This window comes from Sphaeramia orbicularis, chromosome 7 (genome assembly GCF_902148855.1).
Source record: "Sphaeramia orbicularis chromosome 7, fSphaOr1.1, whole genome shotgun sequence".
In the NCBI taxonomy this organism is placed as follows: domain Eukaryota; kingdom Metazoa; phylum Chordata; class Actinopteri; order Kurtiformes; family Apogonidae; genus Sphaeramia; species Sphaeramia orbicularis.
The window spans coordinates 53,513,388-53,653,552 of record NC_043963.1 but is presented as its reverse complement, the minus strand read 5'-3'; the positions used below and the strand labels follow the sequence as shown (position 1 = coordinate 53,653,552).

The window sequence follows — 140,165 nt, the reverse complement described above, 5'->3', positions numbered from 1 at the left end:
GGTGAGCAGGCTAAGCCCACAAGCCCAGACCCCCCCTCCACTAAATAAACCCTCCATGCATCCTGGATCTGTCCCAGGGTCTCCTCCTGGTTGGACCTGCCTGAAACAGCGGACCAGGTTCTGACAAGATGAACTTTGTATAAGTCCAGAAACATACTCAACCATAAGACCCTACATATAATTTACTGTTCACTTCTACTTCCTTCTATGTCATATTGTGTGGGAGTGTGGGGCTGGACATATAAAACAACTGTAAATACTATAGTCCTCCTACAAAAACCAGTCATACGTATTATTAATAAGGCTGGTTACTATGAACATACTAATGAATTGTTTATGAAATCCCATATTATGAAATTTAATGATTTGGTTTACTATAAAATAATGCAAATAATGTATAAAGCAAAATTAAAGTTACTCCCTGTGTGTGTACAAAGGTTCTTCTCAACACATGAGTCTAAATATGATTTGTGAGATGTTTGTAAATTTGTTGAACAAAAAGCTAGAAAAGAGACTAACAGCAGATGTATATCTGTTGGAGTTCAACTATGGAATGAGGCCAGCATGGATTTAAGAATGTGGAGCTCATTTTTGATATTTTAAAAAAAATAGCACGTGAGGCAATTTTTGAAGGATACAACTGTTAAGATCTAATAAGTAATAAGTAAATAATTTATTTTCGACTCTACATTAAATTACCATTAATTTGGTCGGTTATGTTTTCTATTTTTCTGGTTCAGTTTCATTTTATGCTTTTTGCTTGTTTGTTTGGTTGTATGCATTGCTGTTTTTTCTTATATTGAATGCTGGGTAACTGAATGTGTTCTGTAGGACAGGCATTAATAGAAGCATTCTGCTTCTGCCTGGGCCTTTTCACTCACGAACCTGTTGGTAATGTTTGGAGTGTGGACACTGGTTGTATAATGTGATGACTGAATAAAGAATTTCATCATCAACCTTCTGAAGGGCTTCCTGTGGATGTGGAGGAGCAGCCACTCTGTTCGGACCTCCTCTCAGATGGATGAACCCCATCTCTGAGATAGAGTCCATCCACCTGCACAGGAAACTCATTCCAACACTTGCATTCGCCATCTTATTTTTTCGGTCACTATGTGGTGGCAACGTTTTTCTCAAAAAGAATTACAACTTTCTGATTTTGAGGCACTACAATAGGAAAAAAAAAAACAAAGCCCTCACATATTTTGAAATAAATGTTGCTCGTCTGGTCCACTTGATCTGTGTTGTTTGTGTGACCAACTTTGGTGGGTCGGGAACGTTTCTCCAACTGGATGGGCATTGAAGTGGTCCAAGTGGGAGGAGTTCAGCTGGGTTCCTCTGGTCCATATCCTGATGGTTAGTAATGTGTCTGAGTGGTGCATGAATACACCTCCATCTGAGGCCCACTCTATACATTGGTCAAACTCAACGTACTACTGAAAACAATCAACGATCCAAACGTGGGCTGAAGATGCGCTCCTTCAGCTGCAGGACTGCTTTACCTGCACAGAATGAAAAACACCCACACCTTCAAACACACTCATAGTCAGAGTTGTTTTAGTCAGCTTGTTTGTCAGGAAGTGTTTAGACCTCCCTAGGTGCCTTAGCAACATCGGGCTCTATGGGAAAGGAATCCTGGGCCTTCCTATCTCCAGCCTCACAGAGGAGTATAAGACCACCAAAGTTAGACTGGAGATGATGCTGACAGACTCCTGTGACTCATACGTAGCTACACTGGCTCTCACCGTGGTGACTAGGAGGAAGTGGACTCCAGCTGCAGCGACACACGTGGCCAAATCAGCCCTCAAACACCGGGAGGTTGTCGGCCTTGTGCAAAAAGGGAGAGGAGGACTTGGCCTTGGGGAGAGCAATCCACCCTGAAACAAGGCAACTCCAGTCCAGCGACGGGGCCTCGTGGTCGAGGAGGTGCGTCGGCAAGAGCAGGCTGACACAGCAAAGGCTGTGTCACAAGGCAGGCAAGGACAGTGGATGCGTTGGGAAGAGGTTGAGAAGCGTAGGATCTCTTGGAAGGAGCTACGGGACATGGAAGCATTTCGATCTAGCTTCATTATATGTGCCATCCATGATGTCCTACCATCTCCTCAGAATCTTAGCCTGTGGTATGGAGAAGACCCTATACGCGCCCTCTGTCCATCTCCAGCTAACCTGAAGCACATCATGGTTGGCTGCAAGATGAGCCCGACGCAAGGTTGATACACCTGGCGCCACAACCACATGTTGAAGTGTCTGGCAGCTACGCTGGAGAGTAGATGGAGGTTTGTCAATGCCCTTCCTCCAGCATCCTCCAATTCTTCTTCGGGGCATTTCATCAGTGAGGGGGAGAAACCAACCACGGCCCACACACCAACATCAGAGGCTGGCCAGTTGGGTGCAGCACGAGGCTAGAAACTCCTAGCTGACCTTGAGCAGAGGCTCTGCTTCCCGATAGAGATTGCCACCACCAACCTCAAACCTGACCTTGTTTCTCTGGTCCCCTTCACTACAAAGCATCTACATCATTGACCTCACAGTGCCCTGGGAGGATGCTGTGGGTGAGGCCTATGAGCGCAAGAGGAGTAGGTATGCTGAGCTAGCACCTGAGGCTAAACAACAGGGCTGGAAAGCCACAGTTTGCCCAGTAGAAGTTGGCTGCAGAGGATTTGTAGGTCAGTCAACTACATGGCTCCTCAAAGCCATGGGAATCAGAGGCGAAGCCCATTGCTAAGCCATCAAAGCTCTGTCTGAAGCTGCAGAGAGGGCCAGCCAGTGGCTGTGGAACAGGAGGAGAGACAACACCTGGGCTCCAAAGTAATGGCATGCTGGTATTGGGGAAATGGGAGCCAGAAGGGGCTGAGGTGGAGGGGGGCACACCTGGGACACCAGATGTTGCTGCTGAGTCCTCTGGAGGTGTCGTGGGTCCCATCAACGAAACACCTATGACGGAGGATGCCCACCTGACGACCCCAGTGAAATCCTTGGCTCCTTCAGCCACCCAAAGCCAAAACATCAATAGCTGCCTCACACTTTCTCAATAAAAGGATTGAGTCATCCAGTCCTGAAATGGTATGCGGACAGGTGCAGGCTTGGCTCAGGGAGGAGGACAGCCCTGCCATGCAGAGTCCACTGCCCTCTGGATCTATAACATCTCATCCTGTGTTTTCTAAGGGTACGTTTACACGGCAACACTCCGCAAAGATTTCTCCTTTGCGTTATAAAATCATTCCGCGTTAAGACGAAGCCGCTATGATAACGATCTGCGTTAACATGAGTCCGCGAGGATGGCTGAATACGCTGTAGTGGCCATGCCAGACCAGTAGCTGGCGATGTAGAGCTGTAGTGAAACAGTGGTGGTAAAACACACGCCTGCGCACAAACGATTTCCGGTTTAGACAGCCTTTAAATGAGGAGAAGAAGAAGAAGAAAACGAGGCAGACAACACTATTTACAAACAACAATGGCAAGTGGTCGTACAAAGACGCAGGACTTCTTTGTCTGGACAGACGAGCTGAGCACAGTTAGCAGCATGTATGTTGTTCTGAAACCGGCAATTGTTGTTGTGGTTGTTTCTTCTTTTTCTGCAGCTTTATTGTGTCATAGAGGCTGGCAAACCAGCTTGGAGGCGCATTACCGCCACCAACTGGCCTGGAGTGGGTTAACTGGCGGTTCTTGGCTGCGCGCGCATGCGGTGACGTCATATTTTACCCTGGAACGCTCCGATTCGCGTTAACACGGAGCTGAAATGCGGAGCGTATCGATAACATTCCACCCTGGACCCTGGTATCAAAAGTTTCCAGATTCAGGCACTCTAGGCACCATTACCATGTTAACAGAAGGCTAATCCGCGATGAAATCTTCCCGGAGTCGACTGAATCCGACGCCGTGTAAACGGCCCCTCAATCTACATTAGAGCTATATCGTATGATGTGGGATTTTTACACTTTTCTTTTGTCATCTTAAAATGCTCCCAATTAGCGTGTGTCAAACTAAAATGTAAAAGAAATCCACCAAGTGTTGAAACTCAAAAATGTATAATTCTCATATATTTCTTATAAATGTCTGACCAATCATTTTATTCGGTCTGAATGAAATAATTGGCCGAACCTGACTGAGCCTCCTGTCAATCATCCATTACTGCCATCCAGCATCCGATCCATTATCGCCGTCTCACATCCGATATGTGTCCCTCTGAATCTGACACTTCACTGGCGTTGCTCCTCCTGTCACTGACCACAGTCTACTGTCTAAGGATGAGTATGGATAGAACTGACATGCACATGTGGAAGGGAATAAACGGATTTATCAACAGAAACAACAACTAAGAGGAACAAACAGGAGTCTGATGAATGAAGGATGGAGATAAAAGTCGAGGTCTGGTGTACTGGACTAAACAGGTCTGCACAAAGCTCAGCTTTTATGACCGTGGGAGTCATACAGGTACATGTACATGGTGTCACACAATGTAGGATGATAAATGTATGGACTATGAAACCTCAAATGTCCACGGAAAATTCGCGGAGGCCACGCGTTCACAGTGTGCATGCCCGTCACCTGGGCACCTCATCTCCATGGTGCAGTGAAGAAACTGACCTAGCACTGCACAGACCAAACCCTTAAATACAGGGTCTACTGATGGAACAGGAGAATGATGTATCTGATTACTGAGGGAGGGGTCTATTATGTTATTATTATAATAACGAGGCAGGGAGTGAGCTTATCATGAACTTTACTTATGACTCTGGCTCAAAGAACTTCCGGGTCATCCCCATCCAACAACAACAACTCTCATTGGTCACTACATTACACGTCAGTTAACCCCTTACACAACAGGGTCCGTGGACACACCGAGGCGGACCGGACCGCCCCCTCTGCTTCCTCCGTGCGCATCAGGTGAGAGGAGAGAGGAGGAGGAGCCTCAGAGCTCAGGCAGAGGGAAGTAGGTGGGGCTTTGGAGGGAGGCAGGTTGTTCATGTTAAAACTTTTACGAAGTGCTGTGAGAAATGCCACATCGGTGGGTATTAGGCCTGTAACAGTACACAAAATTTTCGGATCGGTACGTTTTTGGTTTTGAAAGCCACGGTTCGTTTTTTTTTCAGTTTGGTACGGGAAGAAAGAAAACCCCTCAAAATGTCTTTAATACATTTAGGAATTTTTGAACATTCTTCCACAAATTTTTGGAGACAATAGAATATAGAAAAACAGGAATAATATCATTCTGCTGCTATAAATCAAATAGAAAATAAAATATTACTAAATGTATTTTAAACATTTCTTGAACACACCAGTAACAGTAAATCTCAAAAACCACAATTAAATTTCGGTTAATGAATTTACCGCGTCAGACATCTTTATATTTTATACACTGCGTGCCCATGCGGAACACATGACCGCCAGTGTTTCTCTACCTTACTCCAATACTTCCGTAAAAATGGCTGTCCGGTTAAATCTGGGCTGCCCCAGAGGGGGGTCGTATAATTTAAATTAACTCACCGGTTATGTTTCGGATGGAAGGACCAAACCAGGAGAAATGGAAGAACTCATCAAAGTGAAGGTTTGAGGTTTTTAAAAGTTAAAACAATAGTTTGGTTTATTGCATCAGACAAAAATAGGAAAGGTTACAAAAAGGAAAGAAGTCAGTTATCAGTTATTTGGTACATAATCTCAATGATTGGTTGAACACTTGTTGCTGGGGAAAACATGTCACAGCTTATGTCAATAACTCCATGTTAGCTAATTCTAACAGAAAAAACATCAGAAGTTCACCTGAGTTAATCACACCCGATTTGATATTGCACCAACAATTTAGCTTACACTGCATAGTTAAACCACAAAGAGTTTCTTTAAGTATGTGTAGTTCTAACACTTGAGCAATTCTTGACCACAGAAAGTCCCCAAGTTCATAATCAAGATGAACTCAGCTCGCTTTTACCACAAAGCTGCAAGATAAGATCTTTTTCTGACCTTTTCTCTGAGTTCAGCACACACAAACTTGACCTGACACTGACTGTTCAGTACAAAGGAGGACACATCTGCAAAAATAAAAGATTCTTCAAGCAAAACAACCTGCAACATTACTTTTTGTCTTCTCCATATTGGTTCATGATGTATGATATTCACCTGACATTGTAGAGCAAAATTTAAAGTCACATTTAACTACCATTTAATATGATCTGTATCACACATTAGTATTGCACTTTTCCCTGAAAGGGAGTTTTGAACAAACAACAAAAATCAAATCATAGTTCTTTCAGGTCACATTCTGCATAAAATAAAACAAAAAATTACATATGAAGTGCAACGTTAAGAGGGCAAACTGGTATTCTGTTTGAACAAACTGAAGAGCAACACTGACAAATAAATTAACCTAATTATTTCTTTTAGTACAGCGAAAAAACTGTTTAGGACACTTTGTGTACTTGTGTGTGTGCGTGCGCGCAGGGTGTGACTTGTCAAAAACACAGAGGGTTTTTTTGTAGGAGGCGCACGCGGGAGGGAGATACGTGGGGGTTCGGTCCATAACTAACGTAACTAATGCTAGTGTGAAACGAAAGTGAAACTTTACATCCTTCCAACTCCTTTCCAACTTCCAACTCCTGGGTTATATTCCTCTATTATACAGTGTGTGTGTGAGAGAGAGAGAGCTAGTGTTAGTGTTTTAGAACTACCGTAGTTCACAGGCAGCAAACAATGTTTGTCTTCTCTTTCCCCGTTGTTGTCTTTCACCTGAACCCGTAGTGATCCAAACGGTACTGTACTGATGCTGGAGGGTCTTCAGTCTCTTCCCTTCAGGTTCACATTGTATTTGTTGTTTTTCTTAACCTTATGGCAGCAGCTATTTCATATTTCGGGTCATTGTGCACTAGTTCCATATGTCCGTGTGGAACTTGCGTGGATTTAAAGTTCCGAATCGAACGTCTTCCGTTCCTATTCTTTTTCTCATCATACGGTGCCGTTCGGTACAGCTGTGTACTGAACCGAAACTGGTGCGTACCGAAACGGTTCGGTCAGTACGTGTACCGTTACAGGCCTAGTAGGTAGTGCTTTAAGTCCTGTGTAAGAATGTCCCAGAAGACGAACACATCAGGTCTGATCGAAGGGAAACCTCAGATGACAACTGAAGTTTTGAATCTTTCTTGTGCCAGTGAATGAACTCTAACTTCCTGTTTATTTGTATTGTTCTGGTCCTCTAATTGTCATGTCAGTGTGGAAGACCAGATTTGCTTTTCTTTTTTTCAGTATCTGTTTTACTTATGGTGTGCTGTACAATTGTTACTTTCTATTTTATTTCATAATATTCTGATCCTTTATTGCTTCAACTCTTTGTTTTTAATTAATTATAGATATTCCTTTATTCATTTAAATCTCTATAAGTAAATGTGACTTTTGGGACTTTAATGACTGTAACAACACAAACCCTGATAAAAGACATTTTTTTGTGAATTTCCAAAGAAATTGTTCACAGTATTGTATAAAAAATTAAGTAATACAGTGTTAATTTTTCATGCCCAGGTCTTTAGTGCAATATAATATTATAATTTCTTCTAAATGTGAAGATAAACTTCGTAAACACCGCTGCTTCCCATCACCTTCTGTCCTTAGTAAGATGGCGGGCCCCCCATTTCCTGTGAAGGTGAGCACGCCTGCCGTCAAAGGGAACGCACCGAGGCGGAGTTGCAGCACTCGGATTGAGAAGTACAGACAAGTACATAAATACACACAACTACACACATACAAGTATACAAATACAAAAACACACCCAAGTACACGAATACACACACCTAAGTACACACAAATACACACACCCAAGTACACACGCACACACATACAAGTATACAAATACAAATACACACATCCAAGTACACACAAATACACACACACACATACAAGTAAACAAATACACACACACACACAAGTACACACATACACACAAATGTAATATTACAGCCAACAATGGCTGAGTTGGAGATGGCAGCTGTTGGAGTTGTGTGTGAAGTCTGATGTGTACAGGGTGAAAAGGAGCAGACAGAACACCGTTCCCTGCTGGCATGTGCACATATAGGACCCAAAGGGTGCATGAGCCCCTGCCCTTTTTTCCTCATACAAAAAAGTGCCCTTTTTGTTGTTTTAAATAAATAAATTCCTTTCCTACGGAGCCTGGGAAGGGACATGAAAAAAAAAAAGTATTGCGTTATAACGCAATAGTTCAAAAGTATAACGTTATGATGCAATAGTTTTTGCATTATAACGCAAGAGTATTGCATTTAAACGCAAAAGTATTGCGTTATAACACAATAGTTTTTGCATTGGGACCCAGTCTGGATCTGACCGTGTCACGTCTGACACACCACCCTGCCCTGTGCCCCATACATGTGTAGTTCAGATGACCGTAACTCTTTAATTATTTGTCCAATCGAAAAAAATCCAACAGTTCTGAAAACCTGAGACACTGTGCTTTATGGACATTCCCAGGTCAATGCGAAATTTCACGGGCACCCATCATAGAAGCTGCAAAATCAGCCAGCGGTGACTGGGGACGCACACAGCAGACTGGATACACGGAGTGGAGAACCGGACCTCATAACGGAGTGGATAACAGATTAGACTAGTGTTGGAATACGTAGGCGAAGACGGACATCCCAAGATCCAAGACCCCCTTGGAGGTTACGGATGGATCTGTGACTGAAGGAGCAACTGATGGAGCAACACCTGTATGGAAACAAATCTGTCTCATCAGATTTTGAATTATAAAAGAAGATTTGTAGCTGAGGAAAAGTTTTGAACACATGTAAAAAAAAAAAAAAAAAAAAAAAGAGGTAAAAATAATTTGTGCAAGTGTAGACCATATTTGTATCATTGGGAATGTTTTGTTCTCATGTATAACTAAATCTGATGGAGGCACAACTCTGCCACCCTCAGGTACAATTCTGAAGTTACGGGATACAAACTGAAGTTACGAGTTTCGAAAACTGAAGTTATGGATCACCAAATGCAAGTTACGACTTATGAATTTTGGCCTTGTTCTGATGTCCGAGTGAATAACCAATCAGAGCGTTATTCACTGACCTGGCAATCAACATTACCCCACCTATATGCAAATTCCTCCCAATCAAATAGTAGCAGCAATTTCCCGCACACATTTGAATATCAAATATAAACTTGGTAGCACTAAGGTACCGAGAAAAAGGGGGCGTTCCCGTGTATCGCATATTTTTTTTAAAAATGCTCAAGCTTGTCCATTCGATCCCCCTCAGTTCAACAAGCACGACACCAACACTATAACCATTAGCCTAGGACAACATTTATAGCCTAATAATAAGATCATCTAGGCTTATATTGATCGGTAACAATCTTTGTTCAAATCCTTTGTTTAGGCAGAAAAAAACTTGATCAAATGATAGGTCTTTATTTAATTTCACTTCTATACTTGAAGCTCCAGGTCGAAGGTTAGCTCAGTTAATAAACATTGGGTTAGCATGCGGGAGAAGACGGGATAGAAGCTTGCCTGTGTATGAAATGTTTTAAATTCGAATTTCTTTCTCTTCTCGTGTTCCCTTCAGATGCACTTTATAATTGTAAGTTATAGACTATGTGTGCATGTGTTACCATGAGACAGACCATCATTGTGATGAATGCTTTATTTGACTTATTTGGTGGGTTCCGCGGACACAGCGTCTGAGTACAAAATCGATGAAATATTTTCTGCCGTGAAGCTATTTGGACACAAGATGTTACTATAGAGCAATATGAATGAACCTTCTAGTACTAAACCTTTACTTGAATCAGTTGGCTGGAGGCCTCATTTGCCCATCACTACCCATAGGCCAAGTCCTCTTACATCATAAAAAAGTGCATGATCAAAAGATATAAAATGACAGAATGCAAGTCTAATAGGTGTTACAGAAGACATTCACTCGTACCAAAGTGGAAAAAATTACAAACTGGGCGTAATAACAGCGTTTGAGTGTTTATGGTGATAAGGGGTTACAACACTGTTAATTGTGGAAAATTTACTCAAAATATTTCTGTAGAGAGAAGACATCAATAAACTTATTTCAGTTCAATATAACATTTTTAAAGCTTTGTTACAGATAAAGTGGATGAGAAAAAAGTGAAAAATCTGTAAGAATGAGTCTGAAATGTCATTTTGTGGGTTGGCAAACCCCCGATATAATGTATACAAGCCTTAAACTGCTATAATCTTTTCTCCACATTATTCCCATCAAGAAAACAGCTGTATATGGGATTTAAATCTGATTTTTAATCACTGGGAAAACATAAGTTGAGTATTCGTGGATGTTCAGTTTTTTGGTGTATTTCGGTCCTGAAGGACTTAAATGGCCATTTGTGCACCCATTTTACAAAGTACAACATCATTTCTGGAAACTAGAGAACTTAAGCTTCATTTTTATACCATTTTCAACTTGTCATACCTCAGGTAGGGGTATGCCCAGTAGCCAAATCATCAGTGAGGCCTCTACATTCATGCTTCTCTATTACTGGGGGAGCATATATTTAATGTTAGGATCAGACAGGGAAAATCAAACACTGTAGGCTACTAATGAATATACAATACAATACAATATAGGACACAGCATTTAGTTTGATTTTGGAACATAGCACATGATTAATTACTATAGATGATACATTTAAATACCATGTATTAAAGAAATTATTTGGGACCTCGTTTTTTAGCTTTCACAGTATTTCTGTGAGCCAGGCCTGTATTTGGGCTGTAACGGGTTGAGGAGGATGAGACCTAGCTGGGACAAGACTGGACAGGGCTAAGCCGGACTGCTGATAGAGGAGCAGGTGGACTGGGAAAGTATGTACAACTATGTGCATTTACACATTTATCATTTGTGTCAGCAGGATTATGGAAAATAAAACAAACTAAGCAAATACATAACAGAGTGAAGTAAAGTAAAATGTGTAGTACAAACTAACCAAAGCCTGCAGTGTCTCAGACTTGGTTTAATTATGGAGGCTATAAGTGAAAGACACTCTCAACATAGCTGACTAGAGCAGTATGTCTGCCCCAAAACATGAGGAAGGTGCAAGTGGAGTTCTGATAGTCCTTCCAGCTCCGGTGCATTCAGGGGGCATGCCAGTTCAGGAACCTGCACTCCAACACTTTTATCTGTCTCTGTCACATCAGGAAAATGTGACACCTAAAACAATACAAAAATTAATGTGACTATCATTCACAACATTGCAGAATCATAACAAATGTCTTAAAGATGTTCACTCCTCTACCTCAACATTGTCTGGAGGACTGATGGGGCTCTGAATCATCCCAATTTCCCAAAGCTTGTTGGGACTGAGATTTCTCTCTGTTCTTAGTGAGTGGTTATTCCATCGCTCTGTAAACATGTCCGTATCCTTCTGGATGCGGGGCATAAAGACGTACTGGATGCAAAAAAAGGTGGGTGCAGTTTGATGGGTTGAGCAGGCCATCCTCTTCCAGGGTGTGAAGCAGATCAGAATAAATGCTTGTCACACAGTTCCAAACATCACGCCACAAGCGCTCGATCCTAGGACAAAATTAAAGACAAATAATGTGCCACCTATACCATATGGGCAAGGCAAAGCAAATTTATTTGTATTGCACATTTCATACACAAGGCAATTCAATGAGCCTGGTTACATGCATAACCATTTCATTGCAATAATCTGCTATTGGTCTGTCTTTCCCCCCACTTAAATCGTTCAATGTGTTGTCGTGGACGGGGACAATCTGTTAAAACCTTTCCTAATCTTTACATATATATTCCATTTTCCCATACCATACAACATTAAATACATTGTAGGCTATATATAGGAGCTTGAATGCTTGTTTCCAACCAGCTAATGGTACAAACTCATTGGAAAATTAACGTCGCAAGTGGCACCTTAAGAATTCACCAGGACAACCAAACAGCAGTATTTTGATGCCAAACGCAATTCTGAAAAAAGATATTTCCATTCAGAGTTACATCCTAGAATAGTTTTAGCCAACTAAAAGTTGGGCTTAACCACTTTAGTGTAATAGTATGGCAAGGCAATGTTATTTGAGATTTCACAAACAGTTTACCTGAAACGGCCACACAAAGTGACAGAACAATATACTTGGATGATCTCACCAACTTAGGAAAAACTGAATTGACACCACTTGGATGGAAAAAGTGAGAGAACTTTGGGATGGAAAACTGAAGAGGTATTCCTTATTCAGCACAGACGGATGGGTTGTAAATGCTTATAACTGGCAGTATTTAGCTTCCAAATAAATACTCTCTCTCTTAAAAGGCCACAGTGCACATAAATTATCTGCTAGCATAAAACCAAGATCTGATGGTTGCAAACTTGTCTCAGTTGTTATTTGGAAGTACAACTGTAAGCTGTTGTTTATCTATGAAGAATGACAAGATTAAAAAAAAAAATTCAGTCACCACCTAAATGTCAGACAGAATGTGCAACACATGACCTTTGGTTATGCACACTTTTACCAGAGATAAAGCTTCCCCTGTCACTGCCTCGAACTTCAAACGTAAGTCTGACAGTGTCCACATTTTCAACTCCCTGGTCTCCCCTGACCCTGCGTATAGACGAAGACAATATTAACGTTACATAGCAATTTTGTCAATAAATGTAAAAATAGAAAATAATTCCAGCTATTCAAATATACAGGTTTGAGTTGTGTAGGAAATTGTATGTTTCAACTTCTATACTTGTGTACTAAATCTACAGTACATTTCATCATTGCTAACCCTGGGACACTCATTTGAGAGATTACAAATGCATATATTAACTGAAATATCACAGCAAAGAAGGTATAAGTTTGTGACCTACTGACATAATTACAACATTATATGTAAAGTGGGAAAAGCCAACAGATGAACAGTACATAAAGAAAACGTAGCTTTTTACCTGGAAGTAAATCCATGACTCTACAACTTGAAGAAAAAAATCTCAGGCTGTTGATGCCTTGTTATTATTTGCAAGTTGCAGGTACATGATCTTTGTGAGCACTGAGAAACATACATATGAGAAACACAGATTATTAAACAACAGTTATAATGATAATAAATCAATACAATTCAATTGTACTTGTGAAGTTACACCTTCACATTACTTTGTACGTTATGGACATGATAAAGTCCACAGGCACCCCAACCTTTCTGAAAAAACCATCTATCCCTCCAAACAGCACAAAACCATATCTGTAAAATCAAAATGTATATATTTTTTAATATTTCTTTTTACGCTGTGTCTTTGTACACTATACAGCACAGTATACAAACATGTAAACATACGGTATGAAATATATACAATATGTCCCTCTGCTGTGGTCAACTTACCTGATCAATTTGTGGTTGGTGTCGATGTGCATGAGGGATAGAGGAGCTGCAACACTGTAGGCTCTTCTCACTACACAACCTAAACGTGCCATCCGCTGCACTGTTCCCAGACTATCCACCCGGTGCATTGACTCAAACACTCTTGACCACTGAACTTTGTGGCCTAATGCCCTGAGGTGGCCCTTTACCATTCTGTGGCCTTCAAAGAACAAACATAAAGGTAAAAATAATTGTTGAGACAATTATTATATGTTGAGAATTTAAACAACCTCAAAATGTAGGGTTATGTTTGGTATATTGTATGTATTACTTTATGTCAACACCAATTAAAAACTTAATGAGCTTTGGGACTTTTTTTTTTTTTGTTTACAGACAAGTGCATTTAAATTTACATACACTGCAAAGAAAACCTTTTGGTGAAAAATACTTACCCAAATTTGGAAAGTCTTGCTTGATAGCAGAAACAATGTGGTCAAGTTCAGCATCTGTCATATTGCTGTAGCTTTCCCTTACTGAGAGACCCCACTCTCGCATCCTGCGTGTCAGTGTTCTAAGTGATAAGAGGGCCGTTCAATAAGTTCATGGCCTCACCCAGAACAGAACAACACAGACTGATAATTTATATTTTATTTTTCAACATAATCTCCATTTACAGCAATGCACTTGGTCCATCGATGTTCAAGCATCACTATCCCATCACGAAAGAATGTAACATCCTGTATTATAACAACCAGTATTTCTGGGTGAGGCCATGAACTTATTGAACAGCCCTCGTACTGCTAGGAGCTTGGATATGCAGGATACAGAAAGGTCCATTTCAAGCAAGTGCTGGAGGTGGTCTTCTGAAATAACCAGCTTCGGACGCCCCCTTTCTCCAACAGTCCGGTCCACAGTAACTGCTGTTCTTCTCTCATCCAATTGGGCTCTGATAAGAGCGAGCAGTTGGAAAAGTCCATCAACTATCTAAAAGAAAGTTTTTGTTAGTCACCACAATGAATGGGCCTGATGTATCCATGTGGTAAATGCAAGAAAAATAATTTATCTTTAACAAAGTTCTAACTGTTTAAAACATGCAAACATTAAAATGCATAATGGGCCTCAAGTAGTAGACCAATCTGAAGTCAACACTAATTTACCGGTTCTAATAAATCAATTCTTTATTGGAATTTTAAAACCTTTTCAATATTTTTGATGTTGTCTTAGATTCAAATTTTGCATGTGTGGATTGTTACAGCACAGCTTCTTGAGTGTAGTTGCAAATAAACTGATACTAAATAAGACACAGAGCTAAAAACTGCAAACCATTTCACTTTACTAAGAGTCAAGGTCTTTTAGATGTGATGTAGGCATGACTGAGCAGCAGTATCCTGTATGTCAGGTGTGATGGAGAGAAATAGATTATAAGACATAAAGGAAGGAGAAAATACACTAGGTTGGAAGAGAAAAACATCACTGTCAGGAAAAAAAAAAACAAAAAAAACAACACATTGTCACAAGGTGCAAACCAGGAGGGAAAGAACGGCAGAACTTCCAAAGATGCACCCGAATGTCTAAAGATTCCAACCAAAACCCCACCCTGGTCATTAATTTGCCAAAAGAAATGTTTTGTAAGTCTAGACCTGGAGAACTTGTATTTTGAATTTCCATTATGTGACAGGATGCCTACTGAATAACCAGTAGGTTGTGGTAAGGCAACATGGTACACATATTTCAACTCACCTCTTGTGTGAAGTCTATGTGAGCAGAGAGTGGCATCATCAGATTCAGGTCAGTCATACATAGAAATTTCAAATAGTCCAGGTCTAGAGGTAGTCGCTGCAATGTCTGCTCCAACCTAGAACACAGACGATCAAGAATACACTCTCCCATGGTCACCTGCCAGAGAGAGATCGCATGTTATATGGCTAAAACCAAAAATTGAGAATTATCGCATTTATTATACAATCTAAGCATTGGCAAACCCAAACAGACTTGTTGTAGGAGCTAGATTTACTGATTTAATGACACTACAATGGCAACAAAATCGCCAACAATTCAATATGAAATTTATACATGATATTCAATACGATATTGAAGGATGTATTCACTCAACATAAAATGATGATACTATGGCCATGATCCTGTTTTCAATTTATTGCTGTGGCTCTATCAACACTGGGGGAAAAGGTGAATGTTTAAAAACAAGTACCCACAAAAACGACGTGTTACAAATGTGAACAGCTGAACACTGGTGTAGCCTGGTTGAAGCTCTCTAAGGTTTGCACGTGGTGCATGTTATTGCACACAGCAAAGTCGTCAATGCTCTGTGTTCCAGATCAAATGATTAAGCTAAGGTATCTGAAAGCAATGGCATTTGAAATGCTGGAGTTGAAATAATGATTAAATACAGATCAGAAATAGTCCGGTTCAACTGCAACCGTCATTGTTGCGTAGTCTGCCAGACTGACGGAGACAATTAGTCATGACCGTCTAGCGTTCAAAAAGCAATCCTGCGCTATGTGGCTGGGTTGAAGTGGCTTATCCCGACCATAGAAAATATAAGTGAACCATATAATGACAAAACTAAAGCATCAAATATTATACAGGAATGAGATCAGAATTTAAGATTCACTTTCATTGTGATTAGGTACAAAGATTTACTAAAACCGCTGAGATTTTACGTAAGGAAAATAAATGGACTGCATGTATGCGTGCGTTCTGCAGTCGGCTAGCCCACAGAATTACTTGTAGGCTACATTACAGTCTAGGCTACATAAAGTTTGTAAAAGGCAAAGGCCTATGAAATATTTGTTTATTTGATTAACGTCCAGCATTAACAAGCTCATTGGTTATCTTTCCCAAACCTGTGACAGCTCTAGTCCGTATGCATATGTGTGTGAGGCTGAACCTAATCCCGGCCAAACGGCCCAACACCGGCAGCTACGTTGCTCTTCTCAGGAGAGGCTTGCAATGGTAAGCTATAGTAGTAGGCTACAGCCAAATGGCAACCCTCTCTTCCTGAGTTAACTTTGCGACTGAAGTGTCACTGTCCACAATCGTTTTCCTACTGGGATATTACTTGCAACTTAAAATACTATTTTAAAAAATCAACTAAATCAGGCTACTAAACTTACCGGAGTAGACTCTCTTGCATCTATCCTTCTCTCCATCCAACGTACTTCATATTATGGGGATTCATTAACTGTGGTTCCACCAAAGTCTCTCAATGGTCCCGCCCAATGATCCATTGATGCTCAAATCTGTGCGGGAATTTTGCATATAGGTGGGGTAATGTTGATTGGCAGGTCAGTGAATAACGCTCTGATTGGTTATTCGCTCGGACATCAGAACAAGGCCAAAATTTGTAATTCGTAACTTGTATTTGGTGATCCATAACTTCAGTTTCGTAACTCGTAACTTCAGTTTTGCAACTCGGAACTTCAGCGTTGCACCTGAGGGTGGCAGAGTTGTGCCTCTATCAGATTTAGTTATACATGTGAACAAAAGATTCCCAATGATACAAATATGGTCTACACTTGCGCAAATTATTTTTACAACCTCTTTTTTTTTTTTTTTTTTTTTTTTTTAACGTGTGTTCAAAACTTTTCTTCAGCTACAAATCTTCTTTTATAATTCAAAATCTGATGAGACAGATTTGCTTCCATATCCAGGTGGACCATTTTAGGCTCAGAAGTATAAAGGATTTTAATACAATGCGCACATCCTCCTGTCTCATGCATAGATCATTCACACTTGGCGCACATCCACCTGTATCCATGAAGCTGCCCACAACCGTGAAGCTGGGCAAATATGAATTTCATTCAGAAACCGTTGGAATTTTTCCGATCAGACAAATAATGAAAGAGTTACGGTCATACTACACAGGACAGGGGGGCATGTCAGACCTGACACGGTCAGACCCGAACTAGACCACAACATATTATGTACAGATCTCAAGCAAGAGAGAGCAGATATGATTGTGTCCAACGCAATTTTTTTGCGTTATAACACAATACCTTTGCTTTATAACGCAATAATTTTTTATTTTTTGCATGTCCTTTCCCAGGCTCCATACTTTCCTGCATAGGATTGTAAAAAGAAAATGGCGTCATAAAAACACCACAGTTATCTACATATGTATCGAAGCAAATCCGTGTCATCAGATTTGTAGCTGAAGAAAAGTTTTGAAACACGTAAATAAAAAAAAAGAGGTTGTAAAAATTATTTGTGCAAGTGTAGACCATATTTGTATCATTGGGAATATTTTGTTCACATGTATAACTAAATCTGATAGAGGCACAACTCTGCCATCCTCAGGTGCAACGCTGAAGTTACGAGTTTCAAAACTGAAGTTACGAGTTATGAAACTGAAGTTACGAGTTATGAAACTGAAGTTACGGATCACCAAATACAAGTTACGAATTACGAGTTTTGGCCTTGTTCTGATGTCCGAGCGAATAACCAATCAGAGCGTTATTCACTGACCTGCCAATCAACATTACCCCACCTATATGCAAATTTCCACCCAATCAAATAGCAGCGGCAAATTTCCCGCACACACTTGAATATCAGATAGAAACTCGGCGGCACTAAGGTACCGAGAAAAAGAAGGCGTTCCCGAGTATTGCATATTTTTAAAAAAAGGGCTCGAACTCGTCCATTCGATCCCCTCAGTTCAACAAGCACGACACCAACACTATAACCATTAGCTTAGGACAACATTTATAGCCTAATACTAAGATCATCTAGGCCTATTATTGATCAATCACAGCCTCGTTGGTTAGATTATTTCCTTTATATTTCTCATCACAATCTTTCGGAGCCCGGGAAGGGACATGAAGAAAAAAAAAAGTATTATGTTATAACGCAATACTTTTGCGTTATAACGCAGTCATATCTGCTCTCTCTTGCTTGAGGTCCGTACATAATACATTGTGGTCCAATTCGGGTCCGACAGTGCCAGGTCTGACATGCCCCCCTGTCCTGTGTAGTATGACCGTAACTCTTTCATTATTTGTCCAATCGGAAAAATTCCAATGGTTTCTGAATGAAATTCCTATTTGCCCAGCTTCACATTTGTGTGCAGCTTCATGGATACAGGTGGATGTGCAGAGTGTGAATGATCTGCACATGAGACAGGAGGATGTGCGCATTGTATTAAAATCCTTTATACTCCTGAGCCTAAGATGGTCCACCTGGACTTGTTTTCTTATTTTGACCATAAATAGGTCAGAAAATATGCTTTGAGACCTTTTGTCAATTTATGCAGACCACTTCGAACGTTCAATATAGCTGTCACCGTTCGTTTTAATACTGTAATAACAGTTTAAAATGACGAAAAACACAAAAACGGAATTAGTTTTTTTTTTTTAGTTTTAGCAGAAAAACACTGAAATTACTCATGGATACAAAATTTGAAAGTTAAATATGAACTTTGAAAGTATAAAAAGTATTTAAAACAAACTGTGTGAGTATTTACCTTTCATTGTGCAAAAACAGGGTAAAAATGCAAACTTTACAGGTGTTTTACCCATACACACACACAGGGCTTTTGTCTGTTCTGTGTCTGCAGAGTGCCTTCATGTTCGTGGTTCTGTCAGAAACAGTTCTGTCAGTTCACAGCTCTGATCCAGGCAGTGCTCCTATGGCACAGTCTGCACATGGAAAATAGTCTGTTCACACCAAAAGCCTGTCCTCCTGTGGATGTGTTGAATGTCTGTGGTGTTTGGACTGATCATCATCATGCTCTGCCTCCATCCTGCATCTGTGTGGACTGTCTTCAGTCTCTGCTCTCATCACCAGAGCCTTTGCGCATCACCGTGGCTTCTCCCTCTTCATCCTTGAATGTAACTTCCGATGGACACACGGAAAAATAACACACATAGAACAATGTATTACACAAACAAGACAAGGTCAAATTGCACTATTGAGGAAAAAAGTCACCGAACATCAGCGTATGCACTTATTTTGTAGAGCATCATGCGCACTTTTACGCACAGAAAGTACAACATACTACAAACTAACACATATTCTACATGGTTTGTACTTTATTCTATAAAACCACCATGCAGTATAAGTGTCAATTTACACATACAATAAAGTAAAACAAGTAAACACTACACAGAAAAAAGCAGACAGTGCTTCAGTCATGTAGAAAGTCCACTAAATGGAACTGGATGAACTTTACCTTTCTTCTTCAGATGTTGCTCCATCAGTTGCTCCTTCGGTCACAAATCCATCCGTAAACCTCCAGGGTGGTCTTGGAACTGTGGATGTCCATCTTGTCTACATACTCCAACACTAGATCTAATCTGTTATCCACTCCGTTATGCGCTCCGGTTCTCCGCTCCGTGAATCCGGTTTGCTGTGTGCGTCTACAGTCAGAGTGGCTTATTTTGTGGCGTCTAGGATGGGTGCCCGTGAAATTTTCGCATTGACCCGAGAATATCCATAAAGCACAGAGTCTCAGGTTTCAGAAACTGTTGGAATTTTTCCGATCAGACAAATAATGAAAGAGTTACAGTCATCTGAACTACACATGCATAGGGCACAGGCCAGGGTGGTGTGTCTGACCTGACCGACCTGTCCGATCCAGAATGCAGATCCCAATGCAAAAACTATTGCATTATAGCGCGATACATTTTTTTTTTCTTCATGTCCCTTCCCGGGCTCCGTAAGATTGTGATGAGAAATATAAAGGAAATAATCTAACCAACAAGGCTGTGATTGATCAATAATAGGCCTAGATGATCTTATTATTAGACTCTAAATGTTGTCCTAGGCTAATGGTTATAGTATTGGTGTCGTGCTTGTTGAACTGAGGGGATTGAATGGACAAGCTCGAGCCATTTTTTTTTTTTTTTTTTTTTTTAAATATGCGACACTCGGGAACGCCCCCTTTTTCTCGGTACCTTAGTGCCGCCGAGTTTCTATTTGATATTCAAGTGTGTGCGGGAAATTTGCCGCTACTATTTGATTGGGTGGAAATTTGCATATAGGTGGGGTAATGTTGATTGGCAGGTCAGTGAATAACGCTCTGATTGGTTATTCGCTCGGACATCAGAACAAGGCCAGAACTCGTAATTCGTAACTTGCATTTGGTGATCCATAACTTCAGTTTTGAAACTTGTAACTTCAGCGTTGCACCTGAGGATGGCAGAGTTGTGCCTCTATCAGATTTAGTTCTACATGTGAACAAAATATTCCCAGTGATACAAATATGGTCTACACTTGCACAAATTATTGTTACAACCTCTTTTTTTTATTTACGTGTTTCAAAACTTTTCTTCAGCTACAAATCTGATGACACGGATTTGCTTCCATACATATGTATTTCCTTGTTAACTGCATGTCATATAAAAAAAAAAAAGATATATAAGAAAAGATATCCTCATGATATACTATTATTTATTTATTATTATCTAAACTTCAGTAACTCCTCATTCATGGGAGAGTGAGAAGAGTTTTGGACTAAAGCAAAAATCAAATCTATATATTCAATCATTTCAGCTGAAGTAGAGCTGGGACTTTTATGAAATGGTACTAGATAATAAATTGCTGCCATCTAGTGGACACTAATGGTAACTACCTGCACTCTCTCTCTCTTTCTCTCACTCACTCACTCACTCACTCTCTCACTCACTCACTCACTCACTCACTCACTCATGTATTATTTTACTCACTCTCTCTCTCTCTCTCTCACTCACTCACTCATGTATTATTTTACTGTCATAAATTAAATGTTATGATGTCCTTCTGTTGTCTTTATGTGATTCTGTTGTTGGTTTTCTTTCTTTTCTTTTCTGTGCTCATACTGTTTGAGTCGAGCTGTTAAATTCGTGACCTAATAACATGTTTCATACAGTGTGTTCCTCATGAAAACTGATTAAAGACAGTTTAGTCAGAGTTGAAGTGAGCTCAATAAACTCTTTTTCCAAGGTCATTTTCATGCCTTTCATCTGAAAAGAAACAGTTTTTGTCGTTAGGTCATGTGTTTGTCATGAAGAACTCCATGAATTGAAGACATTTTGGTTGTAAATGTGTAAAACCTACTTTCATATCTGCTGTCTTATTCCTTTTACCCTGTATTTGAAGCCTGTTGTTTAAGTAGAGCTGATGAACATTGACATTAGTCTGTACTGCCTTTATTTCCACCACTGAACTGTTTCTACTCTTTTTTTATATTTATTTTATTTTATTTATTTATTTATTTATTTATTTGAACTGTTCCCACTCAGGTTTCTGCTGTCCATACACTATTGCACCACTACCTTCAGCTGTTGCTAGTCATTGTACAATACTGTACATATTCATGAATTCATTTTTTTTATTTTATTTTAAAGGATTATGGGAAACGCTGTCCTCGGCTGTATGAGGACAGACCAGTTGGACCTCAGTCCCATTTCCTGTTTTCCACTGATGTTCAGGACTGAAACCTGGGGTCAGTGCAGTAGATATGTCTTTAAACAGCTGAACTCACATCTGTTTGCTCTTGTATCTGTATTCAAACAGACTTTGTACCGTTTTCGCTGCTGATCAGTAACTAATCCAAACAAAACACTCCTCACAAATAGATCTGCTGTTTTACCCACATTAGGCCCTTTTCCAACAAAAGCCCAGGAACTTTTTTTACCTGGAACTTATTTGGGTCAAAGAATTCCTGGTAATTGCATTTCCACCGCGCCCCAAATTTCAGGGTAATTTATTCAAATCAGGTTGATGACGTATGTGGGAGCAGTAAAAGAAACTGTAGTCCAGTTCATGTACATTCACAAACTCAGCTCTAGTTCAATAAAATGACACAGTACTGGAAGTGGACAGTTTGGGTTTAACAATTTACTGGTTGTTGAATCACTTAATCCATCTGGAATACATTTTAAATGAAGTTAACCATCATTACATATCCTTAATTTGTGTTTAAAAATGGTAGAACATGTATTTTCAACTTCTCATTCCTTAAACTAAATCACATCTAACTTTAAGTGTGATGGATGGTTCTGTTTCATTTCTACTGTTTTACAGATATAGTCCAGGTTCAACCCTAAAGTCTGACACATTTACTCAAATGCCTGCATTTAATTTGACTGTATACCACTTATAAAAGAACTTATCCCCATATTTTAATGCCTTGTAAATGAACAGACAGTATTAGGTTTGAATTTTTTTTTTTATTAAAATTTGAACCAAAATAAAAGGTGCAAAAAAATAAGGTGCCTTGAGATTAAAAAGGAAATAAACATCTGTGAAAGGTTCGGGCCTCTGGAGCAGTGTGTGGACCAGCTGGTCCAGGACAGCCGGTCTGGACCTCCATGGTCCCGCTCCCTCTTTGTCTTTCCTACATGGAAATAATAAAAATGCAAAAATAAATAACAGAACACATGATGACAGATTCCTTCTACTATGATGTCACATGTCAAATGTCTGACCTGGGCCGTTGTAAACAGCAGTAGATGATGGACAAGCCACAGATTCTGAAAAAGAGGCGAGTCCGTCCGGTCCATTTCAGGTGGAAATCACAAACATACAGAATAAATCAGTGTTCCGCTCACGGCGACAACACAAATGCATCCACTTCTCTGATTTAGGTTTAGCGTCAGACTGTTGACCAGTTAGCATTAGCATTAGCATTAGGTTAACCGGACTTTTGACTAAACAGCTGATGTGCCGCTGACTACTGTTACAGCATGGAATGAACTAAACAGTGACTATTTTTGTCATATTCAGACCACTGGTTTGTTCAGATCCACTGCGACCACTGTGGTCCTTTAGATTCTTTTAATCCTGCATAAGTTTCTTCGTCTTTTCTCCTATTTCTTTAGGCTTGTGTCTTACATTTGGCTCCGACAGCTTTTACTTGAACCTCAGTCGTTTCATCTCGGTGATTCAAAGTCCACCTGAATTTCCTCCTCCGCAAAAACGCTCAAAAGAGCCTGGACCTCGTCGCCCTTCCACTTGTCGTAGCTTCTCTTTTGGTCTGTTTTCCGAATGATCAAAATACAAAGCTTGTGGAAATTAAATGAATGAATTAAATTGCGCGGGTGGATGGAATGCGGAAACGCTGTCAGTCTAGTCCACCACTCAGTGTTCTCCAGCACACAGCCCCGCCCCTAAGAATTCATGGTAATCTGAAAAGTACTAACTCCCTACCAGGAACTTCTTTGGGGAAAGTTCGGGGCCAGGGGAAAGTTATTTACCAGGATAATTTTCAGTGCAAACGCAACAGGGTTTTGAAAGTTCAGGGTAATGCTCAAAGTTCCTGCAGTGGAGAAGGGCCTAATCTCACTCATCACTTTTCTGATCCGTATCACAGGATGGACAGACTTGAACCCATCCCACAGTGGCTTCCTGTGGTTCCTGGTTGCTATGGTGACCACAGTAATAGATATAAACTTGTAGATAACTGATTGACTGATGCTATCATTGTGTCACATGATGCCTGTATGTTCAGAGAGACAGGAAGTGTGTGATGATAAAAATCAGATCAACTCAGTGAATTCATGTTTCTGTGTTCAGATTAGGGATGCAAATTATCGATTAATTCATTAATCGATAGTTGGTTGTGTGGACAGAAGGACAAGGGCAATTAACTGACAATTAATAATTTAATCAAGCAAATTCTTATCAACAATTAATTATTAGTCAATTAATTGTTTACATCCCTAGTTCAGATTCAGTTCAGATACTGAGTTTAACATGATCTTAAAATGAATAAAATGGTATTAAACTGTGATTCTCCAGTAAAACTGAGTCAAACTTAGGAAAAGTCTGTTCCACACAAATAACAGACTGTACAACACAAGCATGGACCAATCAGAATCCACCATTTAACACAGCTGTTCATGCATTATGGGGATGGCTGGTCACTACGTCATCATGGTCAAAAACGTTACTTCCGTGTCCAATATTGGAATATTGAAAAGGTTGTAAAATGGTGCAGTGCTGTGTCCCATGTTGCAACAACAGGAATGAAGTAAATAAAACAATCTCTTACTGCCGCTTTCCTCCAGACAAAAATTAGAAGAGAAGATGGCTGAAGTGGATACGGTTTGTTCAGGGTTTGAATTAGATTTTCTTCTCTAAGGGGGTCTCTATCAAAAAAAAAAAAAAAATAGTTGCATGATCTGTTTGTTTTTTTTTGAAACAAAGGGTGGTATATTTGAGGAGGGCACCAGAGTTCAGAGTCTGGTCTAGAGCAGCTCTACATGGAAAGTATCATGAGATGACTTTTGTTACGATTGGAAACTATATAAATACAGCTGGATTGATTGAGCACCTTTTTATTTACTGCATTATTCTACATGTGTTCCCTCAAAGATTAGATGTCGTTAGTGTTAAATGTCTAAAAAAAGTATAAAGCAATATACAAATAAAAGTCAGTGTGGCCGGTAGGCCTATGGCTTAGCAGTCCAGAGGACCAGAGCAGAGCTGAGGACAAATGTCCAGGTGCAGACCACCGTGGATTGGATTCATACTCACCCAAAAAAGAAGAAAAATATTTACAAAAGAGACGGCGAAAAAGCTTTAAAATATACAAACTGTGCCAAAGGTATGACCTTGGTTCAGTACAGGAAGTAAAAAGTGGAGAAAAGCAGCCTTTTATAGGCTGGACTGTCCACTGCCCTGGACTGGACTGGAGCACAGGGAAGTTTACTGCCCCCACCATTAATTATTTAAAATCACCAATTTATAAACAGCACTGGGATTAACTACAATTAACAAACTCAGATAAAATACATACATTTTATTAATTTAACAGTGATAAAAATTAAAATATCAATTCGATTTGGCAGCACCTCTGCTAATCTTCCCACAGTGGCCCAGCCCGGAATCTTCTTAAGGTGCTCCAGAACACCTGGGACCAAACCCCAGAGATAAAGGTAAGTTCAGTTTCCACCCACCCACACCATTTACCTTCAGTTCTACTTGGACTTTGTTTTTGTTTTTTTTTCCAGGTCTACACCACCAAGAGCAAGACACAACAATTAAACATTTGGAAAACACATAATGTGCATTTCTTTGTCTTACTGTTTTTTAATGGACCTGCTGCATTTCAGTGTCTAAACTCAAAAAGAGACAAACAATAAAAATGTGATTCAGTCCGACCATCCTGGTGGAGTGGTGCATTGTATAGAATAGAATAGAATAGCCTTTATTGTCATTGTGCAAAAAAGCAAACAACGAAATTGGTGTGGTATTTCCCACCCACAGTGCAAAAATAAAGTGTAAACATATAAGAATTTAAAAGGCATAAAGACAATAAATACAGTTAAAAGAAGAATAGATATATAAAAACTACTATTATTTCTATTGCACATTAAAAACTGCTATTGTCCCTATTGCACATGCCCAGGAGGAGGGGAGGTTATGCATTTAGGAGCCGGACAGCCCATGGATAAAAGGTGTTCTTCAGTCTGTTTGTCCGGCTCCCTAGGGATCTGTATCTCCTTCCAGAGGGCAGGAGATTGAAATGTCTGTTCCCTGGGTGTGACAGATCCCTCACAATCCTCCTTGCTCTGTTTAGCCCTCTAATCGTTCCAATGTCTTCCAAGGAAGGCAGGGGGCCGCCAATGATTTTCTCAGCTGTCTTTATGACCCCCTGCAGGGCTTTTCTGTCCCTGGCTGTGCAGCTGGCGTACCACATCGTAATGCAGTACGCCACAACACTCTCTATCGTGGTGCGATAAAAAGTCCGCAGCAGCTTTGGCTCCACCTGGCACTTCCTCAGCAGCCTGAGAAAATGCAATCTCTGCTGAGCTTTCCCGACCACTACAGCCGTGTTAGTGTGCCATGTCAGGTCCTCACTCACATGCACCCCCAAGTATTTAAAGGAGGAGACCCTCTCCACCCAGACCCCGTCGATCTGCAGTGGAGCAGGGTCACCTCCTTTCTTCCTCCAGTCCAACACCATCTCCTTGGTTTTCCTGGTGTTCAGCTTCAAGTTGTTCACTGAACACCAGTTTGCGAGCCTCTGGACCTCCTTCCTGTACGCTGTCTCGTTGCCGTTGGAGATGAGACCCACCACTGCAATGTCATCGGCAAATTTGACAATGACATTTGAGGGGTGGGCGGCGACACAATCGTGTGTGTACAAAGCATACAGGAAGGGGCTCAGCACGCAGCCCTGGGGGGAGCCCATGCTGAGTGTCAGGGTAGAGGATGTGTGACAACCCACCCGCACCCGCTGTGGACGGTTTGTCAGGAAACTGTAAATCCAGTCACAGGTGGAGGCTGGGATGTTTAAGTCAGTCAGCTTTCTGATGAGAACGCTCGGCAAGATGGTGTTAAACGCCGAGCTAAAATCAACAAAAAGCATCCTGACATAATTCCCCTGTTTGTCCAGATGACTTGTGGCGGTGTGGTGGACAGTGGTGATCGCATCAGCAGTGGATCGGTTTGTTTTATAAGCATACTGATGCGGATCAAAGTCCGGAGGGATGTAAGTCTTGAGATGGTGGAGGATGAGCCTCTCGAAGCACTTCATCACCACAGGAGTTAATGCCACTGGTCTGTAGTCATTTAGGTTACCTGTGGTGGATGTTTTGGGGACAAGGACGATGGTGGCGGTTTTGAGGCAAGATGGGACAGTGGCCAGTTTCAGGGAGATGTTGAATATCCTTGCTAGGACCCCTGAAAGCTGGTCTGCACAGGACTTCAGTACTTTACCGAGTACTCCATCAGGTCCTGCTGCTTTGTGTGGGTTCACAGCCTTTAGAACTCTCCTCACCTGATGCTCCTGTAGCACAAGCTGATGGGTATCAAGGAGCTGTGGGGTTGAGGGAGGGGCAACATCGGGGGGGCTCCTCACCTCAAAGCGGGTGAAAAAGTGATTCAACTCTTCCACCAGCGAAGCGTCAGCTGTTACTGCCCCCGATCAGTTGCCCCTGTAGTTCGTCAAATGCTGTAAACCCTGCCACACTTGCCTCGGGTTGTTATCAGCCAGATGGTTCTCCACCTTCCTCTTATATTCCCTTTTGGCTGCTTTGATGCCTCTCCTCAGGTCCACTCTCGCTGTCCTGTAAAGGTCCTGGTCGCCTGCCTTAAAGGCTGAGTCTCGTGCCCTCAGCAATGTTCGCACTCTGGCTGTCATCCATGGTTTCTGGTTGTTACACACTTTAATCTGTTTGTCCACTGTGACAGTGTCAGTACAGGTCTTAATGTAGAACAAAACAGTCTCCGTGTGTTCATTCAGCTCCAGATGACCAAAAACAGTCCAGTCAGTGTTCTCAAAACAGTCCTGAAGCTGGCCGAGTGCTCCCTCAGGCCAGGTCTTGACAGTTCTTGTGACTGGTTTTGTTCTTCTCCTGAGGGGTATGTAGGCTGGGACACTGAGCAGCAAGATGTGATCTGATTTGCCCAGGTGAGGGAGGGGTATTATCCTGTATGCCTCCCTGAGGTTGGAATACAGCCGGTCTAAAGTGTTCCTGCCTCTGGTGGGACCCTGGACATACTGCACGAACCTTGGCAGAACACTTTTAAGACAGGCCTGATTAAAGTCCCCAGCCACAATAAAAGCCCCCTCAGGATAAGTCTTCTGCTGTTTATTTATCACATCATGGAGCTGGGATAAAGCAGTGCTAACATCAGCATCTGGGGGTATGTACACAGCAGTAAGCAGCACCACAGTTAGCTCCCTCGGCAGATAAAATGGTCTGCACAAAACAGTCATTGTTTCTAATTCGGGAGAACAGTGGGTGTTAATAATTCTGCTATCCATACACCAACCTCGATGAATGTATATGCACAAGCCTCCTCCCCTCGTCTTCCGAGAGGCGCTGGTTCTATCGAAGCGGTGCATGGTGCGGTCAGCTAGCTGTACTGCTGCGTCCGGAATATGCGAGTGAAGCCAGGTTTCCGTTACTATCGTTACACAGCAGTCCCGAGTATGGCGTCTCCCCGTCATCAATAAATCTAACTCGTCCATTTTGTGAACAATAGACCTGGCGTTGGTTAAAAAAATACTTGGCAGAGCTAGTTTGTGTGGCTGCTTCTTTAGCCTGGCTAGCAGGCCCGCTCTGCATCCTCGCTTCCGCTTCCGTTCCCTGCGCCGTCTGCGCCGCTTCCCAGGTACGACAACAAACCAGGGAGAGCTTGGTGGTCTTGCGATGACTGGCGGTATGTTGTGGGTCTGCTGGAAGTTCAATGTAATGTCCATTTGACTCGCGTATCCGATGGTCGTCAATTCCACGGTCGTATACACGAGTCTTAGGCCATCCGCACATACTGTCTCATTCATACAAAACCACACACACAATAATAAAAGGCACTGGGGTGAGGAGCTCCTAGCCGCTGCGTCCGTGCGCGCCGCCATGTTGAATCAAGGAAAAAAAAAAACAAAAAAACTACTCCTTCAACCACTACGTTTCCATCCACACTCATACGTGACTAGAACTCCACAGTAGACAGTTAGATTTTTAAATTTAAACTTTTTTGTAAATGATTGAATCATTCCGTCCAGAAAACAGCAGTTGGATCGACAGTGGAATATTACTGTCCAAATATGTGAAGGCATGTGACGTAGAAGCCCAACCACAGCAGAGGAGATAAGAATGAGGAAGAGCTGACTGATGTCCTTATTAAAGACAGAGAGGAGGATGACTCAGAAGAGATGAGCATGAGACTGGACATGGACATCACACTGCTGATCATCTCTGTGTCCTTCTGGGTCCAAGGTATGAGAAAAATGGTTTGATCCACTCCACACTGAGAGAAGCTGCTGTTGTGTCTGTGCATGTGTTCACAGTAAAGACAAGGTGCTACTGTCTCTATCTGACTGGAGAACTGACTGATGGCCAGTAACTCTTATTGTGTGTGTGTGTGTGTGTGTGTGTGTGTGTGTGTGTGTTTTTGTGTGTGCAGACAGGAACATACAATTGTTTGTTTTTCTAAAAAAAAAAAAAAAAGGCCAGGTTCAGGTAAGAGTGTTAGATCAATATGTGTAACCTCATTTTCTACAACAACCAAATATTCTATTACAATGATGTTGTAAGTTGAATAAATGTACCAGTTTATATCTCTTATTAGATATAAAACACGTTGTTTGGTTATTTGCCTTTTGGTTAAAGCACAAAGAGAGAGAGGGAGAGCAGAGAGACACTGAGCATATACACTGGTCTACAGTTTTTTTAGAAAGGATCTGCCTCAGAGATTAAATTGTGCTAAATGTTACATATTTTAATCAGATTAATTGGAAAACAAATGACAAAAGTGCTGGTTTGCTGATGTTTTGATGGTATATGATGAAGTGTTATTCCACATACTGTATATATTGGTTTATCAGATTTGATGGTTTAATCAGAGTTTCTCATACCAAAAAAATGTTATGCTTTTCTTTCACAAATGTGGGAACAATGGTCTGAAATTGCAGTAAAATGTGCAAAACAGTGAAATTTCTCTTGTCTGGGTAGCCAGCACTCTGGGTGCTCAGCACCCCTAAACCGCTGATCCTAGAATCGCCCCTGGTGGACACACACAGGTTACAGACGTGTCATGTGTGTTTGATGTCAGTCATAGCGTGTGCTGATGGTCATGTGACTGTCATGATGATAAATGAGGGTCAAACTCAGTTTATTTAGTTTATTATGTTTTATTCCAGGGACCATGGACAGAAAACATTAAACCCAGAGTAGAGTTGGACCAGAGCAGATTAGAATGTCCATGTTCATGTCCATGTGTCGTCCCTGTAGGAGGAAAGAAGGACATTAAAAAGGGACACAGTAGCAGAGAATTCAAAAGAACAGCAGTCACATCCAGTCAAGGTTTGGAATAAGGGAAGAGTCAGTGCAGGCTTAAATCTGTCATGTGTGTGGTGTCCTTCAGTTCAGTGGGAGTTTGTTCTGTTTGGACTTTGGATGAGTAAAGCTGTTTGTCCAAAGGTAGTTTAGTATAAGGGCTGCACCACTGCCATCTAGAGGACATCCTGGTTCTGCAGTTGGTTCAGATTCAGGTGATCAAACGCCTTCAGAGGTGGAGGAGCACAACCATGAACCATGAAAGAATCAAACACACATTTGCACATGATCATGTTCCAAAGCTTCAGATCTTCTGCTTAGTGAGAATATGACAGTGGTGAGACTGGTGTGTCTTCATATCCAGGATTTGAACCCATTCATGCATGAATTATATATATATATAAAAAAAAAAGGATTTACTTTTTTTTTTTTTTAGATTGATTTTATTACTCAAAATTAGGCTAAAGTTGAAATACTTTTTGAATTTAAAAAAATTTTTTTTTTTTTAACATTTAACCTCCTGAGACCCAGGGAAGTAAAAGATTGGGCTTTTTTTTAAAAAAATTAAATAATTGTCTATATTGGAAACATCATGATGCAACAGTTTTTCAGATGCTTTTTTAAATTATTATTTTTATGGAATGTCCTTTGTGGTGGACAGTTTTTTTTTATATAGCTGTGAAACTCTTGTCCACAAACATGGACCGTAAACCCACCTCTTAGGAGGTCAACTTTATGAGATCCCAGATCAGTCCAAATTCTAAAACTAAGATGATCCTTTTGTTCATTGTATGTCTGAGGGTCTGTACAGACCGCCCCCATGTGGTTTGGAGAATATTACCTTTAGAACCCTTTGGAAAGTGAGTTAAAGTATGTGGATGTCATGCATGAAAGGGTTAACAGCTGCTTTTTACTACAGATGAGTCAGTTGTGAACAATCCGGCTCCAAGAGTCGACTCTTTTAAGTGAATGAAGGGAGCCAATTTTTCCCCCCACGTCTTTATTTTAGTTCAAAGAGTTTGTGATTGGTCAAGATGTGTGGTGATGTTCGTGTGTCCACGCTGTGCAAAAGGGGGAGGGGCTACAGACACAGTATAGTGAACACACAAACAGGAGTGAAGGAGACGACATCCAGTGTCCTGCATGTTTTAGATGTTTCCCTCTTCCAGCCAAACCTGCTTCAGTGAATGATCAGCTCATCATCAAACTCTGCAGAAGCCTGAGAACCAGAGAATGGCTTACAGGTGTGATGGAAGAAGACAATACACTGTAAAAAAAAAAATCTGTAATTTAACAGAATTTTCACTGTTTATTTTACAGATTTTTCCTGTATTTTTAAGATACAGGAAAATATCAATGAAATGACAAAAATAGACTGTGATTTTACATGTCAAATGTAAAATAACACAAAAAAACTGTAACTGTGAATAACCAAAAAATTAAAATTTCTTAAAAGAAAAATTTTTTTTTCACAGAAAAATACAGTTAAAATACATTTGCAAATGTATCGTAATTTCACAAATATTTCTTTTCTATTTATGAGATTAAACTGTTAATTTAAAGTTTAATACTGTAAAAAAAAAAAAAATAAAGCAAGATAAAATTACTGACAATTAACCATAAAAGAAGTATTTGTTCTGTCAGTTTAACCAGACTTGTTTGTTAATTGACAAATATCTTGTGTAATTACAGGAGGTTTCACAACAAAAATGTTGAATAAATTTATTTTTGTGAATGTATAACATGTATAAGCACTGATAAACTGTCCAAATACAGTTTTTAGCAGTGGATTGGACAACTGACTCTCATTGAAAAGTATTTATATATATATATATATATATATATATATTTATAGGTAATTTGATTGTTTTAATACATGAAAATATTTTTTATTAAACATTAAAAAGTCAAAAAAAATGTGCAAAATCTCATGTAAAGTTAGGGCAAAAAACTGTATTTTAATTATGGAAAATTACCGTATTTTTATGAGATGGTTATTTTCTGTTATTTTACAGTATATTTTCGGCACCCCTACTGCTGGAATAATACTTTTTTTTTTTTTTAACGGTGTGTCTAAAGCATGCAGGATACCAGCCTTCGAGGACCGGATTTGGACACCCCTATGTTAGAGCGACACATTCAGTGGATTCATTTTCATGTAGTATTACCCTGCAGTCATGTTTGGAGATGTTGCTGTTGGAATGGTCTGTCTGTCTGTCTGTCTGTCTGTCTGTGGTGCACTGAGTGTGTGTGGCCATGAGGGGCAGGCGATTGGATGACAGAGGTATGGGGGCGGAGCCAGTGAACTGATGTGTGTGTGTGTGTGTGTGTGTGTGTGTGTGTGTGTGTGTGTGTGTGTGTGTGTGTGGTGACATATGAGCGTGGGGTGAGTGAACAGAGCGGCAGATAAGTTTTCCATGTTTTGGGCCGACACTAACTGTTTTGTGTTCTATCAATAAACGATCAGTGCGGAATAACTGTCGTCCATCCTGTAGACATCCAGGCAGACGCTGCAATATCACAGACAGTTCAAGAGCAGAGTGTAGACTGTGCAAAGATTTTATACCGAGCAGGTTCCACAAACACCCTGCACAGACACATGGGAACTGTTGATCCATCAGTGCAGTTGGAAAATACCAAGTAAGGCTTCATGAAGGTCCCAGTGGGTCTACTGAGACTGGCTCTGCTCCTGTTAGTGCAGTGTTTTTCAACCTTGGGGTCAGGACCCCACGTCGGGTCGCCTGGATCTCAAATGGGGTCACCTGAAATTTATAGTAATTAATAAAAAAAAATCTAAAAAACTTACTAATAAAAAAATATATGGTGAGTTGACAGAGACAATCCCAATACATAAAAGACATGACAAACTCTGAAACTGCAGCACTGTGGTTCTGTTTATCTGTCAAATGTTCATTGTGGTCAGTTTCAGATGCTGCAGCTCTTTCATAATTCATAATTTGAGTTCTTGTTTGTTCAGTATTAATTGTCAGCCTTGCAAATACAAGCTGGACTGACTGGACAGATCCTGACCAAGTCCATAGTATTATACATTATATAGACTAAATGTAATCTAAAATTAACGTTTATTTGCAACATAGTATAGAAAACTATTACATGAACGAAAACAAATTCATTTTGGCAAAAAAATGTCTCTGTATTGAATGTCTGGGGTCGCCAGAAATTTGTGATGTTAAAATGAGGTCACGAGCCAAAAAAGGTTGGGAACCACTGAGTTAGTGGATTTTAGGATTTATTTGTGTACTGTGTTTAGAGGGGGATAAATAAAGTCACAGAAATAATAAACATTTGATATAATGCATGGTTCTACACTCCATACATTATTTTACACATAATTTGGGAATAAATTAATCAAAGGAACAAAAACCTCTGGGGAGCCAAAAGAGCCGACTGTTTTTAATGAACTCTAAAATTGATTTACTGATTTATTTTGCACATCGCTGATTAATGACACGTCAGGCTAGAGATTCGAGCGGTTTCAGAGTCATCACAAGCAGGAGCATAATTTCCACAGGGATTACAGGGGTCAGGACCCTTCCCAAAAATCAGCTCCGGCCAAACCCCCCCCCCCCCCCCCCCATAATCCCATCATTGCGATGAATACACAAAATGATCTTGCATGATTAAAGTGTTGATTTTCTTTCTTTATTTCATTTGCCAGCAAAATAGTACATGTTTAACCATCTGGTAATGCCAACACACTCTGCCGCTCAGTGCCAAGTACTGGCATTTACAACTCTAATGGACAGATGTCTTATCCCACTGAAGTGGAAGCATCCCCTCCCTTCCACAATAGTTGGTTGAAAGATGTCCTAATCCACACTAGATTAGAAAAGATTAGATTCATTTTGAGAAATAATAACAATTGTTTTAGACAACCTTTCTAAAAGTCAAACCACAAACAGTTAAGTCAGTGTTTTTCAACCTTTGGGTCGGGACCCCATGTGGGGTCGCCTGGAATTCAAATGGGGTTGCCTGAAATTTCTAGTAATTGTTAAAAAAAAACAAAAAAAAAAAAACCTTACTGATAAAAAATATATGGTGAGTTGAGAGAGACAATTCCAACACATAAAAGACATGACAACTGAAGCTGAAAACTGCAGCTCTGTGGTTTTGTTTATCTGTCAAATGTTCATTGTGGTCAGTTTCAGATGCTGCAGCTCTTTCATAATTCACAGTTTCAGTTCTTGTTTGTTCAGTATTAATTGTCCTCCTTGTAAATCCAAGCTGGACTGACTGGACAGATCCTGACCAAGGAAAATCAATTTCTCCCTTTGTGCAGTAATCTACACCTGGATTTACTGCCTCTGTCCACAATAATATACATTATATAGATTAAATGTTGTCTATAATTAACATTTATTTGCAACATAGTATAGCAAACTATTACATGATCAAAAAGAAATTCATTTAAGCAAAAAAAATGTCTCCGTTTTGAATGTCTGGGGTCACCAGAAATTTGGGGTCAGGAGTAAAAAAAAAAAAAAAAAAAAGGTTGGGAACCACTGAGTTAAGTCGTATTTAGATCAAACCTGATCATTGTCAGTTTCCTGTTTATTTGTGAATGACAACATGTTTTATTTCTAATCAGAATTTTGTCATATTTTCATGGATGTACTTTGTGTTTTTCCTGCAGGACTCTTGGCTGAAAAGAACAACACTTCAACAGGTAAGAAGTGCATAAAGGAGGGATCTGAAATGGATTTAGATTCAGATTCAGAAAACTGTATTGATCCCAGAGGGCAATTTATTTGCAGCATTTCTCAAGCAGTTCTCACACATACACACAAACACATACAGTGTGTCAGTCCCTGTGGTGGATCCCTTGACACCACTATCTTTTGTTAGTAGTTTTTGTTTTGAGTTTTTGTTCAGTTACAGTTATTGATTACGTCGCACAGTTTAGTTGAAGTAGTTTATTTAAACATTCTAATGTGGGTGCACACATATTAGTTATGTTTGAATTATTCACTCACATTGTTCTTCAGTTGCAGACAAAAGACCGGAAAAAGGGGCTCGGCTAGTATTTAAGACGGGGGAAGGAACTAATGTCAACAGACTGAGGGGGGGAAACACGGTTTGGTTTTTTTTTGTGTTAATTCAGTTGTTTAAATTCTTGGTTTAACTCACAATGGTTTCACACAGTTAGTATTTTGTGTCTAGTTATGATTATTTGTTTTATATGTTATTTTGACAAAGTTAATGGTTTGGTTTAAGTTCATAGTGTAATGCCTCCCCCTTGTGTTTGATTTGGGTTAGTCCCTTTGTTCTTTGTCTGGTTAGGTCAGTTTTAGTTCTGTTGAAGTTTGGTTTAGTTGACCTCAGTTGGGCCCATCTTTGTTCATTTTGTTAACTGACATTTTTTGGAGCTTGTGTTAATGTTTTCCTACCTTTATTAAATTATCATTTTTCCTAATTTTACCAGCTTTGTCCTGGTCCTTATGTTTGGTCCTCTACAGTCCATTACAGCATGAGTAGAACTCATCTAGTCGACCCAGCCGACAATACAAAACAACATATTTGATATAAATACTTCAGAATACACCACCAACTGAATTGAACAATTTTATAGCAGAGGGCACAAAAGAATTGGAAAAGCAGTTTGTTTCCCATAAAAATGATGCCCTGAAGGCGTCATGACAAACTCTGGGGTGGTGGGGTTGACCCAGAATGCTTTGGGCTTTCTTCAGCACCTGCTCCTCCCACAAAGAGTGTAGGTCTGAGTTTGACGCCTGTGAATTTAAAGCAGGTTTTAACAATGCTCTGCAGTTTGTTTTTATCCTTCAAAGAAAGGCTATGAAACCAGCAAATAAAAGAAAAAGTAAGAAGACTTTCAATAAAAGAGCAATAAAAGTTGTTAAGGATAATTTTGTTTAGTTCAATTTCCTCAACGGGTCGATTCTCTGCAGCCCCTGTTTAACAGTGGTGTCAGTACTCAGGTCAAACCTCCATTTATTGTCAATCACAGCGCTGAGATATTTACAACTCTCAACAGTTTCCACTTCCTCACCATGAATGTCACTAACACCATGTGAAACAGCACGTCTAAAATCAGTTACCGTGTCTTTGGTTTTTCAAACATTTAAATCAAGATAATTGTCCTCACATCATTGAACAAACTGTGCCAGCGCAGGGCCATGGTTAGCCTCAGATCCTGACAGCAGCGACACCAGGACCGTGTCATGAGAAAATTTAATCAGGAACCTGTTCTCCTCTGAGGATCTGCAGCTGTCCATGTACAGTATAAAATGGAGAGGCAGCAGAACACAACCCTGAGGACATCTGGTGTTCCACATGGAGGGAGGAGACATTCGTCCATTAACAAAAACACGCTGGACCTGGTCCAGGGGAGACTTTCGTGACCAATTTTTCATCAAATCTGTCAAACCTCAGTCAAATCCTCAGTGTCATGAATCTGTAAGTCTGTCTGTCATTACTCACCTGAATCTCTTGCATCACGGTGAACAGTTTCTTAGTTCCATCCAACAGAAACAAAAACGTGTGTTTACAAACAGAGCCGGGAGGGAACTCGGGCTTCTTCGGAATTTTGTTGCGACATGCATTGTGGGAAAGGGAGGTTCTTACAGATTCATGATACTGTGGATATGACTGAGGTTTGACAGATTTGATGAAAAATTGGTCACGAAAGTCTCCTGCAGCTTTAAATCAATAAAAGAAGCTGGTGTGGGAGGTTCAAATCAGAAGCCAGTCTTTGGCTCAGGATATGGGGCTGCATTTTATTAAAAGCTCAGGAAAAGTCTGCAAATAAGTCTCACATGGGCCCCAGTGCGTTCAAGGTGCTTGTAGACCGTGTTCTGCATCGTGTTTTGCATCCTCCACTCCCAAAAATGAGAGTGGAGGATGCAAGTTTTCCTTCAGTTAAAAACAAAATACGCGTCTTTAAAATTTGTTCAAAGCTCTTCATGACTAGTGAAGTGAGTGCTACCACTCTGAAGTGACTCAATTCCTTTGAGTTATTTGATTTGGGAAGAGGTATCACCATCACTGTCTTCCACAGAGAAGGAATCTGACGATCAACACGTTTTTGAAACAATCTACAAAAACAACAGTGAGCTGGGTGGCACAGTGGTGCGAGGTGCGCTCACAGATAACATCAGGACCCTTAGCCTTCTCTACCTTTACCTTCTGAAATAAGGCAGTGACCTGATTTTGTGAAATCACAATTTCATTAGAAGGCTTAAGAGAATTCCTACAGTCAGACACATTTTCCAAAATGTCAGGCCTTTCAAAACAAGAGAAAAAAGAATTCAAAGCACTTGCCAACTCAAAGTCAGACCCCCCATTTACAGTCACAGGTTTTCTGTCCTCTTTTGGTGGCTACTGGAGCTCATGTTCTGAATATCCCACCAAACTGCTCTAAGGTCTCCACTGCTGTGCTGGGCTTCAACTCTGCCCTTAAATTTCTATTGGTGCCAATTATAAAGCAGCAGATGAGGACTTCTTACCAATGCTTTATTCTACTGAACAGAACTTTTTACACCAGGGTTACTGCTTTGGCCCAAACCCACGCCAACATTAACTTTTGCTTTTTGGACAACAACACTCTGAGCACTGTCACAGCTCTCCCTCACATGCCAAACTTCCCTTTTTACTTCCTGACGCACACACAAAACACGTCATCACTTAAAGGAACAGTACAAAACTAAACACTCTAACAACACCTGAACAATAGTTAGAATATTTAAAGCTGAACATCCTGGTTCAGGTGGTTTTCATCTGAACAAACTGGAGCCAATGATTCAGGAATGATGGGTTTACAGAAGCTCCACTGAGCACGTTCAGCTCCTGTTCTTGACATTTGGACAAGTGTAGCTTTAAAGATCCACAAGTGAAGGAAACACTGACAAACAGGAGCAGACTGAGCCATTCAATTCACGGACTGAATGAATGAGGGATGAACTGAGTCTGTTTGGACACAAAATCTGTTAGTGGGACTGAAAACACTGTTCACACATGGAATCCATATGTGCTCAATAATCCAGTCCATGTGGTCCAAATGGTGTGTTGTGGTTCTGGACTGGACTCTGACTGGTCTGTCTTATTTCTACAGAGTCTGTCCACTTCAGGTTGGTGGGAGGGGCCAGTCGTTGTCATGGTGACCTGGAGATGAAACAACAGGACGGAAACTGGAAACCAGTGGAAGGGGAATACTGGTACAGGAAGTTAGGAAACAGAGTTTGTGCAGAACTGGACTGTGGATCTGCAGTTTCAGTGAGACGCAGAGATGATGATTCAGATATAGATTGTTGGTGGATCAAACCAGTCTGTGATGAACCTGAACTGAGGAACTGTTTTATGTCTCATACATATCTCTCTTCATTCCTGGAGCTGAATTGTTCAGGTAACAGCATGAACACTGAACTCTTCCACTGTCACTGTGGGCTCCAGACTCTGTGGACTCTCAGATCCTGGTCGGTCCAAGACTTCAAATCAGATTTAATGTGAACTCACACAAACTGATCAATACAATCAATAATATCCACATCCACAAACAAACAGCTGATGAACATCATGTCACAGAGAAGAAACAAACACGAACACATATGAATGTGAGTCCACTACAGTCCACTACAGTCCAGTAAAATCCACTATATAGTCCAAGCCCCAGACCCTGAACTACTCCAGTCCACTCCAGTCCCTTAGAGTCCACTTCAGACTCTCATTTTATTCCAGTCTTCTTCCATCTGTGTCCACAGACTCTGTCAGACTGATCCATGGGTCCAGTCTGTGTTCAGGCAGACTGGAGGTCCGGTCTAACCAGTCCAGGTCCTGGTCCTCAGTGTGTGAAGGACACTTGGACCTTCATGGTGCCCAGGTGGTCTGTAGGGAGCTGGGCTGTGGGGCTCCTGGGCTCCTCCAGGGGGCGCTCTCTGGAGCAGCGGAGGCTCCTGTGGTGCAGACGTTCACCTGTGAAGGCCATGAGTCTGCTCTGCTGGACTGTGGAAGCTCAGGGGCACAGACCTGCTCATCTGGAACAGCTGTGGACCTTACCTGTACAGGTGGGTGGAGCTTTGACTGACACCAGCTGACATCAGTTCACTCACTTTGAGCTCATTTATCTGTCACTTGTATTTAATCAGATCCTGATGATGTCAGACTGGTGGGAGGAGCCAGTCGCTGTAACGGTACAGTGCAGATCAAACATCACGGAGAATGGAGAGACGTGGGATATGATTATTATTCTGACCCCTGGAGCCTGAAGGCAGCAGATGTCATATGTCGTCAACGGGACTGTGGATCTGCTGTTTCTGTGAGAACATCTGGTACATCTAATCATAGGTGGACCATCAGCCCCATCTGTCTTCTGTCTACATCTACACTGAGGGACTGTGTGAAAACAGATCCTAGGACCAGTGGCTCCGCCCTGTCCCTCACCTGTTCAGGTAAGTCTACTGATGATGGTCCTGATTCTGTCAGAGTTCTTCCATGAGTACATTCAGGTGTGTTTTATCTGAGCTGGGTCAAACCAAACCCAGTCAGACTAGGTCCACACATTGGACAGTGGGACTGAAACATCAAACACATGCAGCTGAATTCAATTCCAGTCCATGAACGTGGTCACATGACTCTGTGGACTCTCAGATCAACAGGCTGTTGAACAGCTCAGAAGGACTGAGTCCATTAGTTTGAACTGGACTTTGTGTTGGTCCATGTGCTCTTTTTCCAGGTCTGTGTGGGTCTGCTGGACTCTGAGGACACCATGGAAACATCACTGACACTAAACCATCTCCTTAAATGTAGATGTTTGACATGAGCCACATGTTTCCAGTGGTCTGAGATGAACCAGTGCACAGGTCACTGATCAAACCCACTGCATTATGGTGCATTCACTGACCACTGGGATTCTGTGTGTGCATCAAACCCACTGCCTTTGAACAGACCCCACTCACACATATTGAATGTTCAGTCTGACTTCAGAATGACTGTGTGTCCACCAGCGCTGACGTTCAACTAACTCTAACCTGTGACTGAGGATCCACACAGTGGACCTGAGGCAGAGCCCTTTGGTGCTTTAGGCCAACTAGGCCAATGCTCAGAGCCCCCAAGCCACCAGGAGGCCCCAAAGCTGCATGTTCAGCCTCATCTGAGGAGAATTCAAATGTCCTGTCTTTATCTGTAGCTGTCTCATGTGTTTATTACATCCCTTAGATGCTTAAGAAATAAACGTAGGATATGAATAAAATAAACTGATGATAGGCTGTAGCTGGTGTTTTTGTGGCATTATTAGGTCATATTCGTTGGACCGCACTGTCACACAGTTAGTGACGTGGCGGGCCGCTGACAGGTATGATGGGAATGATTGACAGCTACCCACCTACCATTCCTGTTAGCTAGAGTATTAAACAAAACAAACACTGTAATGACATCAAAAGCCCCTTTTCCACAGCACTTCCATTGTGGGAATATTTCACCTTTGCTCCAGAATGACGTCTGTGTAAACACAATGTTGGGATCATTTGGTCCCACCTCTGTCACGGCTCTGTAACGCCTCTGGAGGAAGGAACAGAGCCCTGATAAAGGTGGGATCAGGATTCTGGAGCGCTATGGAAAAGGAACACCTCGGGTTCCACAACCAAGGTGTGAAGTTTGGATGACGGCGACCCCCAGCGTGGGAGAGACAGCGGGCGCACTGGCATGATTCAGCTACAGCGCCAGTGTCACATAGCCGCTGCAGGCAGGACGCCAGACATGAAACCGTCTGCAGCGGGCAGGACGCCAGACATGAAGCCATCTGCAGCGGGCTGACCGCGGTGGAATGGGGTGGCTGCTGCACAATTCATGCCGGTGCCTCCATATGTGTCCGCTGTCTCTCCTGTGCCGGGGGTATTTATAAATGAGCGCTGCGTCACCATCCCTTTGGTTCTGGAACACAGGTCCACTGTGTAAAAGTCCAGTCTGTCTCACCTGTTCCACCTTTGTCTTGGCTGTGGAAATCAGACAATAGTGGAAACAAGGTGGGATCACCATCTGAGCTTTTTTCTGGGATCTGTGTGTAAAAGTGGCAAAAAAGAAGTTATCTCAGCAGTTGTTCTATTTTCTTATTTAAAGTAAATATTTTTTATAAACACTCCAAATCTGACTGTGTTTTCTTTGAGGATGTTGTGGTTGTGGTTGAACTGGTCCATGAGTCCTATTTAGTTCCTGTGTCACTAATGATTGACAGGAGGCTTTGATAGAGTCCACCCTCACACTGCCGTCTGTCCAGGGGCTTTTGTGTCTTTAAACATGTCTCTGTGTTGTTGTGGGTCCACAGACTCTGTCAGACTGGTCCATGGTTCCAGTCTGTGTTCAGGCAGACTGGAGGTCCGGTCCAACCAGTCCTGGTTCTCAGTGTGTGAAGAGGATTTGGACCTTAATGATGCCCAGGTGGTCTGTAGGGAGCTGAGCTGTGGGGCTCCTTCGCTCCTCCAGGGGGGGCTCTATGGAGAGGGGGAGGCTCCATTCTGGACCACTGAGCTCCAGTGTGAAGGACATGAGTCTGCTGTTCTGGACTGTAGAAGGTCCAGCTCTGCTGGGAAGACCTGCTCACCTGGAACAGCTGCTGGACTCACCTGTTCAGGTACTAAGGGGGCGTGGCTTTCATCTGACAGTGTGTTTCTTTGACTCATGTCTTTGTGTCTCTGCTCAGATCCAGGTGGTGTCAGGTTGGTGGGACAGCCGAGCCGCTGTGCTGGTACTTTGGAGATCCAATACCAGGGACAGTGGAGACCAGTAGGAGATGAGTATGAAGACTGGGACCTGAAGTCTGGATCTGCTGTGTGTCAACATCTGGACTGTGGATCAGCTGTTTCAGTCAACACAACATATGATTCTACACACAGACCTGTGTGGTTGGTCTCAGTTCCTTGTGTAAAGCTGAAATTTGAACTGATGGACTGTGTTGAACTATATGATCCCACTGATCTCTCATCTGCTGTGGATGTGGTGTGTTCAGGTACAAACGGACACAAACTGTGTCTGAACTGAATTCTCAGTGACCAGATGGTTCTGACTCTGACGTTTAAAGTTACATCTAATGAATCTGTTCATTTCATCAGTTGATTAGTTTGTCTCAGATCATTGTTTTTTTTTTCTGTCAAATGTGTCAAATATTGACCTTTGACCTTTTTAACGTCCAGATCCCAAATGAACGTCTTCATTTGGACCAGATGAGGCTGAAAACACAAACATATTTCACATTAGTCTCATTTAGGACAAAAGGACCAAATGTTGACATGTGAGACTCTAAAACTACCACGTTTGTCATTTTTTACCCATAATGCCTTTGAAGGTCAGCTGTGCTCTAAATGACCCATTCCTCATGTTTTCATTGGTCAGTGTTCATCCCATCCCAAACTCGTGGATCAGATCCATCTGTGTCTCTGAGGAGGATGGATTCTCTGACTGCTTGTTTGTGCTCATGTGTGCTGCTTGGTCCAATCATGTCTCTGTGTGTGGACAGATCTGCTGCCTCAGCCCAACATCTCCCTGTCTGACGGGGTCTTTGGGGTCTACCAGCAGGGGTTCCGGGTGCTCATCGGCTCTGACTTCACCATCTCATGCTCCATCCGACCACAGTACCCAGGAGGATCCTTCCAGCTGATCTCTGACACCAAGGAGCCCCTGAACCTCACCCTGCCAGCTGTCAATCACTCCGCCCACTTCCTGTTGTCTGCCATGGGCTACACCCACCGAGGGAACTACACATGTGTTTATCATGTGGACGTTTATAACCACAGCTTCTCATCGTCTCAGAGCCCCGCCCTCTATCTCACTATTGGAGGTAACGTCAGGGCAAACACACACAAAACACCCACAATGCATCAGTAACAGTCACATGACCATCTTCCACAACATTCCCAGTGAGCAGAGTGAACAGGTGTGAGCAGAACCACGTTGGTAGAACTGAGATCAGGTAAAGCCGGTCCAGTTGAACCTGTCAGAGACTGGGCTGAACCAACAAACACTCCTTTAATCTGAGCTCAGTTCGAACCACAGTTGAGTTTAAACCCAGGTTTAAACCCAGTCCATCCAGTTGAATGTAGAGCTCATTCACATAAACACTAATGTCTCTGTAACTATTACTCAGGTCTGACGTACGACGCTCACATCCAGGTCCTGTTATTTCCATACAGAAGCTCTAAAGTGTTTATGTGGAAGCACTTTCATGGATCTGACATCCAAACGAGCACAAATCATTCTGTTCAGGTCTTGGGTTCCACTAACAGACTGGTAACAGCAACTCAACCTAAGAGCCAACAAGACCTCCAACACACACATTAAACACACACTTACACAGGATTCCAAACAGTCCAGATGGACTTGAACAATATTTAAGAATGAATCAGACTACTGTCCTGATGCTCTCCCTAACAATAGTCCAACACTGGTTGAACACAAAACATATGGAAGGAAATAAGCATTTCCAGTAAAGTTGAGCTCACAGCTGTTTCCTGTTGGGAATGTGTCCTCAGTGCATGTCCACATGTCTCAGTTGGACAACTCACTGCTGTTGTAGTTAACACTGTCCTCTTCAGTTTAAGGTTCACCTTTAATGTTCATGAGTTCAGTGTGTCCCTGGGTCTGACATTCAGCTTTAAAGTTACAAAACTTACATTTATACCCTTCAGTTTTATATGTTGGGCCCAAATTAAACCTCTGAAAAAAAGTACAAAATAAAAATAGATCCTCAAAAACTTCAGTTCCACTGATCAACATCCTACCATCCTCCATGGAACAGATGGACATCCTGGTATGTCCTCATGACGGTGTCCCAGGGGAAGGCAACAGTTCTGTTGTCGTGTAAAACTTACTGCTGCAGGTGGGAGAAATCTTTGGTCCCTTTGACGCTCTTCCACACTGTACTCTGGCATGTTGAATTTATGTGTCTGTCCTCCCTAATCTATATAGTGGAGCTTCATCAAGTAAATGCACACAGAGTCAAGTCAAAATTGCAGATCGAGCAGAATTGGAGCCGCATAAAGTGTTCATTCATGCATAAAATAAACACTGAGTTGACATCTGCAGAAACAAATGACTTTTCGCTTTGGGAGACTGCTTTTATATTGTCAAAAGTAGGTTGGGTGTTGGAACGCCCCCCCCCCCCCCCCCCCTTTAGCTTGTCTCCGATAGGGTAAGGTTTTTTTGCTGTCTGTCAGGATTAGTTAAAACATATACATATGCAAGTAATTCCCAGTATTAGTTTATCACATATTAATATGTAACTTTTTCCCAGAATATGTAAATTATTTTCCAGAATGTCCACACATTCCACTCGCGTATACTTCTTTTGTACACCATGTTTTCCGAAACTTTCGGACTGAATCAAACAGTAAAATAATAGATTTATAGAAACACTTCAGAGAACTTCAGCTGAATCTTTGAGGAGTTTGATTGTTTGAATGGATCCATTGAACTAAATCCGCCTTTTTTCAAGTTGAATATGTCCAATAAAAGCAGCTGTTGGATGATTTGTGTATTTTATTCATCAGTTTCTTCTTGGATGTGAATGTGTTCCAGTTGGTTCCAGGGGCCTCATGTATAAAGACTTGCGTGGATTTCATACTAAAACCTGGCGTACGCCCAAATCCAGAAAAGTCCAAACGCACACAAAAATTCAGATGTATAAAAGTGAGCGTACGCCCGAATCCAAGTACATTTCCTTTATTCATCCCAATCAGTGTGGAATTGAGCGCATATGTTGGAGTACCTGACTCCTCCCTCTCCACGCCCACATTTGAATATGCAAACTGGTAGAAATAGGGCCTGCAGGTGGGATTTTCTCCTCTGCATGATCAGATAAGGAGAAACAGCCATGGGAAGAAGACGAACTTCCAAGAATGTGAGTTGGAGACGCTGCTAAATGAAGTCGAGGCCCGTCAGAATATCATTTTTGGCACGCTGCCCTCTGGTATCACTACTAAATGCAAGAGGAGTGAGTGGGAGTGTGTCTGTGAGGTGGTGAATGCTGTGGGGTCCGAGCAGCGCACCGTCCCAGAGGTGAAGAAAAAGTGGTCGGACCTCAAGGTGGACGTTAAGCGGAGGACTGTCACCCACCGTCAAAGTGTGACCAAAACAGGTGGGGGGGAGAGGAGAGGATGAGCTCACCCCGTTTGAGCAGAGGGTTGCCACTATTGTGGGTGACACTGCTCTCACAGGCGTGGTGGGAGCACATGTGGGTGATTCGGATCACCCCCAAGGCAAATATACATGTTGTATTGGTGTAACTCACATATTTCTTCATTTTATGGGTCATACAATAGTCTGCTCACAGCCAAACAAGATAACTGTTCATGCATAATCATGCCGGGATATGAAATCAAAGACTTTGACTCATGTTTAACTCAATTTATTTCCAAACAGAAAATGAGGCAGGAGAAGACAGGGAGACGCAGTTCCAGCCCCCTGTCACAGGCCCCTGTGATTCTTCCAGCCTCCCCAGCGGGAGCCGGTCCTCCGGTCCGCCTCAACAGCCAGCTGCTGATGCCCGTCCCATCTGCCGTGTCCTCACCCGTGCTGTGCTGGAGTCACAAGAGGACATTGTGAGGGCAATCGGCGGAATCAGTGAGCGCATGGACCGACTGGTCAATGTGCTCACAGATATCAATACAACACTTAATAAATTTCTCAACAAGTGAATTGCGTGTCCTTACCTCATTACATGGTAGTAATCACATGTTGCCGAGCCCGAATGGCTTCCCGGGCAGGATGGGCATCTATGGGTCCGGTGTCTGGTTCGTCTGGTTCATCTGGTGGGGGGATGTGCTGCTCTGGCAGTGGGATAGCGTGCTGGTGTGCCACATTGTGGAGGACGCCACATGCCATCACAATACGGCACACCTTTTCGGGTCTGTACAGCAGCACACCCCCAGTCCGGTCCAGGCAGCGCCACCGGCCCTTCAGCACACCGACTGTCCTCTCAACGACTGATCGAGTGCTTGAGTGGGCATCATTGTACCTGTGCTCTTGGTCAGTCTGAGGGTTGGTGAGAGGGGTTATCAGCCAGGTTTTCAGAGGGTCACCTGGGGTCAATCAAACAGAGTTGACATCTAAGTATATTCTGTACATTACTTTCCAGTTTCCATTAGGTAATTTGGCACACCAGTAACATGGCTCACATTATTAGAAGTGAATGCAGTTGTGTGCAGGAGACAATGTGAGGCTCTGGCACATGCAAAGCAGGGGGCCGGGGGGGCTTGAGCCCCTGCCGCTTTGATCCTCTGCCTACAAGTGCCCTTTTTTACTCTTTTTTTTTTTTTTTTTTTTTGTGCGAAAACTGCATGACTAAAATTTTCGTGACTAAAATTTTGATCGATGGTAATAAATGTTAAGAGTGGTTTCATTTCACTGTCACTTGACCTGGTCATGGTGCCCTTTCATCTCTGTCACGCCCCGCCCCTTCCTCCTGTGCATCCTTGCTTGCAACACACACACACACACACACACACACACACGTGCACATGTCATGCAGTCTGGAAAATGAACGAGGAGGAGGGAAGCGTTGCGATTCAAGGTACGTGAGAGTCCACCCCGCTATCTGCCCAAAACATTCACTTGTCACTCTGGTCCTGTTCTTCAACAACTATAGTTTTGGGGCCAAAAACCGATCGTAAGTGAGTAAATAATTCGTCATGGGATGAGCTCCCAGACTAGCACACTCTAACAGCTGGGTGCCCACCTGAGTCTGAGTCCTGCTGAAGTAGTCACACATACTTGCTTATGTTTTATTTCCATAAACTGTTGAGTTTTAGCTGCAAAATTGTAACACATGGTAATAGTCCTCACTTTTGAGACAGATATATATTTTACATTGTAGAAAATGCACATCTTTTACAGTAGCCTTCTATACACAGAATAGGTGCAGTCTGAGTCTAGTCTAATTAGTCAGATACATTTATTGAATGAAAATAAGCAACAGCCAGCCCACAGTTTTCAAATAATTTTAACAAGGTATTTCCAAGGACTTGCTTGGAATGTGGAGTCTGGAAAATGATAATTGTTACGACCCATAGGTGGGTCGTAGTGTCACTCTGTGGGTGTGTCCTTTGTTTTGTATGTGAGTGGATAATATGTTGCAGGTGCCGAGCCAAATGCATCCCCGTGATTGGAGCAGCAACGGGAGGCGGACCTTTAAAGACCGCGGAGCTGGGCCGGACCTGTGTCGCTCTTCCTCCACTCCCAACCCTGCCTCCATTCTGCCAGAAGTCCTGTTCAGAAGTAGGGGTGGGCTGCCCTGTTTGTTTTATCTCGTTTTCTCCAGTTTTTGGTAGGAAGGTTAGACCTTGTATTTTGGTTTCTTTTGTTTTGCAGGTCAGCCTAATTTCTTATTAGCGCAGTTTTGTTTGTTGTTTTGGCCAGAGCCCACCCTGAAGTTTCAGTTACCTTTCTGTCTAGTTTTCAATATCCTTATGTTGCACCTTGTAAAATAAATCACCTTTTTGTTAAACTTGCAAAACCCGTGTCCAGGGTTTCCTTCTCTATGGCTTGGGAGTGAGGAAAAGTGATCACAAACTTCGTGTTGCACCCTGGGTCCCCTAGCCGGGGCGTAACATAATACTGAATGATAATAATACTGATAATGATACTAATGATGATAATACTGTATGATAATAATAAATATTGTAATTATAATGATGATGATGAAGATGTAGCATTAGTATTATATATCTTTTTTGGAAACTCAGTGACATTTTTCATTGGATTTTGTGTTCATTCCATACACATTGGTGGCAAACTACTGTTGTAGCCACATCTGCCCACCACCAACCACACACTCACCCCTTACATTCATTCATGATTAATAAAAAAAACTTCACGTGCATGGTGTGTATGTGGGTGTATTTCAGTGGCGGCTGCTCGTCTTTCAGACAGGGGAAGCTCATTGTCGGCTTACATTAAAAAAAAAAATTTAAAAAAAATTGTCAAGTTATTTAAACATAAATTCGGCCCTCCATTCCTTTTTAAGAAAATGCTCAGTGACCTTATCGTACCAAGTCTGTGACTTTTCCAGGGACTGGACCAGTGTCCTCTCAATGTCCAGCAGAGCCAGGCTGCTTAGATTGCCTTGGCTCATTGTGTTGCAGGTGTTAGACTTCAACCTTTTTAAACTACAGATGCTCCTTTCACTCCGACCTAGCCGACAGTTTGATTGATTTAACTATCTACAAAACGATATTAAACTCGAACAAGAAATGATTAAATTATGGAACTGAAACAAGAAAACGCTGAAATTATGTTAAATTGAAACAAGGAAGTCCAATGAGTGTGTTTTATTTACAGTGCAAGAAATGAACGAGTAATTTCGCAGTGGTTTCTCTCTCCATTTCACAGCAGAATGTGTGACGGTATTAAACTGAACTGTGTCAGTGAAGGAGCAGATCTGAAAACAGCTGTCAATCAAACGGGATTCAGCCTTTCAACTGATCCTCCAATCAGCACGTGGGATTCTGGCGTCCAGCCCGGCCGAGCTCCGCCCACAGCTCCATTCACCCCCAGAGACGCCCGGCGTCCGGGGGCGGGACAACATCGTGGCATTTATCCAATTACCGTCCAGTTTTGAGGCAATGAAAAAAAACTGTTCCACTCAGTCCCATTGAAGCCCAGAGACGGACACAGTCTACGGACAAATGCACTGAGCAGAGATGGAGGAGAAAACACAGACATGAGAATGGAGGAGAAGTGAACAACATCGATTCTGTTGATTTGTGATAAAGCTGATTCTGAACGAACTCATCTTTGAGATGAACGTGTTCTAACACATATGTAGTCAATAAAATGTCAACACAATCGAACAGATTTAACCATTTAATTTTTGTAATTTTAGGGGAAGCCGGGCTTCCCTTGCAGTCTATGAGAAATCGCCACTGGTGTATTTGTTGTATTTCTTATATATTTTATTGTTTTTTAATTTAGTTTGAAGATGCCTCTCAAACAAAGATACATTAAACAAAAAAGAAAGGAGCTACTTGAAGCTGCTAAAAGTAGCAGATCCCTTACCAACTGGGTGAAAAAAAGTACTACAGGTAAGCACAATATAAGGAATAACATTCCATACTATTCATGGGCATTAGGCACACCATTCACACACATTAATTATCTTCCTGTAAATGTCTGCAGTTCCAGAACTTGCCACATTTGGGATGGGGACTATTCAAGACCAGTGAGACCATCCTTTTCAGAGTGGTCTTCACCTGGCCTGCAAGGAGGCCACAACAAGAAAGAATTTCAAACCTAATTTTATCACTTTATTCAACTTCGTAAGTTATTTCATATTGTTATTGTCGCTGTCTGCCAAACTAATGTAAAAATGTATACTTTGTGTAATGATGTATTAAACATTTCAAATCATATGTAATTGGTGGTTATTTGTTTTCATGTGCCCTTTTGGAAGTTTGAGCCCCTGCCCCTTTATAGCTCTCTGCACGGCCCTGTTTGAAAATGATGGAAACCGAAATGTCACTTGGGACTTTTTGGAAATTTGTCGCTAAGTGCATTGTGGGAATGGGAATTCCACACAACAGCAATTTTGCTGTCTCTTGGTGAGTGCTGAACCCAAATGTGGCCTTTACCTCCATCCACCGACTAGACTCATTCTTTAAAACAACCCAGGTGGACCGGAGGAGTTTACGTTGTAGCGATCTGGCTTGTTTTTTTCCAGAATTGACAACGCTTTTGCTTGGTCGCTGCATGGAATTTCCATTCCCACAATGCACTTCACAACAAAATTTCTGAAAAGACCTGAGTGAGGTTTTGGTTTGTTATGTAAACAAGTGGGCTGTGTTTATGATGGAGTCATCTTTGAAGATGTTCACCATGAGGGAAGTGATTCAGGTGTGTTCAGGTTTTACAAATTTGAAAAAAAAAAAAAATGTGATGAAAGTCATATGCTGCTTTAAAGTCACTAAAGCACTGTTTAGTATGACCTCTGTCCCCGTGACAAGAAACAGCACAGCTAAAACCTGATGTGTTGAATGAAACTGGGTAGAAAACATCCGAAAATCAGTCTGAACAAAAGGGTGCAAGACATGAAAAATACAAAGGGGGCTTTATAGAAGCTGTTTTTTTTCCCTGAAACTTTTGTTTTGACTGCTGTGCACATATTTCCAGATTGTATCTTAATACAGAAACAGAAATGCACGTGTTGCCATGACAACTTTACTGAACCAACAAACCTAATGTTGGCCCAGGACTTTAGTGCAGTACTGTATCTGTACTCTCTAACACATCCAAACTTCCCCCTCAGCCTGTTACCCACTTTTAGCATTTTTCCAAATGTACAGTGAGTGGAAGCTGAAACACTTCACATTTAAGGATAAGTTGATCACATGGGGGCGTGGCTGCTGGTGAACCTTATGTCAGAACATCAACTTTACAGATGTATTTCTGTACACTGCAAACCCAATGTGCCAGAGCTCAGCTGGAATAAAACTGCACCCTGGAGCACATTAACTACACAGTAAATGGATAATAATCTGTGACTGTCCTTACAAAGCAACAGCTCCATCTTGAGGAAAAACACTGGGCATTTTGTTTGATTTTGTTATTGGGCATGTTGTTGAAAATGTGTTATTTTTCTGTGCAGGGGTTCAGTGGGGTTGAGATATTAGTGTTAATTTTGACTTAATGTGTGTATGGCAGTGTTTATTGGCCTTTTTGTGTTTGTTTTTGTATTTTGTAGAGCTGCACCATGAGTCAGAGCCAGAGGAAGAACAACAGGTTTCCTGTTCATCTACAATTGTTTCTGTATATTAGAAAACTTAATGTCTTGTCAAATTGAAAGCATTTCCTGTACTGATAAATGATACTGAGCTAATTTCCATCCATGCTCTAATATGTGAAGTTTAAATATTACACAAAGTACTTATATATTGCAAAAGATATTAATTTAAATCAACTTGAGGTTGAGTACAATGAACTGATGATATTAAGTCTAATGATTATACAAAGCAATTGACATTGCGACAAATTTTACGTTAAATTAACTTGGCATTTAGTGTGTTGTACTTAAAATAACAATTCCATTCAAATCAAGTATTTAAGTTTAATACCCTCAAGTTCTCATTATTCACTACTTACATTTTTTAAGGTAACCGGTTTACTCAAATTTTTAAAGTAAATTCAACTTATCCGGTCTTACAGTGTACAGATGTATTTCTGTACACTGCAAACCCAATGTGCCAGAGCTCAGCTGGAATAGAACTGCACCCTGGAGCACATTAACTATACAGTAAATGGATAATAATCTGTGACTGTCCTTATAAAGCAACAGCTCCATCTAGAGGAAAAACACAGGTGAAGTAGAAGCATGTACAGTCAGAGTGCAGCTCACTTCAGCTCAACTCAGCTGGTCAGACAAACTCCAGTCTTACCTGTTCCCTCCTGCCTCTCATCATCCAGACTTTTTCTCCATTAATTTCCTTTTTAGAAACACATGAATAGAATATGCTTTATTGTCACTGTAAAATACCACAGTACAGTGCAACAAAATTAGTTTTTATGTTCTGTAAAGTGCTCAGAGTAAAATACATCAATTACAAAAACAGTCAAGTCTTGTCAAGTATTATCAAGTGTTCTAATAAAGTGAATAGTGGAATTCCTCTGTGTATGGGTTCCATTACTATTTACATAGCAGCAGAATGCAGTTACATTATAAAGTGTCCATGTTTATGTGGTTTGGTTCAGAGCAGTCACAGCTCTTTGATAGAAACTGTTGTGTGGCTGGAGCTGGCTCTATAGTGCCTGTCTGATGGCAGCACTTCAAAAAGGTGATGGTCCAGGTGTGTGGGGTCCCTGCAGATGCTGGTTCCTCTCCTGAGACACCTGATGGTGTAGATCTTTTCCAGTGTGGGCAGTTGGGTCCCACTGACTCTTTGTGCACTAGACAACGCCCTGGACAGCCTTTCCACTGAAGAGCAGTTATGGTACCACGTTCAGATGCAGTATATCAAAATATTCTCTACAGAACAGCGTTAAAAAGTCACCAGCATCTCTTGTGGTAGTCCATCCTTCTTCAGAGTTCTCAGAAAAAACAACCACTTCTGTGCCTTTTTCACCTGTGCAGTGGTGTGTGTTCGCCAGGTGAGGTCCTCAGATGTGTGCTCTCAGGAACCTGATACTGGACCCCCTCTCCACTCTCTCACAGCTGAAGGAAACTGGGGTGAAGTCATCAACCTGGGATCTCCTAAAGTTGATGATCAGTTCTTTGGTCTTTCCAGGGTTCAGAGATGGGTTGTTCTCTGAGCACCAGTCCACCAGGTCAGATATCTCTGCTCTGTGGGCTGATTCCTTGTTGTTAGTGATCAGCCCGATCACTGTCATGTCTACTAATTTCACCATGGTGTTGGAGTCAAATCCAAGGACACAGTCATGTGTCAACAGAGAGTATGGGATGGGTCTGAGTATACAGCCCTTGTTATAAGTTTGGTGAGAGATGGACCCATGATGCAGACAAACAGACAAGAGATGAACTTGTAAAAATGACAAATCTTCAATGATTGTTCAGAAGCGGGCTTGAGCTGGAGATGGATGAAGGTGGCTGTCGAGTCCAGGGAGGAAGTAGGCCAAGGCAGGAACTGGGAAAAAGAGCTCAATTAGATTAACCAAAAAACAGGAAAGTAACAAAGACAAAAACTACAGAGCCAAACTTCATGTACTACCACTTGAGGTTAGCTGACAATCTGGTGATGAGTTGTGCTTAATACAGAGGAGTGAAATGGTTCATTGGAGGCAGGTGGCTTGATTGCAGATGGAGTGCAGGTATGTGGGTGAAAGGTGAACCCCGGCTCTGCTCAGCTCCAGACAACACACACAGACAAGACAGGGAAAGAACAAACAAGACACACACCCACAAAAGGGAGGGGCAACACAAGAAAAACACTAGGATCCTGACAGGCCTGTGGTGCGCCTGTGTTCAGTGTGATGGTAGAGGATGTGTGGATGCCCAGTCTCACTGCCTGAGGACGCTCTATGAAAAAGTCTTAAAAAGACTTCTAAGACTAAGACTTCTTCAGAAGGCTTCTCCAGTTTTCCTTCTAACCAGTAAGTCGGCTGGAGTTGGCATCAACTGAAAATGGGATTCATCACTGAAGAGAACCTTCGCCCAATCATCAACAGTCCAATATTTGTGATCCCCAGTAAAGAGTAACTGGGCTTTCCTCTGTCTTTCGTTGATGAAGGGTTTCTTCCGTGCCCCGTGTGACTTCAGACCAGCTTCAAGAAGTCAGTTTGAACTGTCCTCGCTGAAGAAGTCACATTTCTCGACAGTGCCCACTCATTTTTAAGGTCCCTGGAGGTCTGATGACGATTCCTGACACAGGAACAGTTGAGTGCTCGGTCATCTCATGGGGTAGAAAGACATTTCCAACCGTGACCAGCTAGCAATTTGGTAGTATCATGTTCGGCTTGTTTTTTCTTGGTGTAAAGTACGGCTGTCTTGGAGATCTTCCGTTTTTTCGCTACCCGTCTCTCACTCATGCCAATTTCCAGCAGCGCCAAGATGGCTGCTTTTGTGGTTTCACATAATTTTTTTTTTTAGGCATTATGTGTGAGCTGATAACTTCTGAGTTGTGCTATGGCTTGAATGTAAGCGGGAAACCACTCTAGGCCTTTGCATGTGCAGTGCTGCTTATGACATGACATGGCCTCTTATATACCCTGGGAATACAATTAAGCTTCAGCATGTCAAACAGGACATAAAGTATTATAGAATCATCTGCATTTTTTTGTCATGTTTATTGCATTCTTCAGATAATATACCCTTAGTTGTACCAGGCATTAAAATGAACAAGAAATTGACGAAAAAAAGACTGGTCTAATAATTTTTTACTTGACTGTATTTTACTGAAAAAGTCCCTTTTTCTGCCGTTTTCTCTGTTTTAGATTCTATAACCCTCAACTTTAATCTGAGCTTTTATGAACATCTATATGATCAGTGAATTGAATACAGGAAAATACTCGATTTATGTTGATAAACTACAAAATACAGAGGATAATATTATAAATAAATGGTGATAAATCACTTAAAGGTTAGATGAGACATCTAAAAAAAATTCTTCAGTGAAAACAACTTTCTCGTTGCAAACCATAATCGAATCTTATGGTCCTGGTTGATTTCATTAAGAATCAACTGCAATACTCCGGACAGCTTCACAGGTATAGTTGGATGTACAGTTACTTGAATGCCAATCCTCTCTCCTCACCTGTAGTCCACATTCTCTGCATTTCATGTACATCCATCTAAATAACTTATTTCCATGTTTAACACATGTGTGAATAGGTCTCAGTAAATACTTTCACATGACATGTTACAATTTACACAAATAAAATTTGGGGTAAAAATACTAAAATTAGCGCTGTGTGACACAGGGACTCAAAATGAACATCATTTTTATTCACTTTACGCAAATGTACAAAACATGCTGTTCTCATGAGAAATTGATCCTAAATGAAACCTAGGGATTTAGTTCTGATGTTAAACTTGTGATCAGTTGTGATCAATATTGGATAAAAAATGTTTTAATGATAAGTTTCTATGAACATAAATATATTGTGACACAGGGACAGTAGTTTGTCACTTTGTTCAGTATCAGAATAAAAGACTTTGCTGGAACAAAAACACTACAAATAAGCTAATAAACTTTTATTTAATCAGAATATCTTTACTGTTATTGTACCAAGTACAACAACATTGTAATAGAGCTCTCCGGTTCACTGCAAATCCAACCCAATTTTATTTGTAAAACACTTTAAAACAACCGCAATGGACCAAAGTGTTGTACAGAAGAGTAATTAAAACCAAAACAAAAGAATAAAATACAAGAATAGATTAAAAACATAAAAAGCTTTACAAATTAAAAACAACAGAAAACAAGAACAACAAACCAATACCAAAGAAAACTACATAGAATAATAAAAATAATTGTTATGACCCAGCCTTGGGGTTAACCAGGACGTACATAATATGCTCTCCTTGTCCCCTCCCAACTCCCAAGCTCAAAGCCAAGGCTTAAAGGCTGGTCTATCTGGCACCACCAATCAGCACCTTCCTGCATGGGAGGACAAAATAGCAAAAGAAAACACAGCACCCCTACAGGACTGGGGGAGAACACAACACCACATCAGAAAAATGACTTAAGCTTAGTTTTTGGTACATTGGGGCAGTTGATCAGCTGACCTGAAAGAGTGGGGAGGTGTATAAAGCTGCAGCAGCTGGGAGAGGTAGGGTGGGGCATGACCATTTAGGGATTTGAAAGTAAATAAAATAATTTTAAAACTAATCCTAAAATGTATGGGCAGCCAGTGAGGTAGAGCTGGTCGACAGTAAGGCAGAGCTGGTCGACAGTGAGGTAGAGCTGGTCGACAGTGAGGTAGAGCTGGTCGACAGTGAGGCAGAGCTGGTCGACAGTGAGGCAGAGCTGGTCGACACTGAGGTAGAGCTGGTCGACAGTAAGGTAGAGCTGGTCGACAGTGAGGTAGAGCTGGAAGACCAGTGGTTCCCAACCTCTTTTGCCTCATGACCCCATTTTAACATCACAAATTTCTGGCAACCCCAGACATTCAAAACGGAGAATTTTTTTTAAATTTTTGCTGAAGTTAATTTGTTTTTGATTATGTAACAGTTTGCTATACTATGTTGCAAATAAACATTAGTTTTAGACACATTTAGTCTATATAATGTATACTATTGTGGACGGAGGCAGCAAATCCAGGTGTAGATTACTGCACAGAGGTAGAATTGGATTTTCCTTGGTCAGGATCTGTACAGTCAGTCCAGCTTGGATTTACAAGGCTGACAATTAATACTGAACAAACAAGAACTCAAACTATGAATTATGAAAGAGCTGCAGCATCTGAAACTGACCACAATGAACATTTGACACATAAATAGTACCACAGTGCTGCAGTTTCAGCTTCAGTTAGTCTTTTATGGATTGGGACTGGCTCTGTCAAGTCACCATAGATTTTTCATTAGTAAGTTTTTTTTTTTAAATCAATTACTAGAAATTTCAGGTTGAAAAACACTGTGGTAGACAATGAGGTAGAGCTGGGTGTCGTCTGCGTAACAGTGAAAGTTGACATTATATTTACGGAATATATTGCCAAGGGGAAGGAGGTAGATGATAAAAAGGAGGGGCCCCAGTACAGATCCTTGGGGCACACCTGAAGTAACGGGGAAATATCATGTATCATGGAGAATGCAGTGAAGGAGGAATGTCACTGTTTTTCTTGATGCCATTATGGATGAATAGTTACGTTTTTTGGACTTTTTTTCCTGTCTTTTTTTATTCACATTTCGATGCTGGACCTGACATGGAGGGGGGGGGGCAGAAAGAAGAAGGTGGTGAAGACCCTCACAAGATAATATCAACAATACAAACAGTAACAACCATGGTGATAATTATAATGGTAACAATAACTACAACCACAACTGAGTAAACTGGGCAGAAGAGAGAAAAAACAAAACAAACAAAATTACAATAAAATAAAATAAAATACATAAGACCTACTTAATCATGAATATAAGAAAAGAAAGCATGAACAGAATATCATGTTTTCTGGACTTTGTATAGCTGCTACCTTGGCCAGGTTTCCCTTGTAAAAGAGATTCCTAATCTCAATGGGACTTCCTGGTTAAAGAAAGGTAAAATAAATCAATAAAATGGTGGGATGTGAAAGATTTGATTGGAATAAACTGAGTACGGCCAAAGAGGTAGATGTAAACCAGTCTGATCATCTACTGAGAAGGGTGTTGTGACAGATGGTGTCAAAGGCTGCACTCAAATCAAGGAGGATGAGGATGGTGAGTAAACCAGAATCTGCTGCCATGAGGTCATTGGTGTACCAGTTAAAAGACATACAGGAGCATTTTGCACTATTTGAAGACAGGTGACGGAGGAGCCACTAGCCCCCACATAAAGTGCATTGCAATAATCAAGCCTGGTGGTCACAAAGGCATGGATGACTATTTCAAAGTGCTGCCTAGAAAGAATTAGTTTAATTTTGGCCAGCAGCCTCAACTGGAAAAAAATGGATTTAATACCTGAACTGATCTGACAGTCGAACTTGAGTTCAGCATCCACTTTAACACCAAGGTTTGTGATGGTTAGCTTAATGAACTGGGCTCAGAGAACCAGATTTACAAGGGGGGGGGGCAGTGATGCCACCAAATACCATCACCTCTGTCTATTTCTCATTAAACTTTAAAAAAAATGTATAGCCATCCAAGCCTTTATGTCGTCAAGACACCTGGGTAGAGGTTTGACAGCAAATTCATCCTTCTTTTTGAGAGGGAATTATAAGGATTTAAAAGACAAACAACAAATACCATTAAAAAGGCACAGTAGAGTTATTTACATTAAAAAATACTGCAAACTAAGAATATTTGTAAAAAAACAAACAAAAAAAAAAATTAAATTGTGCAACTGACATGAGAATTAGTACAATTGTGATGAGAAGTTAGATAGGCGATGATAGTGTAAGACAAATAGTGTGAAAATAAAACTGTGAGAGACTGTAAACGGTAAACAGACATTGCACGTTATTGAATATAGTGAGATATAGCAGCAAAAATCAGTCTTATTGCTGGTGTCCAATTGATATTAGGTTGAGTTGTTTGTTGTGGGGATAGCTCAGAGAAAGAAGCTATCCCTCAGTCTATTTGTGTGAGTTTTGTGTGACCTGTAGCACCGGCCTGAGGGCATCAGCTTAAACAGGTGGTTACCAGGGTGAGAGGAGTGCTTGGTGATGTTGGTAGCTCTGCTGAGGTAGTGAGAATGTCCTTCAGGGTGGGCAGAGAGCAGCCAGTGATCCTCTGGGCTGTGTTGGTCACTCTCAGCGCTCTTCTGTCCACTGCAGAGCACCCCGTGTACCACGCTGTGATCCCGTACGCTCAGGCATTTTCGGAAATTTGTTGTGGACGTGCTTTGTGGGAAGCAGAGTTCCACGCACCCACTTTCACTTGGTCGACATGTTTGTTGTTGCTGCTACTGCGGCTGCATGGAGCTCCATTTTCTCTCTCTCTCTCTTTTCTCTTCTTTTACCCTCTCTCTTTAACCCCAACTGGTCAAGGCAAATGACCATCCTCCAGGAGTCAGGGTCTGCTCCAGGTTTCTGTTGTTAAAAGGAAGTTTTTCCTTGCCACTGTCACCAAGTGTTTGCTCCTGGAGGATTCTGTTGGGTTTCTGTAAACTGGCTTCAGAGTTTGGTCTCAACCAACTCTATATGTAAAGTGTCGTGAGGTAACTTTTGTTAGGATTTGGTGCTATAGAAATAAAATTTGATTGATTGATTGACTGATTGGTGTTACAGTGGTGGGTGGGGGTGCAGTCGTGGGTGTAGAGGGTGTAAAGCAGGGGGCTCAACACACAGCCCTGTGGGGAGCCAGTGCTGAGGTTGAGGGCTGTGGATGTGTGAGGGCCCACTCTCACCCTCTGACTGCACCTGGACAGGAAAGTCCTGATCCACATAGAGGTAGCATGTGGAAGACCCAGGTCCACCAGTGTGTTCACCAGTCTGTGAGGAAGGATGGTATAAAACACAGAGCTTTAGTCACAAAAAGCAGCTGCACGTATCTCCTCTGCTGCTCCAGGTGGGACAGTGCAGTGGAGGGCTGTGGCTACGGCGTCTTTCACCCAGTACACAAACTGGTGTGGGTCAAAGGTTGGTGGGAGGATGTGACCCTCTGCCAGCTCCTCTGCCAGCTTCAGCAGCACCCAGGTTAGTCTGTAGTTGGTGAGTTGCTGGACTCCCTGTCACACCTGCCTGCTGTTGTTGCTGTCCAGGTGGTCCTCAATCCTCCTCCTGTAGTCCAACTTGGCCTTTCTGATGCCTCTCTTCAGATCGGCTCAGGCTGTGCTGTAGTGAACCCTGTCTCCAGACCTGAAGGTGGTGTTCCTCTCCTTTAGCAGCTGTTGGATCACCTGATTAATCCAGGTCTTCCAGTTTGGGTAGACCCAGATGTGTCTGTCCACAGTCACAGTGTCTATACAGTATTTGTGCCAATGGGCCAGAATCCAACTCACATGAGGACTGGATTCTAGAGCCCATTTACTGTGCAGTATAAAAACCTTCTGTAGATACTTGATGGTAACACTGACTTTTCTTGGTCTGATTTGTCTGTAAACAGCACAATCTGTCCTCGTATCCAGGGGTCAGTTCACGCAGGTCAGGAACTGAATGAACTGATGTGTTGGTTCTACACTGTTCCTTCAGTTTCCTCTGTACTGGGAACTTCAAGGTTGACTCTGATGTTTGGAGATTTCCCAGGATTTGATGTGATGGACTCTTCTATTGGTACCTGCACAGGGTCACAGCACAGAGTCTGTTAATATGGACTAGCAAAAGGACTAATCACTGCTGCTCATACAGTTGGTTTTATATATATATATATATATATATACATATTAGGGCTGGGCAACTTAACGCGTTATTACCGCATTAACGCACCCATTAAATAATGCCGACAATTTTTTTTATCTCCCGTTAATGCCTTTCTGCCTTTCAAGCAAGTCTTAGTTCATTTATACATACGGACTCTTATTTTGAAACTCGTGCTTTTATTTTGGTGCTCCACACACACCAAGCACCAGTGCTCTGTGTGAACTGAGGAGAAAAGTGAGCGAACTTTCCGAGGAATGCTGAATCAAACTTTAACTCCTGCAGAAGCAATGCCTGTATGTATCAATCATTCTGTTGCTTGCTAAATAATTTCACATGCAAACATGTTTATGACGTTATTTTGGATGTGTTTATTACAATGTGTTATTAACATGTTTAAGCTAATTCGTTTATGCTAGCAGTCGGAGATGGGTTGCTAATTCTTTATGCAGGCTCATGTTAAGTTTAGGTAAATTCATTGGTTGTGTTTAGGTATAATATGCCAGCCTTTGAACTAACCTTTACTTATTTATGATGTGATTGTTGTATTACCAGTCAATTTAAGTTTATAATAATTACATCTATGCATTCTCCATGAAAATGCATATCATTAATGGACATAACTAACTGATTTATTTTCTCTTTATTTCATAGTTTCACTCTGTCAATCTGCATGATGTCAAGTATGTACATTAAAGCTGCAAACTTCAGAGGACATATCTTGCATCGCCAATTCAGAGTTTAGCTCGCTGTCTAGCTCAGACTAAGAACAGACGTCTTAGCGAGGACAGTACAATTATAACTCCAATTCTTCTGCCCCTGCTTGTGTGTGTGTAGCGATTAGCTCGGCAGATAGACAACAGGTTTACCAAGAAAAGCCAGACGCCCAAAACTTCTGTCCAAATCTGTTACTGTAGACTCACTGTAAAACTGACACATACAAGCAAAATATGTCTCAGTTCTGTTCATTGCCTTAGTGCATTTACATGGTATTATACAGGGTGTCCCATAAGTCTCCATACATGGGAGACATAATACATTCCATACATATATGGTTCTAACATGTATTTCTTTATATTTCAGATAACCCAAAGAATGCATTTGAATAAAGAGCAACGAATTGAAATCATCCTGATGGCCGGTTCAGCAAGCAGTCGTATGGTTGCAAGCGCATTTAACAGAAAACATGGGACAAGTATCACACACGACACTGACAAAATGGCAGTCATATAGAGCATATTATATAAATAAAAATGGTTTATGTCAAGAAACGTTTATTTTTCCTATGTATGGAGACTTTTGGGACACCCTGTACATTTAAATGAAAGGGAAAAAGATCGGTAGCTCGATGCTAACTTGAATGGGAAAATCCATAGACACGCTAACGATTACAGATTAAGATTTACAACGTCTTTTTATCCAGCAACAAAGGTTCACATCAGAGATATTTGATACTATTCATTCTTACAACAACTGAACATAAAATACTCACAGGCAAACTTTTTTGGGGCCATACAAACAGAGTGAAAGAAACGTGTCTGTTAGTTCCTTCTTATGTCCGAACTGACTACCCTAACACCGAAAGGACAAAACATACGTTAGTGGAACTTATTCCAACCACTAGAGGGCCCCCTTTGCTTGATTTTAACAACTGAACATCACATTTTTGAGCTTATTAGTATTAGTACTTATTAGTGTACGTAAGACTCCTGTCAATTACTCACAAGTGCAAATAAACTTGTGTGGACATAAACATGGAGAAAAGTACTGGTCTGGTTCGTCGACATTTTCATTTTAAATGTCTTCAGATGGTGGGGCTGAGAAGGACACAGTTGTCTGGAAGCACTGCAGTGTGGAATTAGTTTTTATCGCCGGAGTACTTTGAGTCTGAAATATCACTGAAAGGAAATACACGCTGTTGATGCCGGCAACCCCCCCCAAATAACTATGCGATTAATCGTGATTAATCACAGAAATCCACCCGATTAATTGCAATTAAAAATTTTAATTGCTGCCCAGCACTAATGTATATATATATATATATATATATATATATATATATATATATATATATATACACACACATATATATGGGGTGACTGAAAAGTTTTGAGCCTAACATGGAAAGGATCAAGATATGAAGACCAAATTTGATCCATCAAATCTTTCACATATCTTAATCCTATCCACTAAATTTCTTGGTCATAGCAATCTTTTTCCCTTTTTTACAGGTCCCTAAAATTTCTGTATCAAGTGTTTCCTGAAAAATGGACAAACTCAAGCAGAATGTCAACAGAGAACTTGACACTCTTTGAGGGAAACCCATCCAATTTCTTGGACCGATTTGTGACTATGGATGAGACTTGGGTCCATCACTATCAGCCTGAGACCAAGAAGCAGTCAAAACAATGGAAACATCCCATGTCACCAACCCCAAAGAACGTAAAGGTTGTACCTTCTGCTGGCAAGGTCCTGGCCTCTCTTTTCTGGGATGCGCAAGGAGTGCTACTGGTGGACTACCTCCAGAAGGGTTGTACCATCAATGGACAATACTACTTCATTTCTCCATTGATGGTACAACGAATATAAATATATATTAGGTCTGCACAATTTTGGCCAAAAAAAAAAATCTTGATTTTTTTCCTCTAAAAACTCCATTTTCGATTTCGGTTTCAATTTTTGGGTAAAACTACAAAAGACAACAGAAGTCAGCATGTCATTTTTGTGAGCAGCAGAATGCAAAGCACTGCTCCCTACCTCAAATCTGTGATGGTATCACGTGATGGGCCCACAGAAGTTTTATTTTTTTAGTTTTTTTCATTAAATCTTTATTGAATGAAGAAGAGTATACAAACAATGTATACAACAAGAAAATAACATAAGTTTGCCAGGGGGAATACACTACAATACAATGTCCAAATCAGAGCAAATACTGATGGTTTTTAGAGCCTTTTTGTTTCCAGATTTATCTAACAGCTTTGAATGAAGTTCAACATCTTTCAAAAAATAAATATTTGGTTTTGTGTTACAGAACTTGCATTTGTGAATGAAAAATTTAGCAAGTAAGACAAACAAATTATTTATAATTTTTTTTTTTTTTTTCTTTTTGGGGTATCTGGGCCCACAGAAGTGATACCAATGTAAGACAGGCATCAGTCATGTGTGCGCGGACCACGTAATATGAGTGATCCCCATGCGGTTATATTTAAACTGGGGGATACGTGCGTGGAAGAGAGCAACCCAGGACACACTGGAGGGATTCTATCCTGGAGCTGGTGGATGTGTGTGGGCACAGGGCTGTCTGGGCTCCTCTGCTGAGGCTGCTGACCTCGTGACCCGGACCCGGATCGAAAGAAGACAGTATGGTACGGATCCAGGACAACGTAAGATGAGTGATCCCCATACAGTTATATTTGAATTGTGAGATCCGTGCATGAAACCACGGCTTACATTGGTATCATGACTGCAGGTTCATGAACAGATTTAAAGTCCGGTCATTACACAGATTTCTGTGAAAGACCGCTGTCACTGATAGGAGAAAGAGCCTACGGGAGCCCACAGGCAAGCAGACAGGAGGCACGAGAGAGACATGAAATCGATTTGACGATTTCCCTTTTTAAAAATCGGCCTAATTAAAAAATGCAATTTTGATTTAAAATTGATTAATCGTGCAGCCCTAATATGTGTGTGTGTGTATATACATACATATATATATACACACACACACACACACACACATATATATATATGTATATATATATTCTGTAATAGATAATGGAGTAGTTAGATAGATAATAGATAATAGAGATAATAGAGTAGTTAGTAGTAAACAAACCTTTTTTGAAAAACTTGTTTCTCCTCTTCTTTCTATATTGAATCAATAAAAACATTCACATTAAAATCATGATTAGGTCTGATGATGTGTCTTTCTTTTTATTTTTGTGTTTTACTTTATCTAATCTTACCTTTGTTGATTTTGTTCTTCCTCCAGCAAAAGACATAAAACACTGCAGCTCCAGCTAAAATTAATGAAAGAATCACAACTATGATCCCAATTAGGAGATCTTTTCCTTTTTCCTCACATTCAGCATCAGTTGAAGAAGTTCCTGGATTTACCAGCGTTTGATTCAATGATTCACATCTGGAAAGACAAATGTTACAATTACAGACCTTCCATTAACTGCATCTTTACTACACACACTAAACAACTAACAAATACTGGACAAAACAAACATGTTTTTCTCTCCTCCACATGTTACTAAAACAAAGATTTTCAAACTCTGGCTTGTGTGTGACCATATGAACATGGAAAACAAAGATTAGATGGACATCACACCCAAATTTGCACATGCATATATTTGATTTGTAAAATGCACATAAAACATTAAGTACAGGTCATATTAGTGTATGAGTCAGTGCATGACCTGCAGTAGATCATGGTCAGTATGGACACATGTAAAGGTGTTATGGTGAATACACTTCAACCACCCAAACCAACAAGTTTGTAACTTACAACCCCAATTAAGAAAAAAGCTGTGACGCTGTGTAAATTGTGAGTAAAAGCAGAATACCATGATTTTCAAATCTCATAAACTACATTATTTTATTCCCCAAAGACCATAGGGAACATATCAAATGTTTAAACTGAGAAAAAATACTTTATTTTTTTTAATTTTATGGTGACACATCTTCAAAATGTTGAAATGGGGGTAACAAAACACTGGAAAAGTAAGTAGTACTAAAAAAGAACCAGCTAAGGAATATTTAACAACTAATGAAGTTAATTATCAACAGGTCAGTAATGACTGGATATAAAAACAGGAACAGGAAAAATAGGCTCGTTACTTTTTCAAACTGAACGAATGTGACAGTACGTAAAATACGTCACTTCAGAGGGAAAATCAGTGGAGGAGAAAAGGAGCACAGGCTGTGACCAGGGTCGGTACCAGAGTCCAGTACAGGGTCAGTACCTGAGTCCAGTACAGGGTCAGTACCTGAGTCCAGTACAGGGTCAGTACCTGAGTCCAGTACAGGGTCAGTACCTCAGTCCTGCATGGGTCCACTTTTTTCAAACTATTCCACCTGTATCTGCAAAGCTGAGTCCTGGACCCGACCATGAGTAAACCCATTGTCTACACTGTAACTCACTTTTAAGGGCTTTATCGTTGGTTAAAACCAACTCCATCATTAAATCTCTAATCTGTGCTGCTCAATGACATCTTTAACCAGACATAAACAGAGGTGAAACTCACTTCACAATAAAACAAACCAGCTGTGGATCAGCTACGGTCAAATTAGATGATGATCATCATTAAATATCCGGGAAATTATTTTCATCCATGAATCTTTTTATTTTTTCACTTCCTTGCCTGCTACCCGCCCACATTTTGTTTAATTTTACCTATACCTGTGAAAATTCTTACAATTAGTTTTTAACCAAACCCCACATGTTTTTGTGGGTTACCTGTCAAGCACCCAATCTCATGCAGGACTCTGGTCAGTACCATTCACTGTGGAATTAGAAAATGGAAACTTTTATAAAAGAAATGGCACCCTTTTTAATGAGGAGAATGTCTGCTATATCTCATCCTCTCAATGTGAAAACACGACAATTGTGGAGCAAAGACCTACAGGTGACAATAAGTGAAGAGGTATGGACTGCGGTTCTGAAGCAGATTCATTCGTCCTCTATATGCGCACGTCATTCTTTAATTCAGTTTAAGATTGTTCATCGGGCACACATGTCAAAGTCCAAACTGACTAAAATGTTTCCCCAAATTGATTCTACCTGTGATACATGCAAAACAAATGAAGCAACACTGTTACACATGTTCTGGTCCTGTTCCAGTCTTGAACACTATTGGAGGAGTATTTTTGAAGCGCTTACAAATATACTAGGAGTTACGATCCCCCTTGACCCTTTAACTGCACTGTTCGGTATCGTTCCTGGAAGACCGCAGTTACCCGCAGGAGGACTCAAGGTGGTTGCCTTCACTACTCTTTTGGCACGTCGCCTTATTCTTACAAGATGGAAGGAACCTGCCCCACCCTCTGTTGGACACTGGGTCAGAGATGTGATCTCCAACCTTAAACTCGAAAAAATCCGATATACATTACATGGATCTGAACAGAAGTTTCATAAAGTGTGGAAATCTTTTTTAATCTTCTTTGACAATCCTATGACTCATGTACAAGGCCCTTAACAAGTCAAGATGTATTTGTAACACCTTGATATGTGACTTTATTTATATTTACAGTGCCATATTGTATATGCATATAGATTGGTGACAGCAAGGGGTTTGGGAGGGTTAAGTGGGTTTTGTTTGATTTATTTATTTATTTTTATTTTTTTTATGTTTGAATACCTGTGTGTATTCTATATTTGAAATTTACTTTAATAAATATATCTAAACAGAAAAAAAGCAAAAAAGGCAGTTTCACTTTTTACTTCTGTACTTTATTACAATTGAGAAGTTGTACTTTTATACTTTTACTTAAGTAAAGGAGTTAAATCAGTACTTCTACTTTCATGAGAGTATTTTTTCACACAAGTAGCTGTCCTTCTACTTAAGTACAGAATGTGAGTACTTTTTCCACCTCTGACAATGACAAAGGCTTTTGGGAAGGCCTTGACCATTTCAGCAAGACGATGCAAAACTGCATAATTCATCTATTACAACAGCATGAGTTTATAGTACAGTCTGGGTGCTGGATGGACCTGCCTGAAGTCCAGACCACATCATAAAATGAAACAAGCAGCTAAAAAATATATCAGACAAAGACAGAACAACATTCTTTACCCAAAACTTCAGCAACTAGAATAGAGGATGCTACACAGTGGTTCACATGGCCCAGTCCCAACTTATTAGAAACAACCATCAATTTCAGAATTACAATTTTTTTCTTAATATTGTACAACTTGAAGTAGTAGTTTAAGTAGTTTGTATTATATTGTTAATAAAATTTGGGATTATGTGGGTTTACCTGTTTATTAGGGCTGTCAAAATTAAGGTGTTAATGTGGATTAATCCATCATCATGATTAATCTGATTAAAAGATTTTAATGCAATTAACCCATCTGCAGTTTGTCCAAGTAGACTTAGCGTCCTGCATGTGCAAATGGGCAGTTGATCCAGTGTAATGATAAACAGCAGAACCAACCCATAAAGATGGAAGATACTAAATAGCACATTGGTCCTCTGGACGGAAATATGAGGACAAAAAAAACAAGATGGAACAGTTGTTTTAAACTGTTTAGTTGAAACCGTTGAAAGTGTTTCATGAACAAATAAAGTGCTTATGTGTGTGTGTGTGTGTGTGTGTATATATTATATATATATATATATATATATATATATATATATATATATATATATATATATACAGTACAGGCCAAAAGTTTGGACACACCTTCTCATTCTTCGCATTTTCTTTATTTTCATGACTATTTTCATTGTAGATCCTCACTGAAGGCATCAAAACTATGAATGAACACATGTGGAATTATGTACTTAACAAAAAAGTGTGAAATAACTGAAAACATCTCTTATATTCTAGTTTCTTCAAAGTAGCCACCCTTAGCTCTGATGACTGTTTTGCACACTCTTGCCATTCTCTTGATGAGCTTCCAGAGGTAGTCACCTGAAATGGTTTCCTAACAGTCTTGAAGAAGTTCCCACAGATGCTTAGCACTTGTTGGCCCTTTTGCCTTCACTCTGCGGTCCAGCTCAACCAAACCATCTCGATTGGGTTCAAGTCCGGTGACTGTGGAGGCCAGGTCATCTGGCGCAGCACTCCATCACTCTCCTTCTTGGTCAAATATCCCTCACACAGCCTGGAGGTGTGTTTGGGGTCATTGTCCTGTTGAAACATAAATGATGGTCCAACTAAACGCACACCGGATGGAATGGCATGTCACTTCAGGATGCTGTGGTAGCCATGCTGATTCAGGTTGCCTTTAATCTTGAATAAATCCCCAACAGTGTCACCAGCAAAGCACCCCCACACCATCACACCTCCCCCTCCATGCTTCACGGTGGGAACCAGGCATGTAGCATCCATCCGTTCACCTTTTCTGCGTCGCACAAAGACACGGCGGTTGGATCCAAAGATCTGAAATTTGGACTCATCAGACCAAAGCACAGATTTCCACTGGTCTAATGTCCATTCCTTGGGTTTCTTGGCCCAAATAAATCTCCTGTGTTTGTTGCCTCTCCTGAGCAGTGGTTTCCTAGCAGCTGTTTGACCATGAAGGCCTGATTCACGCAGTCTCCTCTTAACAGTTGTTGTAGAGATGTGTCTGCTGCTAGAGCTCTGTGTGGTATTCATCTGGTCTCTAATCTGAGCTGCTGTTAATTTGCGATTTCTGAGGCTGGTGACTCAGATGAACTTATCTTCAGCATCAGAGGTGACTCTTGGTCTTCCTTTCCTGGGGCGGTCCTCATGTGAGCCAGTTTCGTTGGAGCGCTTGATGGTTTTTGCGACTGCACTTGGGGACACATTCAAAGTTTTTGAAATTTTCTAGACTGACTGACCTTCATTTCTTAAAGTAATGATGGCCACTCGTTTGTCTTTACTTAGCTGATTGGTTCTCGCCATAATATGTATTCTAACAGTTGTCCAATAGGGCTGTCAACTGTGCATCAACCTGACTTCTGCACAACACAACTGATGGTCCCAACCCCATCAATAAGGCAAGAAATTCCACTAAGTAACCCTGACAAGGCACAGCTATGAAGTGAAAACCATTTCAGGTGACTACCTCTGGAAGCTCATCAAGAGAATGCCAAGGGTGTGCAAGGCAGTCATCAGAGCTAAGGGTGGCTACTTTGAAGAAACTAGAATATAAGAGATGTTTTCAGTTATTTCACACTTTTTTGTTAAGTACATAATTCCACATGTGTTCATTCATAGTTTTGATGCCTTCAGTGAGAATCTACAATGAAAATAGTCATGAAAATAAAGAAAATGCAAAGAATGAGAAGGTGTGTCCAAACTTTTGACCTGTACTGTGTATATATATGTATATATATATTTCCTTTCCTTCTTGAGTCTGTTTGCTCATGCAAAATGAAACACGATTAATATAGATTAAAAACGAATATTTTATCATGATTAATTGAAATTAATCCACAGCAACCCCGTCATTAATCTGATTAAAAACTGTAATCATTTGACAGCACTAGTGTTTATATGAGTTGAGGTTGTAACTCATTTGCTCCTTAACTTCACAACAGACAAAGTATATCAGTCCACAGTATCCACAGTTTAAAGTGGTTTGTCTGAGTGTTTGAAGTTGTCTTTACTTTGTGGTGTGTACAGCACAAAGATATTTTGTAAAATGTAGGTCAGTGAGTCAGATAAAAAAAACAACAAAACAACTGAGAATACACACATTCACAAACATATTCCTGTTAGTATTTACAGGGTGTATCCATGTTTTTAAGCTTCACTTACTGTGTGTGTGGTTGACATTGTGTAAATGTCCCATCTGAAAATGTCCCGTCAGTGCAGGGAGAACACTCAGTGTCTGCAGAGGATGTCCCTGTAGAAATACAGATATGATGCAACATCAGTATAATAAACACAGTGTAGCCCTATTTGGATAGGATTACCTTCATTATGGGGTGGATTAACCCTAACCCTACTGTTCCTGACATTATTTAAGTGTCATGAAACTACAGGAGATGGAGAAAACACAGCCCCAAATGAGAAAATGTTAACACAAATTAAAGAAGAAAATATGTATAAAATGTACTTGGACTTGTATTTCATTGTAGGTAGTGAACACAACATTTCAACATTTCCTGTTTTCTCTGGTTGTCTTCATTTCATTAGTAAATACTCATCCATTCCTCACATTCAGGCTGAAACACAAGTCAACAAAAAGTGGGAAGAGGAGAAAGTCAGGACTAAGAATGGTTGAATTTATATTTTAAGTGTTGAAATGAGACGATGTGATTTGAAAGAGGTGATTGGAATCATGATTTGATCCAAAAACAGTTTCAAGGAAAGTTTAGTCCTTTAGGAACAAGGATGGGTTGAGAACCACTAGTCTGATGACAAATGTGTGAGAAAATGATTGAAATGTTTGAAAATGATGTTCCTTAAAGACAGACAGGAAGGGATGTGGATCTCAGCCTCTATGGTTCAGAACAGAATGAAGAGATTGAGGGAATGTGGATGGACCTGAGTGTGTAAAGGTCAAAGGTTCAAGTCTAAGCTGAACATCATTCTGTCTGATCACTCAGTCAACACACATCCAGAACCATCATTCATCTAATGCTGATAGAACTGCATTGGTCCGGTTCACTGTGGAGAACCTTTGTCCAGCTCTATACTACAGAGTTAGACACAAATACCAACTCCAACACTTCTGAGCCAAAAGGAAAAATGAGGTTCACTGTTACAAAGATAAAAGGATCATCCAGAACAGAACCAGAAACAAGTCCAGAAGCCATGGTCCGTCATGGTCTGGGGTCAAAGGTCACTGTCATTTCTGTGACGCTCCTTCGATGCTACCAGCTGTATTTTTAATTACAGTGAAGCTTCAGATCTGTCTTCAGCTGTCTTCAACATGATGAATTTTCCAGAGGCGTCCATGCAGATTTCAACCAGACAATGTAAAACCATGTTGTGCACAGATTCCAAAGGACTGGTGAGGAACAGGAGGGTACGAGTGTTGGACTGTCCTGATGTAGACCTCACACGTCTTAGATACAGAATGTGTGACTAGTTTGTAGGAAGAATCTGACAAAATAACCCTGAAACATTTCATCACTTGGTGTCTTCAGAGCATAAACATCTTCTAATGATGGGAAAAGAAATGAGAACTTTACAAAACAGTAAATGCTTTACTGTCCTAACTTTTTCTTGAATATATTCCATCTTGAATATGAGGACGATAATTTACAAATAAAATGAGTCTGACCAGAGAAAATACTGGATATGTTGTGTTCATACTGTCTACAATGAAATGCAAGTACGTTTTAAAATCACTGTGTTCCTTTTTAACATGCATTTTCTGTATTGTCCCAACTTTCTCTTATTTGGGGTTGTACTACTACTAAGACCTATGCACACCAGCTCCATATTTTTCATGTTTTTGTTATCCAAAATCTGATTTTAAAAAACACATAATGTACAGAATGTTTGCAGACTGAGTTTGACACATTAGTGATTATTCTATTGTAACTGCTGAAATTTACAACATGAAACATGAGGATGGTGATTTTATGGTCCTGTCATTCACCTCATCCTCCTCCACCATCCACCTGTGGCCCATTGTATCAGTAACTCCACAATAAGTAATACATTAAAACTAGTTAGCTTAATATTTTTGTTTTTTTACCTATTAAAGCTATATCAGAGTTTTGGTCGCACCACTGGGACACAGACAGTCCACGCTGAATTATTCTTGCAGAGAATGGCCTTTTCACTTTCTCTCTTGTGTAATGGGGCTAACAGCTAAATATAGTTAATGTTAATCAACAAACAGCAAACAAGGACCAAGACTGACAGATAGAACGTTAACAGAGTTAATACTAAATACAAACACTGTGCACTGAAATAATCAGTTCAAAAATAACTTTTTTTTCAAATAACTGTTTAATCAAATGGAACTGAAGAAAATATCAATAGAATAACTGATTACAAAAATAAGTGATAGCTGCAGCTCTACTCTACATTAAAACATCAGTGAGTTTAAGGTCAAATCATTATATAATAGGGTGACCATATTGTGATTTCCATAAAAGAGGACACTCAGCTCCACCTACAGATATTTGATCACACCCTATGTAAGTATCGTAGTATTCAGTGTATTTTATACTACATAAGTACTGTCATATTCTATGCAAAGCGCCTTTAACCCTGGAGAAAATAGTTTAGTGAAACAGGCTACATGGAACTATTATTACTATTCTAGCTGTGTGTATGTACTTTTGTCCTTTTTTCAGGACTACTTTCAAAATCTGGCAAGATCAGGTTTTGTTTTACTGTGTCTTTTAGGAGGAGTAACAGATAAAAACAAAAAAAAAAATAAATAAATTTAATTTTTATATTTGACTTAATATGGCAACTTAAAATTTATACATGTGTGTTATGGATCGGCTCTACAAAGGCACAAAAAATTTAGTAACAGGTAGAATACTGTTACAATTGCACTTCATTTTCTTTAAACTTTTCAGGTTGTTCATATTTGTTCAGGTTATTCACATTTAATTGTTAAAGACTTTCGTGACCAATTTTTCATCAAATCTGTAATATCCTCAGTATCATCAATCTGTAAGTCTTTCTGTGATTACTCACCTGAATCTCTTGCATTACGGTGAACAATTTCGAAGTGCCATCCACCAGAAACAAACCATATGTTTACAAACAGAGCCAGTGTCGACAGGCAGGGTGGCTTGACAGGACACCGGGAGGTAACTCGGGCATCTTCAGAATTTTGTCGCAACGTGCATTGTGGGAAACGCCGGTTCGGTGTCTGGCAGCAGCAGCTGCTAAAGACACGATGTGGAAACGGCAGGAGCTCCCTTCCCTCTATGCATATTCCTCCAGCCATTTCCGCGTTTCAGCCATTTCTGTGCAGGTTTTTTTCATCCATATAATATATATTCATGCTGCCGCCTGGCAACGGTAGCGTGAGCCTTCGCTTCCCAGAATGCACGTCGCCAAAAAAAATTCTGAAGATGCCTGAGTTCCCTCCCAGCTCTGTTTGTAAACACATGGTTTGTTTCTGGTGGATGGCACTAAAAAATTGTTCACCATAATGCAAGAAATTCAGGTGAGTAATCCCAGACAGACTAACAGATTCATGATACAGAGGATATGACTGAGGTTTGACAGATTTGATGAAAAATTGGTCACGAAAGTCTCCCGCACCTTTAAAGGATAGTTTGTTAATGTAAATATTTTCATAATTTAATGTTATTTTTTGCATAATTTATAGGCATAGTATAATTCTTCTTCACATTAAACCAAGAAGAAAATTTGGAGTCATTATTTATAGATTATTATGCTCTTATTTTACTTGAGATCACAATTGGTCTGTATTAGGGCTGCATGATTTTGGCAAAAAAAAAAAAATCCTGATTTTTCCACTAAAAACTCAATTTTTAATTTCATTCATTCATTCATTTATTTTCTGAACCTGCTTTATCCTCACTAGGGTCACGGGGGTCGCTTGGAGCCTATCCCAGCTACATAGGGGCGAAGGCGGGGTTCACCCTGGACAAGTCGACAGTTCATCGCAGGGCTGAACATATAGAGACAATCAATCACTCTCACATTCACACCTATGGGTGATTTAGATTAACCAACTAACCTATCAGTGCATGTGTTTGGATGGTGGGAGGAAGCCGGAGTACCCGAAGAGAACCCACGCAGACACGGGGAGAACATGCAAACTCCACACAGAAAGGACCCACCCCCCGTCGACTGGTGTTGGAATCGAACCCAGGACCATCTTGCTGTGAGGCACCAGTGCTAACCACTGCACCACCGTGTCGCCCGATTTTTGATTTCAATTTGATTTTTGGGTAAAACTACAAAAGACAACAGAAGTCAGCATGTCGTTTTCATGAGCAGCCAACAATGCAAGGCACTGCTCTGACCTCAAATCTGTGATGGTATCATGTGATGAACCCACAGAAGTTTTTTTTTCTTCATGAAATCTTTATTGAATGAAGTAGAGTATACAAACAATGTATACAACAAGAAAATAACATAAGTTTGCCAGGGGGAATACACTATAATATAATGTCCAAATCAGAGCAAATACTTATGTTTTTTAGAGCCTTTTTGTTTCCTGATTTATCTAACAGCTTTAAATAAAGTTCAACATCTTTCAAAAAATTAATAATATTTGGTTTTGTGTTACAGAACTTACATTTGTGAATGAAACATTTAGCAAGTAAGAGGACTAAATTAATTGTAATTTTTTCTTTTTTTTTTTCTTTTTGGGGTATCTGGGCCCACAGCAGTGATACCAGTGTATGTCAGTGACAGGCATCAGTTGTGTGTGCGTGGACCACGTAATATAAGTGATCCCCATGCGGTTCTATTTAAACTGAGGGATCCGTGCGTGGAACAGACCGACCCAGGACACGCTGGAGGGATTCTATCTGTGGAGCTGGTGGATGTGTGTGGGCACAGGGCTGTGTGGGCTCCTCTGCTGAGGCTGATGACCCCGAGACCCGGACCCGAATTGGAAGAAGACAGTATGGTACGGATCTGGGACAACGTAAGATGAGTGATCCGCATGCAGTTCTATTTCAGTTGCGGGATCCGCTTACATTACTATAAGTACTGTGGGCTCATTAACACATTTAAAGTCCGGTCATTACACGGACGTCTGTGACAGACCGCTGTCACTGATAGGAGGAAGAGCCTACGGTACCCTGCAAGTGCGTGGCCCAGAGGCACGAGAGAGATGAAATCGATTTTACAATTTCCCTTTTTTAAAAATCGTCCTAATTAAAAAATCCGATTTCGATTTAAAATCGATTAATCCTAGTCCTAGTCTGTATGTGGAACCTGAATTAAAACAAGTTTGACTTTGTGAATTCATGCCATGGGCCAGATTGGAACCTTCGGTGGGTCAGTTTTGGTCCGTGGGCCACATGTTTGCCACCCTACTACAGTGTGTCTGTGGACAGGTCTGTCCATCCACACATCCACAGGCTGCTGTGGATCAGTGCCGTCATAATGTCCCATATATCACTGGAAAGACCAAAGTCTTTTCTTCCAGTGGATTTAGAACTTTTCAGATTGTACAAATAGTGACAGTGATGGACACTTAAATTGCACTTGTGCGTTTCCATACACATTTGAGTTTTTTCTGTGAAAAACAATGAAAACCACACATTTTCACTAATTTATAAAAAACGCCTGGACGTCCCAGACAGAACGTGAAAAGAGGACATGTCCGGGCAAAAGAGGACGTTTGTTCACCCTATTATATAACTGTGGTGTAATGGTGCTTTAGGTATTTTACACAAGTTTGAAATATTCAAAGTATCTGCCTCAAACCTTTTGTCAACAATAACAGCCATGTGAATTAAAGAAAAATACCACTCTGCAGAAAGTTTACACCATTCAGCATCTGTCAGTGTGCATTAATATAAACCAACCTTTCAGTTTGATGTATTGTCCTTTCTCACAGTCTCTGTGTTTCTGTGCTCGTACACAGCTGTCGTCTTTAACGTCCGTACAGTAGAATCCCTCCTGGGGTTCACAAACTGTATCTGATTTTTTAGTACATGATCTCTTTACCCTAAGACCAGGACCACCTGAAACACAAACACAAAACATGTCTGCGGTTACATGTGGTGAGTAACATCAACACAACTGACACTAACTCTATCATTCTTTGGACAGACACACTGCTCTGGGACTTACCTTCACAGATGTTACATTTATGACACCATGTCTGTGCACTCCTTTGATTCATGTACGTCCCCTCACCACAGGTCACACAGATCGTACTGTCAAACTTTGTGCAGTTTTCACGAACATACGAACCTGTTAAATATCAGATCCAAAGGTTTTCATCAGCATTCTCTCTGAATTACCTTGTTGTTTATCATGCTGCTTACAGAGGTACGTTACTAAATAGACTGTAAAACATCAGACTCACTGACAATCAAGACTAAATATTTGGTGGCTTAACTGAAATACTGTAGTAAATCTTACCTGCAAAACACATAGGACAGCATCGACCTCCTGCCACAAACTCTGTAGAACGACATCTGAGGTCATCTACACTCCGCACTGCTGCAACCTGTAAAAACTAACAGTGATAAAAACACTTTCAGTGCACCTTTTTGTTGTATGCAGAAGGAAATTTGTTTGTTAAACCTAAACTTCACAGAATTAAATGACACTGAAAAGCAACAGATTCTTTCAGGACAAAACACAACACACTCAGCTGTACAATATGTGACTGAATGTCACAAGCACGAGGAAATAAAACATGACTGACTGTGACATTATCTAGATAAAACATAATATGTAGAACAGAGAACAGGGGAATCGGCTAAAATCTTACCTCAAATGACAAACCACTAATACAAACAACAATTAACAACAGAGCAGATGTTAGGTTTCTTGTTTTTTTTCAATATCATTGGCACTGAACTGAACACTTCATCCCAGTTTGGGGTGAGCTGTGACATGTACAACCAAAATCAGATGGAAAACATATGGATACAAATAATATCAACTAATAACTGTTAAATATGTAATGACATATTTAGAATGGTGGTATTTTTTCCCTAATATGTTGTACACTTTATTGTCTTCAACTCTTTTAATAACTTCACACTAAATTTGTTTGTTTGAGAAAAAGAGAGAAAATTCGGAGCTAAATATTCAAATTGTCCTGCATTGTTCACATGTTCATAAAATGTGTGTATTTGCATTTTCTGCCAAGGAGGTTATGGGAACACTCCTCTGAACACGTCACTGTCATTTTTTCCAAGTATCTTTATGTAAAAACTCACTGTCATTTAAATACATGTAATATTTATATTTTCACCTCTTTATTTTGCCTTTTTTACTTTGCCATCAAACAGTACTTTCCGACAAAACTAAAACCTACTGAGTTATTTCCTGCCACTGCAAGAAAGAAAATTACTTCATATGTCTCAGCACTAGTGACCAAATAAACAGGTTCAGTGATTCATTTTGGGTCCCAACACCTAATTTGGGGAGGATCAATTTGGAGAGTTTAGAACACCACCTAAAATATTACCCAGTGATTTCTAATGTTCAAGAATGAAATAGAAAAGAATAATATTTTATGTGAGGCATCAGAAAGAAAGAAAATCAGAGAAACTTTACCAAACAAACCATCTGAAAGAAAACATTCTCACCAACTGCAGCAACAGTTTCATTTTCCTTCTGCAGCTGAAATGTGCAGAGTAGTGGTCAAAGGCTTCAGATTAACCCCCCATCTGGAAAGGAGAAGAATTAGATTTTCTTCAGGTTTCCTTTCTGTGACACAGCATGAAAAACTTTCATGTTCAACTTCTGAGCCTGACATAAGACTTTGGTGAATTTGGTGATCACTTTCTTGCTTTCAAAGGAATCTGAGGTTTTATGTAACTCTGGCCATCTCCATTTAAAAATACCAGTGTAGTGTAATGATATGTCATAAAACAAACCCAAAAACATGCCTAGTTAAAACATCTTTTTACTTCTGCACAGAAACTCAAACAGTTTTGTCTCACATACGACATGTACAAACTAAAGAAATCTTAATGGAACCTAGGTGTAAATATAGATTTTGGTTCCATTCAATCTTAGTCAAAAAACTGCATGTTGTAAAACTAAGAGCAGCTACTGCAGATCTGTATCAAGTTTCTAAAAATAAAACATGACAAGCTGTACAACATCAATGTCCTCCATCACGTTACAACAACAGAAAAATGAAGCCCAGCTAGACATTGAATACAAAATACTTGAAACACTGGGTGTATCCTGTCTGAACAAACTAAAGCATAATCTTATTTGTCCACTAGATATGACATTTATGCACTGTGGATCATCTGATTTTAAGTTTATATTTTTTTTTATTTCTGGGCTTATTTTACTGAAATGACTGCTGTGTATCGCAGTAGTGAACTGGTAACACTACTGCTGGGCCTTCACCTCAGCAATCACTGCCAAGAAAAGATGTCTTCACTGACAAAAAAAACAAAAAACAATAGTACGATGAATTGAAAGTGCTCAACAGCTGTAAACCTCTAATTATCAATGATGAGGATGTCAACAACTCTCCACAAAAAGCAACCTGCTCAACATTAACTTCACCCAAACTGGAGATCATTTAAGCTACAAATATAAACTGCATAAACATCCTCCAAGGCCAACATCTGCAAATATAAACACTACTCTTACAGGGAGACCAAGGCTCATTGAATCACCGTAGACAGCACTATGAAATCACTGCACATTACAAATGACACACACACTGACCAAGTCAAATAAATTCATGAGCATCATCAAACCTAAATTTTCCCATTTCAAATGCACAAATAGCTAAAGGTTACACAAGGCTAGTAACAGAAGTCCAAATAACTCTCCATGCACAATAATTACACATGGTGCAATGATTATTTCATTAAATACTTATGTCAAATAAAACAAAGTCATACAAATACTGGATACCCCAGCATAGTAATAATAATCCAGCTGTTCCTGGGTGTTTTTTTTTTTCCTTCAGGTTAGAACATGTAGCAGGTGGAACTAATGTTTTAGCACTGGAGCACCCTGGACTCATTTTAGGGACCTACACCAAACCAATCTACTGCCATGGTGATCTGTCGTCACCCCCCCCCCCCCACCCCACCCCCCCACCCCCACACACACACACAAATACACAAAGTGGCCTAAACAGTTTGTTCTGTCCTAAAATAAATTGGTTAATTTTGTTGTCAGTGGTCCTCTTCAGTTTGTTAAAAGAGAATACCAGTTTGCCCTCTTGTTAATGTTGCACTACATGTGGAATTTTTTTGTTGTTATTTTTATGCAGAATGTGAACTGACAGAACTGCGATTTGATTTTTGTTGTTTGTTCAAAACTACCTTTCGGGCAAAAGTGCAATACTAATGTTTAAAATACCTTTAGTAATATTGCGTTTATTTTATTTTCTGTTTGACTTATAGCAGCAGAATTATATTATTCCTGTTTTTCTATATTCTATTGTCTCCAAAAATTGGGGGGAAAATGTGCCTAAAGCTGGTCCAATGACCATGGTGTTACTGTGCTTGAGCGGCCAGCAAACTCAGAGTTGTAGTCAGAAGGGGGAGATGTCCTTGTCATGGTTTTTGAGTATGGAGGCTCCTCCCCCTTTGTGGGCGGAGCTATTGAGCAAGAAACATTTAAAAAGTTCCTCATTTTTTAGCAAAAGTATATTTCCCTAAACTGACAGTTGTAGTCAGAAGGGGGAGGTGTACTTGTCATGGTCTGTGAGTATGGAGGCTCCTCCCCCTTTGTGGGTGGAACTATTGAGCAAGAAATATTTAAAATGTCCCTCCTTCAGCAAAAGCTTATTCCCCACTATTTGCGTTTGAGCACTTTGTAGACGGTCCCTAAGCGGTCCGTGCACAACTGTCCTACCTACAGAAGCAATTACTTTTTGATGTAATTAAATGCAGGTCATTTCAGCTGAAATGATGCTGGAGTATTTTGCCAGCGTAACCAAGATCACAACAAGGTAACATATGTGCTTTGTGGTCCTTTCGTTTGTTCGCTATTGACGCCCAAAGTCCGAATCTGTCGGTCTACTGCCAACTTTAAAACTTTCCGTTAGTCTCGGAGAGCGCAGACCTCCGCCAAGGCAAATCAGTCTCTCAGCCCCTAAACCCCCCCTGATCACCACCAAAACTGAATCATGGGTTTCTTGCTCCAGTATCAACATTTCCTGAAAATTTCATCCAAATCCGTCCATAACTTTTTGAGTTCTCTTGCTAACGAACAGACAAACCCAGATGAAAACATCACCTCCTCCGTTGTTTGGCGGAGGTAACAAACATGTCACATTCAAGGACGACAGGCAGGGGCTCAAGAGTTAAAGTTTGTGTCGACATTCATGAATAAGTTAAACTCACCTTTTCTAGGGATTTTGAAGACCTGTAGACAGCTGGAGCTATCAAACTAAAGGACGCACAAGTTTTATTCCTAAAAAACAACAGAAAACTGTACTAATGTAATTTAACATTCCAGATCATTCCAGATTAATCCGCCCACTCAGGAAACAGTTTGTCATTCCCACATGCACAGTTGATGTGTGTTCGTACTTCCCAGTGATTTTCCAGCTGAAGGCCTGGCTCTTCTTCTTCTTCTTCTTCTTCGTGTTTTACGGCGGTTGGTATCCAGCTTTTGGTGCATTACCGCCACCTTTTGCTCTGGAGTGTGGGTCAGACAATAAATAACCTTCTTTGTCCCAATAAAATGGTAAAAAACAAACAAAACTTTTTTACCACTGTTTCCACAGTATACCCCCAGTGTCCCTGTGCTCTTCAAAAATCTGTAAGTGCCCTAACCTGTGTCCTCATACTCATTTTAAATACCCCCTTCAGTGTGAATTCCTTTACCCCTGACTCTTATCCTCCTCCTCATCTCCTCTCTCTGTGTGTCATATTTAGAGCATCTTAGTAAAACATGCTCCACAGACTTCTCCTCCTGACATTCCTCACACACTGTTTGGTGTTTTCCTATTACTTTCATTGATTTATTTCATGTGCAGTGGCCCAGCCTTAATCGTGTCATTATTATTTCTTCTCTCCTTATTCCACTTCCCATCCTTTCTACACTTACACTCTTCTGTATTTCATATAACTGTCTTCCTTTGCTCTCTCCATCCCTCCTCTTTTGCCACAGTTGAATACTTTTCTTCCATATTTCACATTTGACCTCTGCCTTACTCAGATTAATATGCATTTCTATATTTTGCTTCTTTAGAGCTCTTTTCGCCAATTTATCCACCTTTTCATTCCCTCTCACCCCTACATGTGCTGGCACCCACAAAAACTTAACCTGCCCCCCCTGATTTATTATTTTTGTAACTGACTTCAGTACTTCAAATCAGATGTCTTGCTTGCTGTTTGATCTGAATGATTTCAGGCTTGTGAGAACTGAAGCTGAGTCGGAACATATCAACACCTTATCTTGCTTAGTTTTTTCAACCCATTTCAAAGCGACCAACACTGCCACCATCTCCACTGTGTAGACCTCTAACTTATCACATGTTCTTCTGCTTAATTCAGTTCCTTTCTGCCACCCCAAATCCTGTCACTCCTGTTTCAGGTTTCTTGGCACCATCTGTGTAAACAACTGTAAATTCCCCATATTTGACTGAAACATGATTATAGAATGCACTTACCAGATCTATCCGTTCTCCCTTCCCTTTAACTTCTAATAGATGCCGTGGTGTGTGCAGGTGGGTGGGAGGGGCTGTTGATGGATGTGGGTACATGTGTGGGTATGTGTGTACATGTAGATGTGTACGTGTGGGCGTGCATGTGGGTAGGTGGGTGTATGGGCATGGGTGGAGGTGTTTGTGGGTGTGCGTGCGTGTGTGTGTGTGTGTGTGTGTGTGTGTGTGTGTGTGAATGGTCGAACATGTGGGATGGGTGGTGTGTATGTCTGGGAGTCAGTGGGTGTGTGTGTGTGTGCATATGCTTGTGTGGGGGACTGGGGTGTGTGTGGGGTTTGGGGGTTGGGCTTGGTGGGATGGGGAGGTGGGCCTCCGGGCCCCCGGGGCACTTGGCTGTGGCATCGGGGTGCGCACTGGCCTGCAGCTTGTGGCGGTCTGGGCCGGCCTGGCTACCCGGTGTGCTGGGTGGGACCCCTGCCCGGGGAGATGGGTGGCTCCTGGGCTCGTGGGGCTCGGGGGCCGGCGCCTCGCCTGCCCCTGGGTGGCCGGCCCCCGGCGGGGGGGTGGCGGCTGGCGTCCCTGGCCTCCTGGGGTCTGTGCTCGACTGCTGTGGGGCCTCTGGTGGGGGCCTCCCTCGACCATCTTCGGGGCGGGCACACTGTTGCCTCTGGGGGGGCGGGCTGGATCCCCCCTCTCTGTGATGTCTGCTGGATGGCCGGGCCTTGGGGCCCTCTGGGTCGGTCCCTGATCCTTGGAGGGAGTGCGGTTGCATGTGTGTGTTCTTCACCTCAGTCTGTTTGCCTGGTTCACTCTGTCACAGCAGATGAATGTGAACAACTGATGTGTGTGGATTTGTTTCTGGTATTATTTGTTATAGGTATTATTTGTACGAATGTGGTATACGACATTTTGTTCATGCTTTCTTATATTCTTCATTTCATAGGTCTTATGTATCTCACTGTTGTGTTTTTTTTTTGGTTTTTTTTTGTAGTTTTGTTTGTTTTGTTTTGTTTTTTCTGTCTCTTCTGCCCAGTTTGCTCAGCTCTGGTTGTAGTTATTGTCACCATTATAATTGTCTCCATGGTTGTTGCTGTTTGTATTGTTGATACTTTCTTGTGAGGGTCTTCGCCACCTTCTTCTCTCTTGTTTTCTCCCCTTCTTCTACCCCCCCACCCCCACCCCCCATGTCAGGTCCGGCATCGAAATGTGGTTCAACAAAACTCATAATAAACACAGTAGAATATCAAAGGGCGCTTCATATACTTTATGAAGTTACCCTTGGCAAAGCTAATTTGTTCAGCACCAAAAGGAACCAGACTACCATTGTACTGTTAGAACGCTGGACAAGACAAGTAGGGGAAAAAAAAAAAAGGTAGTGTGAGATACTCCCTGGTAAAATGTCCAAATAAAAGAGGATACACAAAGGTGTCAGAAAAATGGACAATGATGACTGGGAGTACAGTTGGTGTCGGCTGCTGCCTTATCGGTACAGACAGCTGCCTGTCAGCCAACTGAGCCCATTTAGGAAAAAAAAAAAAAAAAACTTCTAATAGATGCCAGTCCACATCTGAACATACCAGCATCCGAGGGGCCACATCTGGATACACCACAGAGAGACTAATTCTCAAAACAAAGACTCCCATCTCTCTTGCAGTGACATTCCCTATCTTACTAGAATTATCCCTCTGACTTCTTGCATCTTCCCAGCACTCCTGCAGCACAGCTTTTGTTGGCTGACAGTCATTGTGTCCCTGTAAATTAACCCAGTAGTTTGTCATCACTTGCTTCCTTCTGATTTCTAAGGGCATTTCCCCCATTTCCACTTGTAAGGCAGGTCCAGGTGGTGTTTTAAATGCCCCACTGCACACCCTTAAGGCCAGTGCTTGCACAACATCCAGTCTTTTAATTGAAGATCTAGCTGCTGAACCATAAGCAATACAACCATAATTAAGAATTGACCTGATCCAGACTACATAGACTCTTTTAAGTGCTGAGCTACTTGCACCCCAGTTGCTACCTGACAGACACCTCATCACATTTATTACTTTTTTACACTTGTCTTCTATTCTCTATATATGGTCTGACCAAGCTAACCGTGAGTCAAATAGCACCCCCTAAAAACCTGAATTTTCGTACCATCTCTAATTCCTTTGCATACATTCTTAGTTTCATCCTTTCCTCCACTCTCTTCTGCGTAAATATCATAGTCTGCGTTTTGTCCACTGAAAATCTAAGACCTGGCTCGGTTCCAACTTTCACTTTTACACTGTTCAGTCAAACTTATCCTGTTTCACTGGGTTTTTGTGGGGATCATTTCCAGGTTCTGACATTTTATATCCCTTTTTTCTTTATTATCTTTTTATGCATTCAGAAATGTAGTTATACTCTGGTAATTAGTTTTTCCAGAAGATTGGAAGATGACAGAAAGCATGTGCATGATATATATATATATATTTATACACACACACAAGTATATCCCCAGTTTTTTAAACAGTGGTATTACTTTTGCTATTTTCATTTTATCTGGAAATGTATCTGATTGAAAAGACAAATTGCAGATGTGGGTCAGTGGTTTTGCGATTTCTTCAATAACGTTCTTCACTGTTGCCATGTTGATATCATTCCAGTCTGTAGAGGTTTTGTTTTTACAGTTTCTCACTGTCTCCATGATTTCTTTTTCATCAACTACTGCTAGAAAAATTGTGTTTGGGTTTCTATCCCCTAAATCTTCTACACTTCCACATTCTGTTGTCTCTGGCTCCTTTATTTTTGTTGCTAATTCTGGTCCCACATTTACGAAGAATCTGTTAAAACCATTCACCACTTTTTCTATATTATTAATGGTCTGGTCATTTTCACTGAAGTATTCTGGGTAATTTGTGTTTGTGGATTCTTTTCTCACAATGCCGTTTAGAACATTCCATATACCCTTAATGTTATTTTTATTTTTTTCCAATAATTATAATATTCTTTCTTACATGTCCTCATAATGTTAGTTAATTTATTTTTATATTTTTTATACTTTTCCTCTGCCTCTGTGGCTCTGCGCTTTACAAATTGTCTATATAATCTATTTTTCTTGTTGCAGGCATTTTGCAGCCCCTTAGTGACCTACGGACTATTTGTATGTTTATGTATATTCTTATATTGCTTTATAGGACAATTTTTATTTTATAACAAGTTAAATATATTTGGAAATTCCTCATATTCTTTATCAGTATCTTTTTCTTTGTAGATGGTCTCCCAGCTCTGTATCATTAAGTCATTTTTTAATGCAATCACAACTTCCTCTGTTTTTATTCTTATGTTTTTATAATTATTGATATGCTGCTTCCTTCTATAAGTACAATTACATAAAGCAAAAATAGGTAGGTGGATGCTCTGGAAGTCTATCAATGGGCGTGACTCAACCTATGGGCTGAATCGGGGGAGAAATTAATCCTGGTTGAATGGGCGTCTCTGATACTGGGTGGGTTCTGCAGTGAGCACCTTCTCGGGTTGACACCGGAACAGCTCCACCCTTCTGGAACAGCTCCACCCTTTTGGTTCTGCAGTGAGCACCACTTGATCTCAAATCCTCTTTTCTCACCTGTAGTCCACATTCTCTGCATTTCACGTACATCCATCTAAATAACTTCTCTCCACGTTTAATACATGTGTGAGTAAGTTCTTTTACATCGATACGTTACAATTTACAGAAATTAAATTTTGGAGTAAAAATACTGTGACACAGAAACTCGAAATGAACATCCTTTTTTTCCCACTTTATGTAAATGTACAAAACATGCTGTTCTCATGAGAAATGGATCCTAAATGAAACATATGGCTTTAGCTCTGATGTTAAACTACAATTGTGATCAATATTGGCTAAAAATGATTTAATGATAAGTTTTTATGAACATAAATATATTGTGACACAGTTTGTCACTTTGTTCAGTATCAGAATAAAAGACTTTGCTGGAACAAAAACACTACAAATAAGCTAATAAACTTTTATTACTCAGAATCAGAATATCTTTACTGTATTTGTACCAAGTACAACGAAATTGAAGAAGAGCTCTCTGGTTCAGTGCAAATCCAATCCAATCCAACTTCATTTGTAAAGCACTTTAAAGCAACCGCAGTGGACCAAAGTGCTGTACAGAAGAATAAATAAAACCTAAATAAAATAATAAAATACAAGAAAAGATTAAAAAACATAAAAGCTGTACAATTTAAAAACAACAAAAAATAAGAACAATAAACCAATACCAAATAAAACAATAGGATAAAAATAATACATTCAAGCATCTCAGATGGTTCATGGTCTAGGAGCTGCTGCAGCAAAGGCACAGTCACCCCTGAACTTATGCTGAGTTTTTGGTACATTCAGGAGCAGTTGATCAGCTGACCTGAGAGAGTGGGGGGGGTAAGGCAAATCTCATGTACAAGACAATTCAAAGTGCTTTACATAAAACATTAAAAGCATTACAGCAGGGAAGCAATAAAAAGTACAGGCATGAGAAAAACAAACAAACAAACAAACAAACAAAAAACAGATAAATAGATAAAACAGATCAAAACTTTAAGCTTAAAAGGAACAGTGCAGATCTGAACTGAAGAATACAAACTCTATTCAAATGCAGCTGAGAACAGGTGAGTCTGGAACCTGGATTTAAATAAACTCAGTGTTTCAGCTGATCTGAGGTTTTCTGGGAGTTTGTTCCAGACACGAGGAGCATAGAAGCTGAACGCAGCTTCTCCATTTCTAGTTCTGACTCTGGGAACTGACGACAGACCGGATCCAGATGACCTGAGGGGTCTGGTGGGTTCATACTGGGTCAGGAGGTCACTGATGTATTTTGGTCCTAAACCATTCAGAGCTTTATAGACCAGCAACAGAACTGTAAAGTCTGTCCTCTGACGGACAGGCAGCCAGTGGAAGGACCTCAGAGTTGGACTAATGTGGTCCAGTGTAAGGACCTCAGAGTTGGACTAATGTGGTCTGCTTTTCTGGTCTTAGTGAGGACGCTAACAGCAGAGTTCTGAATGAGCTGCAGTTGTCTAATGGATTTTTTTAGGTAGACCTGTGAAGACACTGTTGCAATAATCAAGCCGACTGAAAATGAACGCATGGACTAGTTTTTCCAGGTCCTGCTGAGACATCAGATCTTTTATACTTGAGATGTTCTTAAGGTGATGGTAGGCTGATTTTGTCTTTTTCAAAGTTTAGGTCTGAGTCCATCACTACACCCAGATTTCTGGCCTGGTTGGTGGTTTTTAGGTCTATAGACTGAAGCTCTGTGGTGACCTGCAGTCGTTTCTCTTTGGCTCCAAAGACAGTTACCTTAGTTTTGTTTTTGTTCAGCTGAAGAAAGTTGTGGCACATCCAGTCATTAATCTCTTCACTGCATTTACCCAGAGCCTGTACAGGGCCTTGGTCTCCAGGTGACATTGTGATATAGATCTGTGTGTCATCTGCGTAGCTATGGTAGCTAATATTGTTGTTCTTTACAACCTGCGCCAGTGGGAGCATGTAGATGTTAAACAGAAGAGGCCCCAGGATGGAGCCATGGGGAACCTCACATGTAATTGTTGTCTGCTCAGATGTAAAGTTACCTAATGACACAAAGTACTTCCTGTTCTCTAAGTATGTCTTGAACCAGTTTAGTACAGGTCCAGACAGACCCACCCAGTTCTCCAGTCGTTTAATATAATGTGGTGGACTGTATCAAACGCAGCACTGAGGTCCAGTCAAACTAACACTGACATGTTTCCATTGTCTGTACTCAAACAGATGTCATTCATCACTTTGGTCAGAGCAGTCTCAGTGCTGTGGTGCTGTCTAAAACCTGACTGGAAGACATCAGAGCAGTTGTGTTGTGTTAAAAAGTCGTTTAGCTGGTGAAAAACAGCTTTTTCAATTATCTTACTTAAAAATGGGAGATTGGAGATGGTCCTGTAGTTGTTCATTTGTGTCTTGTCTAGATTGTCTCTTTCAAGCAGAGGTTTAATTACAGCTGTTTTCAGTGGCTCTGGGAAACACCTGACATTAAAGACCAGTTCACAATCTGTAACAGATCTAACTCCAAAGTTTCTGAGACCTTTTTAAGAAAACCTGTGGGTAGTCCAAACAGTTGCTGTCCAAACAGCAGGAGTTCAGTTGATGTAAGATGTCCTCCAGAACTTTCCTATTAATGGGATAAAACTGTGTCATGGTGTTTGAACTGGTTTTGGGTGGACACAGTGTATGTCCTGAACCTGCTGCTGGTGAACCAACTACTTGTCTAAAATGTTGGATTTTGTCTGTAAAGAATTTGGCAGTCATTGCAGGCCTTTGTGGAATAAAGTTCAGGTGCTACTGACACAGGAGGGTTTGTTAGCCTGTCGACTGTAGCAAATAAGGCCTGAGCACTACGACTGTTTTTGGTGATAATATCAGAAAAATCCGACTTCCTTGCATTCCTTAGTTTTAAATTATAAGAGTGAAGTTTCCCTTTATATATGTCATAATGAACTTGTAGATTTGTTTTTCTCCATCTGCGCTCGGCTTTCCAACACTCTCTTTTTTGATTTTTTTACCAGTGTGGAATTTGTCCATGGAGCCTTTTTCCTTCCACAGATAACCTTCACCTTAGTGGGAGCAATGGAATCCACAGTATTTAGCATCTTAGTGTTGAAGCTAGTGACAAGCTCATTGACTGAACCCCCTGACAGGACAGGTGTTAGAGAGAAGACCTGCTTAAAGACCTCACTGGTGTTTTCAGTTATACAATGTTTTGTTACTACCTCCTTTGAAACATTTGTGTACACTGAAATTGTACTCTCAAAGAAAACACAGCAATGATCAGACAAGCCCACATAACACACACTTATTTTAGAGATGCCCAGACCCCTCGAAATCACTAAGTCCAGGGTGTGCCCCTCAATGTGTGTCGGCTCTGTTCGATGCTGAGTCAGCCTAAAATTGTCCAGAGTGTTACTCAGGTCTTTAGTCCCTTTGTTCTGAAAGTTGTCAACATGGATGTTAAAATCACCAACAATAATTATACAGTCAAAATCAATACAGATCATAGACAGCAGTTCACTAAAATCATCGTAAAAGTCTGCACAGTATTTGGGGGGGGGGCGATAAATATTTAAAAGCATGACCCTGGATGATGCCTTAACCTGTACAGCCACATACTCAAAAGAAGGGAAACTTCCAAGAGATAGCTGCTTACACTGATATGATTCCTTGAATAAAACTGCAACTCCCCTTCCTCTTCTGTTTATTCTAGGCTCACTGATAAAACTGAAGTTGGGAGGGGTTGACTCAATAAGAATAGTTGCACTGTTATTTTGGTCCAACCAAGTTTCAGTTAAAAACATAAAATCAAGGCTGTGCTCAGTAATAAAATCATTGACTAAAAATGTTTTCCCTGCTAAAGACCTAACATTTAATAAAGGTAATTTAAGAGTTTTAAAACTATCATGTATGGGGGCAGGCTGTGGCTTACAGAGTATGTTTACCTCATTTGAAAACCTTTTTGTGTGTTTTGATAGAGCCACATTTCTCCTTCGGTTACCTGTCATCACTGGGATTGAAAAGGCTACCTTAATTCCATAGAGCCTTGACTTTTCCTGGGGGAAGACATTATTTGTATCAGTACTGTAGTCTGGACCCAGCACCCATCAGTCAGACTCACAGACAGGATGATCCATGGGCAGAGGGAGGGCTCGGTGATTTTTGGTCCGTGGTGGAATGGGAGGGGCTAGACCATGAGGGAGGTTAAGGGGAGAAAAGATGGGATTTGGATGTGGGTGAGTTGGATTCCAATATTGACAAGGTTTTTCATCTTGTCAATGAAATCCAGGAGTGGGGAGGCCAGAGGAGAGAGTGAGGGGCTGGGGGGGGGGTCTGGGGGGATGAAAATTGGGGTGAAAGTTGGGAGTGTCCTGTTGGGGCTGGGGGAGACTCCTGTTGGGGAGTGGGTAATGACGTAGGAGCGTCTTTCTGGGTCCGCTGTCTTCCATGGTCAGTGCTTATCTCCGGCACTAACAGTTCTTCTCCACAGCACCGTTTTATCAGTTGTTTTGGGTTGTCTTGTCTCTTGTCCTTGGCGGAGACTGCTTGTGTCTGATGCACATAATAAAAAATGTTGGAGCGCAACAACTGTAAAAAAAAAAGTTGTAATAATAGTGGTAACCTTCAGTTTCTTTCATAAATCAAGCTCAAACTATATTCATAGATATCCAGGACCTGCTTTCCAGGAATTTTGGAGCAAAAAGAAAGGATTGCTACGAAAAAAAAAGAAAGCATAGCAGAGAGCAAAGAGCGAAGCATCTTCCAGAGCGAAGCGTCAGGAAGAAAAGTATTGATGCTCCTGCGATAGCAGGGTCCATCATTTAACACGCTACAAACTCGGTGTGATTTCCCCCTCCAAGACTTAATGTATGCATACGTCACCTGAAACTCAACTATTTTGTATGAAATGTCAGAGCTGGTGTTGCGCTCTCCACCCGGACGTTTGAGGGAGATGGCTGCATTGTATGTGTTATTGAAAAGACCACGAACTTGCTACGTGTCCTCACACATCCGTGGTTTATTCAACGGCTGCCATTACAACAATAAACTCAACGACCAATGTCCTGGAAATCAATGCATTGCCTCAGGGACACTTCCAGAAATCATTGTCTGTGAACACAGCTCACAAAGCCATCCAAAAATGCAGGTTAATGTTCTATTATGCAAACAATTAGCCATATGTGAACATGATTCAGAAATGCTACTATCTTCTCTGGGCCAAAGCTCATTTCAAATGGACTGAGTTAAAGTGAATAACTGTACTGTGGTCACATTTGAATTATGTCATTCTTAATGAAAACCAACGCTATGAACGCTGTGTCCTCTGGATTAAGGAGGAGACAGGCCGACATGTTACTGGTGCTCAGTTCAAACCCCTGCATCTCTGATGGTCTGGGGCTGCATTAGTGCCAACAAATGGGAATCTGGAAAGGTACCATCATTTCTGAAAGGTAAACACTGGTTTTAGAGCAACATATGCTCCCAGCCAGACAAAGGCTTTTGGGAAGGCCTTGACTATTTCAGCAAGACGATGCAAAACTGCATGATTCATCTGTTACAACAGCATGAGTTTATAGTACAGTCTGGGTGTGAATGGACCTGCCTGAAGTCCAGACCACATCATGAAATGAAACAAACAGCTAAAAAATATATCAGACAAAGACAGAACAACATTCTTTACCCAAAACTCCAGCGGCTGGAATAGAGGATGCTATACAGTGGTTCACATGGCCCAGTCCCAAGTTATTGGAAACAAGCATCAATTTCAGAATTACAATTTTTTTCTTAATATTGTAAAACTTTAAGTAGTAATTTAAGTACTTTATATTCTATTGTGAATAAAATTTGGGATTATGTGGGTTTACTTGTTTATTAGGGCTGTCAAAATTAAGGCATTAATGTGGATTAATCCATCATCATGATTAATCTGATTAAAAGATTTTAATGCAATTAACCCATCTGCAGTTTGTCCAAGTGGACTTAGTGTCCTGCATGTGCAAATGGGCAGCTGATCCAGTGTAATGATAAACAGCAGAACCAACCCATAAAGATGGAAGACGCTAAACAGCACGTCGGTCCTCTGGATGGAAATATGAGGACAAAAAAACCAAGACGGAAAAGTTGTTTTAAACTGTTTAGTTGAAACTGTTGAGGGTGTTTAGCAAACATGTTAAGTGCATATATATCTATATCTATATCTATATCTATATCTATCTATCTATCTATCTATCTATCTATATATATATATATATATATATATATATATATATATATATATATATATATATATGTGTATGTATATATATATATATATATATATATATATATATATATATATATATATATATATATATATATACACAGGGTGGGGAAGCAAAATATACAATATTTTGAGGCAGGGATTGACAGACAGTGTATGACCAATTACTTTATTGAAAGTCATGAGAATTTATTTGCCACAAGAAAATTTACATAATAGAAAATGTTTTTATTCTATGTGTCCTCCTTCTTTCTCAATAACTGCCTTCACACGCTTCCTGAAACTTGCACAAGTGTTCCTCAAATATTCGGGTGACAACTTCTCCCATTCTCCTTTAATAGTATCTTTAAGAAAGTCGACATTGCTGTGTGATGTTCTATTGGTAGCATGTTCTAAAACGCCCCAAACAGCAGAATCCAGAGGGTTTAGATCTGGGCTAGAAGGCGGACATAAACATGATTCCCAAAAATTGCTAAAGTTGGATTTGTTGCTGTTGTCAACAAGTGTTTTGGTGTTCTTGTGTAAGATTTTAACTTCAAATCATATTTTACTGCATTTCTAATGCTCTTGTTGTCTACCTCAAGTTCAATTGCCATTTTTCTCATGGATTTGGTTGGATCCTTTAGGATTTTGGATTTGAGAGCTTTAATAAAAGCTTTGGTACGTTTTTTGTTGCTTCCTCCACTTCCAGACTTTCTCGTACTAGTTTTGCTCATAGTCATTCTCTTCTTTCCATTATAAACAGTCTTTATGGACACTCCAACTATTTTTGAAATCTCCTTTGGTGTGACGAGTGCCTTCAGCAAATCACACACTCTTTGACGTTTGCTTTCCTGATTACTCATATGGGCAAAAGTTTCTGAAAAGGTATGGATAATAGTGTTAGGTATGATTATGACATCAATATATGTTTGGTTTCAAAACAATTGACGTAGTGCCTGCTGAGAAAAAACAACTAAATGTTCATTGTAAATTTTGCTTCCCTTTGCTTAAATTTTTTTTTTTTTATCTCCCGTTAATGCCGTTTTATTCAAACTCCTATTCTTCTGCCCCTGCTTGTGTGCGTGTAGCGATTAGCTCGGCAGATAGACAACAGGTTTAACAAGAAAAAACAGATGCCCAAAACTTCTCTCCAAATCTTTTACTGTAGACTGACTGTAAAACTGCAACATACAAACAAAATATGTCTCAGTTCTGTTCTTTGCCTTAGTACATTTACATGGCATTATACATTTAAATGAATGGGGAAAAGATCGCTAGCTCGATGCTAATTTGAATGTGAAAATCCATTGACATGCTAACGATTATCTTTTACAGATTAATTTAAGATTTACAGTGTCTTTTTATCCAGCAACAAAGGTTCATATCAGAGATATTTTATACTATTCATTCTTACAACAACTGAACATAAAATACTCACAGGCTAATGTTTGTCGGGCCATACAGACAGAGTGAAAGAAACGTGTCTGTTAGTTCCTTCTTATGTTCAAACTGACTACGGGAACACCGAAAGGACAAAACATACGTTAGTGCAACTTATTCTGACCACTAGAGGGCCCCCTTTGCTTGCTTTGAACAACTGAACATCACATATTATTGGGTTTATTAGTATTAGTACTTATTAGTGGGTTTAAGACTCCTGTCAATCACTCACAACCAGAAATAAACTGGTGTGGACATTAACATGGAGAAAAGAAGCAGTCTTTTACATGGACATTTTCATTTTAAATGTCTTCAGATGGTGGGGGTGAGAAGGACACAGGTGTTTGGAAGCACTGACATGTGGAATTATTTTTATCACCAGAGTACTTCCAGTCTGAAATATCACTGAAAGGAAATACACGCTGTTGATGCTGCCCCCCCCCCCCATATAACTATGCGATTAATCGTGATTAATCACAGAAATCCATCTAGCACTTATATGTATATAAATATAAATAGAAAAAAAAAAAATAATATATATATATATATATATATATATATATATATATATATATATATATATATATATATATATATATATATGTATATATACATTTCTTTCTTTCTTTCTTTCTTTCTTTCTTTCTTTCTTGAATCGGTTTGCTCATGCAAAATGAAACACGATTAATATAGATTAAAAATGAATGATATTTAATCATGATTAACTGAAATTAATCCACAGAAACCCCGTCATTAATCTGATTAAAAACTGTAATCATTTGACAGCACTAGTGTTTATATGAGTTGAGGTTGTAACTCATTTGCTCCTCAACTTCATAACAGACAAAGTATATCAGTCCACAGTATCCACAGTTTAAAGTGGTTTGTCTGAGTGTTTGAAGTTGTCTTTACTTTGTGGTGTGTACAGCACAAAGATATTTTGTAAAATGTAGGTCAGTGAGTCAGATTAAAAAAACAACAAAACAACTAAGAATTCACACATTCACAAACATATTCCTGTTAGTATTTACAGGGTGTATCCATGTTTTTAAGCTTCACTTACTGTGTGTGTGGTTGACATTGTGTAAATGTCCCATCTGAAAATGTCCCGTCAGTGCAGGGAGAACACTCAGTGTCTGCAGAGGATGTCCCTGTAGAAATACAGATATGATGCAACATCAGTATAATAAACACAGTGTAGCCCTATTTGGATAGGATTACCTTCATTATGGGGTGGATTAACCCTAACCCTACTGTTCCTGACATTATTTAAGTGTCATGAAACTACAGGAGATGGAGAAAACACAACCCCAAATGAGGAAATGTTAACACAAATTAAAGAAGAAAATATGTATAAAATGTACTTGGACTTGTATTTCATTGTAGGTAGTGAACACAACATTTCAACATTTCCTGTTTTCTCTGGTCGTCTTCATTTCATTAGTAAATACTCATCCATTCCTCACATTCAGGCTGAAACACAAGTCAACAAAAAGTGGGAAGAGGAGAAAGTCAGGACTAAGAATGGTTGAATTTATATTTTAAATGTTGAAATAATGAGACAATGTGATTTGAAAGAGGTGATTGGAATCATGATTTGGTCCAAAAACAGTTTCAAGGAAAGTTTAGTCTTTTAGGAACAAGGATGGGTTGAGAACCACTAGTTTGGCGACAAATGTGTGAGAAAATGATTGAAATGTTTGAAAATGATGTTCCTTAAAGACAGACAGGAAGGGATGTGGATCTCAGCCTCTATGGTTCAGAACAGAATGAAGAGATTGAGGGAATGTGGATGGACCTGAGTGTGTAAAGGTCAAAGGTTCAAGTCTAAGCTGAACATCATTCTGTCTGATCACTCAGTCAACACACATCCAGAACCATCATTCATCTAATGCTGATAGAACTGCATTGGTCCGGTTCACTGTGGAGAACCTTTGTCCAGCTCTATACTACAGAGTTAGACACAAATACCAACTCCAACACTACTGAGCCAAAAGGAAAAATGAGGTTCACTGTTACAAAGATAAAAGGATCATCCAGAACAGAACCAGAAACAAGTCCAGAAGCCATGGTCCGTCATGGTCTGGGGTCAAAGGTCACTGTCATTTCTGTGACGCTCCTTTGATGCTACCAGCTGTATTTTTAACTAGAAGCACTCGGAGAGCGCAGACCTCCGCCAAGGCTGATCAGTGGCCCCACCCCCGTGGGCCCCCCCACCCCCAATCACCACCAAAATTTAATAATTTCTTCCTCATCCCATTTCCAACAAACCCTGAAAATTTCATCCAAATCTGTCCATAACTTTTTGAGTTATGTTGCACACTAACGGACAGACAAACAAACAAACAGACAAACAAACCCTGGCAAAAACATAACCTCCTTGGCGGAGGTAATTACAGTGAAGCATCAGATCTGTCTTCAGCTGTCTTCAACATGATGAATTTTCCAGAGGCATCCATGCAGATTTCAACCAGACAATGTAAAACCATGTTGTGCACAGATTCCAAAGGACTGGTGAGGAACAGGAGGGTACGAGTGTTGGACTGTCCTGATGTAGACCTCACATGTCTCAAATACAGAATGTGTGACTAGTTTGTAGGAAGAATCTGACAAAATAACCCTGAAACATTTCATCACTTGGTGTCTTCAGAGCATAAACATCTTCTAATGATGGGAAAAGAAATGAGAACTTTACAAAACAGTAAATGCTTTACTGTCCTAACTTTTTCTTGAATATATTCCATCTTGAATATGAGGACGATAATTTACAAATAAAATGAGTTTGACCAGAGAAAACATTGAATATGTTGTGTTCATACCGTCTACAATGAAATGCAAGTACATTTTAATTTCACTGTGTTCCTTGTTAACATGCATTTTCTATATTGTCCCAACTTTCTCTTATTTGTGGTTGTACTACTATTAAGACCTATGCACACCAAGTCCATATTTTTCATGGTTTTGTTATCCAAAATCTGATTTTAAAAAAAGGCATTTTCACTTCCTCTCATGTGACAAGTCTAACAGCTAAAAATAGCTCATGTTAATCAACAAACAGCAAACAATGACAAAGCATTATGACCAAGAGCTAGAACCTTAACACATAGGTAGTAGTAAATACCAACAGTGAGCATTGAAAAAAAAAAAAAATCATTTATTTGTAAAATAGTATTACACAACGTAACAGACATTATTATAGGTACATTATTATAAGTACATTTTCATATCACTGTGTTCCTTGTTAACATGCATTTTCCACATTGTCCCAACTTTTCACTTCCTCTCTTGTGTGATGAGGCTAACAGCTAAATATAGTTAATGTTAATCAACAAACAGCAAACAAGGATCAAGACCGACAGATAGAACATTAACGCAGAGTTAATACTAAATACAAACACTGTGCACTGAAATAATCAGTTCAAAAATAACTATTTTTTCAAATAATTGGTTAATCGAATGGAACTGAAGAAAATATCAATAGAATAATTCATTCATTTTCTGAACCCGTTTTATCCTCACTAGGGTCACGGGGGTCGCTTGGAGCCTATCCCAGCTACATAGGGGCGAAGGTGGGGTACACCCTGGACAAGTCACCAGTTCATCTCAGGGCTGAACATATAGAGACAATCACTCTCACATTCACACCTATGGGCAATTTAGATTAACCAATTAACCTATCAGTGCATGTGTTTGGATGGTGGGAGGAAGCCGGAGTACCTGGAGAGAACCCACGCAGACACGGGGAGAACATGCAAACTCCACACAGAAAGGTCCCACCCCCCGTCGACTGGTGTTGGAATCGAACCCAGGACCTTCTTGCTGTGATGCATGAGTGCTAACCACTGCACCACCGTGTTGCCCTCAATAGAATAACTGATTACAAAAATAATTGAAGCTGCAGCTCTACTCTACATTAAAACATCAGTGAGTATAAAGTCAAATCATTATATAATAGGGTGACCATATTGTGATTTCCATAAAAGAGGACACTCAGCTCCACCTACAGATACTTGATCACACCCTATGTAAGTATCGTAGTATTCAGTGTGTTTTATACTACATAAGTACTGTTGTATTCTTTGCAAAGCGCCTTTAACCCCAGAGAAAATATTTTAGTGAAACAGGCTACATGGAACTGTTATTACTATTATTATTCTAGCTGTGTGTATGTACTTTTGTCCTTTTTTCAGGACTACTTTCAAAATCTGACAAGATCAGGTTTTGTTTTACTGTGTCTTTTAGGTGGAGTAACAGATAAAAACAAAAAAAACACAACTGAATTTTTATATTTGACTGAATACGGCAACTTATCATTTATACATGTGTGTTAAGGATCGGCTCTACAAAGGTACAAAACATTTAGTAAAGGGCAGAATACTGTTAAAATTGCTCTTCATTTTCTTTAGACATTTCAGGTTGTTCATATTTGTTCAGGTTATTCACATTTAACTGTTAAAGGATAGTTTATTAATGCAAATATTTTCAGAATTTAATGTTATTTTTTGCATAATTTATAGGCATAGTATAATTTTTTTCACATTAAACCAAGAAGAAAATTTGGAGTCATTACTTATAGGTTATTATGCTCTTATTTTACTTGAGATCACCATTGGTCTGTATGTGGAACCTGAACAAGTTTGACTTTGTGAATTCATGCCATGGGCCACATTGGAACCTTCAGTGGGTCAGTTTTGGTCCGTGGGCCACATGTTTGCCACCCTACTACAGTGTGTCTGTGGACAGGTCTGTCCATCCACACATCCACAGGCTGCTGTGGATCAGTGCCGTCATAATGTCCCATATATCACTGGAAAGACCAAAGTCTTTTCTTCCAGTGGATTTAGAACTTTTCAGATTGTACAAATAGTGACAGTGATGGACACTTAAATTGCACTTGTGCGTTTCCATACACATTTGAGTTTTTTCTGTGAAAAACAATGAAAACCACACATTTCACTAATTTATAAAAACGCCTGGACGTCCCGGACAGAACGTGAAAAGAGGACATGTCCGGGCAAAAGAGGACGTTTGTTCACCCTATTATATAAACTGTGGTGTAATGGTGCTTTAGGTATTTTACACAAGTTTGAAATATTCAAAGTATCTGCCTCAAACCTTTTGTCAACAATAACAGCCATGTGAATTAAAGAAAAATACCACTCTGCAGAAAGTTTACACCATTCAGCATCTGTCAGTGTGCATTAATATAAACCAACCTTTCAGTTTGATGTATTGTCCTTTCTCACAGTCTCTGTGTTTCTGTGCTCGTACACAGCTGTGGTCTTTAACGTCCGTACAGTAGAATCCCTCCTGGGGTTCACAAACTGTATCTGATTTTTTAGTACATGATTTCTTTACCCTAAGACCAGGACCACCTGAAACACAAACACAAAACATGTCTGCGGTTACATGTGGTGAGTAACATCAACACAACTGACACTAACTCTATCATTCTTTGGACAGACACACTGCTCTGGGACTTACCTTCACAGATGTTACATTTATGACACCATGTCTGTGCACTCCTTTGATTCATGTACGTCCCCTCACCACAGGTCAGACAGATCGTACTGTCAAACTTTGTGCAGTTTTCACGAACATACGAACCTGTTAAATATCAGATCCAAAGGTTTTCATCAGCATTCTCTCTGAATTACCTTGTTATTTATCATGCTGCTTACAGAGGTACGTTACTAAATAGACTGTAAAACATCAGACTCACTGACAATCAAGACTAAATATTTGGTGGCTTAACTGAAATACTGTAGTAAATCTTACCTGCAAAACACATAGGACAGCATCGACCTCCTGCCACAAACTGTGTAGGATGACATCTGAGGTCATCTACACTCAGTACTTTTAGAATCTGTAAAAACTGACAGTGATAAAAACACTTTCAGTGCACCTTTTTATTGTATGCAGAAGGAAATTTGTTTGTTAAACCTAAACTTCACAGAATTAAATGACAGTGAAAAGCAACAGATTCTTTCAGGACAAAACACAACACACTCAGCTGTACGATATGTGACTGAATGTCACAAGCATGAGGACATAAAACATGACTGACTGTGACATTATCTAGATAAAACATAATATGTGGAACAGAGAACAGGGGAATCGGCTAAAATCTTACCTCAAATGACAAACCACTAATACAAACAACAATTAACAACAGAGCAGATGTTAGGTTTCTTGTTTTTTTTCAATATCATTGGCACTGAACTGAACACTTCATCCCAGTTTGGGGTGAGCTGTGACATGTACAACCAAAATCAGACGGAAAACATATGGATACAAATAATATCAACTAATAACTGTTAAATATGTAATGACATATTTAGAACGGTGGTGTTTTTTCCCTAATATGTTGTACAATTTATTGTCTTCAACTCTTTTAATAACTTCACACTAAATTTGTTTGTTTGAGAAAAAGAGAGAAAATTCGGAGCTAAATATTCAAATTGTCCTGCATTGTTCACATGTTCATAAAATGTGTGTATTTGTATTTTCTGCCAAGGAGGTTATGGGAACACTCCTCTGAACACGTCACTGTCATTTTTTCCAAGTATCTTTATGTAAAAACTCACTGTCATTTAAATACATGTAATATTTATATTTTCACCTCTTTATTTTGCCTTTTTTACTTTGCCATCAAACAGTACTTTCTGACAAAACTAAAACCTACTTTGCGTCAAAACTGAGTTATTTCCTACCACTGCAAGGAAGAAAATGAATTCATAAATATCTCAGCTCTGTTGATCAAATAAAAAGGTTCAGTGATTCATTTTGGGTCCCAACACCTAATTTGGGGAGGATCAATTTGGAGAGTTTAGAACACCACCTAAAATATTACCCAGTGATTTCTAATGTTCAAGAATGAAATAGAAAATAATAATATTTTATGTGAGGGATCAGAAAGAAAGAAAATCAGAGAAACTTTACCAAAGAAACCATCTGAAAGAAAACATTCTCACCAACTGCAGCAACAGTTTCATTTTCCTTCTGCAGCTGAAATGTGCAGAGTAGTGGTCAAAGGCTTCAGATTAACCCCCCATCTGGAAAGGAGAAGAATTAGATTTTCTTCAGGTTTCCTTTCTGTGACACAGAATGAAAAACTTTCATGTTCAACTTCTGAGCCTGACATAAGACTTTGGTGAATTTGGTGATCACTTTCTTACTTTCAAAGGAATCTGAGGTTTTATGTAACTCTGGCCATCTCCATTTAAAAATACCAGTGTAGTGTAATGATATGTCATAAAACAAACCCAAAAACATGCACACATATAACACATAACATATAATAACACACAAAACACACACACACACACACACACACACACACACACACACACACACACACACACACACACACACACACATGTATTTGTGTTACCCAGTCACAGTTGTCCTGCATGACACCATACTGCTGAAAAAACAGTCATGAAGCAATACCATGAGCACACCCTACTGCTGAACCTTTTATCAGCTCACACAGAACCAGTTCAGCTCTGATCTGCATTTGAACTGCAAACAGCAACAAAACCACTTCCTCTGTCTCTACATCTTTACACAACACCATCTGCATGTCCCACCCTTTCCATCTAGAAACTAGAAAAGCACAGGCGCAGACCTCTGCCAAGGCAGAGCCCCCCCCCCCCCCGATCACCACCAAAATTTAATCATTTGTTCACTGTGCCAGTATCAACATTTCCTGCAAAATTCATACAAATCAGTCCATAACTTTTTGAGTTATCTTGCTAACAGCAAAACAAACACACAAACAGACAAACCCCGTTGAAAACATAACCTCCTCTGTTCTTTCGCAGAAGTACATCCGTGAATAAGTTAAACTCACCTTTTCTAGTGATTTTGAAGACCTGCAGGAGAACTGTAGACAGATGGAGCAATCAAACAAAACGACACACAAGTTTTATTCCTCAAAAACCCTGAACCACTAGGCACAAATGAGACAGATGAAGAGGAGTCTGTTGTTAGCTTTGATTGCTTTGCTCGCCCTCAGTCACAGGATATACACACATTTTTTTCTTATCATCCTCGTCAAACCTCTAATATCACTATACCAAAAGTTTTCAATAGCAAAGATGGAACAAACCGCAAGTAAGTTGTGATGGAAATCTTTTGTTGCAGAGGATACAAAAATGAGAGTTATTAGAAAGTGCAGCAAGCTTTATTTTTTTAAATTATTTTTTTATTCAATATTTTTATATATTCTTTTATTTCATTTCAAACATTTTAAAGGTTTGAATAATGTTAACACTTATAAGAAAAAAAATATAGATTCTGTTATTGTTGTGTTGTGAGGAATAATAATGCTGGAGATGTCGATGTGCACTCACTGTTGAAATAAATCCACATTGTGAAGCAACCTTTACTTGTGCTGAATTGGAAATATTTTAGAAAATACACTGAATTACAAGGCTTTGCAGAACAGTGTGTAGACCTAACATGTAAGGTTACAATTCCATGATTTTAATAATAATTGGTCGTGATCTAAAGTGGGCCGGTCTGAGGTATGAAACTCCAGGGCTGAAAATGAGTCTCAGTCCGGCCCTGGTCATGAACTCCTCCACGTCCAGAAGAGCCAGTTGAGGTGGTTCATCTAGTGAGGACCCCTCCCTGGGGAGGTGCTTCGGGCATGTCTGTCTGGGAGGAGACCTCAGGGCCGACCCAGGACACGCTGGAGGGATTCAGTCTGTGGTCTGGGAACGCCTGGGGATTCACCTGGAAGAGCAGGTGGAAGTGTGTGAGGAGGGGGCTGTGTGGGTTCCTCTGCTGAGGCTGCTGAAGCCACAACCCTGACCCAGATGAAGACGGTACGGTACGGTACAGTACTGATATGGAATGATAGGATTAGTGGATCAACAGGTATTAAACAGTTTAGACCAGTAGATGGTTTGGACACCAGTGGTTGTTTGGGTCTTTAAGGGTTAACACACTGGCAGTAAGTTGAACTAATAAGACTTCTACTGGTTTAAATTAGAACCTTACAGCACATCAGTGCAGTTGAACGAAGGATTCATTCACAAGTAATGAAAAAAAAAAACGATTTGTGATACCAATTAAAAACAACATGAAACATAAACAAACCACAAAAGACATAAATTTAAAAAGTAGAATGTAAAAGTAGTATGAATAAAAAGACAAAACATGTAAATGAATGGAAAAAAAACCTAATCATCACTGTTTCGACGACTACATCACATTAAATTCTTCTAAATGTGACTCATAGTTCCTTTAAGGTCACATGATGCAGGTTAAAGTATGTGAAATCTACTTAACCAGAAAACAGAAGTATTTGAACCGAAACTACTGAGTTTCCATGAACAGGGTTTATGTCCAGGTAGTTCCACTTTTTCACCAGCAGATGGTGTTCTGCTGCTGTTGGAGGTCCATCAGGTGGACAGGTTTGTGCAGGTGCAGCTCACAAACAAACCACAGACCAACACTATAACTATGGGCTCCTCTCTGCTCCTCCTCCTCCTCCTCTTCTCCTCCTCTCTGCTCCTCCTCTCTGCTCCTCCTCCTCTGTTCATCCTCTCTGCTCCTCCTCCTCTTCTCCTTCTCCTCTGCTTCTCCTCTCTGCTCCTCCTCTTCTTCTCCTCCTCTCTGCTCCTCCTCCTCTGTTCCTCTTCTATACATGCTCCAGTAAATCCATGTTACTGACTCTCCTTTTTCCCTGGAGTCTCTGTGCTTTATGTCCTCTCAGATTTTCCCTGGATCATCTCTGCTCCTCCTGCTGTGCTCCTCCTGCTCTCCTGCCTTCATCGTCATCATTCACTTATAATTGTGATACTGTTTATTATATAGTTCCATACATGGTGCAGGTTTATAGTACTAGTACTAACAGTTACAGTAGTAGTATATCCACTTGTAGTACTAGTATTTGTAGTAGTAGTAGTATATCCACTGATAATAGTAGTATTTGTAGTAGTAGTATATCCACTGTTATTACTAGTATTTGTAGTAGTAGTATATCCACTATTATTACTAGTATTTGTAGTAGTAGTATATCCACTGAGAACCATTGTGTCCCATGGTGTTAGTGGGTTTAAGGCTGTTCTCAGATCAGTTTAAGGCTGTTATCAGATCAGTGTGTGAGGGCTGACAGCTGCTCCTGTGTGTGTGTCCATGGATGGCTGAGTGTTTCTGCCTCCAACACTGGTCCAACACAAACCACAACATTTCCAACCAGGCTCCAGCTCCACTAATCCAACACACATTTAGCTCCAGACCACTGGATTTACACTCAAACCACAGTTACTGAGCCCACAGCAGCACTGTGGCACCAACCACAACTCACACTGATGCATTGTGGGATACATGGGGTCACTACTGTACAGCAGAGTAAGTGCTGCTCGCTGCAGAACCAAAAGGGTGGAGCTGGTCCAGAAGGGTGGAGCTGGTCCAGTATCAATCCCACCCACCACCAGTATCAGCCACACCCACCAGTTCTGAAGAGGCACTTCAGGAAGCTTCTCCAGTCTGTCCATCTACGGCGCCACAGCTGCATTAAGATATAGGCTATCAGTGAAAGTCTGTGATTCAGGCTGTTAGTGAATTAATTTCAATTATATCACATTAATGACTTTTCTAACATGTGGCCTATGGCAGGGGTGTCAAACTCATTTTAGTTCAGTTCCACATTCAGCTAAATTTGATCTGCAGTGGGCTGAACCAGTAAAATAATAACATAATAATACATAAATAATGTCAACTCCAAACTTTTCTCTATATTTTACAGTGAAAAATGTAAAATTAAACAATAAAAATGTTTACATCTACAAACTTTCCTTTTAAACAATGTGAATAACTTGAACAAAGTGAAAGAATAAGTGTAATTTTAACAATGTTCTGTCTCAGTTTATCATTTCCACATGTTCATTATAACGTACACATCACAGTGGATCTACAAATACACAAAACATTTAGTATCAGGCAGAAAATTGTTAAAATTGCACTTATTTTTCTTAAGACATTTCAGGGTTTTCACATTTGTTCAGATTATTCATATTTTTGGTGAAATTATACTTTGTTTTAGTGTAAATACATGAAAATATTTACCTTTACAAAGAGAAAAATGTGGAGTTGTGAGTATTTATAGATGATGATAGTATTTTACTGGTCTGACCCACTGGAGACTGAGTTGGTCTGCATGTGGAACCTGAACTAAAAGGATTGTTAATTTCTTAATATCTATTTTTGCATTTCACAAATTCATCCCAAGGGCCAGACTGGATCCTTCGGTGGGCTGGATTTGGCCCCCGGGCCACATGTTTGACACCTGTGGCCTATGGGATCATTGTATGCCCATTTAACCAAAATCACACAGTCCAGTGTTAAAGGATGTTAGTGTCCTCTGGCTCTCAGCTCTGTCCTGTGTTGATAGTTCTAACAGATGCTCACTCTATTCATCATTCAGTCAAATAGTGTGGTGTGTATTAATGTATGAAGTACGTGTTTAGTGGTCCAGTCCCTCCTCCAGTGTTATGTGTTGTTCTCTAGTGGAGCAGGACAGGTAGTGTAGTTAGTACAGATGTTAGGTTATGATGCAGGTGACAAAGGTACGATTCAAAACTTGATTTGGGCGTTTTCCATTTTGTATTTATACACACATAGGACAGATGGACGAAGAGATTTTGTAGACCAATAAGCCTTAGAAGAGCATATTTATCCAAAAAAAATTACTCAGGGCCTAATATTCACAGCATCATCAGTAAAATCCTGAATGCCCCTGTCCCCTCCCTGGTGGACATCTCCAACCACCGGTGTCCTCCAGGGCCTCAGCATCATAAAGCCTTCATCAGCCTTCTGCCCATGGTCTGGTTCCCCTTCTGTCATCTGAGAACAACTATCAGAACCCTCATTCCAGATATAGTAGGTTCTTAAATAGATTCGGGCAATCAATATTATTATTGAACTAAGAATAATAACTGTGTTTATTATTATTTTTATCATTGTGTATTCTTCATTCAGTATGTCTGAGGTACTGGTACCTGTTTTAGAAACGGCATTTGTGAAAGAGAAATGACAACTGAAGTAATTTTGTACCCTTGTATCTTGTGTCCTAATTGTTCCTCATAATCATATTCTCAGTGATCTCTTCCAAGACTCCATTCATGAGGCACAAGGGGTTGATGACCTGTTGAATATGAAAATGATGTGGATCAAGTAATGCAGAGCTCAACCAATTTTATTTATTTATTTATTTATTTAAGAAAAACACGCTTCATTAGAGTAAGGCATGTCTGGTCTGTTCACCAACACAGCCTCTGGATTATTTTAATGCAGGACTACTGTCAGGAAGCTCATATCCATACAGATTTCACACTGTCATTCACTGTATATTCAGCTCATTTGAACAGTTGTATGGATTCAGAGGGTATTTGGACAGACATGCACGTTAGGTTCATTGCTGAATGGCCTATAGGTGTGAAAGGGAGTGGGAATGGTTGTGTATGTATATAGTCTGTGCTCTGTGATTGACCGGTGACCAGCCAATCATGTACCCTGCCTCTGCCCCTAAGTCTGCCGAGACCCGCCCCCCCAACAGCCCTTGTGAGGCTAAATGATACTGAAGAATGAATAACTGAGTGTTTATAGTGGACCGGCCAAGTATCCAAAAAGCATCCAGATTTGATTTTATGGGCATTTGATGTTAATGCCAGGTATCTTTAATTTTTGAAAATTTACTAATGTTATGACACACATTTCAAGGATGGATGCTCTGTTTAACTTTCAGTTTTTAGGCAATTTAAATGGTCATCAGTTGGAGCCTTAAACTTGGTCATGATGTCTTTGAAGCAAGACTTGAAACATATTTAATTGACTTTCATGTTCGTAAAGACATCAGTTTTGATATTTGAAATGACCAAAAATGGGTTTGAGAATGAAGTTTTATCTCATTTGTCACCAGTTCTGTGTGCCTGCCAGACATATAACGTGTAGGGCAAAAGATGATAATAGCAGGCAGCCACAGCCACTCAATCACTGATAGAAATTATTGTGAAAGCCCTGTTTAATTATGGCTAAGTCCACAATAATAGACAATGTCAAAAATACATTATTATCGTCATTGCATCACAGACATTGTTTCCATAGAATTTATTACTGTAATTTTTGAACAGCACACGAACACAAATTATTAAACATTTACCAATGTAAAACCTTAGCTTGTTTTGTTTTTCTATTAATAATGTCACAGATTCGGGTTGTGCATGCAAGACACACGAATGTCTTTTTTGTCCCAGACTTCCTTCATGAAAACTTCCATGTCTTCCATCTTCTCAAATAAATATCTTTATCTTCTCACATAAATATATTGTGACATAGTTTGTCACTTTGTTCAGTATCAGAATAAAAGACTTTGCTGGAACAAAAACACTACAAATAAGCTAATAAACTTTTATTACTCAGAATCAGAATATCTTTACTGTATTTGTACAAAGTACAACAAAACTGAAGTAGAGCTCTCTGGTTCAGTGCAAATCCAATCCAACTTCATTTGTAAAGCACTTTAAAACAACTGCAGTGGACCAAAGTGCTGTACAGAAGAATAAATAAAACCTAAATAAAAGAATAAAATACAAGAATAGATTAAAAAACATAAAAGCTGTACAATTTAAAAACAACAAAAAATAAGAACAATAAACCAATACCAAATAAAACAATAGGATAAAAATAATACATTCAAACATCTCAGATGGTTCATGGTCTAGGAGCTGCTGCAGCAAAGGCACAGTCACCCCTGAACTTATGCAGAGTTTTTGGTACATTCAGGAGCAGTTGATCAGCTGACCTGAGAGAGTGGGGGGGGTAAGGCAAATCTCATGTACAAGACAATTCAAAGTGCTTTGCATAAAACATTAAAAGCATTACAGCAGGGAAGCAATAAAAAGTATAGGCATGAGAAAAACAAACAAACAAACAAACAAAAAACAGATAAATAGATAAAACAGATCAAAACTTTTAGCTTAAAAGGAACAGTGCAGATCTGAACTGAAGAATACAAACTCTATTCAAATGCAGCTGAGAACAGGTGAGTCTGGAACCTGGATTTAAATAAACTCAGTGTTTCAGCTGATCTGAGGTTTTCTGGGAGTTTGTTCCAGACATGAGGAGCATAGAAGCTGAACGCAGCTTCTCCATTTCTGGTTCTGACTCTGGGAACTGACAACAGACCGGATCCAGATGTCCTGAGGGTCTGGTGGGTTCATACTGGGTCAGGAGGTCACTGATGTATTTTGGTCCTAAACCATTCAGAGTTTTATAGACCAGCAACAGAACTGTAAAGTCTATCCTCTGACGGACAGGCAGCCAGTGGAAGGACCTCAGAGTTGGACTAATGTGGTCCAGTGGAAGGACCTCAGAGTTAATAATAATAATACATTTTATTTATAGGCGCCTTTCTTGGCACTCAAGGACACTGGGCAGTAAAACAGTAAAACAGGAGAGTATAAAACAAGCAATAAAGCAGAGTAAAAAATAAAAGGCAGGTAAAAAAAATAAATAAATAAAATAAATAAATAAAAAAATTGGACAATGCAATTGTGTTCACAAAGAGAAAGCAGTACTACACAGATGCGTTTTGAGACTGGATTTGAAGACATGGAGTGAAGTGGTGTTTCTGAGATCCGGTGGCAAGGAATTCCAGAGTTGGGGAGCAGAGCGGCTGAATGCTCTGCTCCACATGGTGGTGAGACGGGCAGAGGGAACAGTGAAGTGGATGGAGGAGGAAGATCTGAGGGTACGGGAGGGAGTGACAACATGAAGGAGGTCAGACAGATATGGAGGGGCGAGGTTATGGATGGCCTTGAATGTCATTAGAAGGATTTTAAATTCAATCCGGAACTTAACCGGAAGCCAATGGAGCTGTTGGAGGACAGGAGTGATGTGGTGAGTGGAGGGGGTCCTGGTGATGATGCGAGCAGCAGAGTTCTGAACCAATTGAAGTTTATGGAGGGATTTGTGTGTGAGACCAAAGAGGAGAGAGTTACAGTAATCTAGACGAGAGGTGACAGACTGTGAACGAGGATAGCAGTGGTATGGGGGTGAGGGAGGGGCGGAGGTGATTAATGTTACGTAGGTGGAAGTATGCAGACCGAGTGATGTTATTGATGTGGGATTGAAAAGATAAGAGTACTGTGGAGGATGACACCCAGACTCTGAACCTGTGGGGAAGGGGAGACCGTGGAGCTGTCAATGGTGAGGGAGAAACTGTTGGTTTTGGATAAAGTGGATTTTGAGCCAATGAGGAGAACCTCGGTTTTGTCACTGTTAAGTTTGAGAAAATTGGAAGTGAACCAGGATTTTATGTCTGCCAAGCAGTCAGTGAGGGAGGAGGGTGGGAGGATGGAGGGTGTTTGCAGGTGAGGTAGAGCTGGGTGTCATCTGCGTAGCACTGAAAGTTGATATTGTATTTCCGGAATATGCTGCCAAGGGGAAGGAGGTAGATGATAAAGAGGAGGGGTCCCAGTACAGATCCCTGGGGCACACCTGAAGTGACGGGGAAATGGTGGGATGTGAAAGATTTGATCTGGATAAACTGAGTGCAGCCAGAGAGGTCTGATTTAAACCAGTCTAATGAAGTGTGGGTGAAGCCGATGGAAGATAATCTATTGAGAAGGATGTTGTGACAGATGGAGTCAAAGGTCGAGCTGAGGTCAAGGAGGATGAGGATGGTAAGTAAACCAGAATCTGCTGCAGTGAGGAGGTCGTTGGTGATTTTTATGAGTGCTGTTTCTGTACTGTGAAGGGGGCGGAACCCAGACTGGAACTGTTCATACAGATGATTGTGAGATAAATGAGAATGAAGTTGAATAGCTGCTGTTTTCTTGAGAATATTGGAAATGAAGGGTAGATTGGAAATAGGGCGGAAGTTGTTGAAGTCAGTTGGATCTGCACCAGGTTTTTTCAGAATTGAGGTTATTGCAGCGGTTTTGAAGGATGCAGGAACAGTTCCAGTGGTGAGAGAAGAGTGAATGATTGCAGTGATAAAGGGGGCCAGAGAAGGAAGGCATGCTTTCACCAGGACTGTGGGGAGGGGGTCCAGCTGACAGGTGGATGGCTTGGACTTATGAATAAGTTCTGATATTTCATCGAGGGAGGGGAGGTCAGAAGTGGATAATGAGTGTGTGGGTGGATGAGGGTCAGGTGTGACGGTGGAGGAGTTTGAACCAAGGTTGAGATGGATCTTCTGGATTTTGCTAATAAAAAAAGGAGATGAGTGAATTACAGAATGCGGTTGTGTGCAGGTGAGAGGGTAGAGAGTCCAGGGGTTTAGTGATATTGTTGAGCAGTGAGAACAGTGACCTGGTGTTACCTCCATTTGAACAGATTATATTGGTGTAGTAGTTGGATTTGGATTTGGCAATGCAGTCCTTGTAATGCTTAATATGGTTAGCATACATTTCCTTATGAACAGCCAGTCCAGTTTTTCTGAAGAGCCGCTCGAGTTGTCGACCTTCAGCTTTCATGCGCCGAAGTTCAGGTGTAAACCAGGGAGCAGAGACAGAAAAGGAGACAGATCTGGTTTTTAGTGGAGCGAGGGAGTCAAGGATGCTGTGGAGACTTGTGTTGTAATATGAAACCAGATCTTCAGGGTTGGATGGATGGATAGTGTTGATGAGGGAGTCGATACTGGATGAGAGAGAGTCAATGTTAATGTCCTTGATTTTACGGAACGTGATGATACGGGGAAGCTTAGTGATGGAGAGTGTGAGTTTTACATTGAATGAGAGGAGAAAGTGGTCAGAGATGGGAAGTTCATCTGCTGCACAGTTAAGAGGAGTGACACCAGAGCAACAGGTTAAGTCCAAAATGTGTCCTTCCGAATGTGTGGGAACGTGGATATGCTGCTGAAATCCAAAGCTCTCTAGACAGGATGTAAAGTCTTTGGTGAGAAGGTTATTAGTATTGTCCATGTGTATGTTGAAATCTCCCAGTAGTATAGTGTTTGGTGAGAGAGTGGATAGATGGGTGAGAACAGCAGCAAAGTCATTTAAGAAAGTATTGTTTGGTTTAGGGGGACGGTGAACAGCTGTAACTGTGGTGGGAGTTGGTCCAGACAGATGCCATGTGATGCATTCAGAGGAGCTGGAGGCAGGAACAGACACAGGAGACACTTTTCACTTCTTGCGATATAATATCGCGAGACCGCCTCCCCGGCCGGTGCCGCAAGGTTGACAGGTGTAAACAAACCCCGGTGCAGTAGAGCTGCTGAGCTGGGAGAAATCGCCCGGCCGTTGCCAAGTTTCAGTTAGGCAAAGAAAGTCAAACTTACGGTCAGTGAGGAGATCCTGGACGAGCTGCCCCTTGTTTGTGAGTGAACGGATGTTCAGCTGACCGAAGAAGACGGCGGTGTTGTCGCAGGTGACTGTGGTGTTAGCCGACCAAGCTAGGCTGGCTAACACACTGTGGTCAACAACATGGCTGGTGTGGCGTGTAGAGCGATGAAAGTCGGACCAGATGGACCGGATTTCCCCCGAGGAGTCCGCCCGGAACCATCGACGGGACCCACGGTGGATGTATCTCTGACGTGGCAGGTAAACGATGTCCGGGAGGTGGTGTAGTGCAGTGGGTGGAGGCTCAGACAGGTGGAAGTGCAGCCGGAGGAGCTCAGCAGTAGAGTACTGGAGCAGACCTTTCCTGGGTTGGTGAGCCAGGGACAGGAGAGTCCGTATACTGTCAGTCCACATTTCCAACAGGGAGCGGAATCACCCAGGCAACGAGGCGAGCAGAGCCAGGCAAGGGTAGATAGCTGTGGCAGGACAGGTGAGCTATTGCAAACGGGCTGATGCTAGTCGGCACAGACCCGTGTAAGAGCGGCAGCCAAGCCGACGATCCGAGTCAAACTCGAAAAGTGAAAAAAATCTCTTGAGTGAGAGCAACTGCACTGCCAAAAAGAGATGATAAAACATCTAATCGTTTAAAAACATTTAAAAATTACCGGAGAGCAGCGGCAGCAAGTCGCGCCAGCGTTCACTCAGCCGGAACCTACTCTGCTTCTGATTGGCTGATCAGTCCAGTTAACCAATCTAATCGGTGTTGGACTGATCTGGTTCACTTTTCTGGTCTTTAGTGAGGACTCTAACAGCAGAGTTCTGAATGAGCTGCAGTTGTCTAATGGATTTTTTTAGGTAGACCTGTGAAGACACTGTTGCAATAATCAAGCCGACTGAAAATGAACGCATGGACTAGTTTTTCCAGGTCCTGCTGAGACATCAGATCTTTTATACTTGAGATGTTCTTAAGGTGATAGTAGGCTGATTTTGTCTTTTTCAAAGTTTAGGTCTGAGTCCATCACTACACCCAGATTTCTGGCCTGGTTGGTGGTTTTTAGGTCTATAGACTGAAGCTCTGTGGTGACCTGCAGTCGTTTCTCTTTGGCTCCAAAGACAGTTACCTTAGTTTTGTTTTTGTTCAGCTGAAGAAAGTTGTGGCACATCCAGTCATTAATCTCCTCAGTGCATTTACCCAGAGCCTGTACAGGGCCTTGGTCTCCAGGTGACATTGTGATATAGATCTGTGTGTCATCTGCGTAGCTATGGTAGCTAATATTGTTGTTCTTTACAACCTGCGCCAGTGGGAGCATGTAGATGTTAAACAGAAGAGGCCCCAGGATGGGGCCTTGGGGAACCCCACATGTAATTGTTGTCTGCTCAGATGTAAAGTTACCTAATGACACAAAGTACTTCCTGTTCTCTAAGTATGTCTTGAACCAGTTTAGTACAGGTCCAGACAGACCCACCCAGTTCTCCAGTCGTTTAATATAATGTGGTGGACTGTATCAAACGCAGCACTGAGGTCCAGTCAAACTAACACTGACATGTTTCCATTGTCTGTACTCAAACACATGTCATTCATCACTTTGGTCAGAGCAGTCTCAGTGCTGTGGTGCTGTCTAAAACCTGACTGGAAGACATCAGAGCAGTTGTGTTAAAAAGTCGTTTAGCTAGTGAAAAACAGCTTTTTCAATTATCTTACTTAAAAATGGGAGATTGGAGATGGTCCTGTAGTTGTTCATTTGTGTCTTGTCTAGATTGTCTCTTTTAAGCAGAGGTTTAATTACAGCTGTTTTCAGTGGCTCTGGGAAACACCTGACATTAAAGACCAGTTCACAATCTGTAACAGATCTGACTCCAAAGTCTTTGAGACCTTTTTAAGAAAACCTGTGGGTAGTCCAAACAGTTGCTATCCAAATAGCAGGAGGAGTTCAGTTGATGTAAGATGTCCTCCAGAACTTTCCTATTAATGGGATAAAACTGTGTCATGTTGTTTGAACTGGTTTTGGGTGGACACAGTATATGTCCTGAACCTGCTGCTGGTGAACCAACTACTTGTCTAATATTTTGGATTTTGTCTGTAAAGAATTTGGCAAAGTCATTACAGGCCTTGGTAGAATAAAGTTCAGGTGCTACTGACACAGGAGGGTTTATTAGCCTGTCGACTGTCGCAAATAAGGCCTGAGCACTACGACTGTTTTTGGTGATAATGTCAGAAAAATCCGACTTCCTTGCATTCCTTAGTTTTAAATTATAAGAGTGAAGTTTCCCCTTATATATGTCATAATGAACTTGTAGATTTGTTTTTCTCCATCTGCACTTGGCTTTCTGACACTCTCTTTTTTGATTTTTTACCAGTGTGGAATTTGTCCATGGAGCCTTTTTCCTTCCACAGATAACCTTCACCTTAGTGGGAGCAATGGAATCCATAATATTTAGCATCTTAGCATTGAAGCTAGTGACAAGCTCATTGACTGAACTCCCTGACAGGACAGGTGTTAGAGAGAAGGCCTGCTTAAAGACCTCATTGGTGTTTTCCGTTACTGTACTTTCCGGTCTATAAGCCGCTACTTTTTCCCACACACTGTGAACCCGCGGCTCTAAGACGATGCGGCTAATTTATGTTTTCTGGGCTAACGATTGATTGGGCTGATGAAGGAAATAGAGCTGCTGCCTCATGTAAGCTTGGCATCAGTGGTAAGATGTTGGAGAAAGGGTGAGTGCGGCTTATAGTTAGGTGCGGCTCATATTTAGGAAAGTACGGTATACGGTATACACTGGAGAATAATCATTTTTCAAATGAGTGACACATATCGAGAGAACCTACTTTCATGGAGTCCATAATTCTGAGGCAATTTTTTAAGGTGGTTTCAGAATGAGTCACTGTTTTAAACTACTGTCCATATGACTGCACATTCAAAGAAGAAATGTTGTCGCCAATAGTTAAACTATGTGAGTAGGCTAACGTTATGAAAGGCTAACATTATGAAAGGCTAACGTCATCCTGTGTTTGCCTCATGTTGAATACATTTACATTCCTGCAGCTGCTTGTGTGACCAGTAAAACCTACAAACTGCTCCTGATCAAGTCATGATAATGTTATAATAAAAAAAGGGGCAAAAATTGAGAGTAAACCCACTTCTGCAGGGACCACTACACCACTGCTCCTGGAGGAATCTGTTGGGTTTCTGTAAAGTGGCTTGAGAGTCTGATTTAGACCAGTTCTATATGTAAAGTGTCATAAGGTATCTTTTGTTATGATTTAGTGTTATATAAATAATATTTGATTGATTGATTGACTGATTGGTGTTACAGTGGTGGGTGGGGGTGCTGTCGTGGGTGTAGAGGGTGTAAAGCAGGGGGCTCAACACACAGCCCTGTGGGGAGCCAGCGCTGAGGTTGAGGGCTGTGGATGTGTGAGGGCCCACTCTCACCCTCTGACTGCACCTGGACAGGAAAGTCCTGATCCACATAGAGGTAGCATGTGGAAGACCCAGGTCCACCAGTGTGTTCACCAGTCTGTGAGGAAGGATGGTATAAAACACAGAGCTTTAGTCACAAAAAGCAGCTGCACGTATCTCCTCTGCTGCTCCAGGTGGGACAGTGCAGTGGAGGGCTGTGGCTACGGCGTCTTTCACCCAGTACACAAACTGGTGTGGGTCAAAGGTTGGTGGGAGGATGTGACCCTCTGCCAGCTCCTCTGCCAGCTTCAGCAGCACCCAGGTTAGTCTGTAGTTGGTGAGCTGCTGGACTCCCTGTCACACCTGCCTGCTGTTGTTGCTGTCCAGGTGGTCCTCGATCCTCCTCCTGTAGTCCAACTTGGTCTTTCTGATGCCTCTCTTCAGATCGGCTCGGGCTCTGCTGCAGAGAACCCTGTCTCCAGACCTGAAGGTGGTGTTCCTCTCCTTCAGCAGCTTTTGGATCACCTGATTAATCCAGGTCTTCCAGTTGGGGTAGACCCAGATGTGTCTGTCCACAGTCACAGTGTCTATACAGTATTTGTGCCAATGGGCCAGAATCCAACTCACATGAGGACTGGATTCTAGAGCCCATTTACTGTGCAGTATAAAAACCTTCTGTAGATACTTGATGGTAACACTGACTTTTCTTGGTCTGATTTGTCTGTAAACAGCACAATCTGTCCTCATGTCCAGGGGTCAGTTCACGCAGGTCAGGAACTGAATGAACTGATGTGTTGGTTCTACACTGTTCCTTCAGTTTCCTCTGTACTGGGAACTTCAAGGTCAAATCTGATGTTTGGAGTGTTCACAGGGTTTAATGTGATGGACTCTTCTATTGGTACCTGCACAGGATCACAGCACAGAGTTTAGTTCAGTTAAACAGTCCTCAGTCTGTTAATATGGACTAGCAAAAGGACTAATCACTGCTGCTGCTGCTCAGACAGTTGGTTTTCTATGTTCCTTCCTACATATTATATTCTGTATAAAAGAATAGTCAGTAGTAAACAAACCTCTGTTGGAAAAAGTGGTTCTCCTCTCAAGAACAACATTCACATTAAAATCAGGATTAGGTCTGATGATGTGTCTTTTTATTTTTGTGTTTTACTTTATCCAGTCTTACCTTTGTTGATTTTGTTCTTCCTCTAGCAAAAGACATAAAACACTGCAGCTCCAGCTCCAGCTCCAGCTAAAACTACTAAAAGAATCACACCAACTATGATCCCAATCGAAAGATCTTTTCCTTTTTCCTCACATTCAGCATCAGTTGAGGAAGTTCCTGGATTTACCAGCGTTTGATTCAATGATTCACATCTGGAAAGACAAATGTTACAATTACAGACCTTCCATTAACTGCATCTTTACTACACACACTAAACAACTAACAAATATTGGACAAAACAAACATGTTTTTCTCTCCTCCAAATGTTACGAAAACAAAGATTTTAAAAACTCTGGGAAACTCTGACCATGAACACAGAAAACAAAGAGAGATTAGATGGCATACATCCAGATTTGCACATGCATGTATTTGATTTGTAAAATGCACATAAAACATTTAGTACAGGTCATATTAGTGTATGAGTCAGTGCATGACCTGCAGTAGATCATGGTCAGTATGGACACATGTAAAGGTGTTATAGTGAATACACTTCAACCACCCAAACCAACAAGTTTGTCACTTACAACCCCAATTAAGAAAAAAGCTGTGACGCTGTGTAAATTGTGAGTAAAAGCAGAATACAATGATTTTCACATATTATAACCTCCATTATTTTATTCCCCAAAGAGCTTAGAAAACATATCAAATGTTTAAACTAATAAAATATACTTCCTTTTTTTTTTAAATTTTATTGTGACACATCTTCAAAATGTTGAGATGGGGGTAAAAAAACACTGAAAAAGTAAGTAGTACTAAAAAGAACCAGCTAAAGGAATATTTAACAACTAATGAAGTTAATTATCAACAGGTCAGTAAACTGTACTGTGGTCACATTTGAAATATGTCATTCTTAATGAAAACCAAAGCTTTGAACACTGTGTCGACTGGGATAAGGAGGAGACAGGCTGACATGTTATTGGTGCTCAGTTCAAACCCCTGCATCTCTGATGGTCTGGGGCTGCATTAGTGCCAACGAATGGGAATATGGAAAGGTACCATCATTTCTGAAAGGTAAACACTGGTTTTAGAGCAACATATGCTCCCACCCAGACAATGACAAAGGCTTTTGGGAAGGCCTTGACTATTTCAGCAAGACGATGCAAAACTGCATAATTCATCTATTACAACAGCATGAGTTTATAGTACAGTCTGGGTGTGAATGGACCTGCCTGAAGTCCAGACCACATCATACAATGAAACAAGCAGCTAAAAAATATATCAGACAAAGACAGAACAACATTCTTTACCCAAAACTCCAGCGACTGGAATAGACGATGGTCCAGTCCCAATTTATTAGAAAATACCATCAATTTCAGAATTACAATTTTTTTCTTAATAATGTACAACTTTAAGTAGTAGTTTAAGTAGTTTATATTATATTGTGAATAAAATTTGGGTTTATGTGGGTTTATTTGTTTATTAGGGCTGTCAAAATTAACACAATGTGGATTAATCCATCATCATGATTAATCTGATTAAACATTTTAATGCAGTTAACCCTATTAAGCCTATATATTCCTTTCTTTCTTGAGTCTGTTTGCTCATGTAAAATGAAACATGAATACTATAGATTAAAAATGAATGATATTTAATTGTGATTAACTGAAATTAATCCACAGCAACCCCGTCATTAATCTGATTAAAAACTGTAATCATTTGACAGCACTAGTGTTTATATGAGTTGAGGTTGTAACTCATTTGCTCCTCAACTTCACAACAGACAAAGTATATCAGTCCACAGTATCCACAGTTTAAAGTGGTTTGTCTGAGTGTTTGAAGTTGTCTTTACTTTGTGGTGTGTACAGCACAAAGATATTTTGTAAAATGTAGGTCAGTGAGTCAGATAAAAAAAACAAAAAAAAACAACTAAGAATTCACACATTCACAAACATATTCCTGTTAGTATTTACAGGGTGTATCCATGTTTTTAAGCTTCACTTACTGTGTGTGTGGTTGACATTGTGTAAATGTCCCATCTGAAAATGTCCCGTCAGTGCAGGGAGAACACTCAGTGTCTGCAGAGGATGTCCCTGTAGAAATACAGATATAATGCAACATCAGTATAATAAACACAGTGTAGCCCTATTTGGATAGGATTACCTTCATTATGGGGTGGATTAACCCTAACCCTACTGTTCCTGACATTATTTAAGTGTCATGAAACTACAGGAGATGGAGAAAACACAACCCCAAATGAGAAAATGTTAACACAAATTAAAGAAGAAAATATGTATAAAATGTACTTGGACTTGTATTTCATTGTAGGTAGTGAACACAACATTTCAACATTTCCTGTTTTCTCTGGTCGTCTTCATTTCATTAGTAAATATTCATCCATTCCTCACATTCAGGCTGAAACACAAATCAACAAAAAGTGGGAAGAGGAGAAAGTCAGGACTAAGAATGGTTGAATTTATATTTTAAATGTTGAAATGAGACGATGTGATTTGAAAGAGGTGATTGGAATCATGATTTGGTCCAAAAACAGTTTCAAGGAAAGTTTAGTCTTTTAGGAACAAAGATGGGTTGAGAACCACTAGTTTGATGACAAATGTGTGAGAAAATGATTGAAATGTTTCAAAATGATGTTCCTTAAAGACAGACAGGAAGGGATGTGGATCTCAACCTCTATGGTTCAGAACAGAATGAAGAGATTGAGGGAATGTGGATGGACCTGAGTGTGTAAAGGTCAAAGGTTCAAGTCTAAGCTGAACATCATTCTGTCTGATCACTCAGTCAACACACAACCAGAACCATCATTCATCTAATGCTGATAGAACTGCATTGGTCCGGTTCACTGTGGAGAACCTTTGTCCAGCTCTATACTACAGAGTTAGACACAAATACCAACTCCAACACTTCTGAGCCAAAAGGAAAAATGAGGTTCACTGTTACAAAGATAAAAGGATCATCCAGAACAGAACCAGAAACAAGTCCAGAAGCCATGGTCCGTCATGGTCTGGGGTCAAAGGTCACTGTCATTTCTGTGACGCTCCTTCGATGCTACCAGCTGTATTTTTAATTACAGTGAAGCTTCAGATCTGTCTTCAGCTGTCTTCAACATGATGAATTTTCCAGAGGCGTCCATGCAGATTTCAACCAGACAATGTAAAACCATGTTGTGCACAGATTCCAAAGGACTGGTGAGGAACAGGAGGGTACGAGTGTTGGACTGTCCTGATGTAGACCTCACACATCTCAAATACAGAATGTGTGACTAGATTGTAGGAAGAATCTGACAAAATAACCCTGAAACATTTCATCACTTGGTGTCTTCAGACCATAAACATCTTTCAATGATGGGAAAAGAAATGAGAACTTTACAAAACAGTAAATGCTTTACTGTCCTAACTTTTTCTTGAATATATTCCATCTTGAATATGAGGACGATAATTTACAAATAAAATGACAAGAGAAAACATTGAATATGTTGTGTTCATACTGTCTACAATGAAATGCAAGTATATTATAAAATCACTGTGTTCCTTGTTAACGTGCATTTTCCACATTGTCCCAACTTTTCACTTCCTCTCTTGTGTGATGAGGCTAACAGCTAAATATGGTTACTGTTAATCAACAAACAGAAAAACAAAAACAAAGACCAACAGATAGAACATTAACACAGAGTTAATATTAAATACAAACACTGTGCGCTGAAATAATCAGTTAAAAAATAACTATTTTTTCAAATAATTGTTTAATGGAATGGAACTGAAGAAAATATCAATAGAATAATTGATTACAAAAATAATTGAAGCTGCAGCTCTACTCTACATTAAAACATCAGTGAATATAAAGTCAAATCATTATATAATAGGGTGACCATATTGTGATTTCCATAAGAGGACACTCAGCTCCACCTACAGATACTTGATCACACCCTATGTAAGTATCGTAGTATTCAGTGTATTTTATACTGCATAAGTACTGTTGTATTCTTTGCAAAGTGCCTTTAACCCCAGAGAAAATATTTTAGTGAAACAGGCTACATGGAACTGTTATTACTATTATTATTCTAGCTGTGTGTATGTACTTTTGTCCTTTTTTCAGGACTACTTTCAAAATCTGACAAGATCAGGTTTTGTTTTACTGTGTCTTTTAGGTGGAGTAACAGATAAAAACAAAAAAAACACAACTGAATTTTTATATTTGACTGAATACGGCAACTTATCATTTATACATGTGTGTTAAGGATCGGCTCTACAAAGGTACAAAAAATTTAGTAACAGGGAGAATATTGTTAAAATTGCTCTTCAGTTTCTTTAGACATTTCAGGTTGTTCATATTTGTTCAGGTTATTCACATTTAATTGTTAAAGGATAGTTTGTTAATGTAAATATTTTCAGAATTTAATGTTATTTTTTGCATAATTTATAGGCATAGTATAATTTTTTTCACATTAAACCAAGAAGAAAATTTGGAGTCATTACTTATAGGTTATTATGCTCTTATTTTACTTGAGATCACCGTTGGTCTGTATGTGGAACCTGAACAAGTTTGACTTTGTGAATTCATGCCATGGGCCACATTGGAACCTTCAGTGGGTCAGTTTTGGTCCGTGGGCCACATGTTTGCCACCCTACTACAGTGTGTCTGTGGACAGGTCTGTCCATCCACACATCCACAGGCTGCTGTGGATCAGTGCCGTCATAATGTCCCATATATCACTGGAAAGACCAAAGTCTTTTCTTCCAGTGGATTTAAAACTTTTCAGATTGTACAAATAGTGACAGTGATGGACACTTAAATTGCACTTGTGCGTTTCCATACACATTTGAGTTTTTTCTGTGAAAAACAATGAAAACCACACATTTTCACTAATTTATAAAAAACGCCTGGACGTCCCAGACAGAACGTGAAAAGAGGACATGTCCGGGCAAAAGAGGACGTTTGTTCACCCTATTATATAAACTGTGGTGTAATGGTGCTTTAGGTATTTTACACAAGTTTGAAATATTCAAAGTATCTGCCTCAAACCTTTTGTCAACAATAACAGCCATGTGAATTAAAGAAAAATACCACTCTGCAGAAAGTTTACACCATTCAGCATCTGTCAGTGTGCATTAATATAAACCAACCTTTCAGTTTGATGTATTGTCCTTTCTCACAGTCTCTGTGTTTCTGTGCTCGTACACAGCTGTGGTCTTTAACGTCCGTACAGTAGAATCCCTCCTGGGGTTCACAAACTGTATCTGATTTTTTAGTACATGATCTCTTTACCCTAAGACCAGGACCACCTGAAACACAAACACAAAACATGTCTGCGGTTACATGTGGTGAGTAACATCAACACAACTGACACTAACTCTATCATTCTTTGGACAGACACACTGCTCTGGAACTTACCTTCACAGATGTTACATTTATGACACCATGTCTGTGCACTCCTTTGATTCATGTACGTCCCCTCACCACAGGTCACACAGATCGTACTGTCAAACTTTGTGCAGTTTTCACGAACATAATAACCTGTTAAATATCAGATCCAAAGGTTTTCATCAGCATTCTCTCTGAATTACCTTGTTGTTTATCATGCTGCTTACAGAGGTACGTTACTAAATAGACTGTAAAACATCAGACTCACTGACAATCAAGACTAAATATTTGGTGGCTTAACTGAAATACTGTAGTAAATCTTACCTGCAAAACACATAGGACAGCATCGACCTCCTGCCACAAACTGTGTAGAACGACATCTGAGGTCATCTACACTCAGTACTTTTAGAATCTGTAAAAACTGACAGTGATAAAAACACTTTCAGTGCACCTTTTGTTGTATGCAGAAGGAAATTTGTTTGTTAAACCTAAACTTCACACAATTAAATGACAGTGAAAAGCAACAGATTCTTTCAGGACAAAACACAACACACTCAGCTGTACAATATGTGACTGAATGTCACAAGCATGAGGACATAAAACATGACTGACTGTGACATTATCTAGATAAAACATAATATGTGGAACAGAGAACAGGGGAATCGGCTAAAATCTTACCTCAAATGACAAACCACTAATACAAACAACAATTAACAACAGAGCAGATGTTAGGTTTCTTTTTTTTTCAATATCATTGGCACTGAACTGAACACTTCATCCCAGTTTGGGGTGAGCTGTGACATGTACAACCAAAATCAGATGGAAAACATATGGATACAAATAATATCAACTAATAACTGTTAAATATGTAATGACATATTTAGAACAGTGGTGTTTTTTCCCTAATACGTTGTACAATTTATTGTCTTCAACTCTTTTAATAACTTCACACTAAATTTGTTTGTTTGAGAAAAAGAGAGAAAATTCGGAGCTAAATATTCGAATTGTCCTGCATTGTTCACATGTTCATAAAATGTGTGTGTTTGTATTTTCTGCCAAGGAGGTTATGGGAACACTCCTCTGAACACGTCACTGTCATTTTTTCCAAGTATCTTTATGTAAAAATTCACTGTCATTTAAATACATGTAATATTTATATTTTCACCTCTTTATTTTGCCTTTTTTACTTTGCCATCAAGCAGTACTTTCCGACAAAACTAAAACCTACTGAGTTATTTCCTACCACTGCAAGAAAGAAAATTACTTCATATGTCTCAGCACTAGTGACCAAATAAACAGGTTCAGTGATTCATTTTGGGTCCCAACACCTAATTTGGGGAGGATCAATTTGGAGAGTTTAGAACACCACCTAAAATATTACCCAGTGATTTCTAATGTTCAAGAATGAAATAGAAAAGAATAATATTTTATGTGAGGCATCAGAAAGAAAGAAAATCAGAGAAACTTTACCAAACAAACCATCTGAAAGAAAACATTCTCACCAACTGCAGCAACAGTTTCATTTTCCTTCTGCAGCTGAAATGTGCAGAGTAGTGGTCAAAGGCTTCAGATTAACCCCCCATCTGGAAAGGAGAAGAATTAGATTTTCTTCAGGTTTCCTTTCTGTGACACAGAATGAAAAACTTTCATGTTCAACTTCTGAGCCTGACATAAGGCTTTGGTGAATTTGGTGATCACTTTCTTACTTTCAAAGGAATCTGAGGTTTTATGTAACTCTGGCCATCTCCATTTAAAAATACCAGTGTAGTGTAATGATATGTCATAAAACAAACCCAAAAACATGCACACATATAACACATAACATATAATAACACACACACTCACACACACACACACACACACACACACACATATATATATATATATATATATATATATATATATATATATGTATATATATATATATATATATATATATATATATATATATATATATATATATATATATATATATATATATATATATATAGCTCACACCCCGGTCACAACCTGTTTGAACTCCTTCCCTCCGGCAGTCAATACAGAGCATGAACATAAAGTTGGCAGTAGATTGGCAGATTGGCAGATTTGGACTTTGGGTGTCAATAGTGACTCAGATAGCAAAGAGACACTGGGATGGATCTGGGACAGAATCGCACCCCGACCCGGCCCGAAACCATTTGGCAGATCCGTCCCGGTGTCCAAACGCACATCGGGCCAAAACAGGTACTGTTCTGTGAAACGGATCTTCTACAGAAACGGTCCAGCTCTGGTCCAGCTCCGTTCAGTCACATCTAGAATATACACAAGAATCACGCTGGCCCAGATTTGTATTACGACTCTGGTCCAGATTCATATTACGATTCTGGTCCAGATCATTACAGCATTACAGCTTTGAAAATCAGTCTTGGTTGTGTGATGGGAGACTGTTCTGGGCCGAATCCGTAAGCCAGCACAACTCCGGAACTGCTAGAGAGAGCTGAAAGACGGATCAGATGCAGATTTGGTCCAAAGTCAGAAAACAGATGTGAGCTATAAACGGATGTAAAGGCTTTAATGCAGATCCGGCCCAAAGGTAATTGCTATCTGGGGAACGAACGAAAGGACCATAAAGCACATATGTTACTTTGTTGTGATCTTGGTTATGCTGGCAAACTATTATAACATCATTTCAGCTGAAATGACCTGCATTTTTATATCAAAAATCAATTGCTGTCTTAGGACAGTTGTGCACAGAACGCTTAGGGACCGTCTACAAAGTACTCACACACAAACAGTGGGAAATAAGCTTTTGCTGATGGAGGGACATTTTAAATATTTCTTACTCAATAGCTCCGCCCACAAGGGGGGAGGAGCCTCCATAATCACAGACCATGATAAGGACGCTCTCCCTACTACAACACTCAGTTTACACAAAATACTTTTGCTAATGAAGGTGGAACTTTATAAATATTTCTTTTTCCATAGCTCCGTCCCCAAAGGGGGAGGAGCCTCCATACTCACAGCCCATGAGAAGGACACCTCCCCCTTCTTTCTACAACTCTTAGTGTAAATAAAATTTTGCTAATGAAAGAGGAATTTTTTAAATGTTTCTTGCACAATAGCTCCACCCACAAAAGGGGAGGGGCCTCCATAATCACAGACCATGACAAGAACACCTCCCCCTTCCTACTACAGCTCTCAGTTTAGGGAAATATACTTTTACTAATGAAGGAGGAACTTTTTAAAGGTTTCTTGCTCAACAGCTCCGCCCTTCATTAGTAAAAGTATATTTGCCTAAACTGAGAGTTGTAGTAGGAAGGGGGAGGTGTCCTTGTCATGGGCTGTGATTATGGAGGCCCCTCCCCCTTTGTGGGTGGAAGTTTGCATATAATAAATAAAATCAGTGAAATCCACATTTAACTTCCTGTTTAAACTGCCTTGCTTATTTAACATTATAAAAATAAATTGTTACAATAATAAACTAACATGAATAAATAAAACTCTAATAAAATATGCCTTACAGGAAACACAAAGGGAGTTTGGGGTACTTGCACCATGAGTAAAATGGGTTGTGTTTGGTCTAGTTCCTGTTTATCATTTTGTTACCTTTGCAGTGTGTAGGACAAACAACCCATAGTGGATACAAGCCTGAATATATGGAATGAAAGTCTGAAAAAAAAAAAATTAAATTAAAAAAAAAAAATTTAAAAAAAAAAAATTAAAAAAAAAAAAAAAAAAAAAAATATATATATATATATATATATATATATATATATAGTACAAAAATATATATATATATAGTAGTGATATACACACATACACAACATAATTAGTTATTCATTATTATTATTATTATTATTATTAATATTATTATTATTATTACTACCATGTTGCTACTTGTTGTTTCTTCCAGTACTTCCTTATGTGCAATTGCCTGTTTTTTTTCCATACTGTTTTCCTTTTTAGAGTTATTGTTCTGCTATTTTCTTACTGTGCTTCTTGTGTGTCTATTCAGTGTTTATGCTGCTATTGGAACCTTCATTTCCTAGACGGCTCTGCCCAAAGGATCAAAAAAGTTCTATCTAATCTAATGTAATGTAATCTAATGTAATCTAATCTAATCTGATCTGCTTCTCTTCAAGTCACCATCAGTAACGTTATGAAGGAGCTCTGAGGATGACACCCTTCCCTGCATTTGATACTGACAGTTAGAAGACCAAGAACATTCCCATCACTCTGACAAGAGATAAAGAGGAGGTTCTTGCAGTAATACAGGAATACAACAGGAAAATTGGCAAAGTTCTAGATCTAGAGAATATGTTGGAGCTCACAGGAGTAATAAGTAAACTTCTACAGCCATCTTTTTGTCATCTAGTGAGTAATCAGCAGTAATTAATACAATGAATATGCTTTAATATCCTATCTACCAGAAGAGGCAGCAATAAGCAGTGGCTAGATCAGAACCATATTGAGGAACAAGAAGCAACCTTTGGACTTGGCTGTCATTTTGAGTAGGTGATGATGTTTGTCCATTTAAAATATAAATTTAAAAGCCAAAAAGTTGAAGCTTCTCACAAATAAAGTAAATTAACATCTAGTTTTGTGTTAAACAGCTCAGTGGACTGCAAAATATGACACACATCGCTAACACTAAAATAGCCACTGCCTTGGCACATTTTACTTCAGTGTTCAAGAAGGAGGTGAAAAAATGTTAAAAGAGGTGAAAACACTCCAGTCTGCTCATACTGAAGTTACAGACATGTCCAGACTCTGACCAGATCATAGACAGAGACAGTTGTGTGAAGACAACTCTACAACTTACTACTGTGTCATTATTCTATTTACATATTTTCACAGTATGATACTTCAACACCTTTACAACAAACTCAGACTTTCTTGACTTCTACACTTAGGATTTAAAATTACAAGCATCATATATGTAAGTGATAGCATAACTCCAAAAGATTCAAAAGACTACTCACCACTGACTCCAACACAACCTCTTATCAAAGATAAGAACATGACTCTGTGTTTTAGGAGAGAAAAAAATACTTTAATGCATATTTATATTTGTGTTACCCAATCACAGTTGTCCTGCATGATGTCAAACTGCTGACAAAACAGTCATTGCATTAAAAAACAAAATTCAGATATCCATCTTATGTAAAACCATGAGCACATCCTACTGCTGATCCTTTTATCAGATCACACAAAACCAGCTCAGCTCTGATCTGCATTTGAACTGCAAACAGCAAGAAAACCAGTACCTTTATCTCTACACATATGCACAATAACATCTGCATGATTCATCCTGTTCAACTACAAACAAACATGGCACATTCAAGGACGACAGGCAGGAGTTCAAGAGTTAATGTTCATGTCGACATTCATGAATAAGTTAAACTCACCTTTTCTAGGGATTTTGAAGACCTGCAGGAGAACTGTAGACAGCTGGAGCAATCAAACCAAAGGACACATAAGTTTTATTCCTCATAAAGAACAGAAACTGTTAATCATTAAACATTCCAGATCATTGCCTTGTGAGCAGGTCAAAACAAAGCTTATCTCTTCTACATGCGCAGTTGATGTGTGTTTGTACTTGGCAGGTACTTTCCAGTTATAGACCTAGCCCAGTTCCAACTTTCACTTTTACACTGTTCAGTCAAACTCCTCCTGTTATACTGGATTTTTGTGAGGATCATTTCCAGGTTCTGACATTTTATATCCTTTTTTTCTTCATTATCTTTTTCTGCATTCTGAATTGTAGTTATACTCTGGTAATTAGTTTTTCCAGAAGTTTGGCAGATGAGAGAAAGCATGTGCATGATAGAACATAAACCAAACACTGTGTAGAAAAAGGAGAAACAGGAGAAACAACTGCTATATTTTTAGCCTCCTAAAACAAGTGCATGTACTATTTATCTTCCTGTTGACTGTTATTCATTTGGAATGATAGGATTGGTGTTGTTTGGTCTCGATATGTGAGGCTGCACGGCGACCCCGACCTGTAGCCAGCACCATCAGGTCATCCTTCAGAGCAAGTTTTAGTTCAGTTCAAAAGATGTTCCTCAAGTCTAAATCTGTTCATTTGTCATTTTTATCATACATTAAGGCCCTCAAATTATACAAAACATCTATCATTGATGAAGAACAGTGAGTACATTTTTATTCTTCTCATCCAGAAAGTAAGCCATTAAAGTAAAGTAAAACTACTGGATTATTCTCACTTCATTTGTGATTCTAGTTTTAGTCATATGTTCAGTCATGTGGAGAACCAGAGCCTTTCTGTTCCTTTTTCACACAAGCATACAAATAGCTGAATTGAAAGACAAAATATAAAGTCAGCACACAGAACACACTTGACTAAGCAGTTTAAACTTTAACTTTTGGCATTTGGTCAAAACAGGCATGAAGAGACATAAGCAGATTGGACAGACTGCTTTACAGTCATTTAAATTTTATTTTATATTGTCATGTGGGAGAGAAGGAATGGACTCACATGCTCGGTGCTGAAGGAAGAAACAGTGTTTATTTGACAGAAAATACATAAAGATGAAACAAAACCTGGGGGTGGAGACAGCAGAGCCTGCAGGGTGAAGAGGATCAGGGTGGTGGTGAGAGTCCAGGGTGTGTCTATGAGGTGGAATGAGAGGTAGATTAAAGTCTGGGACAGTCTATGGAGGTCAGAGGTGTAATGATCTGGCACTGCACAGCCACAGAAGTTCAAGGTTCAAGGTGTCTTTAATATAAAGGGCAGTTTGTTTTACAGCCAGCAGAACAATCAGCAAGCAGACAACAGACAAAAGCACATACAATAAATACAACAATACAGGTATAGATAATTAACAAGTGTCATTAACCAGCCAGATGGCAGATGGAATAAATGATTTTTTGAACCTGTTGGTTCTGCGCAGTGGTTGGCTGTATCTATGACCTGATGGAAGCAATCTGAATTCATCAGATAACAGATGACTCCAGTCAGTCATAATGCTTCTAGTCTTTTTCAGGGACCTGCTGTTGTACAGGGCAAGAAGATCACTGAGGGGAGTGCCAGCAATTTTAGTGCAAATTCTCACAATTCCCTAAAGATGATTTCTCTATTGAGCAGAAAGTGACCTGAGCCAACAGATAAAAGAAAAGGTTAAATGGATTCAGTAAAACAGGAGTAAAGCATTCTCATAAAAGTTGTGTTGACGTTAAAACTGCGAAGTTCGTGTAAAAAGTGCATCCACTGGTGTGTTTTTTTTTTTTTTTACACACAGCATCTATAGGAGGCCCAAAACACAGTTTGTCATCCAACACAGTTCCAAGATATTTGTACTGCTGTACTTTCTTAACAGTACAGCTGTCCATCACCACAGGAGAGAAGGAAGGAGGAGTTTTCCTGTAGTTGATACATGTTTCCTTTGTTTTATCCACGTTAATGGATAAAAATGATGAGCCACACCAGTCCAAAAATTCATTTACCACTGGGCCCTGAGGTCATATATATATATATTTATCCCACACACACACACTGGTGTGTAAGTCTGTGTGTTTTGGAGTGTGTGTGTGAGTGTGTTTGTGCAGAAGTGTGTGTGTCTAAGTTCAGGTGGCTTTCGCTGATTGGCAGATCCGGAACACACACATGTCCTGCTGATTGGTGGAGAGAGACGGAGCCAACCTTTAAAAGAAACAGGATTAACACCTCCCAGCCTGGCTCCTGTCCAATACCACACTAGTTTGGCAGTTTTGATGTGTGATCCATTTATGGGAGAATTTCTGATTGTCTGCATTTGTAACTAGTCTGTATATACTTTTGGACAAACCACACTTTCAGTCACTGGAACTGAATATTGGAACAGTTTACCACTCAACATAAGAGACTCACAATCATATGCCTCCTTCAAATCACAACTTAAACATTGGATGAAGGAAATCCAAGCCTGTGACCATCAGTAGATTGTCCTCACTGTGTTGTTCTGTGTTTTTATGATGTTTTGCCTTTTTGTCAGCTGTCTTTCCTGTCACCTGCCCAGGGACTACAGATGGAAATTAGCACTGCTGCTACAATCAGGCATATTTACAGCTGCAGTTGTTGTAGATGTTCAGTAATGTGCACTGTCCTTAATAAATAAATAGAATAAATAAATAGCAGCACTGGGTAAGGGTGAGAAGCCTATGTTTGTTCTGTCACATTTTCTCCTGTTCATGCTTTCGGTGTCCAGGTTAGACCTGTGTATTTTAGTTTCTTTATTTTGTTAGGGAAGTTTTGGGTGGTTGAGTTTGTTCTGTTTATTATTTTGGCATGTGAAGGAACTGGCCGGCCCGGTGAGTCGCAGAACCCAGTTGTTCTTGGAATAATAACTTGGATCCATACTATCATCTATGACTGAGTATGGAGTTAGAGGAAGAGTAGAGCGACTATGTCCGACCGCTACGCTCCACGACCAACATTCACGGAGCGCGTGCACCCCCCAGCCCTGCTTCACTACCACCAACAATCACGGAGCAACACCCCCAACCCCAATGTGTTGAAGCCTCCAGCCATAAAACAGAATAAAGATGACAAAGTCCGTTCTGATCCATTGTAAAAACATGACAATATTTGTGTCCTGTTCGTTATTTCAGAGCAGATTCAGCTACTTCCTGTTGAAATGCCAGATTTATTTCCTGTCTGATATCAATATTGATCCCAGTATTGATGTGTTGCATGACTGCAGTACTTAAATAATCAGGTTACAACTCAAAATTGTACTTTGGTATCACTGAATTAATCTGAATCAATCAATTAATATGGAATCGAATCGATATTGAATCGAATCAAATCAAATCGTGATTAATCGATTCAGAACCTTATGAATTGAAATTGAATCGATTATGGAAATTGGCCATGATACCCAGCCCTTTTGATAAATGGATGTGTAGTGAAGCACAAACACATTCCATGTCCTCACTTGGCCTTTCCCAGAGTTCAGACAGGAATGCTGATGACATTTTTCTAGAGATGGTTCCTTTAAGAATGTGAAGAATGGTCTGACAAAATGTTATCCTGCACATATTGTAGATGGTTTGTACTGTCATCAAACACAAATGTGATACTGTTTAACATGTAGCTGAACATATTTAATGGCATTTAAAGGTTTTAAATGGAAAATATTTGAGAGTCTGTTGTGTATTGGGAGCTGATAGTCATCTGGTGATATTTAACTCCATTTTTGGGATAACAAGTCACAAACAGTTGCAACACTTTAATTTCTGTGTAGTTGACTTGAGTTGCTTTTTCTGTGAAAATACTTAGATTCACTAAGGAGTACGTCTATGTTCACAAACACATCAATGTAAACACTGCATCCCGATTTCAGTATCTTGAATTAGACCTTTTCCTGGTTTTGAGAAACCAGATATTTTAGCTGCCCTAGTCTAATAGGAACTGGGATACTGTTACATGTATACATTATCTGGTTTCTGATGGTTGTGGATTACAGCTTAGGTGTTAAATGATGTAACAAACACTAGCATGGTAGTGACAATGAAAGCATCTCTCTACTGGAGCGACAGAAACATGGAGTTTCAGTGATGAAAGAAATTAAATACATTTGTCAGACCGCATGGAAAAGCACTGGAAACCTGGACATTTCAGGTAGGGAACAATCAGACAATGAAATAAGCCAGTTGACAGCAGAAAAAAACCCCAAAAAACTACAGAAACATTACTGTGTGGATTAATATTAAACCCATGGACTGAACTCCATTGTTACAGCCTCCTGCCATCAGTCACACTTTCAGATCCTCCTTCTTGTATTGTATAGTAACAGGGACAAAACAACAGCTAGAGGACGTGTTTTACCTGTTGAACTTGTCTCCTGCTAACAGTAGGTGACGGTGTTGCCCACTGTGGTTTATAGCAGACTTAGTGCTATGAGATGACAGCATTGCTAAGTCTGCAAATAAATCATAGTGGCCTTGTTTACTATTGTCACAATAAGTTTAAAGACATACATCTACTGACATAACAGCTACAATATAATGTCATTTAATCTGCAACTGCACAAACAGCAGCAGTAATGAGCAACTGAAATACTAGTATTGACATGATAACATGATAAAATGTGCATGGTATCAGTTAAAAAAAACATATCTACACATCTATAACTCCTTGTTCTATCATATGGTCTTAGACCAACAATTTCTGTTTTATCAGCATACTTTCCATTAAAAACATCAGATAAATCAATTCTACATTTGTATAAAGAGCTAAAAAAAAAACAACAAAACATGGGTTTTCAGTTGATCAACTAAGATAAGCTCACCTTATCTCATGATTCTACTCTTCACTTCTGGGTTACAAAGGTCAAAGCTCAATCACATTTGAATCTTCAGGATTAATCATTGAACACAACATTGTCACGACCAATCGGCCCCTAGCTCTTCTCCAGTTCCACACTCTGATCCAGGTCTGGGCACTTGTTTCCAAAACATAACATAATGACAGTCAAAATACCAAGTTCAAGGTTTTAAAAGGGCAGTTCATGACTTAACCTGTTTGGTCAGGCAGTTTTGAAGAGCACTGTAGGACTTCAGTGTCCTGCTGGAGAATTCTGTTGGATAGAAAGGTAAAAAGGGAATTTAAAATAGAATTATTAAAACATTAAACATTATTATTACATAATAGTGTAGGTGGGCCTTAAGGCAGTAAAGGAATACAAACTGCCCTAAACTTTCAGACCCTCATTTAGACGAAGAACAAATACTTTCTGAATATCTGAAATGTGACATCTTCTTTATAAAGATTCTACTGTAGGTGTCCATAATAAAGAGAGTAATGCAATTGATGAAATGACAGTTGGAAAGAAGAAATGCTATAGTTTATATCTGAAATGGAGAAGTGAATTAGGAAAATTAGCAATAAATAATTTGATGCTGAAATGGTCATTTATTTAATTAATTAATGATATATTTTGCTGAAAAAGTCATTTTTTACTTCAGTTTTCATTGTTTTGATATAACAACTATTGAATTTACTCTGAGCTTTTATGAACATCTACTGTACATCAGAGCTCACCAGTCCTGGTCCTCCAGAGCTGCTATCCTGCATGATTTAGATGTATCCCTCTTCCAAAACACCTGATTCAAATCATGAGCCTTTCATCAAGCTCTGCAAAAGACTGATAACAACCGTCAGGTGTGTTGGAAGAGGGAAACATCTAAAACATGCAGGATAGTAGAAATGCCTTTATCTTACACTGTGACATCAGCAGTACCAGGCACATACAACCTATGACACAAAGACTTCATGGCTTTATTACCCCGCCCCCTGAAGGACAGGCAGGGGGTATTGTTTTTGGTTAGGTTTGTTTGTTTAGTTGTTAATACTCTAATAGCAAAACTATTGGCTAAATTCATACCAAATTGGGTTTATAGATTGCTAGTGACCCAGAATAGATGAGATTACATTTTGGCAAAAGTAGGTCAAAGTTCAATTTTTTTTATGAATTTTTAAAATCTTTTTTTTCTCCCATTTTCTTACATTGAGTAAAAATTCAAATGTCCATAAAAACATCAACTTTGTTTCAATTTACTTCAAATGTGGCACATATATAGAGGCAGTTGATATGCTGACATCAGCACATGCATAAACATGATGGCATCAGGTGGACTGATGCCTAATAAGCTACAATACATGTGAGGGGCGGTTTTAGTGCCTGGCATCACTTGTTTTACTTTATTGTAATTAAACCAGGTAAGTTAGTTGAGAACTGATTCCCATTTTAAATAAGACCTGGACATATAGAGACGAACAACCAGTCACTCTCACCTATTCACACCTATGGGTAATTAGATTAACCAGTGAACCTACTAGTGCAGGGGTCAGCAACCCTGGTCCTAGAGAGCCACTATCTTGTATGTTTTAGATGTATCCCTCTTTCAACACACCTGATTCAAATGATAAGCCTATCATCAAGCTCTGCAGAAGCCTGAGAATGACCATCAGGTGTCCTGGAAGAGGGAAACCTCTAAAACATGCAGGATAGTGGCTCTCTAGGACCAGGGTTGCTGACCCCTGTACTAGTGCATGTCTTTAGATGGTGGGAGGAAGCCGGAGTACCCTGAGAGAACCTATGCAAACATGGTGAGAACATGCAAACTCCACACAGAAAGGTCCCTGGTGTTGGAATCGAACCCAGGACCTTCTGCTGCGAGGTAACAGTGGTGTCCACAGCACCACTGTGCTGCTCACAGTGGAGGAGCTGCTGTGTCAGCTTTGTGCTGTGGACAAGGCAGGTGTTCCTCAAAGCAGGAACAGATCTTGGTCCTGTGCCCATTTCCTGTGGTCCAGACATAAACCACAAGGCCAAAGGCAGACGGAAGCACAGATGCTGCCTAGAGGTGAACAACAGAACTGACCCACTGTGGAAGTGGGACGTCTGTGATGTGAACGTCTGTGTTGTTGTGGACAGGAACTGTTTTAGAATGCATATGTGATCTGTCTGGATGACATTTTATGACACCTGATTGTTTTTGTATATAGTTGTAATAGTTGTATATAGTTTTCTGGGTTTTAAAAATGGTTCATTGAACATGTTTGTTTCATCATATTGTGACACCAGATTGTTTTTGAAATATTTCTAAATTTTTTTCTGAAAAACACCTGAGGTATTGCCTGCATATTCATTTAAATATTATTATAACTTTGTTATTTGCTAAACTTTTCATAAATGTTATCAAGTTTTCTATTTATATATTCATTCTAAGTTATGAAAATGGTTCATTCGACATGCTTTTGATGAAAAACACTAAAAAAGGTGATTTTTCCGACTCAGATTTCATGTTATTTGTTTGATTTTAGGTTTAGTGAGTTAATACAGCATATCTAATGAAAAAAATAATGGTACAGTCATACAGGAGAGGTTGTGCTGAAAAAAAAAAGCTACCAAATAGGGCAAGATAAATGTTGAGGTCATAGTATTCTCTCCTTCTTCTGACATGTTCCAATAAGAAAGACAGGTATTTTCTTCTTTGTTTCACTTTTATTGAAACATATAAAGGAGGACATTTCTTATATTCTGGCGGGAGGCAGTGTAAGGAAGTGAGGTCATCAGCCGGAAGTACAGAACACTGACCTTCAATTTAAAAGTGTACAAAATATAAAGTGCATGTACAAGAAAAAATAGGTAACAGAAGAAAAAACAAGTCAAATTTTGCATAAATAACATTTGTGCATGAGAACATAAATCTAACAGGCTAAGCCCACAAGCCCAGACCCCCCCCTCCACTAAATAAACCCTCCATGCGTCCTGGATCCTTCCCAGGGTCTCCTACTGGTTGGACCTGCCTCAAACACTGGACCAGGTTCTGATCAGATGAACCTTCTGAAGGATTTCCTGTGGATGTGGAGGAGCAGCCACTCTGTTCGGACCTCCTCTCAGATGGATGAACCCCATCTCTGAGACAGAGTCCATCCACCTGCACAAGAAACTCATTCCACCACTTGTATTCACCATCTTATTCTTTCGGTCACTATGTTTTGGCAATGTTTTTCTCAAAAAGAATTACAGCTTTCTGATTTTGAGGCACTAAAAAAGGAAAAAACAAACAAAGCCCTCACATATTTTGAAATAAATGTTGCTTGTCTGGTCCACTTGGTCTGTGTTGTTTGTGTGACCAACTTTGGTGGGTCGGTAACGTTTCTGCAACTGGATGGTCATTGAAGCGGTCCAGGTGGGAGGAGTTCAGCTGGGTTCCTCTGTTCCATATCCTGACAGTTAATAATGTGTCTGAGTGGTGCATGGATACACCTCCATCTGAGGCCCAATCTAAACAGTGGTCAAACTCAACCAGGGCCGGACCGAGACTCATTTTCAGCCCTGGAGTTTCATACCTCAGACCGGCCCACTTTAGATCACGACCAATTATTATTAAAATCATGGAATTGTAACCTTACATGTTACGTCTACACACTGTTCTGCAAAGCCTTGTAATTCAATGTATTTTCTAAAATATTTCCAATTCAGCACAAGTAAAGGTTGCTTCACAATGTGTATTTATTTCAACAGTGAGTGCACATCGACATCTCCAACATTATTATTCCTCACAACACAACAATAACAGAATCTATATTTTTGTTCTTATAAGTGTTAACATTTTTCAAACCTTTAAAATGTTTGAAATGAAATAAAAGAAAAATATTACATAAAAAAAAAAAATAAAAAAAAAAAAATAAAGCTTGCTGCACTTTCTAATAACTCTCATTTTTGTATCCTCTGCAACAAAAGATTTCCATCACAACTTACTTGCAGTTTGTTCCATCTTTGCTATTGAAAACTTTTGGTATAGTGATATTAGGGCTTTGATGAGGATGATAAGAAAAAAATGTTTGTGTATCCTGTGACTGAGGGCGAGCAAAGTAATCAAAGCTAACAGCAGACTCCTCTTCATCTGTGTCATTTGTGCCTAGTGGTTCAGGGTTGTGCTGCTGAGCTGCTCCTCTGTCATCAGTAGACTCTGCTCTCCCTTTCACACTTCCTCCAGTTTCCCTAGACTCGCCTGCACCTGGATCACAATAAAAAATAATATCTACAGACATTTCGACTTACTGAACCAATTAAGATATTTACACTGGCAAAATATGCAGGTTTATTTAATATTACTTTATGCTATTGCCTTTCAGTTGTGGGCTTTGTGTATTTACTGTCTCACTTTTAATGATAAAAATAAAATGGGTCAGTACTATCGTTTGGGTCTAGACAGTGGTTTTACTGGAACTACTGCTTGTTGACACAGTCTGTTCCAACAGCTCACCTTTTCCTTCCATCCTGACAGGAACAATCCCCTCATCACTACTGGCTCCTGGCTCTGCTTCTGACACTAAAGCACATTTTAAAAATGCTCAGAATTCTCAGCACAAATCTTCTATTTTCAAAGCCTTGGTGTCAGTTTCGTTCATGTAGTGCTGAATCATCGAGCATCTCAGAGCACCTTTCATACTGAACAGGCCTACACCATACTCTTCATTGTAGCCTACTTATTCTAATCCTCTTCCCTCTCTGAGCAGTCCTACCTGCCCACTCTGGACTGGTGGGCTCATGGCTGGTGTCTGCTGCTGGATCTGCTTTCTGACTCTGAGGAGCTACAAGACAAAGTTTCCCAGTTCTGTGGCGTCACATCATACTATTACAGGGTGGGGAAGCAAAATTTATAATGAACATTTAGTAGTTTTTTCTCAGCAGACACTACGTCAATTGTTTTGAAACCAAACATATATTGATGTCATAATCATACCTAACACTATTATCCATACGTTTTCAGAAACTTTTGCCCATATGAGTAATCAGGAAAGCAAACGTCAAAGACTGTGTGATTTGCTGAATGCACTCGTCACACCAAAGGAGATTTCAGAAATAGTTGGAGTGTCCATAAAGACTGTTTATAATGGAAAGAAGAGAATGACTATGAGCAAAACTATTACCAGAAAGTCTGGAAGATACTATTAAAGAAGAATGGGAGAAGTTGTCACCCCAATATTTGAGGAACACTTGCGCAAGTTTCAGGAAGCATGTGAAGGCAGTTATTGAGAAAGAAGGAGGACACATAGAATAAAAACATTTTCTATTATGGACATTTTCTTGTGGCAAATAAGTTCTCATGACTTTCAATAAACTAATTGGTCATACACTGTCTTTCAATCCCTGCCTCAAAATATTGTACATTTTGCTTCCCCACCCTGTATTTAAATTGCATAACGTTATGTTACACGCCACAATGCCACACAATTCATTGACTTGGTAATTAACTAACTTGAAAGGTGGTTTATCCGGTTCATCATCCTCATTAGTTGTTTCAACCGGGAGGTCGTTTTTGTGAAAAAGTTGCAGATTTTGGCACATTTGGCTGCGTTTGCTTCCAGAGCTTTCCTCTTTTTCATTCTTGCCTTCTCCGCACCACCCTTGCTCTTTCTATTATCCATGTTTCAAACAGCAAACACAGCTGACCATCCACAGCCTACAGAGCACAGATGGTATATGCTCCACAGCTACAGTATAGAGCTACTAACCGTATGCAAGGACAGATTACATCAGGTCACGGTGCATCTGCTTGCTAGTAGAGGGGGTGGGGCCCAGGAACAGCGGTTGCAGATTACGTGATCAACCCAGTGCTATGACTGAACCCCCGCCCCCCCCAAAAAATAATAAAATAAATTAAATATATATACACATTTAAAGTGAACTCCGGCCTTCGCGGCCTAAATATTATACCGGCCCACCGGGAATTGTCCCGGTCCTCCCAATTAGCCAGTCTGGGCCTGCTGTTTTGTGTATAACACAGCATGTGGGCATATTTGGGTGTTTTTTTATGCTTTTTTCTGATGCTGTTTTCACTCCACTTCCTAGGTCTTCATCCATCTCACAGATACATAATGTCCAAGAGCATCCCTGGAAAGCAACGACTGCCCTCAAAGTAAATGTGTTTCCTTAGAGCACCAGAGTGGAGGGAAATTCACTCAAAGGGAATTCTCTCTGCAGCTCAAAACCATCATCAGAACAGACTGTTGAGTCAGTTTTCTGTGATCAGGTCTGTACACATGCATTTGTGTTTGACTCCAGTAGTGACAGAAGAACTGCAGTCCAGTGTCTTTAATGCTCCCACTATGAGCTGACCTGGATTTGAACTACAGCAAAGACAAAATGAGATCTTTGTCACCTAATTCCTAATCCTTTCTCTCTTGTTTTGCTTTGTCTAGTGTGGCCAAATTAGGTCGATGGCTTGGTTCGGATCTCCAAAGTCCATCAGCTTCTTTGCCTGTGATGCCTGCTGTCCATGGGCTTCCATCTGCCTTCACATAGTTTTCTGGCGATCTGCACAAGCATATTTCCAGACATGAAACACTTTGAACAGCCAGTGTGCAGGAGTCACCAGCGTTGTTGATGCAACATTTGAACACCATTGGGCTGTTAATTGCTGGTTCTATCTCACATGTTCTGTCCACATGACCATGGCGCTCTTTACAGTAGCTCCTGACTTCAGTGGAATTGTGATTGATGGATAGACCTGGGCTCTTTTAGAAATAAATGTACAAGGACTTTGGACTGCTTTCCAAATCTGCTCATTGACATGAGTCTAGGTGCCAGGCTTCAAATGGGATATTCTTTTTTTTTTTAGTTTTAGAAAATGTGTCATACTCAGCCTTTTCTGGAGTAAATTCTCTCCATTTGTGAAAAGGGTTACTTTAATACATGAGCAATATTTTGTGAGCAATTTTTGAGTCAATATTCTGCTTAGTTTTAAAACATTTCATTTCCATTGGCCAGAAATCAGATTGTGCAGAGGGTTGTAAACCCTCTGCTGAGAAGCTAAAACTTGTAAAAAAAAAAAAAAAAAAAAAAAAAAAAAGTGCAATATTAGATGTGAAATTCCTGCAGCACTAACTTTTTTTCCACAGGTGTACTTCATGTTCAAACCTGTCCACCCCCCACTAGTGGGACAATTGTGAAGTCTCATGATGCTCCATTTACATAAATCAGGAACAAAACTACTGAACAAAACACTTACTTTGCATTGCTTTTTTACTGAAATTTCAAACATTGTTGACAGGACAACTTTACCAGGTAAACAAGGAAGAGGCATCAACAGGTTATGATCAGGTAAGATCATCGTGACGGCTGTGATGAACAGAGTAAGAACAATGTGCACAATGTGCAATCCAGTGCAAATGTAGCTCCTGTAAAAATACATTAAAGTCCATTTCAGGTGAACTTGTAGCGGGGGGGTGGGGGGGGGGTGTTTAACGTCATCGGCTGAAAATAATGTAATATCTATAAAACCATAACAGCACAAACAAAACTTTAAACAGCACTAACTAGCACAAACAAAGCACAAACAAACACAACCATCTCCACTCAATTTAGAGGAAGTGGGGGGCTGTGTGACGTCATCGGCCGAAAATAAATCTTGTAATATCTATAAAACCATAACAGCACAAACGACAGTTTTAATTGCACAAACCAGCACTAACGTAGCACAAACAAACGCCACCATTTCGGTTAAATTTGGAGTAAGTTGGGGGCTGAGTGACCTCTGAATGACCTATAAAAGAACTGTTAATAACTCAATTACCATAATAGCACAAACGACAATTTTAACGGCACTAACCAGCACAACCGACGCACAAACGCAACCATTTCCGCTCGATTTAGAGGAAGTGGGGGGCTGCGTGACATCATCTGCCAAAAATAAATCTTGTAATATCTATAAAACCATAATAGCACAAACGACAGTTTTAATTGCACAAACCAGCACCAACGAAGCACAAACAAACGCCACCATTTCAGTGAATTTTGGAGCAAGTGGGGGGCTGGCTGACCTCAGAATGACCTTTCAAAGAATTGTTAATAACTCAATAACTACAATAGCACAAACGACCATTTTAACTGCACAAACCAGCACTAACAAAACACAAAAATATGAGAATATTTATCCAGAGATTTTCGTTGGGTGGGGGGCCAACTTCACGCAGGTCATTTCAGAATTATACAAAAAAGGAGAACAAGAAATGGGTTAACAACTTAAAGCAGTTCTGCAGCAATGGAGGTTGATCAAGCCTCGAAAGTTGGTGCTACCAATTCCTACAGGTGGTCCAACATTTGTGAATTCCTTCCAACCCCTTGTGTCTGCATAAAAGTAATGTTGGTACCATACCATTGTGAGCATTATTTGAACAGTATTGTACTGCAAAAAGTAGTGTGTTACTATAAAAATGGAAAAGAGAAAAAGACAATTAACGATAGAAGAGAGACAGAGCATCATAACACTTCACCTCCAGAGAAATGTCCAAGAAAGTCCAGGTGTCAGTAAGTCCAGTTTCCTTCACCACCCAAAGGCACTCAGAAACTGGACTGGGAAATGCTGACAGGAAGAGGTCTGGCAGAGCCAAAGCCACAACAGAATCAGAAGACAAGTTTCTGACAGTCAACAGCTGGAGCGAGAGGAGACTGACAGGACAACAGCTGAAAGCACAGTGAAGATAGTGGTCGTAGTAAGCAAGTGTCAGTTTACATTGTGAACAGAAGACTGAACAGTTGCAGGTTTGATCAGTCCATAACACCTTCGTCCAGTCTTCAGTAGTCCACTGGCAGTGTTTCATGGCCCAGCCAAACCTCTTTTTCTTATTGTGAAGTCTCAGCAATGGCTTTCTTTCTGCAACTCGACTCAGCATTGGGAGTAAGTCACTCCCCTGTTATGGCCATAAAAAAGATGATCCTTAATTTACATTAAACTCAAGAGTAAATCACATATAGCATAAAAATATCTTGCATGATGCCTTTTTTTTATTTATTTATTTTTTTTATTTGGTCAGTGGTCATGAGTCGGACACCTTGAAATTGTGAAGAAATTGTAATGGAAATTTTCATTTGATTTCCACCAGGCAGTTAGAGTGGGTCTGCTAGTGTTGGGACATATGTGTTTTTATGAATTTATTCAGAAATAGAAAGTATTTAATATTCATGTTTTGACGTAAAGAATTTGGGTGTAGACATGTTGGGTTATATTATCTGTGCAATGTTGGATACATAGTAATCAATGTAAAAAGAATTAATAGAAGAAATTTATGCTATTAATTCTGACCTTTTTAAAAGATACTAATATAACAAAGATTCTGAATGAAATTAATGATTTAATGCATATAGCAATTAAGACCACAAATGTTATTAATACAAAAAATAAAAAAATACACTAATGAACCCTGTTAGTCAAGGGTTATCTGTAATGATAGGGGTTATGAACATTAACCTGATCCAGTGTGTTTGTAACTGGTCCCTAAAACAGGACAGAGGTGCTGAAAATTCAAACCAGATGTAGACTAATGTCATGAAGCAAGTTTGGAAGCACTTTGGGTCTATTTGAAAAATAAATACTGACTGAGTTAAAAGAGAAACTATTTTTCAGATTGAACACATTTTTACATTATTTTCATATTATCTTTATACAAAAATCTGCATGTAACACAGTCAAAAGGACATGAAAATTGCGTGCTACTATTTTTAAAAAATATCTCTTTATTCTCTCACAGGTTTATTTTGGGAATTGAACTAATTATCCGAGGCAGAGTGTTTAAAAAAAAATGACTTCTGTTGCAAAATCATTTGCGATTTATATGTGTTTAACTGGGCAGGTTCTGCATGCAATGCGAGTGGACACGATAGGTTCCACACAAAACCTGGAATGAGACTGAGATTCATGAAAAACCTGCATGTCTGGATTTTAAAAACCACTAGGATCGACACATTTTAACACAGTGTCTTTATTTTTAGCTGCATATAAGACCATTTACAGACATGTTTTCCAAACTAAATGCACTGACACCTACATAGTTTTTCATGTCCCAATTTGGGTCCTGTTTTTGGCCCCAATATTTGATTAAAAATCTATTACTACTGGGATGGCTCAGAGCAAGAGTATAAGTTTTTGCATTTATCTGAGGTCGTCGTTAGGTCCACCCTGTGGGGAAATATGTCCAAATGTCTCTTTTATTATTGGGTCTAAAAATCTGGCAAAGTGCCAGGTACCAAAATGCACCGAGTTTCATAGAAGCACCCATATGTGCATGAAGAAGACTGTACAGACTCTGTGTGGCCACAAGGCTGTGCTCTCGCTGCAATTGTTAGAATTGTCTTTTATGCCACAGATGTGTTTATCTTTTGCAGGTGTGATTTTATGTTGTAAATGTGTTGTTTATAACTCAGAGGGTTTATGGATGTCCTTGTTTTCATGTCATAGATGTTCTTTCACATCATGTTTGTTGACTATGTGATGGAAGGTGTATTACTGCACAAACAGAAAATATCTGCTTTTTAAAACTGCCAACAGATTCACATCTAATTCTTTGTGTGAGTAATGTATTTCTCATTTACATTGACAGTGAGAAGGCAAACACACAGGCAGGATTATTATAACCAAAACCAATTCCACACATCACAAACCTGATAGTACCTGAATGGGTACTTCTATGAAACTGGGTACATTTTGGTACCTGGCACTTTGCCAGATTTTTAGACCCAATAATAAAAGAGAAATTTAGAGATATTTCCCCCCAGTATGTACCTAATGATGACCTCAGAGAAATGCACAAAAATATATACTCTTGCTCTGAGCCATCCCAAAATGAATGAATTTCTAATAAAATATTGGGTCCAAAAATAAGACCCAACTGAGACAGGAAAAGGTGCCAATGCATTTAGTTTGGAAAACGTGTGTAAATGGTCTTATATGGCGCTATAATAAAGACACTGTGTTAAATGTGTTGATCCTAGTGGTTTTTCTACTGTAATCCACACATGCAGGTTTTTCATCAATCTCAGTTTCATTCCAGGTTTTGTGTGTAATCCATCGTGTCCACTCGAGTTACATGCAGAACCTGCTCAGTTAAACACATA

The 140,165-nt window shown here is 40.1% G+C and overlaps 4 protein-coding genes across 5 annotated transcripts; 1 reads left to right on the top strand and 3 right to left on the bottom strand.

The window, feature by feature from the left end:
• The first annotated feature begins 28,917 nt into the window (after positions 1-28,917).
• Positions 28,918-45,154, top strand: LOC115422493 (scavenger receptor cysteine-rich type 1 protein M130-like). The gene is made up of 11 exons (XM_030138839.1): positions 28,918-28,975; positions 29,990-30,061; positions 31,204-31,278; positions 34,689-34,721; positions 38,402-38,414; positions 39,026-39,072; positions 39,154-39,282; positions 41,325-41,633; positions 41,703-42,008; positions 42,516-42,697; positions 44,852-45,154. Exons 1-11 carry the CDS (start codon positions 28,918-28,920, stop codon positions 45,152-45,154), a joined length of 1,527 nt encoding a protein of 508 aa, XP_029994699.1.
• Positions 45,155-58,231: 13,077 nt separating this feature from the next.
• On the bottom strand, positions 58,232-79,229 carry LOC115421781 (tumor necrosis factor receptor superfamily member 14-like). 2 transcript variants are annotated; one of them, XM_030137706.1, is made up of 9 exons: positions 79,042-79,229; positions 76,303-76,383; positions 75,122-75,218; positions 74,828-74,950; positions 74,560-74,718; positions 68,882-68,969; positions 63,391-63,566; positions 63,261-63,292; positions 58,232-59,345 (listed from the first exon to the last, which is right to left on the bottom strand). In XM_030137706.1, the coding sequence occupies exons 2-9, from the start codon at positions 76,321-76,323 to the stop codon at positions 59,244-59,246; spliced, it is 798 nt and encodes a 265-aa protein (XP_029993566.1). In that variant the 5' UTR covers positions 76,324-76,383; positions 79,042-79,229; the 3' UTR covers positions 58,232-59,243. The 2 variants fall into 2 exon arrangements, with proteins under 2 accessions (XP_029993566.1, XP_029993567.1); XM_030137707.1 differs by having other exon boundaries at positions 74,560-74,715.
• A 13,329-nt stretch (positions 79,230-92,558) lies between these two features.
• LOC115423159 (tumor necrosis factor receptor superfamily member 5-like) lies at positions 92,559-97,406 on the bottom strand. The gene is made up of 4 exons (XM_030139898.1): positions 97,316-97,406; positions 97,022-97,144; positions 96,754-96,912; positions 92,559-92,688 (listed from the first exon to the last, which is right to left on the bottom strand). The coding sequence occupies exons 1-4, from the start codon at positions 97,326-97,328 to the stop codon at positions 92,597-92,599; spliced, it is 387 nt and encodes a 128-aa protein (XP_029995758.1). The 5' UTR covers positions 97,329-97,406; the 3' UTR covers positions 92,559-92,596.
• Positions 97,407-112,070: 14,664 nt separating this feature from the next.
• LOC115423157 (tumor necrosis factor receptor superfamily member 14-like) lies at positions 112,071-123,781 on the bottom strand. Its single transcript, XM_030139897.1, has 8 exons — positions 123,738-123,781; positions 120,276-120,356; positions 119,098-119,194; positions 118,804-118,926; positions 118,536-118,694; positions 115,400-115,487; positions 113,419-113,609; positions 112,071-113,140 (listed from the first exon to the last, which is right to left on the bottom strand). The coding sequence occupies exons 2-7, from the start codon at positions 120,294-120,296 to the stop codon at positions 113,441-113,443; spliced, it is 657 nt and encodes a 218-aa protein (XP_029995757.1). The 5' UTR covers positions 120,297-120,356; positions 123,738-123,781; the 3' UTR covers positions 112,071-113,140; positions 113,419-113,440.
• Between the last annotated feature and the right edge of the window lie 16,384 nt (positions 123,782-140,165).

Bases quoted from the DNA above. Each gene is read 5' to 3' on its own strand.
- LOC115422493 (XM_030138839.1), top strand. From the start codon at position 28,918: ATGAGACTGGACATGGACATCACACTGCTGATCATCTCTGTGTCCTTC. The intron at 28,976-29,989 runs GTATGAGAAAAA...TCGTCCCTGTAG, and splicing joins TGTGTCCTTCTGGGTCCAAG to GAGGAAAGAAGGACATTAAA. The intron at 30,062-31,203 runs GTTTGGAATAAG...TCCCTCTTCCAG, and splicing joins AGCAGTCACATCCAGTCAAG to CCAAACCTGCTTCAGTGAAT.
- LOC115421781 (XM_030137706.1), bottom strand. From the start codon at position 76,323: ATGAAACTGTTGCTGCAGTTG. The intron at 74,719-74,827 runs GTAAGTCCCAGA...TTTGTGTTTCAG, and splicing joins TAAATGTAACATCTGTGAAG to GTGGTCCTGGTCTTAGGGTA. The intron at 59,346-63,260 runs GTTTGTTTACTA...GACCCTGTGCAG, and splicing joins AAACAAGTTTTTCAAAAAAG to GTACCAATAGAAGAGTCCAT.
- LOC115423159 (XM_030139898.1), bottom strand. The intron at 96,913-97,021 runs GTAAGTCCCAGA...TTTGTGTTTCAG, and splicing joins TAAATGTAACATCTGTGAAG to GTGGTCCTGGTCTTAGGGTA. The intron at 92,689-96,753 runs GTTGGTTTATAT...GTATTTCTACAG, and splicing joins ACAATACATCAAACTGAAAG to GGACATCCTCTGCAGACACT.
- LOC115423157 (XM_030139897.1), bottom strand. From the start codon at position 120,296: ATGAAACTGTTGCTGCAGTTG. The intron at 119,195-120,275 runs GTGAGAATGTTT...TATCACTGTCAG, and splicing joins TGAAACTGTTGCTGCAGTTG to TTTTTACAGATTCTAAAAGT. The intron at 118,927-119,097 runs GTAAGATTTACT...GATATTTAACAG, and splicing joins CTGTCCTATGTGTTTTGCAG to GTTATTATGTTCGTGAAAAC.